The 135,765-nt window shown below is 59.7% G+C and overlaps 7 protein-coding genes across 12 annotated transcripts; 5 read left to right on the top strand and 2 right to left on the bottom strand.

Moving 5' to 3' along the window:
• Positions 1-32,862: 32,862 nt before the first annotated feature.
• On the top strand, positions 32,863-50,356 carry NHSL2 (NHS like 2; the record flags this gene model as incomplete). 2 transcript variants are annotated; one of them, XM_083876402.1, is made up of 8 exons in its annotated part: positions 32,863-32,926; positions 41,567-41,719; positions 42,526-42,662; positions 42,753-42,957; positions 43,837-43,968; positions 45,015-47,222; positions 47,311-47,443; positions 47,777-50,356. In XM_083876402.1, 8 exons carry the CDS (start codon positions 32,863-32,865, stop codon positions 48,087-48,089), a joined length of 3,345 nt encoding a protein of 1,114 aa, XP_083732528.1. In that variant the 3' UTR covers positions 48,090-50,356. The 2 variants fall into 2 exon arrangements, with proteins under 2 accessions (XP_083732528.1, XP_083732529.1); XM_083876403.1 differs by lacking the exon at positions 32,863-32,926 and adding an exon at positions 35,808-35,936.
• Positions 50,357-51,051: 695 nt separating this feature from the next.
• PIN4 (peptidylprolyl cis/trans isomerase, NIMA-interacting 4) lies at positions 51,052-52,257 on the top strand. The gene is made up of 4 exons (XM_083876431.1): positions 51,052-51,162; positions 51,622-51,686; positions 51,798-51,917; positions 52,082-52,257. The coding sequence occupies exons 1-4, from the start codon at positions 51,123-51,125 to the stop codon at positions 52,238-52,240; spliced, it is 384 nt and encodes a 127-aa protein (XP_083732557.1). The 5' UTR covers positions 51,052-51,122; the 3' UTR covers positions 52,241-52,257.
• Positions 52,258-54,450: 2,193 nt separating this feature from the next.
• Positions 54,451-57,981, bottom strand: ERCC6L (ERCC excision repair 6 like, spindle assembly checkpoint helicase). The gene has a single exon (XM_083876324.1). The coding sequence runs from the start codon at positions 57,964-57,966 to the stop codon at positions 54,487-54,489; it is 3,480 nt and encodes a 1,159-aa protein (XP_083732450.1). The 5' UTR covers positions 57,967-57,981; the 3' UTR covers positions 54,451-54,486.
• A 1,069-nt stretch (positions 57,982-59,050) lies between these two features.
• OCRL (OCRL inositol polyphosphate-5-phosphatase) lies at positions 59,051-77,700 on the top strand. 3 transcript variants are annotated; one of them, XM_083876469.1, is made up of 23 exons: positions 59,051-59,129; positions 59,393-59,472; positions 60,323-60,361; positions 60,780-60,887; positions 60,964-61,047; positions 61,348-61,468; positions 61,557-61,718; positions 62,575-62,676; positions 63,089-63,203; positions 64,924-65,040; positions 65,186-65,373; positions 66,012-66,123; positions 67,528-67,637; positions 68,541-68,676; positions 69,060-69,170; positions 69,476-69,641; positions 69,838-70,073; positions 72,542-72,565; positions 74,687-74,806; positions 75,047-75,131; positions 75,441-75,568; positions 76,136-76,247; positions 76,348-77,700. In XM_083876469.1, exons 6-23 carry the CDS (start codon positions 61,404-61,406, stop codon positions 76,470-76,472), a joined length of 2,214 nt encoding a protein of 737 aa, XP_083732595.1. In that variant the 5' UTR covers positions 59,051-59,129; positions 59,393-59,472; positions 60,323-60,361; positions 60,780-60,887; positions 60,964-61,047; positions 61,348-61,403; the 3' UTR covers positions 76,473-77,700. The 3 variants fall into 3 exon arrangements, with proteins under 3 accessions (XP_083732595.1, XP_083732594.1, XP_083732593.1); XM_083876468.1 differs by having other exon boundaries at positions 60,777-60,887; XM_083876467.1 differs by lacking the exons at positions 59,051-59,129; positions 59,393-59,472; positions 60,323-60,361; positions 60,780-60,887 and having other exon boundaries at positions 61,014-61,035.
• Positions 77,701-87,595: 9,895 nt separating this feature from the next.
• Positions 87,596-98,921, top strand: XPNPEP2 (X-prolyl aminopeptidase 2). 3 transcript variants are annotated; one of them, XM_083876422.1, is made up of 27 exons: positions 87,596-87,695; positions 88,327-88,391; positions 88,480-88,590; positions 88,670-88,733; positions 88,896-89,000; positions 89,114-89,200; positions 89,301-89,447; positions 89,551-89,652; positions 89,753-89,834; positions 90,222-90,417; positions 90,520-90,609; positions 90,717-90,826; positions 90,906-90,983; positions 91,072-91,143; positions 91,231-91,291; positions 91,476-91,545; positions 91,652-91,756; positions 92,136-92,195; positions 92,367-92,443; positions 92,548-92,646; positions 96,607-96,699; positions 96,935-97,084; positions 97,196-97,340; positions 97,414-97,562; positions 97,686-97,892; positions 98,182-98,332; positions 98,416-98,921. In XM_083876422.1, exons 1-27 carry the CDS (start codon positions 87,650-87,652, stop codon positions 98,601-98,603), a joined length of 2,910 nt encoding a protein of 969 aa, XP_083732548.1. In that variant the 5' UTR covers positions 87,596-87,649; the 3' UTR covers positions 98,604-98,921. The 3 variants fall into 3 exon arrangements, with proteins under 3 accessions (XP_083732548.1, XP_083732547.1, XP_083732546.1); XM_083876421.1 differs by having other exon boundaries at positions 97,193-97,340; positions 98,419-98,921; XM_083876420.1 differs by having other exon boundaries at positions 97,193-97,340.
• A 121-nt stretch (positions 98,922-99,042) lies between these two features.
• On the bottom strand, positions 99,043-111,801 carry ZDHHC9 (zDHHC palmitoyltransferase 9). The gene is made up of 10 exons (XM_083876423.1): positions 111,697-111,801; positions 111,025-111,321; positions 104,401-104,561; positions 103,687-103,845; positions 102,755-102,892; positions 102,536-102,606; positions 102,191-102,283; positions 101,962-102,065; positions 101,694-101,859; positions 99,043-101,000 (listed from the first exon to the last, which is right to left on the bottom strand). The coding sequence occupies exons 2-10, from the start codon at positions 111,189-111,191 to the stop codon at positions 100,896-100,898; spliced, it is 1,164 nt and encodes a 387-aa protein (XP_083732549.1). The 5' UTR covers positions 111,192-111,321; positions 111,697-111,801; the 3' UTR covers positions 99,043-100,895.
• Positions 111,802-113,107: 1,306 nt separating this feature from the next.
• Positions 113,108-119,089, top strand: UTP14A (UTP14A small subunit processome component; the record flags this gene model as incomplete). The annotated part of the gene is given in 15 exon segments (XM_083876209.1): positions 113,108-113,152; positions 113,154-113,270; positions 113,510-113,574; positions 113,826-113,890; positions 113,985-114,127; positions 114,211-114,366; positions 115,147-115,266; positions 115,752-115,846; positions 115,963-116,086; positions 116,170-116,247; positions 116,689-117,046; positions 117,180-117,619; positions 117,974-118,161; positions 118,231-118,330; positions 118,643-119,089. Coding segments are annotated over 15 exon segments (2,541 nt in total).
• Between the last annotated feature and the right edge of the window lie 16,676 nt (positions 119,090-135,765).

Raw genomic sequence — 135,765 nt, 5'->3', positions numbered from 1 at the left:
AGGGCAGGAGCAGTTTGGGGTTGGTGAATGAGTCCATTAATGGGGCTGGTAATGGGTCCATTAATGGGGCTGGTTAATGAGTCCATTAATGGGGCTGTTGATGGGTCCATTAATGGGGCTGTTGATGGGTCCCCATGGCATGGCAGCCCTTTATCCCCAATGGCCTGGCTACATCAGAGGTCAGGTATGACACACCTGTATTCTCAGGGCTCCTCAAGCAGGTGGGATTTTCCCCTGGGTCAGTCAAGGTGACCAATCCTATCCTGCATTATTCCATGGGAGCTGGGCTCTACCCCCTGTGCCCCCTGCACAGCCTCACCCCTGGATCTGGGCCTGCCCCTGCCCTGTACTGAACCTGGCTTCCCCTCAATCCTTAGAGAATCAGAGAATCTCCTGAGCTGGAATAAACCCATCAGGATCAAGTCTAATTCCTGGCCCTATACAGACACCCCAACAGTCCTACCCTGAGCATCCCTGAGTCCAAACCCTCCTGGAGCTCTGACAACCTCAGGCCAGGACCATTCCCTGGGGAGGAAAAGTTCCCCCTCTGGGTGAAGAACCTTTCCCTGATCTCCCACCCAACCCTCCCTGACGCAGCTCAAACCATCCCCTGAGGTGGAGACGGGCTCAGCCAGGTGAGAGGGAACCACCTCCTGGACCTCCTCTGCAGAACTCCCTCTGCTCCATGCCCAGCTCCAGGCCAGGGCTGCCTGGTGACCCCTCAGCAGAGCCCAAGAGCTGCCCAATTATCCACAGACTCCAGCAACCGGAAACCGGGGTAGTGCAGGAATTTGTAATTAAATTGCCATTAGATGGGTAACAGATTGTCTGGCAGCTGACAGTGAGTGAAAACGCTCCATTCTGTCATGTTTTATCAGCATGAAAACCATTTGCAAGTGCTCTAATTACATTCCTAATTGCCAATGTGATTAGGGACCTGCAGCTGTTCATTAAGTGTGTGTCACCCTCAGCCAGCAATCTGGAAGGGAGAATATTTAATTAATTGAATAGCACATTGCAGGAGGAGGTGGCCGGACCTGGGAGCCTTGTGGTGGTGGGCAGCAGCATCCCCCTTCCAGCTCTGGGGACACAATAATCATAAAAAACAGAGTTTTCTGTCCCCATTATTCCCACAGGAGCTCTCCTGCCCTGATTTTTATCTTCTCAGCATGTCGTGCTTCGTGTAGGTGGGACAGTGTGATCCACGTGGCTGCAGCTCCAGTGACCAGGCCTCAGTCCCAGAAAGGGATAGAGCCTTCAAATCCCATTCCCTGACTCTCCATCCCTCCTGGCCACTCTTCCCAGCCCTCCCTTTTTCTCAGCCTTCTCTTTGTCTGTTCTTTTTCCTTCCCCAAACACACCAACAGCCCACATGGGATTTCCTGTTGGGACAGGGGAAGCTGTGGCTGCCCCATCCTTGGAGGTGTCCAGGGTTGGATGGGGCTTGGAGCAACCTGGAATGATGGAAACTGTCCCTGTCCATGGCCAAGGGTTGGAACTGGATGTTTTTTAAGGCCTCTTCCAACTCAAACCATTCCATGATTCCATTTGCTCTGGTTCTACCTCCAGCTCCCCCTGTTTGCCTGAGCAGCCACACAGAGACAGGGAAAAACCTGAGTGCATCCAGATCAGCTAGTTTCTTCAGATTTAACACACTCCGGTGCTTAAAATATTCCTGGTCACAACAGGGAGAGTCTTAGGAGGCTTCACCTTAATCCCTGTTTAATTTCCACTTAAGAAAATGTCACTGCAGATGTTTAATAGGAATTAATTCTGGGTTTTGCACAGTTACTTTCAATTAAATAGCCCCAAGTGTTCCATGACTCTTCAAACAGACACTAAAGCACATTGAATCCTGTTCCCCAATCATTAACTCCAGTGTTTCTGTCCCTGCAGCCTGGAGGTCCCAGTCCTGCAGTCACTCCAGTGCTGAGGGATGATGTTGGGCTGGGCTGTTTCTGCCCTGCCAGGGGTCAATTTGGGATGGTGCCAGGGTCCCTCTCAGCCTGGACATCATTTTATTCCAAATATTCCAGTTTTCTCGGAAGGGTGAGGTTGGCTGTAGTCACAGTCAGGCTGGGAAATCATTTATAGCCATGGAAATGATTCATGTGAGGGAGAGCAGAGCCTGGTGTTGGGTCAAGGTGCTGGCACAAGGAGGAAGGGACACCCCGGGAATGTCCCAGCCCACTCCTCCACCACCCCCAGCCCACTCCTCCATCCCACTCCTCCACCGTCCCCAGCCCACTCCTCCATCCCCAGCCCACTCCTCCATCCCAGCCCACTCCTCCATCCCCAGCCCACTCCTCCATCCCAGCCCACTCCTCCACCCCCAGCCCACTCCTCCATCCCCAGCCCACTCCACCATCCCCAGCCCACTCCTCCTCCATTCCCAGCCCACTCCTCCATCCTCATCCCACTCCACCACCCCCAGCCCACTCCTCCACCCCCAGCCCACTCCTCCACCATCCCCAGCCCACTCCTCCTCCATCCCCAGCCCACTCCTCCATCCCAGCCCACTCCTCCATCCTCATCCCACTCCACCACCCCAGCCCACTCCTCCATCCTCATCCCACTCCACCACCCCCAGCCCACTCCTCCATCCCCAGCCCACTCCTCCTCCACCCCCAGCCCACTCCTCCTCTGGCTCACTGGCCCAGGCAGACTCCAGCTCCCATCAGTGCAGATTGCACCGCCCCAGCCCGTGGGTCAGTGGAGTCAGACAGTGAATCCATCACCACCAGAGGGATGAACGAGGCAGTCTGAAGCCTCCGGCTCTGCTCAGCCCCGTCCTTTCCAGGGCTGGGACCCAATTAGAGCCGAGTGCCGCAGGATTCCACCAGCCCCGCACTAAATGACTGCTCTTGTTCCCATTAGAGCGCCTGGAGAGACACTGGGCAACAATTACTCCCTCTAATTAATGGCCAGGATTAAAACAGGGCTCAGTTCTACCCGGTAATTTGAAAATGAGAGACTCCATCACCATCCCCAGCACATGAGAGCGTCGTCCTCATAAAGACCTTTAAATTAAGATCTTTGAGCTACTGTTACTCAGAGGCCATGAATTACTGTCTGTGTTTAAAACAGACACATTATTTATTGAACCCGTGGAACTGAGCCCTTCCAGTCTGCTGGAGACCTCGAGAAGATGTGATTCAACGCCCAGCGTTGGCAGCCCTGGCTCGTTGGGGCCAGGGTAATTCTCAGTTTGCTGCAGCATGACACAACATCAACCAGCCCAACCTCAGGAAACGTGCATTAATATTGTTTTAATTAGCCTGGTCTCTTTAATCCCCAAGTGCACTAATGGCACACGGTGGCACAGAGGGGACTGTTTCCTCCCCCTCAGTCAGACCCACCTCAGGAGTTGCCATTAAATTCAGACACACAGTGACACCACCAAGCACCTTGTGCCTCGCTCCTCCCAAGTCATCAGTGACATCTCTGGAATGATTTTGAGAAGATAAACCTGAGGCTGTTAGAGAAAAGACCTTGAACTGAACAGAACAGAGGCTCTGCAGCATTCGTGCTGGAGAGGGAACGTTCCTGTGCTGGAAAATGAGTCCAAAAGAGGAATATATATATATTATTATATAATATATATTTGGAATAGGTGATCAGCCATTTCCTCCCTTGAAGGGAGAATGAGCCCAGCACAGCCCTGTCCCATGGGGTGTGGGACAGGAGAGCTCTCTGAGGCAGTCAGAGCTTGAGGGGTGTCCAATACACCCACAGCATCGGGAATTCAAATTAAATTTTGCAGAGAAAAACAGATGATGGTAAAATAGTTGAGCAGAGCATTGGACTGGTAAACAGAACAGGACTACACAAATGGAGGAGCCAGGGAAATGTCCTCTTTGTGTTATTACCCGGCCCCATTTCCAAACCCTCTATGAAGTTGCAGCAAGCTATGCTGGCTGCCAGGGGTAAAAAAATGTGATTTAAACAGATACAAACCACCACTGTGGGGATTTTGAGGGGCAAAATTAGTGCACATTCCCACCTTTAGCTCAGCGTCAAATGTGGCATTAAATCCCCTCCATCACCAGAGGTGCTTGACCTGAGAGAGGAATGGTGTGACATGGGAGAAACGGTGACAGGGAGGGGAGGCATCCTGTGCCATTCTCACAGCATCCCCCAGCACGGGAGCCACAACACAGGGAAAATAAAAATAAAACCCAGGGTGCTGGTGACACAGAGGAGCCATGGAGAGGATGAGCAGGAGCAGCTGCTTTTCCCCTGCACAACATCTCAACCTTAGCGCCTCTGGTTCTTGAAAATTAAGCAGAAACTGCTATCTGGGCTAAAAAATAAAGTCCCCTTCCAAACACGGTCTAGGGTGGTGTTTCCCTGCCCTGTGAGGCTCCCAGAGCCAAGGCTGGGCAGTAAATCACAACACAACAACAACCCTGAGTGGCCCGAGGATCATTTCTCACCCTGCGTGCACAGGAAGGCAGCGAGGGGATGATAAAAGTCTGCTCAGATTAATGGCTCGAGGAATCAGAGAGGAAGGAAATCACATCAGCACTGGAATTCCTCGGCCCTGTGCTGGAAAACACCTCCCTGATGGTGATAATTGCGTGAGCCACATAATGACACTTGTGCCGTGTAAACTTGTGGTTTGGATGCTGTGTAACCCTTTAGTAGAGACACACTCACACTGCACAAAGGTTTTCTCCTCTTCTCCAACTCCCAGCACAGGTATTTTCCATGATCACCAACCTTCTGACGTATCAATCTCCCTTCCCTATTCCCCAGGCTGCTACTGCTGTATCCTGATCCCAGAAACATCTTCAAGGAAATTAAAAATAAAAAAGTAAAAATATTTTTACAAAGCTGGATGAGAAGCTGAAATGAAATTAATATACCTAAGGCAAAAAGAAAAGAGTTGAAGCCCTTTCTCCCTTTTTTCCCCTGTGTGTACCCATATACACATATTTAGAGAACTTCAAACAATTTCCATTTCAGCTGATCTTTTTAACTCATTTCCAAGCGCTTTGTAAAACGAAAAAAAAACCACGGGAACTCCTCCTCCTGGAAACGCCAAGACCCAGTTTCTGCGTCAACCATTTCAAACCATTTATCCACTCAGCAGCTTTTTTGGACCGAGGAGCCACTGGAGCTGCACGTGCATCTGCAGGCAGAGAGATTTTAAATTTAAAAAAGGAAGCAAAGATTAATCCAGGGTTTCTGGGGGTGGGGAGGGGGGTCTGCCTGTGACAGGGGTGGCCAAGGTGTGGCTGTGATGTGCAGAGGGGACACTCTGGGGTGATGGGGCTCACCCTGCTGCTGTTACTCCAGTGTTTATTTCAGGCCTACTGAGGGGAAAAAAAAAAATAAAATAAAAAAGCAGAATAATGGTTTATTCACTTGCAGCAAAGGCAGCGCTGGAGCTGAGCTCTTTCCATGAGCACGAGGAATATAAATAGCTCAGAGAGAGAAAGGAAATCCAGGAGCTGTTTTGGGAAGCATGGCTTGGATGGATTTAAACAGCTCTGGCTCCTTCTGATGGCATTGTGCTGGGACATCGGATTAAACCAAAAAAAAGCACAAATAGGGAAGCACTGCTTTGCCCAGAAACCATCAGGAGGCTGTTTTGGCATGTGAGCCTTGGCCTGTAACTCCCCTCAGTAAATCCATGGATAGTGGTGAAGTTCTGGGGCATTCACTCAACATTTCCATCTTTTATGGCAACAGTTGCTATCAAATAAAAAATTTTCTCTTTGGTATTCCCAGGCTGGTGACAGCCCTGGCATGGACTTCCAAACCACTCAGGTGTCCTGTGCATGAAACTGGGCTGAAATGGGAATTCTCTGCTGGCCTGGAGCAAAGGTGTGGGGCTGGTCAGGGGCTTTGGCACAGCTGCCCTGAGCTCCAGGGGCTGCCCAGTGCTCCAGGCAAGGGGGATCAGGGGTGGAGAGAAAGGGGTGTGGTGGGGACAGGGAATCTTGGCAGAAAAAAACACATTTTAATATTGTGTTGGCCTTAAATCAGTTTTCCCTTTTCCCCAAACCCCCCAAGGATTCAGATCTACATGACTTGACTGACCAGCTCATCCCCACGGGTCTGCAAGGGACTGACTGGCTGCTGGTGACACAGGGGGACAAGATTGTTATTGATTTTCCAATGAAAACCCAACAATCCAGCCAGAGCCAAATAACCTCCCAACTCCTCATCACGTTCTTGACATGTGTTTTCTACATTTCAACATTTCCTCCCCTCAGTACAAAAACAGCTGCCAGACTCTGTAGCAGGCAAAAAACTGACCCCTCCACAAACACACACCAGATCAGGGCAAAGTATTTGTTTTTCACCCCAGTATTAAAGCAAGAAAATAAATAAAACCACTCTGGGTGTCTCCAAAATAAATGTATTACCATTTTCTCATTGAACTATTTCATTGGGACAGGGTTTGTTTCATTTTAATCTGAAAAACAAAAAGCAAAAACAAAAACAAAAACAAAAACAAAAACAAAACAAAACAAAAAAAAACAAAAAAAACACCCCCCCAAAAAAAAAAAAAAACAACCCAAACAAATAAAAAATAAAAAACCACCACCACATTTCATTTAAGAACATCAATTTAGAAAGAGAAAAAGGCTTGCTTTCCTTTAAAAAAAAAAACAAAAAACCACAGAGTTAAACACTTGTTTTCCAGCTCCCCTGACAAGCAGGAGAATTCTGTCTCTGCCAGGCCCTGCTCCAGCAGCTTCTGCCTTGTTTAAATTACGGTCAGAACCAATTACCACTGCCACCAGCCTGGCCTTCCCTCAGCTGCATTTTTTTGTCTGACAGGGTAAAATCCTATTCATGCAGTAGTTTGCAGTATTTTTCTCTCTGAAAACAATTTCCCCCTGACTCTTGGAGACCTGATTTTTAGATTAATTTTCCTGTCACCAGCTTTTCTCCTTTCTCTTTTCATTTATTTATTGTCCCTTTCCTTTCCTTTCCTTTCCTTTCCTTTCCTTTCCTTTCCTTTCCTTTCCTTTCCTTTCCTTTCCTTTCCTTTCCTTTCCTTTCCTTTCCTTTCCTTTCCTTTCCTTTCCTTTCCTTTCCTTTCCTTTCCTTTCCTTCCCTTCCCTTCCCTTCCCTTCCCTTCCCTTCCCTTCCCTTCCCTTCCCTTCCCTTCCCTTCCCTTCCCTTCCCTTCCCTTCCCTTCCCTTCCCTTCCCTTCCCTTCCCTTCCCTTCCCTTCCCTTCCCTTCCCTTCCCTTCCCTTCCCTTCCCTTCCCTTCCCTTCCCTTCCCTTCCCTTCCCTTCCCTTCCCTTCCCTTCCCTTCCCTTCCCTTCCCTTCCCTTCCCTTCCCTTCCCTTCCCTTCCCTTCCCTTCCCTTCCCTTCCCTTCTGCTGGGGGAAAAATAAAGTTTTCTTTTCCTGATGTATCTGATTTCTCAGCACTGCCAGCCCCAGCCTTCCCCTCACTGCCCCAGGGCCACAGAGAAGAGGCAGAGGAGGGGATGCAAAGGGGGTTATTTGGGAGGAGGAGAGGACACTTTCCCATCCCAGGAAGGGGATCTGGCACTGCTGGTTGTTGGGTTTTGGGATGCAGGGCAGGACTCAGCACTGCCCCGACCCCTCCTGCAGGCTGAGCCCTCCAGACCCTTCCAGCTGTTTGAGCCACGCTCAGACAATCACAGATCAACCCTCAGCCTTGGCAGTGCTGCTGCATTCCGTGAGGAAAGAGGCTCATGGAAATGCTCCACTAAGAATTCCAATCTGCACTTGAGGCTTTTACCCTTTCCATAAAAACCTGCCAGTATTTTCCCGGCCCCTCGCAGTGACGGAGCAGCAGCTGCCAGGAGTTCCTGTGCTCCACACTCTCCTGACCATGCCCAGATCCCTGCAAGAAGCTCCTGCTGTTCTGGCAAGATGGAAACAAGCCCAGGAGGCTTTTCCCAGGATGGTTTCCTATGAGGTTCTGCTCCTCAGCCCCAGTGAGGAGGGTTTGGGCTGGGCATGAACCCTCCCCTCCAGTGCTCAGTGCCCTCAGCTCCGGGGAGAAAAGGAGAATGGGACAAACCCAGTGCAAGGAATGTCCCCGAGGAGAACTCCCTGGTTTCAATTCCCTCTCACCAGGCTCTGGCTCCTTCCCTCCATCCTGCTCTGATTTAGTCCAAGAGCCTCTTCCCTGTTGGTTTTCCCTTCCATCAGTGAAGGATGGAGGCACCATCTCATCTGTGCCTCCACTCAGCTGTAACCTTGGAAAATTCTGTTATTTACCTTCCCAAGTTTATGTGGTTTGCCCAGTTCCTGAGTTCACCAAACCTTTTCTAAACAGAGCAGAGGAGCAGCCAAGTCCATCCACTGCCCACCAAGAGGGACAAGAGCTTTCTTCTGCTGGATAATCATCCAGGGGATTGCAAGGGTAGCAGCCTCTCATCATTTACCTGAGCTCACCCTGAGCCCAGGCAGGAGCTGATGCACCTTGGGGACACCTCTGCCTTTCCTGAGGGAGAAGCAAAAGTCACAGACAGAGTGACAACCACTGGCTGTGTCCCTGCCTCTGTATCCAGCAGGGAAAAAGCCAATTCCAGAGACAGAACCTCTCCTGCTCCAGTGTCAGCTCCAGTCAACGCCACACAGGAGAGCCCAGGCAGAAAGGAGGGACCCCAGGGGATGAAGACCCAAATAAATCACAGTCCCCCGTGTTGTTCCTGACCACTGGCTCAGGAATTGCATTTTGTCCAGGGAGAGTTTATTTGTTCCAAACGCTTTTTGGGTCACCTCAATAGTAACGGCAACACCCTCATTTTCAAGCTTTTCTGCTAAGCTGAAGCACTTTCCCCTCTCCTCTTGAGTCATTTTAATGCAGCTAATAAAGTGCAGAAACCCTTACCAGTTTTTCTTTCCCCCAGTATCATGTATAATAAATGTAGTTTTGATTAAATTTTTACATGCTGCTTAATGCATCAAACAGGAATTTGCTGTTCCCCTGGCAGCATGACAGAAACCTCTCCTCAGCACAACACTCATTCCCAGGACTGATCTGCAGTGTCACTTCCACGGGAAGAAAAACTGGCAGTGACAGTTTCCTGGGGGATGCCGAGGCAACAGCTGCTCCAAGGTTTTCAATCAGCACGGCTTCATTTCACAGCTCCAGTGCAAACATGTTTATGGTAAATAACCCGTCTCAGATGGAGAGAGCCAGGTAACCCTCTCGTCTGTGCAAACACACATTTGTTCCTGGTAGGAAATTGGAATCCAGCTCATTCAGAGGAATAGCTGAAAAAAACCTAAGGATCTGCTTAAACCAAATTATTCAAACTCGAGGCTCATTAAAGAACATCTCAGCTTTGGCTGGAAACTATTTTAGGGAATGTGTTTTTTGTTTTTTGTTTTTTTTCAAAGGCCACACGTTTTCTGCAATATCCTCAGGGTATTTACAACAGGCTCCTGGGCACCCCAGGAAAACCCCTCAGGGACCCCCACCCATGGCAGGGGGGTCAGAACTAAAAGGTCTTTAAGATCCCTTCCAAACCTTAACAGGTCACTTGTAGCCCCTTCTCAATTGCCATAAAATGAGCAGGAGAAGCACCCGGGAGATGCTGCTCAGACCAGCAGTGCCTGAGACAGGCAACCACAGGGCAGGGAGGGAGGGGAGGGTCAGGAGCACCAGGAAGAGACAAAATCTGTTTCCAGAGAGTGTCAGCTGCTTCTTGAGGCACCAGACCAGACCTGAGGCTCTCAGGGTTTTCTCCTCCTCTGTGCAGCGCTCAGGTCCTCTGGTTTCACCTGGCAGGAGTTTGCTGGTGAACAGCTGGTGACTGCAGGAGGGTTTTTCCATATAAATAAGGATTTTCTAGGAGTCACTCAGAGTTCCCAAGGGGCTGGTTGGGCTCCTGCAGCTGCTGAGCCCGGGGGCTTCCCTGAGACACACAGCCTGACTCGGCTCCTCACCCCAGGCAGCAAGTAAAGCCTCCATCAGGTGAATTCCTCCTGAGGGAAGCCCAGCCAGCCACACAGAGCAGCTCCTGTGGATCCTGCCTCCTGCTCTGCCACCCTCAGCAGGACCTGAGTGCAGCTCTCACCCTGCTCTGTGTCCATCCTGCTGCTGTCCCCCCTCCCTGCTGGTGGCACTGGGAGCAGGATGGATGGACAGCCCATCCCAGTCTGTGCTGCTCCTGCTGAGTTTTTCATCTCTTCACACACTGGAGAGCACCATCTCACTGGTGCTGAGGCAGCCACGGGTTTCTCAGGTTTCACTAACTCACCTGGAATGCGTCCACGGAACAGCCTGTGAGGACAAGCCTTTTTTGGAGAGGGCAGCTTGGGAAAAGAGTGGGAAGGAGGAAAGAGCCTCACTCAGAGTGACTCTGGTATGTGTAGCCAGAGGCTCCCTCCTGCCCAGCCCAGCCTCACTGCTGGAGCCATTCCCTGCACTCAGCCTTTCCCAGGTTTTACCACATTTTGCCTGCAGGCACCATTCCATGCAGGCAAGGCTTCTCGGCTTGTGCCTCAGCAGGCAGGAGGTGCCAGGAAGGAGTGCCAGGAGGGCTCCTTCTGATTAACTGTGTGGTGTGCTCTGGGTACCGTTTGCCTGACATTAGACAGAGACTGCTCAATTCCCCATCCCCAGCTGCTCCTGGTGCCTCCACACCCCTCCATCTCCTTTTCTGCTTTCCAGTGCTCCTAACTGCTCTGCTCCCAACCTCCTCCATCCCCTGCTCCTCTTCCCAGATGAACTCTTCCCCAAGCCATGTGTGTGATTAAAGGTAGAGAAGAGGATCTCTGCAGCCAGAGATTCCACTGCTCATTCCCTTCCAAAGGGCCTCTTTCCAGCAGACTGTTACTCCAACACGCAATATGCAAATTTTTTTTATTTAAGAAAACAAGGACAAATGTTTTCTGATAAACATTTCAAGGCAGAGTGCCAACGAACAGATCCTTCTATTCCTCCCAGAACTGTAAAACACCAGCCTGCTGCCAGCCACGGAGATGGGAATGTTTTCCTTTTCACACACAAAAATGTCTCACTAATGAACCCCCTCTCAGTGGCCGGTGCTGATGCAGCTCTGCCATGTGTTGATGCACACCCAGACCGCGTGGCTTGGAGAACATTTAATACTCATCAGACACAGGGAATGTTGTTCCCTCCCTGCATAAGTGTTGGCTGAAAATGTAGAGATGTGCTTGACCACCACAACATGGTCCCTGTCCCTCTGCTCCAGTGGCACATTGTCCCTGGGGAAGGGTGAAGGGCACCCAGTTCCCTTGCTGCCCTGGCTCTGACTGCAGTGATTTGATATAAATATATATATATATATAATATATTTTTATATATTTTATATATTTATTTATATTTATATTTATATAAATATAAATATATATAATATTTATATATAATATAAATATAAATATAAATATAAATATAAATATAAATATAAATATAAATATTTTATTTATTTTATATATTTTATATATCTATAAATAAAAATATATATAATATATAATATATAATATATAATATATAATATATAATATATTTATATATATTTGATATATATATATATATATATGATATAAATAAGAGACAATTGTGGTTCCCAATGACAAGAAAACAGGTGAAGGGACAGGAGTGCTAACCCTGCACTGTGAAGGCCGTGTGTGACCAGTGCTGGTGATTCCTGGTTTTACTCTTCACACTTAGGGCTGTGAGGGGATGCATTACATCTTCTGCTGGCACTGGAGATGGGTGACACTTTCCAGCAGGTTTTAACTCACAGATAAAAAACTCGTTCCCAGAAGAGGCCACAGATCCTGCTGGTCTCAATGACAGAGCCCCTCCCAAAGTAACTCCCCAGTGTAAGTTCAGAAAATGCCTTAAAATATTTTCAGGATATTAAGAAGTGTTTATACCAGAGTTGGAAACTTTAGTTCTGTGAGGACCCATTTGCTTTTTCGGGGCCAACCTGCCAAGAAGCCATTTTTCTGAAGCCTATTCTGATCTTCTGTTTCTTGCAAGATGGACAGAGCTGTGTGTGACAATGGGGAGCTCTGAAGATGCTCCACAAGAACGGGCAGTGAGATTTCACTTTAATGACCTTGAATCTGCTTTTCCTGAAGAGGTGGCCACATCCCCTGGGTGGAGAGCTGGGGGTCCAGAGCTCCCACACTGGCTCAGCACTGGTGAGTTTCCCTGCACGGGAGCACAGGCACAGCCTGGAGAGCTGGAGCTGCTTCTCCCATTGGGGAAATAATCCCGCCCTAAGGGCAAAATTGAGTCTATTTGGTTAATTAAGTGGGCACCAGGGACAGGAGAAAAAAAAAAAAAAAAAACAAAAAAAAAAAAAACAAAGGCAGACAAAGCCCAAACCCACTGAACACAGGGAACACAGGGCCCTTTCAGGGAATGGGGCAGTGAGAAGCACCAATTGACTCTGCTCACAAGGTGTTTGGGCACCCGAGGCAGCACGAGGAACACACAACAGCGTGAAGAAACGGATAATTACTGCCCCTGCATGGGGAGACACAGACTAATGAGAAGGGAAACAAAAAGGCCTTTTATTTAGTTTTTGGCTGTGCACTGGCACTGGTGAGTGCTTTCCCTGTGCCTCCCTTTCCCCTGTGCCTCCTGCTGTTCGCTGAGCCATCCTGAGCCACTGGGGCAGCTCCCACATGGGGCTGGGACACGCTGTGGCCTCGGGCAGAGGGATGACTCCAGCACAGGGCAGTGCCTGGGACAGGAGCCTTCCACCTCATCCCGCCCCTCATCCTGCCCCTCATCCCGCCCCTCACCCTGCCCCTCATCCCGCCCCTCACCCTGCCCCTCACCCTGCCCCTCATCCCGCCCCTCATCCCGCCCCTCATCCCGCCCCTCACCCTGCCCCTCATCCCGCCCCTCACCCTGCCCCTCATCCCGCCCCTCATCCTGCCCCTCATCCCGCCCCTCATCCCGCCCCTCACCCTGCCCCTCATCCCGCCCCTCATCCCGCCCCTCACCCTGCCCCTCATCCCGCCCCTCACCCTGCCCCTCATCCCGCCCCTCATCCTGCCCCTCATCCCGCCCCTCATCCTGCCCCTCATCCCGCCCCTCATCCTGCCCCTCATCCTGCCCCTCATCCCGCCCCTCATCCTGCCCCTCATCCCGCCCCTCACCCTGCCCCTCACCCTGCCCCTCATCCCTCAGGGCAGCCCCGCACCTGTCCGGGCAAAGCTTCACAGCTCCTGCCCGGCAGCCAGAGCCTCATTCCAGCCCACAGGGACCAGGGAATGAATTCTGCTGGCAGCATCGGGCACCCTGCAGGCACTGCCAGACACCCCGGGCCGGCTGCTGAGGGTCCTGCAGGGATGCTAGACAAGCTCCAGACCCCAGCTCCAAAAAATTCCTGTGCTGAGGTACCCAGGAGCCCCCCATCCAAGCATGTACCACCTAACCGAGAACACCTGGGCAGGATGCTGCCCTCCCTCAGCCCAGCCCTGCAGAGGGATCAGAGCCAGCAGCCCCTGGGGCTCCCCAAGGTGCTGCCCACCTGCCCCGGAGGTGCCCAGGGGCTCCAGCCCTCAGCCGGCACAGCCCAGAGCTGCTCCTGGAGTGCACAGGAGCCTGAGATGTGACACATTTGCGTGTCCTGGCACAGCTCAGAGCTGCTCCTGGAGTGCACAGAGGCCTGAGATGTGACTCACTCCCATGTCCAGGTGTGCACACCCATGTGTGTTTGTCACAAACGCAGTGCTCACCCTGTCCCGTGCTCAGACAAATAAACCGGGATAAAAATGAGCATCAACTTGTGAGCGTGAGAGGCAGTGAGGAAAAAATAAAAGCAGTTTGCAGCACCAAAATCCATCCCTGTGAGCCCCTGAGGCTGCATAAATCACCTGGAGACTGACAGAGCTGTCGCTGGGGCTGACAGGGGCAGGTATTCCATACTCAGGTATTCCATACTCAGGTATCAATTCCCACTGCTCATTTTGAGACTGAGACCTGCTGATGCCAACAGGGGACAGGGAATTAAACCATAACAAGTTAAACCATTCAGTGCCTCTTCTGGTTGTTCTCACCTGGATGTCTGAGCGGGATGAGATGCCAGGGAAGTGCCAGACCTGCTGGTTTATTGATTTCCTGACAAAAGCTCTGCCCATTCCCTGCCATCGAGGCTTTTCCCTCTCTCCAGCCTTGGCTGCTCATTCCCACCGGAGATGCTGCACAGCCCTGGGCTGGACTGGAGCATCTTCTGCCCCTTCTCACCCCTGTGGGAGAGATTTGGGGGTTCCATGGGCAGTGATGGGCAGAGGCTGAACGTGCCCCCAGCACTTTGGGGTCTGGTGGTGGGAAGAAGGAACAGTGAAAACTTTAAGGTGGATTTGCTGGATGAGTTCTTCCTCCAAAAAAAGAGCTTTTAAACCCAAAAGCAAAGGTTTGCCTAAAGAAAAACAGAAACAAGTGGCTTTTGAAGGTGTGGGTGACTCAGGACAGCTGAATGGGTCAGAGCAAGGATAAAAGGGGGTTAGAAATAAACCTGCACTCTCTCCTCCGTGTCTGCTGCCCACCAGCTCTGGACTGTCAGGAGTAACCAGAGCCCTTCAGAGCCCCACCAGCTGCCCAGAGGGAGCCTGAGCCAGAGGCAGGAGGAGAGAACCAGAGTGAGGTCCAGGCTTTTAGCAGGAGGGGGAAAACAACTGGAAAAGAACAGGCTAAGGGGGACCAGCACCCAAATCCAGAGCTCTTGGCCGCCAGCAGCGCTGGCAGCGTGTTTGGCCATGAGGAATATTTTCCTTCCCTCTGCTGGGCCAAATCCCTTCCCGGGCAGGGCTGCTCGGCAGCTCCAGAGCGATTGCACAGTGACACCCACAGGAGAGGCCCCGGAGCTGTCCCTGTCACACCCAGACAGGGTGGCAGTGCCGGGATGGAGCTGACAGGGACACGCAGTGGAGCTGACAGGGACACCCTGGTGGGGCTGACAGGGACACCTTGGTGGGGCTGACAGGGACACCCAATGGAGCTGACAGGGACACCCTGGTGGAGACAACAGGGACACCCTCACACAGGAGCTCTTCAGAGCCACCCAAGGGTGAGCACAGAGTCCTGTGGTCTCTGTTGATGCTGGATACACACACATGAAATAATTAATTTCTGTTCTAGAAATATGTATTGTGATACCAAAAAGTAACACTATTTATTTTCATCTACTGACACATAACCCCCACCCCTATAAATATTTATATGAAGCCAGGGAACAATATATTGGTGATTTAGTTTGCCTTGGAGGTGTATGTTGCATATAAAGCAGCCCCTGCTATTTGGATATATTGCTGCAGCACACAAAGCTGCAGTTCAGCCATTCACAGCCACACCAGACATTAAAAGTTTGGATTAGGAAGGGACTCGGTGAGAAGCCCAAAAGGTAAAGTCACCTTTTGGCAGAGAGGGGCTTTGCTCTAAGTCTCCCCAGGTCCGTGAGTGTGGAGGTGACTGTTCCCTGTAAGTCCAGCTGGGGCAGAGTGGGGAGTGCTGATGGACACAGGGGGTCAGTGCTGATGGACAGAGGGGGGCAGTGCTGATGGACACAGGGGGTCAGTGCTGATGGACAGAGGGGGGCAGTGCTGATGGACACAGGGGGTCAGTGCTGATGGACAGAGGGGTCAGTGCTGATGGACACAGGGGGGCAGTGCTGATGGACACAGGGGGTCAGTGCTGATGGACACAGGGGGGCAGTGCTGATGGACACAGGGGGTCAGTGCTGATGGACAGAGCTCCTGCCCATCCAGGATGAGCCACAGGACCTTTCTCCTGCTCAGGCTTCTCCTGCCCCCTGTGCTGTTTGTTTACAGGGTTTGTTGGGATGTTTTCCCACTTGGAGGATCTTGTGGTGCAGGAACAACACCCCCAACACAGCGCCCCCTCCAAGACCCTCCAGACCACACTGCCCCTCTCTCCCTGCCCTGTTTTCCCCCTGCAGGGGCTGGAGGGGGTTCCCATAGGGACCAGCCATGGGCAGATGGCACAAGCTGGTCTCCACTACTCTGGCACTGTGTAAGTGTGAGGGAATGGCCTCTCACGCGGGAGGAAATCCCCAAAAGATCACCCATGGACCCCTCACAGCCCTGTTTGTGCTGTTCTGCAGCACAGGTGGGTCACCACAAAGCGAGCACAGCACGGGCTGCCCAGGTGTGCAAGGAAATCTGGAGGGAGTAAACTCAAAAATACTCAAAACCTGTGAAATCCACATCCCTTCCTTGCTGGAGGGCAGGGTTTTATCCTGACATCCCCTGCCCAGGGAGGGACGGGGTGCCAGGAGTCTGCACACACACCTGAGGCATCAGGGGGGTCAGTGTCCTGGGTTGCAGGGAATAAAAACCAACTGGGTGCACAACAGTAACTCAGCAATAGGTGCAATAATGTGATTATACAAAAAGGGAAATGCTAATTGCTTATCTGTTCTCAAAATTCATCCCTGTGAGGGAGACGAGGCCTTGGCACAGGGTGCCCAGAGACCCCTGGCAGTGTCCAAGGCCGGGTTAGATGGGACTTGGAGCAGCCTGGGATGGTGAAAGGTGTCCCTGCCCTTGGCAGGGGATGGAATGAGATGGCCTTTGATGTTCCTTCCAACCCAAACTGTTCCATGAGTCTGTGAACACCCATCCTGCTGCTGCAGCCTCTGCCCTTCCTGGCAGCCACTCACACACCTGGAACCAAAGTGTCACCAGGGGCTGAAGGAGTTACAGGCCAGAGAGTTCTGTGTTTATTCCTGGAAAATGGCTTTAAATTGTGATTAAAAATAGGCTAATGGAGCACAGATGGGATGACACGGGCTCTGTAATGGAAAATGTGTCAGTGTCTCCAAAACATTCCTAGAGCTGCTTCTGCTCCCAGCAGGAGCTGTGGATGTTTGGGGCAGCCAGAGGGCTGCGGGGCTACAGACAGGTAAGAGCCAGGGGGATGCTGCCTCTGTGGAAAAAATTACTTGGACAGCAAATTGAGGGATTTGATGTTCAATTTTTCATGAACACTTCCACCGTGGAACTCAGCACTGTGCATGCTAATGCTTTCCACAGCAGCCTGGAAAAGGATGAAGGGCTGGACAGCGCAGCCCAGTCCACAGAGGACACAGAGGGGAGTTAATTGAACACAGAAAGCCCATTGCACCTCCAAACAGCCGAGCCAGGGAGCTGCAGGACGAGCTTGTAGATGAACATTCTCTTCAATGAACGAGTTATTCAGCACTTCCTTTGGGGAGGGAACAGCCCAGCCCCTGGAATGAGCAGTGGGGACTGCCAGGGTGGGAGGGGGTGAATCTGGGGGGAAAAGGAGCTGCTGTGAGCCACGTGTGAGCCAAGAGCAGGCGATGGTGTAGCACACTCTGGCAGCAAATGGCATCACTGACCATTGTGGGAGACACCCTTTGGGTATTGGCTGTGCCAAATAATTTTCAGCAGGAGAACAGGGACTGGGAGCTGGATCCATGGGCCCAGCTGGGGATATTTCACACTCCTCGCAGGAAGGAAATTTATTTATTGGGAAATAAAGGGAATTGTGCAGGAGAATATCTTGATCCCAGGTGCTGCTCCTTGTCCTGCCTCAGTGTCCTGGGCCATGGGGTGTGTCTAATCAGACCCACAGCCCTGGCAGCCTGCGTGTCCCTGCTGGGTCTGCTCAGCTCAGGTGCACAGGGCGGCTGCAGGAGGCACAGGGAGGGCAGAGGAGCTGCGGGAACTGTCAGGCTTTGGAGCAGGAAAGGCACCAAAAAAGGTGGTCTGGGAGGCACAGGAAGGGAGGGCAGGGCAGGGAGCTCTGAGGCCACAGAGAGGGGCACGGCCATGGGAGGTGTTTGTTTGCCCAGGGCACACGGAGCAGCCTCAGCTCCTGCCCCACAGCACAGCCTGGGAGGACAAATCAACATGTGGGGGGAGCAAACGGGGGCAGGAGCTGGTCCTGGGGCGCTGCAGGGGGATCCTGCGTGGTGCCCAGTAGGGTCCAGTGCTGCCTCTCGCACAACCCACTGAAACTGCTCCTACCTGTCCTTTTTGTTTTGTTTTGGGGTTTTTTTTTTCTTTGTTTGTTTTGTGGGTTTTTTTTGGTTGTTGTTTTTGTGGGGTTTTTGTTTGTTTGTTTTGGGTTTTTTGTTTGTTTGTTTTTTGGGGTTTGTTTTGTTTTGTTTTTTGGGTTTTTGGGGGGTTTTTTTGTTTGGTTGTTTTTTGTTTTGTTTTGGTTTGGTTTGGTTTGGTTTGGGTTTTGTTTTGTTTTGTTGGGGGGGGGGGGTTGTTTGTTTCTTTGGGGTTTTTTTGTTGGTTTTTTTTTTTGGGGGGGGGGGGGGGTTTGGTGGTTTTTTTTGTTTGTTTTCTCACCAAGAGCTGCTCAGAAGCATCCTCTGCCCAAACCTTGGCAGAGAGCACCCTCCAGCGGGCACTGGGAGGGCAGGAGGGTCCCCGCGCTGGTCGAGGAGCTGTTCCATCATCTCCAGGTGCAGCTCCAGGCCAGGGGCGGTGAGGAGGAGGCGGCTGGAGCAGCTCCATCAGCAGCTGCCCATGAGGAGCCTCCCTTGGCCCATCCGCACGGCTCCAGCCCAGGGCTGCCCTGACGCCAGAGGAATTGGAGCAGCAAGAAACAGTTCTGCAAAAGCAGAGAATTTGGCTGTGGGACACTGGAGCCCTTGGGGCTGGTCCAGGCAGTGACGCTGCTCTGGGTTTATCAGAGCCCAGGGATGCAGCGTGGGACGGGGGTTGTGGGGAGAGGACAATCCTCACTCGACCAGCAGCTGTTCAGTGAGAAGACACAAGGAAAGGCAGTGCTGTTCCCAGGACAGACTGGGGAGAAGGTCAGGACTGGCTGTGACCCCTCCAGAGTCTGGACACCACCACCCCCTGACCCCTCACCCCTGACCCCTGACCCCTCACCCACTGAGAGTCACCCAAAACCCCCCCAAACCCACCCGGGGTGTCCCTTTCCCAGAGGAGACTCTCCCCGCGGGTGGAGCGGAGCTGGAGGAGGGAAGGGAACGCCTGTGACATCTGTTTGCAATCAGCGCTGGCTGGACTGGCCTGGCCTGGCCCTGCCTGCCCAGCGGAGCCGCTTCCCACGGGATGCTGAGCCCGTCCATCCCTGGGATGCTGAGCCCATCCCTCCCCGGGATGCTGAGCCCATCCATCCCCGGGATGCTGAGCCCATCCATCCCCGGGATGCTGAGCCCGTCCCTCCCCGGGATGCTGAGCCCGTCCATCCCCGGGATGCTGAGCCCATCCATCCCCACACAGAGCCCCCCACACCCGGTGCTGGGGTGTCTGTCTCTGCCTGGGCCAGCCCTGACACCTCCACAGTGAAGGGTTTGGTATCAGGATGAACCTCACCGACCCCGTGAGTTCTTGTCTTGCTTGAAGGAGTGAAGCAACAACGGCAGCAAAAAAGAGGAGGCTGTTCTGGGTTAACTGCTGGCTTTATCCATCAGGGGATCTGCCCCAGCAGACAGCCCTCAGCAGGAGCAGCAGAAGGGGGAAAAACGAGGGAAAATAATCTCTTTGAACCCCCCAATCAACACCTTTTATTGGGGGGAGGAACTCAGGGATGGTTTAACTGGGGACAAACCAGGGGCCAAAGGGCTCTCTGGATAAATGACACACAGTGTAACAAATCAATAACTCGGGTGGGGAGACAGCTGAAGTCTTGTCCAGTCACTTGGGGTTTTTCCTGGAACTTTCCAGACTTTTGGGAGAGACCCCAAAGTGACAGACAAGGCCCAGGGGCTGGAAAACTTCTGACTGACACATAACTGGGGTTGGGGTGAAACCAATGAGGGTGGAACATGGGGCAAACCATTACAACTTATAAAAACGAACTTAATACAAGGAACAAACACATACATAAAACTGATAAAACCAAACCCACACCACTACAACCCGGCACGGCAAAACCGGGTCTGGAGCATCCCCTGAGCCCCGCCAAGGGCTCCAGTCCCGCCAGGAACCAAAACAATGCTCTGGCACCGGCGTTTCTCCCTGTGGCCCATCCATGGCCAGGCTGTGGCTCCCTGTCTCCAGCCCTCCCACCCTTCCAGCCCCACTCCTGACCCTCAGAACAACGTGGTGACTTCACGGTGCAGTTTAACTTCACACAGAAAGGGCCCTTGTGATTTCCTCATGCTAAATGTTTGACAGAAGAACTTGAAGAAAACACAATCCTTTTAGGAAATAAAAGCCAGTTTAAGTTGCTAAGCGACCGGATTTTTGTCATTTGTCGAGGCTCTACGCAATGGTTTTATGAGTCCCTGGGCTCCCAGAGTCCAGATCTCGGCTTGCACTCCATGGCAAGGTGTTCACACCTCTCCAGCTACAGAAAAAGGGTTGGAAATGAGGCAGAGGCACAGGAAAAGCAAAAGGAAAACCCCTTGACACTTACCTGGCTTAAAATCCTTAAAATCTCAAGGCTAAGCCAGCCCCGAGACCTGGGCACTGCTGCCACAACAAACCTGCATCATCGGGCATAACAAGAGGAAAACACCTGAAAGCCAGACAAAAAAAATTGAATCAATTCCCATTTCAGCAGATTTGGTTGCTCTTGCCCTGAGCAGCAGGACAGTGCCCAGGTGGGTGCTGTGGCTGCTGGGGAGGTGAGTTTAGAGCTCGTGATTGGATTTAAAGACACACAGAGATCTGTGCTGAAAAAACCCCAGGAACAGGCGCAGTGTCCAAGGGCTCCTCCTCACTGGCAGGAGGAGAGGTCAGGGCTGGGGGGGAGTGAGGAGTGAGCAGGGCCCTGATGGGCTCCAGATGCTCTCCTGGCCCAGAGGATGATTCATGGCTGAGACTGCACGAGCCAAGAGAATCCGGCTGGATTCACCCCCCCACATCCTGCAGGGTGTGTGTGCCTCAGTTTCCCCATCCGTGCTGGGAGCAGGGCCAAGGCTCCAGCTTTCCTCAGCTCCTTCTGCCTCGATTTCCCCCAAGCAGGTGGTGACCACTGCAGCCCATCGGCCGGGGAGTGACAACACGGGACAGCCCCAGGGCTCCTGCAGGAGACATTGGTCAGCTCTGGGCACAGAGGGGAGCTCAGGGGAGAGGGAAAACAGAGGAGAAGGAAAAGAGGAGAAGGAAAAGAGGAAAAGAGGAAAGGGGAGGGAAGGGGAGGGAAGGGGAGGGAAGGGAAGGGAAGGGAAGGGAAAGGAAAGGAAAGGAAAGGAAAGGAAAGGAAAGGAAAGGAAAGGAAAGGAAAGGAAAGGAAAGGAAAGGAAAGGAAAGGAAAGGAAAGGAAAGGAAAGGAAAGGAAAGGAAAGGAAAGGAAAGGAAAGGAAAGGAAAGGAAAGGAAAGGAAAGGAAAGGAAAGGAAAGGAAAGGAAAGGAAAGGAAAGGAAAGGAAAGGAAAGGAAAGGAAAGGAAAGGAAAGGAAAGGAAAGGAAAGGAAAGGAAAGGAAAGGATAGCTCTCAGTGGCAGCAGCCCCACGGAGCTGGGTTTGGACGCACAAACATTTACACAAACCCAAGCACAGCAGGAAGAGTTCAGGAGTCCAGCAAAGTTCACTCTGCAAGAACCGGTCTGTGGGAGGAAATTCCCACTAGGAATTCTAGTCCCGCTCTGTCCCAGGCAACCGGAGCCGCTGGGGATGCGGTGCTGAGCCATCTGGGTGGAGGTTACACCCACCACAGCAACTTCTCCCGGCTTTTCCCGCTGCCCTCGCTCTGCCCGGGGCCGGGATCTCCCGGGCTGGGCATCCCCACCGCACCCTGGGGCCAGCGGGGAGGGAGCGGCGGCTGGGGCGGGAACACCCACGGGAAATCTGGGGGAAATGCGGGATCAAGGGCCTGTCCTGAGGCGCTGCCCACCTCGGGGGGCACTGAAGCCCCCCAGGCCCCCGGTCCCAGCACAGGAGGGGCGGCAGCGGCTGGAGACACCCTCGGGGATGGGAGAATGGGACCTCAGAGGGGAATTGCCGGCACCGGAGGGAGCAGCCGGCACTGGCAGGGGTTCCCCAGCCCGAGCAGCCCCAGCCCGGGGGCTCCGGCCTCCAGCCCGCCCGCAGCTCCCGCCGCCGGCCCGAGCATCCCCCAGCGGGGCCGCCCCTCCCTCCCTCCCCTTCCTCCTCCTCCTCCTCCTCCCCCAGCCCGGCCCCGAGCCCGGCGCGGCGCTCGGACCGGAGTCCTCGCAGGGGCACGGCCGGAGCGGGGCCGGGCTGGGCTGGACCGAACCGAACCGAACCGGGGCGAGACCGGAGCGGGGCCAAGGGAGCCGAGCCGAGCCGAGCCGAGCCGAGCCGAGCCGAGCCGCCCCGAGCCCCCGATGCCGTTCTACCGGCGGAGCGTGGCCGTGCGGGTCCGGCCGGCGGGGCCGCTCGGGGACCTGCGGGACAGCTGCAGCCTGGCGGCGCTGGCGCTGCTGCGGCAGCTGGCCGAGCTCTGCGGCCACTCGGCGGCTCTGCTGGGGGACATCGAGGGCCACCTGCGGGCGCTGGCCCGGCGCGCCGCCCGCCTGCACCGCCGCGCCGCCCGCCTGCAGGCGCTGCTGCGGGACCGCCCTGCCCGCGCAGGTGAGGGGACACCGCCCGCCCCCGCAGGTGACGGGACACCGCCCGCCCGCGCAGGTAACGGGACACCGCCCGCCCGCGCAGGTGAGGGGACACCGCCCGCCCCCGCAGGTGAGGGGACACCGCCCACCCACCGTGGGGTCCTGCGGGCCCCCAGACCCCCAGAGGTGCCGCTCCCCGCCCCGCTGCCCGGGGGCTGCGCTGCTGCTCCTCCCGCGCTGTCACCCCGTGTCCCCTCCCCGGGCGGGTGGCCCGTGCCGGGTCCTGCTGTCGGGGTCCCTTGTCCCTGCTCCATCAGCAGGGGATCTGGGGGAGCAGGGGAGGAGTGGAGATGCCTCTCCAAGGCCCGCGGTGCCGGTGGTCGGGGAAACATGCCCGGCACTGGGGTGAGGAGTCATTGGGGTGAGGAGTCATTGGGGTGAGGAGTCATTGGGATGCTCCTGGCCCTGCTGGCCCTGGGACAACCTGCAGCCTTTCCCTCTTTCCCGGATTTTATTCCCTGTTCACGGTGGGCATTTCCCAGGCTGCCAGCCAAGCACACCCCACACTGTGCTGCAGTTACTGGGGGCTGCTTTGGGAAAGGGGGGACACTGGTCCTTGCCAGCCCTGCCCTGTCCCCGCCTCAGGAGCTTCACCTCATCCCGGAGCAGGGGGCCCAGGGGGCTGCCCACACCTGCCCAGCGTGGGGCAGTTTTCCCTCGGGGTGTTGTGTATCTGGGGGAGATGTTGGGTTGTCACCCCGGCGTCCTGTCAGCTCATCCCTCTCCTGGCAGCCAGCGGGGTTTGGGTTTCCTTGGGCTGTCTCCACTTCCCATTCCAAGCGTTTCGCTCTGGCACAGGCTGCTGTGCCGTGCCGGGTCAGCAACAGCCAGCGCCGCTTCGGGGGATCCTAAAATAAGCTCATTTTGGAGTTGTTTGTAGAAGTTTATTTTAAAGGCTTTGCAGGGCGGGGAGGGCAGTGCTGCTCCCTCGAGCACCGCACATTTCCCAGGCCCTGGGCAGAGCCTGAGCCTCTGCTCTCAGCAAATCCCCTCTCGAGAGTTCCCTCCCTGCTCCATCTGCCTGGAGCCATGGGAAACGACTGCCAGCTCCTCACAGCTTGCATCCCGGGCGCTGGGGAGGAGCAGAGCACCCAGCCCCAGCTCCTGACAGTGCTCTGGACCCGCCATGAGGCTGAGAAACAGCTCCCACTGTCCTGAGCACTGCCCAGGACGAATGAGGGGTCGCTGAGGTTTCACAGTCACCCAAGCTGACCTGTGCACTGCCCCAGGGTGAGCCAAACCTGGCAGCAGCATCGCTGGGCAGGCTGGACCAGGGTCTGTGGTGGAGGAGGTGGATTGTGCCGGTAGCAGATGGTCCCTCACTGCCTGTGTCTGGCCAGCAGGCTGGGGCTGCTCCAGGGGGCCACAGGAGGGCTGTGTGTGTGCCACCGTGCTGGCAGGGGGATGTGGGGACAGTGGGGTGACTGTGGGGACACTGGAGGACACCACGGAGGAGATGGTGTGGGGGACAGGGGTCAGCAGAGTGATGGTGGGGGGGATTGATGCTGTGGGCAGGTGGAGGGTGCAGCCCCGCGTTGTGTGTTCAGCTAATTCCTTGTGAGCACCTGGCGAGCAGCACCACAGGTAGCTGCAGGTGTGTGTGTGTGTGAGGCAGCAGGAAATTGTCCTCCTGTGCTGCAGCTCCTCATTGCAGCCATGAATGTGCATGTGTGTGGATGTGCTGGGCTGGCTCAGAGCTGGGGTCAGAGGTGTGCGGTGATAAAAACGCTGTGATTTATCTTGTGGGAGGGGCTGGGGCAGTGTGAGCAGAGCCAGGCTCACCTCCATTGCTGGCACAGAGGCTGAGGAGGTTCATTTCCCCTGCATCCTCAGGAAACACAGACCATTCACCCTCCCACCTGCTGCACATCTGTCCCCCACCAGCCAGTGGGATGCCAGAGCTTCCAGTGTGACTGAACTGACTTGGGTAAAGAACAAAATTCTGACTGGTACTTCAGCAGCAGCTTGCTTTGCTAAGTGCTCCAGCATCAGCCCTCGCTGGGGGATCAGATCACATCCGAGGGTTTTCCTGGTTCCTACCAGGTTTAGAAAGATTCAAAAGACAAGCACCTCCTCACCCCGTGGCTGGGGAGTTCAGGTCACCACTGTGCAGCAGGATGTGTCCCCTGGTGTTTCCAGGGGCTGTGAGCTGAGGGAGCTGCCTCGTCCTCCTCAGGAAGGGGAGATGCCAGTGGAGAAGTGCTGCTTCCAGATGAAGAGATCACCCGGCAAAGGGCTGGGAAAACACTTGTCTGATGAGGCAGGGTGGCTGTTTCCAGGAGGAGACGGCAGCCAAGGGCTGTTGGATTACTCTGCTCTTATTCACTGCCAGGGGTGGGAGTGGGGAGGGCACACGCCTGTCCCCTGGAGCTGGGAGCATCCCTCATCCTTCATCCCCAATCCCTCATCCCCCATCCCCCATCCCTCATCCCTCATCCCCCATCCCTCATCCCCCATCCCTCACCCCTCATCCCTCATCCCTCATCCCTCATCCCTCATCCCTCATCCCTCATCCCCCATCCCTCACCCCTCATCCCCCATCCCTTGGTGCAGCGAGCCAAGGATGCCACAGCTTGGCACAGGGTCCCACTGCGGCCGAGCAGAGCAGGGACCAGGCCCCTGTCCCACTGGCACAGCCGTGTCCTGGAGGGTGACACACACTGGCATGGCTCAGCCTCCTCTTCAGGACCCTGCAGCTGCAGGAACAAATCTCAGCGAGGCACAGGATGGGGCTGGCACCAAGAGCTACTCAAGGTGCAGTCCCTGAAGAGCTGCAGGACGGTTCTCTGGAAGGAACCCCAGGCCGTGCTGGCAGGAGCAGCTGTTTACTGCTGAAATGTGCAGCATTTCCATCCTCTGACCTCCCGGCCTGCTCTGGAACCAGCCATGGAGACAGACAGAGCTGCTGCCAACTGGGGCTGCTGCCCCCCACTCCTCTGCTCAGCTCTTCGCCTGCTGAGCTGCCACAGATGTTTTCCCCCATATTCTGCGACTGGATTTAAAAAAAAAAAAGGAATGAAAGAAAGAAAAAATCCCTTCTTACATGCTGGAGTTTCCTGCCAGGCTGGTCTGTCCTTGTGTCCCTGGGACAGGGGACAGTGGCTGCAGTCCCAAGGCTCTCCCATGTGAAGCTGTGTGAGCCCCACTCCTCTGAGCCCACAGCTGTCCCTGTCAGCCCCTGCCCATGGGGTCAGTGCCCTCCGAGTCAGAACAAAGTGCCAGGAACGGTGCAGGGCTCTCACCACAGAACCACAGGAAGGTGTCCCACATTCAGGGGAGAAGAAGGGTCTGTTTGGAGTGAGATGTTTGGAGTTCACCCTGATGATCTCTTCCTGAGAGTCCTGGCCTGCCGTGGCCACAACCACCACGGTGAAGTGGCACTTGGAGCCTCCTCAGCCACCAGGACAGGCTGTGGCCAGTGTGGGGTGGGGGTTGCTCCCCCCACAGAAGTGCTGAAGCCTCACGTTAGTGCCAAAAAGGCTTGTGGGGCCCCCCTCTGGAGCCCAGCACTGCTCATCCCAGCCACCACCCCCTGCCGCCTCCTCTGCAGGGCAGAGCAGCTCCCAAAACCCTTCCTGGCCTGCAGGACATTTTCTCTGCCCGGATTTCTCCGAGCCGGTGGTGAGTGCAGTGTCGGAGGGGTGAGCAGACTCCCCCAGGCTGCTGTGTGCAGGAAGCGGGATGCTGACCAAGGCTGGAGAGTTGGCCTGGCTGTCGGAGGAGGGGGAGAGGAGCCACACCCTCCTCTTCACAGGAATCGTCTGACGGCTCCGGGACAGGCGGAGGGATGGATAACACAAGGCTCCCATCGGCCCTGCTCTGGCTGGAAGCCGCCCTCGGCACTGGGCTGCGGCCACTCCCTGAAAATACGTGCTGCAGGCAGCCTGAGGGGCAGGACACCCCGCACTGCTGATGTTCTTGTAAGAAAAGGGCAGCCCTGGCTGGGCCTTTCCAGCCCCCACGGTCACAGTTTCCCCTGGCCCCCCTGCCCGTGGGGCTCCTGCAGAGCCTGGCCATGCTGGGGGCACATGTGGGACATCCTGAGAGCTGATGCTGAGGATGGCACCTCCAGCTCATTGCTGTGATTTCTCCGCCCTGCTGAGATTTCCTGCTTGGATGGATCCAAGTGCTCATTCCAAAAAAAAAGTGTTTTCACCCTTGGGTGGTGTTTTGGAAGGATCCATGGAGAGCTGAACTGGTGGCCCTTGCTCAGGTTGTGGCCTCAGGGGCAGCAGGTCCCCTGGGGAGAGCAGGTCCTGCAGACCCCCATCACCCAGTGAGAAGGGGATGAAACCTCGAGGGATTACACCCACCGCTGTCCCCTCACAGCCCCCTGGTGTTTCTGATTCCTCCCACCTGGGCCCAGAGCAAGCTTAGAAGGAACTCCACGAGGATCAGTGTTTCTGGCTCTTAGGAAGCACTTCCAGCCCCGCTTTGGCTGGGAATATGGCAGCACTTATGGACCAGGAACATGGATTGCTTTCAGCTATTTGTCTCCTTGGAGTTTGCATCATCCTGAAGCAGCGTGTGGGATGCGTTCACCTCCGTGTGGAAGCGAGAGCTGGAGCAAGCCTTGGCAGCTGCAGGGAGCTCTGTGGGGCTCCAGGTGCAGGACAGCTCCCTGTGGCACCCATGGGAGTCGTCCATGCAGGGAGGCACCAGTGGCTGTGGGGCTGTGCAGGAGAGCAATGACCCTTGGGGAGGGACACAGGAACCCAGCAGGGACCCAGCCAGCTGCTCAGGAACCCAGCAGTCCCTTGGGGAGGCATATCCAGCTCCCAGCCTGCTCTGTGCTCCCCGGGTGCCCAGCCCCATTCCCCCTGGCCATGCCCACTGCCCTGGAGGTGCTGGCACGGGGAGGCCACACTCCAGTCCCTGTGTGTGCACGGGAGCTGCTGGCTGCCAGCACAGCCTGCATGGAGCAGGAGCTGGCACAGCACCCGACGGGCTGAGGATGCTGGCAAGTGGAATCCTCTCCTTAGCCGAGCCAGCAGGCTCTGCCATATTCCTCTTGCTGTCCCTCTGGCCACCCACCTTGGCACCGAGTGCCTGGCAGGGAACCAGGCTGGCACCTCAGGCAGCGGCAGGCATGTGGCTCCTTGGGAGTACCCATCAACACGGGGGTGAGTGTCCCCTGTCTGTCTGTCTGCCTGTCTGTCTGTCTGTCTGTCTGTCTGTGTGCCGGAGCCTGACCCTGCACAAGGCCAGCCTGGCACAGCAGGGTCTGGCAGCTGGGCACAGAGCCAGGAGCCAACCAGGAGCTGTGTGACGTGGGGACACTGAGTGTGGTGGGCAGCGCAGGGATCAGGAGAGGATCATTGCTCCTTGAGTTAATTAATGGCAGCAGATGGGAGCAGACAGAGAACAAGGTAATTCCCCCCCATTACCCAGACCAGTGGCTGTGAGGGGCCATTTCCTCCCTTCCTGGCACCCTGAGTGGCTGGCTGCATCCATATGGAGCAGCATGGTCCCACTGTGAGCTTGGATCCTGGCTCAGTGTCCTCATGGCCAGGCAGGAGGACGGGGATGGCAGGGCACCCCACACCCCAGGGCAGAGCAAACCCCCCTGGCACACGTGTGTCTGACTGTACATGTCTGGGTGTGCACACGTGTGTCTGTACATGTCTGGGTGTGCACACGTGTGTCTGACTGTACATGTCTGGGTGTGCACACGTGTGTCTGTGGCAGAGATGGGGCTCCTGGCATGCTGAGGGCACCGGGATCTGTGCTGTCAGTTCTCCTGAAGGATCCTCCCAGGCTGAGCTTGTGCTTGGTCTGTGCTCTGTGGGAATGTGGGGAGTCTCTGCTTTGTGGTGTCAGCCCTGAGATCACCTCTCCCGGTGTCAGGATTTTCCTTTCCCATCCCTCCCAGCTGTGGCTGTGGCTGTGGCTGCCCAATGCTGGCCCCTCTCTACTGTTCAGGGCTGGTCCATCAGCTCCAGCCACTGCCATCCTCAGGGCCCCTCACACAGATGTGAGCAAGGAGAGCAGATCCCCCATTGCACACCCAGCACGGGGTACACTCTTGTCCAGAGCCTGAGAAGGTTCTGGCCATTCCCCGGGTGTTCTCTCCCCACAGCTGCAGCCAGAGGCCTCCCGGGTGGTCCTGGCTGTCAGGCCCGGCGTGGGCTGCCAAGGCCACCTGCACGGGGCTGCCTGTGTGGGACCAGCTCCCTTCCTGCTGCCCCGGGACCCCGGCCAAGGGCGGGGGGGTGGGATCATCCCATGGGATGGATGGGGGCTCAGCCGCCTCCCTGCCAGCCCCGGGGTGCTGCCAGCCCCAGAAACCTTCACCCGAGCCCTGTTAATGACAGGAGGGTCAGCTGCACTGCCCACAGCACCCCGTGGTGGCACAGCCGGTGGTGGAGGTGCTGGGTGCCATCTCCTCTCCAGGGCACCCACAATCACATCCCTTGCTGTGCTCCCAGACCCGCTGGAAAGAGCTGCCAGGACGCTCCATCCCCGCTCAATCTCCAGCGCCCGCAGCAGGGACGTGTAGCTATGTCTTTAAGAAGGGCCTGGGCTGGGGTGGGAGAAGCGTTTTCATCCAGCCTTTCTCCAGAAACCTGGTTCGAGTTAGTGCGAGCAGGCGCCTGCCAGAGCTGGCGCTCCTGCCGCCCCCCGCCGCCGGCCGGGGCAGCCCCCAGCCCAGCCCAGCCCATCCCATCCCGCCCAGGGGGCTCGGGGAACCCCCCGAGGTGCGGGGCAGCCGCCGAACCCCCGGCCCTGGGCCCGCCGGGGAGAGGAACAGGAGGAGGCGGAGTTGGGTAAGTAGTAAAAGTTTTGTCCTTTCCCGGCTGCGGGACTCCCCTGCCCCGCCCCGGACAAGGGCAGGGGGGAGCGGGGGGCGCACAGGGTGGTGGCTGTGGCTGCAGGTGCCAGTCCCCAGGGCTGGCACAGCCACCTGCTCGGGCCCTCGCTCCTGCCCCTGTGCGCCAGGGGATGGGGACAGGGGATGGAGCCAGCCGGGCACTCAGCGCCCTCGGGGGGGGCTCAGGGCACACCGAGGGCGGGCAGAGCCCAGGAGGGTGCGGTGTGCTCTGCCCCCTGGCACTGCCCGCGCCCAGCACAAGGACTGGGTGTGTCCCTCCTCCTCCTGCTCACACACTCGGGCTGGGACAGGAGGCCTCCCCACAGAGCCCACCGGGAGGAAGGAGCACGGCCCGGCCCCGCAGAGGGGCTGGGAGATCCAGCGGCAGTGCCAGGGACACGCCAGTGCCACCCCCCATAAGAGGCTCATATGTGACAAGTGCCAGTGATGGTGACACGGCACAGGGTGGCGGCCTGGCAGCTGTTCCCTGGCACAGCTGTTTGGGGGGGCGTTCAGAGAAACCCCTGGGGGTTTGGGGGCAGGTTGTGGGGTGATCAGGGCCGGGGCACCCCTGACCCCACACACAGCTCCATGCCGGGGTGTAGCAGAGCAAGGTGACTCCATCCCGCAGCCCCGGCACCGCGGGAGCAGGGAGGGCACCCCTGGCAGTGCCTGTCCTGCACGGGACAGCCAGGAGGGCCCCAGGGCAGCTACCAGGACATGCAGCACGGAAATGTGTCTGGTGCACCGAAGGAATCCCAGGAATGCAGAGCCTGGAGGGGACTCGGGGTGGCACGAAGGTGTCACTGTCACGGCAGATCCCCTGCCAGGCCTCGGGGGTGGCTTTGGTGTCACCTCCAGCGGGGTGACATAAGGTGTTTTGGGGTTCTGTGTCCCAGCTCTGCCCTGTGTCTCGGCAGGGACCTGCCGGTGGCTCTGCCAGGCGGTGGCACCTCTCGGGGTCCGTCCAGCCCTGGGGGTGACCGCCCCTGGTGCCGGAGCGGGGCTGGAGCCCTGGCCCCCCTCCCCAGCGCTGGCCCAGCCCCAAGCCGTTGTTCTCCAATGAGCTCATCTGCCTCGCTGATTGTGAGCTTTAACACGGCCTCTTGGCCCAAAAATAACCGGCTCGGCCACTTAGCAGATGTTTATGGCTCCTTCATAGCCGGGGGCTCTGCCAGGAGGGAGAGGGCCAGCCCCGGGAACAGAGCGGGGGGGATGGAGCCCTGGAACTGCCCCGCTCAGCCCCTGCACCCCCCTGGCCCCTGGGGAGCCAAATCTGGGTCTGTCCGGGCTCCTGGAACTGCCAGGACTCTGCAGGCAGCTGTCCCCACCTGGGGCTGGGGGAGGCTGTGGGCTCTGAGCCTGCCCCGCACAGGGTGACAAGTGGCTCGGAGTGACAGCACCTGGCACAGCTCCCCGGGGCAGGGGGCAGAGCAATGGCCAAGCTGTCGGATCGCAGCCCCACCATCCATAGAAGGGACTGTTGGAGCAGGGGCTGCTGTTCCCCCACCTCACACCGTGTGCTGGGCTCAGCTGGGGCTCGGGGAAGTGGCAGAAAAGTATTTTCTTGATGGAATTTCTGCGAACCGCCCCCGGCTCGCCCCAGTCCTTCTCCTCCCCGGGGAGTGCAGAGGCTGGTGAGGTGGGTGGGAGGCAGCTGGTGCTGCTGCAGCCCCATGCCGGGGTCCCTGGGAGCTGAGGAGTGGCACAGCCCAGCCCAGGACGGGGACACAGCCCGGGCAGCGGGGCGCCACGGCAGGGCCCTGCACCGCCGCAGCTGTCACACCCACCCGCTCCCACATCAGTCACACAAACCGCTCCTTGCACCGAGTACTGATCCAATTTGTGGCTGTTTCCATAACAACCTCCCAGCGCTTTCTGGTCCTTTCTGTTGCTGTAGGGATGCCAAGATCTGATGTGTCGGGGATGCTCCGTCCTGGGACACGGCCACTGGGCTGAGCCATCCCAGTCCCTCCTGGCTCCAGGGGTGAAGGGCTGCGCACCTGGGAGGTCCTGGCATGCTGGACAGGCTTCCCCACTCTGGGAAGGAGTTTTTTTCCCCATGAGAGGGATGTGGTGAGGTTTGGGCCAGGGGAAGGAACCCAAGGGCAGTGGCTGATCCAAGACTTTTGGGGGCTCCAGGATGCAGCTGAGCTTTATGCAGTCATGGTACTGCCTGGGATACTCAGTGCCAGGAATGGGGAGTGCCTTGGAGCACTGGCACACAGAGGTGGCCCTGAGGTGGCATCACCCCCAGGCCTGGCTCTTGCAATGTCCTGCAGCTCTCACACAGGTTCCTGACCGACCCCAGCCCAAAGCTCTTCCCACACCTCCTGCTTCCCTCTGTGCATGGCTCCAGCTGCTCTTGGAGCTGAGCTCTGCCTCCTGTCAGAGGCCTTCAACGCCTTGCATCCATCCATCCGTCCATCCATCCATCCATCCATCCCTCCATCCATCCATCCATCCATCCATCCATCCATCCATCCATCCATCCCTCCATCCATCCCTCCATCCATCCATCCATCCATCCATCCATCCATCCATCCCTCCATCCATCCATCCATCCATCCATCCATCCGTCCGTCCGTCCGTCCGTCCGTCCGTCCATCCATCCATCCGTCCGTCCGTCCGTCCATCCATCCCTCCATCCATCCATCCATCCATCCATCCATCCATCCATCCATCCATCCCTCCATCCCTCCATCCATCCCCTGCTCAGCCACCCACCCCACAGGGCAGCACTGGGACCCCCACCCAGCCCCAACACCCCTGGGAGCCCAGCCCCAGGACCTCACACACAACCCCACTGCCTCGGGGGTGCCCAGCTCTGGCACCACCTCATCCCCACCGACCCCCTCCGCTCCCTGTTGTTTGTAAACCAAACAGTTCCACAGGGGCTCCCAGCCCGAGGGCCCCCAGCCCAATCCCCTCACCCTGGGGGTTGTCCAGCCCTGGTATCCCCACTCCAGTGGTCTGACAGTGCTCGGCCCCGGCATCGCCCCACAATCACCCCGATATCCCAATATCCTCAGGGGGTTCCCAGCCCCGGTATCGCTATCCCCATCACCCCAGTGCTCCCCAGCCCTATCCCCACACCCTATATCCCCATCCCCCCGGTACTCCCCCAGCCCTATCCCCCACCCCATCCCCATCACTCCAGTATCCCCGAGCCCCCCATCCCCATCACCCCGGTACTCCTGAGCCAGATCCCCCCACCCCATCCCTATCACCCCAGTACTCCCCAGCCCAATTCCCCCCTCCCATCCCCATCACCCCGGCATTCCCGACCCCCGCGCCGCCCCCGCCCGGCCCCCGCAGCCGCCGCCATTGGGCGCCCGTTGGGCTCGGCGGGGGCGGCGGGGCGGGGGCCGGTGCCGGTGCCGCCCGGCTGGGCTCGGCTGGGCTCGGCTGGGCTCGGCTCGGCTCTCCCGGGCTCGCAGCGGAGCGATGCGGCCCGGCCCGGCCCCGGGCTCCTCCCCGCTCGGCGCGGCGGCCCCGCCGGGGGGCGGCCGGGGGGCGGCCCGGGGGCGGCGGCGCTGGGAGCCCGGGCCGGGCGGCGGCGGAGGATGGGCAACGCGCAGCGGAAGGGGCCGCGCAGCCAGCGGCGGGGCAGGATGCGCCCGGCAACAGGTACCGCCACCGGCGGGCGGGGCGGGACAGGACCCGCGCCCCCAGAGCCCCCGGGAGCCCCGAGAGCCCCCCAGAGCCCCCCAGAGCCCCCCAGAGCCCCCAGAGCCCTCAGAGCCCCCCAGAGCCCCCAGAGCCGGGGCCGCGGCGGCGGGCACGGGGAGCTCCGGGCTCGGCTCGGGCTGCGGCTCCCGGGTCGCTTGGAGGACACGGGCAGAGGTCACCGCGGCCGAGGCTTCGCCTCCCGAAGGGGACGGCGCGGGATGAGGCTGGCACTGGGGGGTACCACGGTTCCCCGGCTTGTGGGACAGGTGTGCCTGGCTGAGCTGCAGGGAGGTAGCCCGGGGTGACAAGGAGCCAGCCCCGGGCAGTGGGGAACCAGTCCTGGGTGCGGGGAGCCAGCCTGGGCAGTGGGGAACCACTCTGAGCAATGGGGGTCCAGCCCCAGGGTGTGGGGAGCCAGCCCCAGGCAGTGGGGATCCAGCCCTGGGCATGGGAACCCAGTCCCAAGGTATGGGGAGCAGGTCCTGGGTGTGGGGCTGCAGCCCAGGCAATGGGGAGCCAGCCCTGGGGACAGGGGTGCAGCCCCAGGTGAGGGGAGCCAGCCCCCAGCAATGGGGAACCAGCCCTGGGACAGGGGTGCAGCCCCAGGTGGGGGGACCAGCCCCCAGCAATGGGGAGCCCCTGCAGTTGCTGTCCCCAGGGCTGGGCTCCCCCCCCAGGCAGGGAGCCCGGTGCCTGTGCAGCCCCCACACTCCAGCTCTCTGCTCCCACACAGCGCTCTGCTGGTGGGTGTTTGGGGGCTCACAAACAATCCTGGGGAGGTGGACAGCCCTGCAGCTCTGCAGGAGTTTTTGAGGGGGAGCAGAGGGCTCACTTGGTGCTGGGAGCGGGCAGGGAGGGCAGGTGCCCTCTGAGGCAGCAGGGTCACACAAGCATGACCTGTCTGCTCACTCCTTTGTCTCCATGCAGCTGGTCCAGGCAGTTCAGCAACCTGCCCCAGTGCTCCAGCTCTTTTTCCAGCCCAGCTCCTGGGAATGCCAGAGGAGCTGGGATCTGGGGTCTGCCACAACTCCTGGCGCCAGGCCCGTCAGAGCCCTGGAGTCCCGGAGTGCAGCTTGCTGGGCTCTGCTGGCCCCAGCTCCTGCTGCCTTTCCCCTCCCTGCCGGCTTAGGAGCAGGACACAGCAGTGTGGGCAGCAGCAGGGAACTTCCAGCCCTGGGAGAGACCTGGGGAAGATTGCTTAGAAACTGAAGGAGAATGGGGACTGCTTGTCACAGCCCAAATGACTGTCACAGCTTAATAATCAGTGGGCAGAGAGGGTGGCAGCGCAACCTGACGCTGTCTAATTTTGCAGTCACTGTTGTAGCAGTGGGTGCAAAGCACTGAAATGGGGCACAAGAACTTTGGGTTGCACAGGAGAGGACCAGGAGAGAGGCTGAGCTGAACCTTGGAGGGAGTGAGAGATATGGGCTGGTCAGTATCTGCCACATCCCTTCTTGGGACAATGGAAGGTGAGCAGTGATTGCACTGTGGGACTCAGAGGGACTGTGGGATGCTGGCCTGTTCCCTACAGGGAGAGAGTGCCTGGAGCACAGGCCTGCAGGTCCTGGGGGATGAGGGATGCTGTGCTGGCCAGTACCCAGCACAGTGCCCTTGGCTCCCATGGCAGGCGTGGAAGATGAGCAGTGCCCAGACCATCAAATGCTGCTCTACTCCCTGCCTGCCTCTCCCACCTGGTGCCATTCAGAGGGAGAAGTAATCACACTTCAGGATTGTCAAAGGAATTCTTGGAGCACCGGGAAGGGCCCAAGGGGGATTGTGGGGCCAGGCCCTGGCCAGAGCTAATTCATCTCTGTCCTCAGGTCACAGTTCCCCACTAGGCTGGAGATCTCCAGCAGAGCTCCCTCAGGTGCCTGGTTTCCCTGAAAGACCTGCACCTGGCTGCTGGGGGCAGGGAGGAGTGGGATTTGGCACTGCATGGCTCTAAACTCATCTTGGGTGTAAAGCTCGAGCAAATGCTTGGACACTCACAGGGCTGCAGGACCTCGGTGCCTGGGGGATTCCTGAGCAGCTGCACATGCTGAGCTGGCTTCATCCAGAGAGGTGGCAGCAGGTCCAGCCTGGAGCTTATCTGCCAAGGGGAGGGAGCTGAGGCTCCACAGGGAGCAGCCCTATGGTGGGTGTGGGATATGAATGAAGTCTGTGCTTGGGGCAGCATTCTTGGCTCTGCTGCAGCCCCAGGAGCATCCATCCTCTGGGAGAAGCCAGCTCAGCTTTACACAGCCCTGGGGCACTGGGAAACTGGTCCCCAAGGAGCCTTTGCTCCAGGCTTTGCAAGGAGGTGAAGTGAGATGAAGATCTGGGAGCTCTGGCAGCTCCCAGGTCTGAGCCAGGGGGTTCAGAAGGTTTTGTGAGCTATAAGGACTGGGGGAGCTGGCAGGCAGTGTCTCAGCTGGGCTGGAGGCAGCTACAGCCTCCAGGTGCTGGTTTCCCCACAAGGAGTCTTGTTGTTGCTCCGTGTAGGAACAGCCCCCACATGCCGTGTCCCCCCAGGTCACCCACCACTCTCAGATGGTGCTGCAGCCACAGCTGGGGGATATTTCTGTTCCATGACCCTGTCCAGTTCAGGGAGTCCAGCCTGTCCTGGCTCTAGTGTCCCACTCCAGCTGCTGCAGGAGGGACACACGTGGAGGGATGTGCATTCTTGAGTGACCCGCCGCGAGGTCGGGTGGATGTGGGATGGGCTGTGCAGAGCCACGGTCCCTCCACCGTCCTTCCCCAGGGAAGGAAGAGGGGCCGGGGCCAGGACAATGGGCTGTGGCGCTGACTCAAACAGCCAGTTCCTGGTCGCTTCCTCTCCGTGCTGGAGCTGCGGGCAGCGAGGACGGGAGAAGCTCAGTGCTCTCTGGGTTGAGGCAGAAGCTCCTGAGTGGCCGGAGCAAGAGGGCTACCGCAGCACTCACAGCCATGGCCAAGGTGGAGTGGCTCCTGGCGCCCTGGCACCGGGCAGGTAAGGCAGGGAGCAGGGCAGGGCTGAGGTGGGTAGTGGGGGCGGTGGGATCTGCAAGCACTGCTCATCTCATTCTGCACGGCAGGACCCCGGGCTGGGGGCAGCTCTTGGGCACAGACCCTCTGGAGGCCCTGCAATACCCCTGGGGTCAGTGCTGTGCAGCAGTGCCAGTCTTGTGCCACCTTTCCCAGACTGACCGAGCTGTGGAGAGTTTGTTTGTGTCCCTTTTAAATCTTTCTGCCATTCCCCAGCTGAGTGGGGTGTCCTTGCTCTGACAAAGCAAGAGAAAGACAGAGACATCCAGCCCATGTGTCCCGCTGACCTCTCATCAGTCCTGCAGGGACAGATCCTGCCTGTCCTGGTGGGGCTGTGCCCTCCTGGCAGCTTCCACATGCTGGTGGCAGCAGGAGGAGGGACCGACCGTGGGACTGTGGACCATGGGTGGACACAAACAGCACAGACACCCAGGACCCTCACTGTTGTCACTGCTCTACCTCCTGCTGTAGCTGATTTCAGGTCTCAGGCCCCTTTGTCCCGGGACCTCTGGCCACATTCCCCTCTCAGGCGACTTCCTCACATTGTCCCGGCCCCGCGGAGTGTAAAACCAGCCGGGCACAGGGGAAGCCGCGCTTTCCTGGAAGGACTCCTCTGGAAGCAGGCTCTGGGACAGGCAGCCCACACTGGCCAGAGTGGGGAGCACTGCCTGGGCTTCCCTGTGCCACCGAACAGTCCCAGCCAGGCTGGGGAGGTCACTGTGGGGAGGCTGGTGGGCAGCCGGCTGTGGTCACCCTGTGCCCAGTGGTTCCTTTGGCTATGACAGTGTGATATTGGGCTGCCAGGACCACCTGGGTCTGACAGGTTGCTGTGCCAGGCTTCCCGAGGCTCTCAGGAATGATTTGTGCCTGGGGTTTTGCTGGGAAGCACAGGAGAGTGAGGGTTGCAGTATGAGGAGGCTGCCAGGGAGCCGTGGCAGGGCTGGGAGAGGGCTCTGGGCACAGCCCTGCTGCCCATGGTGGAGGGCGTGGTGCAGGAATCTGAGTTCAGCCAGGCTCCGGGGCTCCAGTGCCTGCCCCAGTGCTGCTGCTCTGCCCCAGGGAGCAGCCTTAGTCCACCTTGGCTGGCGTGGTCCCAGGCCAAGCCCTGCTGCAGGCACGGCCATGAGTGATCCCCATCCCCACAGGATGGGTGGTGGATGGTACACTGGGCTCCTCCTGGGCCAAATCCTGCAGCACACATACCTCCCCTCCTGCCAAAATTCCCTGAGCAGGGCCCATTGCACTGCTGGGACTGAATGCACACTGCAGCTCTGGGTACTGCTGGTGGACAGGGATGTTATTGCTGCTAGTGGTTTTCATAGAAAGCTCACAAAAACCAGCCTTCTCCCCATGAGCTGAGGGACTGCCACAGCTGCCAAATCTGTCACCAGCAACTTCTGCAGTGCCCTTATCTCCCATCAGCACAAAAATCAGCTGATTCTTTGTTAGACAGGGTTCTTGGAAGAGCTGAAAACCTCTGGTAGATCTGGTGTGTTGAGACAGGGTTGTTTCTCAGTGCCTGTGGTCCTGCTGGGCACCTGTGTGGGAGCACAGGGACATGCTGTACCAGGGTCCTGGCGTGGCACCTCTGAGAGGCTCCTGGCCCCAGCCACTAACAGGTCAGACACCTGTGCAGGTGGCCCTGCCTCGCTGGGGGATTGGAGCTATGCCACCAGACATGTGACAGTGGAGGTGTCCTGGAGAGGGTCAGATTCAGACAGTGCACAGTCTCTTGGCTTTTCCAGTGAGGCTCATCCCAGGCAGAGCATGTGCAAGTGGCACAGGGGACAGGTCTGCTCAGTGAGCGCTGCTGCCTTGTGGCACTGGGCCTAGGGGTGTCAGCAGGGTGTCGCTTCAGGATTTCATTCAGACCTGGGTGGGCATCTGTCCCCGGGGCCGCCGTGCACATGGACCCGGCTCCACATCCCGTGGGGAGCTGGTCCGGCAAGTCCAGTTCAGCAGGGGGTGAGCTTGGGACAGGAGGTGTTTCTGCGGCCGCTGCCAGCTCCCTCCGTGTGCTCTTTGCACTTCCTCTACCCTAGCTGTGGAGCAGCATGTGCCTGGCTCAGACACGGGACTGTCCCCAAGCCACACGCGCCGGTGACGAGCAGTCCAGGATCGAGAGCAGGCCACAGCTCTTGCTTGAGGCCGGTGGCACACGGGTCCCGGCGCTGCAGCACACGGCTCTGGCCGGCCAGCTCGAGCTCGGGGTGCTGTCAGGATCAGCCTCAGCCCCCAGGTTCACTGCCCTTGCCCTGTGCCGTGCTCAGCGCTCCGGACCGGCAGCAGCAGTAGCTGCCGCTGTGCCTGTACCCGTTGCCATGGCTGCTCTGCTGATGGTGCATCGCCTGCTGCTGCCGTTACATCATTGCTGCCCGTGCTCCTCACTGGCAGAGAGGGTCCGAGCGGCTCCAGACGCGCCCCCGGCATCTCCCGCGCGTGGGGAGCGAGCCTGAGAGGGAAAATTTGGCGGTGAATTCAAGCGAAAGGCATCGTCTCGCAGGAGCTTCGGCCTGGATTGAAACGGCTCTGATGGCTCTGTCAAATATCTCCCTGTGGATTCGGGATGCGTGGGCTGTGGGTGAGTAGGGATGCTGGCGTGGAGCAGGGGTGACTCAGGAGATACTGAGGGGCTGGGGGTCCTTCAGGGATGCTGTTCCCACAGGAGAGAGTGGAGCTCAGCTCCCCTTCAAGCGAACTTCTCTGGAATTCCAGCTCAGTCCTTGTGTACCCGCCACGGCCACAACACCCCGAGCCTGGACACCGGCTCATGCTCAGCAGGACTCTGAGACTGCAGCATCCACTGCAGCTGATGGTGCTGACTCTGGGAATATCTCAGGCAGATGCCCATTGGCAGACAGAGTAGGGGATGCTGCCTGCTCCTCTCTGCATGTCCTGGGGCCAGGAGGGGGCCTGGAGGCAGCAGGGAGCATAGTGAACCCCCCACCAGCCAGGCCTCAGTTTCCCTCAGCAGCAAGGCTGACCAGGGTCAGGTCGAGACCTCTGGGTTGGTGGGATGGAGCTGTCCATGTGGCTCTGTGATGTCCTTCACCTCCCGCAGGCATTTGCCATGGGGTTGGAGCCCCTCAGAGGTATTTTGTGCTCTGAGCCTGTCTCTGATAAGCGTGGCAGGAGGGTCACTGCCAAGGGCATTGGCTCAGCTCATGTGCACTATCCTGGCCAACTGTTGTGTTCCCTGCTGGAGGGCAGGCTGGGGCATCCCGTGCCCACAGATGTGGGTGGCAGCTGGGCTTCTTTGGACACTTACAACCCACCCTTGTAGTGTGGCTGCATCAGGCTGCCCTCAAATACTGCCCGTCCCTTGGGAGCAGTGTGGCAGTGGCACTGAATCAGGACTGTGGCTCCTTACACCCTGTCACCGAGCTGCCGTGCAGTGCTGGGCTGGGAGTGCTGCTCCCAAAACACCCTGGGAGTAGCAGCTCCCAGGGAGCCAAGGCCTCAGGGTGCTGCTCACTCTGGCACAGTGCTGTCCTTGCAGTGCAAGTTTGGGGTATCTGGGTGCCAGGAAAGTGCTCGACTCATCCATTCTTGCCCCCACCCCTTCTGGGGAGATGGAACCCACGATGGCTGTGCATTGGTGATGGCAGCACCTTGGCAATGCCAGCAGCTCGGCAATGCCTCCATCACAGCCCACACTGGCTCGGGACTGCGCTGTGTCACTCACAGTCTCAAATGAGTGTGTGTCAGCAAAGAGGAGGAAGCTCCCCGGGGGAGGACCCCAGTACTGCGGGTTCCCTTTCTGCCCTAAACTCTCTCCAGAGCAGGGCAGGGTGCTGGGTGTGGGTGCTGCCACATTTCCGCCACACCCAGGGCAGCCTCGGGTTTGGTGTTGTGGTTTGCCCACGTGGTCAGCACCCGGGGTGGGTGTCGGGGGTGACTTGACAGCAGGGCCGAGGTGCAGAGGTGAGCTCCTGTATTCTGGGGAGGGTGGTGGGGGCTTGGAGAACTGCTCAGGATGTCCCTGAGTGCTTGGTGGGATGTGGCTGCAGGGGGATATATGGGCAGAAGATGAAGAGCATCAGCTGTGCTGAGGCCAAAGGCTGGGGCTGTGTGAGTCAGGTAGGGGGTGCAGCAAGGCAGGATTTGGAGTGTTCTCAGAAATGACAGGGCAGCTTTGGATCCCCCACCTCGCCAAAACCAGCAGGTTGTGGTGTCTGGGGTCTGCAGAGGTGAAGGTGTGGTCTCTGCCCCTGGCACTGTGTGTCAGGGTTTTGGGGAGGTGCCCAAGCTTGCCCTGTGCACGGCACTCATATGCACACATGCGCCCCAACACCTCTTGGTTGGTATGGAAACAAGTCAAATTATTTAGAGGAGGAAGAAGGGAAAAAAAAAAAAAAAAAAAGGAAAAAACCCGGTGTTAAGGCCTGTCGTTATGGAAACAAATTATAAAAGTAACTAGGCTGGGGACATGGCACCTTGCTTTGGGGTGCTGGGCGTTGTGCAGGCTCCATCAGCTGGGGGAAGGGTGGGCAGGAGGGCACCCAGGAGCACAGGAGTGTTGTGGGCAGGAGGGCACCTGGGGGCAGGGGGGATGCTCGTGATGCAGTGCAGATGAACTGGGCCACAGCTGCCTGACCACTGGGGGTAGAGAGAAATGTGGCTTGTGCTGGGGGTCCCATGCCTGTTTTGGGGCCATTACCCTTCGCAGATATGTGGGATTGCTTTCCACTGCCTCAGCTGGGGCCTGGCACGGAGCAGGCTTTGGCAGCAGGGCAGTGGTGTGTTCCTGAGGCTGGGCACTGCACTGCAGGTGGCAGAGTGGAAATGTTTGTCACACACTGGTAATTGGAGCATCTCAGCTGATGGGGATGGGGACAGGGACCATGCAGTGGAGGATGAGCCCTAAATCCCCAGCAATGAGACCCTGGCCATCCATATCCCTGTGTAAAGCTCACAGAGACCCACTCTGTGCCTGCCAGGGTGGGGATGCCCTTGGAGACAATGTGCCAGTGGTGGCACTCCCTTGAATCCATGCTGGGTACAAACCCACATCCACTCAGAGCCATGCAGTGTTCCCATGGCAAAGCCTGACTGTGGGAGCAGCTCTCAGCTCCCCACAGAGCCAGTTCATGCTGAGCCCAGATCCTGCTCTCAGAGACTTTTCCACCCATCAGGGTGTTTCAGAGGGTCTGAGTAGTTGTCACAGAGGTTTCCTTCTCTGAAAGTTGTCCATGCCAGGGCAGGGTGTGTGAGCCCCAGTGGAAGTGACAGGTCCTTATCTCCTGCTTTTCAGTTGCAACTTCTGCTCCTCCACAGCCAGGATGTTGCTCCACCAGAGTGTGCAGCGTTTCCTGTGCCCAGGCACAGTTAGGCACGGGTGGCAGGGCTGGCTTCCTTCCCTAATTTTAGCCAACTCCCTTCTTGGCAACCTTCAGGGACAGCATCCAGCCTCCAAAGAGGTGGTGGCAATAAGGGCTGGTCCCAGTAGTCAGCAGCCTGCCAGGGTGGGATGCAGCCACATCCTGGAGAGCTGGGGTGGGATGAGCACTGTGCCGGTACGGTGTTATCCCACAGCAGCACCTGCAGGGAGGCCACCTCCCACCTGCCTCTGACCCCGTTCTCTCCTGCCTGCAGCCACCTCTAACCTGGACCTCGAGAGCAAGAAAGCTGCCCCCGCCAAGCTGCCATGGCAGCAGCCTGTGAATGTCTTCCTGGCAGCCGTGCGCCCACCGGGCATGGAACAGCTGCACCAGGAGGCCCAGCTCAACCTCCAGAGTTTGCTGCAAGGTAGCAAGGAGAGGGGCTGGAGTGGGCTGGGGCAGGGTGCTGGGTGGGTGCTGCCTGGGCTAGGTGACCACTGTGAGCTCATTTCCCACACGCATGTCTGAGCCACTCCTTGGACCTCACCAGGCTGCAGGAGTTGGGTCCTTGGGGTCCCATCCTCCAGTGGCCCCTCACTGATCTCTGCTCCCAAGTTGCTGCTGCAGGTGCCAAAGCAACTGGGACCAGAATTGCCTGCTGGGGCCACTGAGGCCAGTGGGGCCACCAGGGCACCCACGAACACAACACAGTTCTCATCAGGGCCTCAGGGATCTCCCACTGATTTGCCTAACTGGATCAAGGTGGCCGGTGATTTTGTTTCCTTCCAGTCTCTGGCCCAGGCTGTCACGTGGCCCTGGCTCTGATGCTCCTCAGGCATCAGATGAGATCAGCAGCCCAGCCATCCGAAAGCTTGTAATCTCATTAAGTCAGCCTGAGCAGCCCTGCTTTCCGCCAGCCCACAGCCACCAGCATTAATTAGCTCAACAATTACAGGATGGGGCACACTGAGTTCCTGGCTATCCCCACCAAGACCCACCACATCCCCTGACTGTGCCCCGGGAGCAGTGGGGCCAGCTGCTGGGATCTTAGTGCTTCTTCAGTTTCCCCCAGACCCTCCTTGGGGTCTCCCTCACTTTCTGAGCAGTCTGTCCTGAGCAGGCATGGCCAGCTAGGCTGGGGACAGCCAGAGGGGACAGTCACCATCCCTTCACATGCCCACTGCACCGGGATCTGCAGCAGGAGCAGGGTCCCAGGTGCCACTTTTCTTGCAGAGGAGTATGAGGAGCAGTACACCGAGAGCAGGGTCACCGGGCAGACCTTCCGTGCTGCTGGTCACATGCCCCCTGACACCTCCCCTGAGCCGTCACCTCGACCTCCACCTGCCAAGCGCCTTGAGTTTGTGCTTATGGTGAGTTCTGGGGTGCCAGGGCGGGCAGCAAGTCCCTGTTCATGTTCCACCCTTGTCCCTTTGGTGGCTGACATACCTTTCTTCCCACAGCCCCCAAGCCAGCGAGCGGCCGAAGAGGAGAGCACCAGCAGCACCGTGCTCAGTGCTCAGCCTCCTGACACCTCCCTGAGCCTCCCCACCAGCCCAGACAAGCAGCCCCCCTGGCCCAGGGCCTTCCCCCTGCCCCCTGTGGAGGAAAAGCAGTGGCACCAGCCTGGCTCCATCCAGACCAACATTGTCCCCATCAATGTCTCTGGTAGGGCAGCATCCCATGGCGTGGTGGGGGTACACAGGGTGCAGGCAGAGATGTGCCCTAGCAGCCATCTGGGGCAGGGTGTGGGTGGTTGGAAGGGGCTGTGGCTGCAGGCTGTGTTTCTGTGGGTTAGGTGGGCACTGGGGCAGAGAGGGGACAGCAGGGCCATGCTGTCATCATTCCCAGCCATCTCTTGTGCCATCTGCAGCTTTGTGTGTCTGGTCTGCTGGCCATGCTGCTGGCAGGTCTTCACATCCCTGATGTAATGTCCAGCCAGCCAGGTCTGTTGTCACCTGGGCTCTCACCACGTGCCATACACCTGACCTGTGTCACCTGTCTCCCCTGACTGTCCGTCTGCTCATCCTCTCGGGTCCATAGCTCCCAGCAGCACAGCTCTGCCCAGTCCTTGCAGACACAGGTGCCATGCTCTGGCCCAGGTCAGAGTCTGGGGCTGGTGGCTGGGTGAGGTGCCCCTTCTGAAGGGCAGAGGTGTCTCTCCTCCCTTTCCCTCCATCGTAGAGAGTTGTACCAGGCCTACACTGGTCCCTCTCCATGCCTCATGTACCCATCCCCAGTCTGGCTCAGCACAGTGGTATGGGATCCAGCCTCACCAGCACAGACCAGTGCCTGTCACGCAGCACAGGGCTGGTCTCTGTAGCTTTCCATCCATCCCACCTCCATCTGCAGCGTTCCCATGGTGCCTCCATCTCCCCCGTGATCACCCCACATGGCTCACACCATCCTCCTGCATCCCACACTCCCACCTGTGTCACCATCCCAGGCTGGGGACACGCAGAGATCACGGGTGATGGAGGGGGACGAGCTCCCGGCCTGGCAGCGGCCCCCAGCACCGTGGTGTCCTGCTGTTTGTTTTGGCTACAGGGCAGCACTTTGCTAGGCATGCGAGTGCTCGTCACTCCCTGTTTAACACAGAGACCGCCATGAACCCAAAGTCCACCCTGCGGCGTAGACGGACCATTATTGGATTCCCTAACCTGTCTCTGCGGGACCAAGGTGATGGCAAGAACCGCGCCGGCAGCACCCGGGCAGGGCTGGCACCCCCCAGAGCTGCCCTGATGGTGGCACAGCCACCCCAAAAGGCTGGCAGCCAGCCCGGGCACAGACGGGCTCCTGGGTACACCCTGAGCGCTGGGAGGTGCAGGCACCACACTGACTCTGCACACACCGAGGTGCTGGGCACACTGGTGACACCAGGCTGGCCTGGGGCTGGCACGGCATCAGCCCCTTCATCCTGAGTCAGGGTTCTGAGACAGGAGTCACCCAGCCTCGGCTCCAAAAGCTCCACGTGCCCACCTTCCCCATGGGCAGGCCCTGTGGCAGGGTGCTGTGGGGCACACATCTGGCCAGGTCTTTGCTGGGGTTGGCAAGGTGGCCATGCCAGTGCCAAGGGTGTGCATGTGAGAGTGCCTGGAGTGCTTCCAGGCTGGGATTGGACCCTTGGGAACAGCAACCACTGTGGCTCAGGGGCTCCATCCTGCTATCCTCTGGGGAAGGTGTATCCTCTGTGGAGGCAGGTAGGGACAGCCATGGCACCAGCTGCTCCAAGGCAATTTTCACAGGGTAGAAGGAAGGTTTCTTCCCAGACATCACCTTGTTGTCACAGCTCCTCCTTTGGAGTCAGTCAGATCTCAGCCCACCACAGCCTTGAGCACCCCTGTCTGTTGGGAGTGTTCAGAGTGGGGCTGCTGGCTCCTTCCCCATCCTGGCTGTGCTGTGATGGGGTGGCACTGTGAGGCACCATGTCCCTCCCTGTCCCAGCTGGCAATGCCTGACCTGGCTCCTCCTGAACCCTATTTGTGTCCCCACCGTGGAGCAGCACCAGGGCAGCACTTTGGTTGCCATGGGAGTGATGTCCCCATGGGTAGAGCCTCCTGCCATGGCTGCTGATTTGTCCTTGGCACATTCCGGCCAACAGATCCACATTTTTATGGCTGGGCAGAGGTGCAGCCTCAAGACTGGCCACGGGCTGGGACAGCATGCTGGGCAGGGCCTGTGAGTGAGGCAGGATGGTGCTCACCAGGCTCTGTCTCTCCCCACAGGCAGCACCAACGGCCCCACATCCAGCACACACACGCCCATCGCTGAGTCCCTGTCCTGCAGCTTTGTGCCTGAGACCACGAGTGAGGGAACGACGGCCCAGGAAATCAGCCCCCGTCCACCTCTCTCAGCCCCACTGAGGAAGACCTTCAGTGACCTCGGGACCCGCTGCCAGCCACCTGCTGCCATGGATGGGGCGGCCAACCCTTGTGCCAGTGCCTGCAATGGGACACAGGGCGCCCCTTTCTCCCCACCCTGGAGCCCCCTGGGTTATGGAAGCCCCCCCAACCTCACCCCTGGCCCAGGCAAGGGGCCCACCTGCACCTCACCAGGCGGCTCCATCCCATCGCCCAGCCCAGGTTCACCCGCCACCTCCACCTCCTTCTTCATCACCACAGAGGAGCACATGGGCAGTAATGGGCCCAGCTTCTTCTCTGGCCCAGTGCCTGCTTCCCCCGCCAGCTCTGGGTGCATCCAGGGAGCCAAGGGGAATTTCTTTCCGGGAAGCCAAGAGGAGCTGGAGCCAGCAGCAGGGCGGGTGCAGCTGGAGGTGGAGCAGGCAGGGTGCCGGTTCCGTGAGCGGTCGCTGTCAGTGCCCACCGACTCGGGGTCCCTCTGCTCTGTGGACATTGCATACGCTGAGACCCGGCGGGGCAGCACCAACTATGTCCTAGGCTACCCCAGCGCCAGCTCCGAGGGCAGCACCAGCACTGACAACATCTCCCTGGGGCTGGAGCCCGAGGGGCAGCGGCGGCGGCGCTCCAAGAGCATCTCCCTGAAGAAGGCCAAGAAGAAGCCCTCGCCACCCACACGCAGCGTCTCGCTGATCAAAGAGGGGGATGACGGTGATGTGGGGCTCAGTGCAGCACTGCCGAAGGACCAGCGGCCCAAGAGCCTGTGCATCCCACCAGAGCTCCAGGGTCACCGGCTGGTGCATGCCAACCCCCAGGGGAGTGCAGGCAGGGAGCCCAGCAGCACAGCTGCTCCCCACCAGTGGCATCTCACGGACTGGAGGGCCGGCAGTGATCCCTACCAGTCCCTCTCTGGCTCAAGCACGACCACGGGGACCACAGCCATTGAGTGTGCCAAGGCACGAGGCAGCTCTGAGTCCCTCGTGTCCCCTTCAGTCTCCAGGGCCACGACACCCTCCCAGCTCTCTGCCGAGGCAGACATCAAGACCTCCTCACCAGGCAGGCCCACACGGCTGATGTCCCCATCCAGCGGGTACTCCAGTCAGTCGGAGACCCCAACCCCCACCGTACCCACCTCCACCATCCTCGGGCACTCCCCACACCAGGTGCGTGTGAGGCCGCTGGTCCCCCAGAGAAAATCCTCTCTGCCCCCCACATCCCCCATGGAGAGGAGCCCCAAGGGCAGGCTGTCCTTCGACCTCCCACTGACTCCACCCGCCCACCTCGACCTCTCAGGGCTGAAGATCTCCCTGAAGGGGAAGACGAAGGTCAGCCGGCACCACTCTGACTCCACCTTTGGCACCAAGCTGGCCCAGAAGACCAGTCCCATCACTCCTGTCATGCCCGTGGTCACACAGTCCGACCTGCGCTCCGTTCGCCTCCGCTCCATCAGCCGCTCAGAGCCAGAGGACAACGCTGATGGCCCAGAGCACACGGAGGAGCCAGAACACGTCCCCTGCCCAGGGCCAGAGAGGAAAGTGAAGCCACCTGTGGCAGAGAAGCCACCACTGGCCAGGCGCCCCCCGTGCATCCTGCCCAAGCCCCCAGTTCTGCGGGAGGAGGGTCCCCTGTCCCCCAAATCCCCGCCAGGCACTGCCGCCAAGGAGAAGGGGGTGGCACACGATGCCGTAGTGGTGCTGCGGAGAGGGGAGCTGAGGAGGGGTTTAGGCGAGCCCCACTTGTCCCTGGCCCCGTCGGGGCCCCGGAGGCTCTCGCAGGGCAGCCTGGACGAGCTGCGGCCGGAGCGGAGCGGGGCCAGGGGGGAGCGCAGGAAGGCCAAGGTGCCGCCCCCAGTGCCCAAAAAGCCCAGCGTGCTGCACCTGCCGCTCATGCCGGCCCCAGCACAGCAGGGAGCTGGTATGGGGGACCTGCCACCCACCCCCAGCCCCATCATCACGCTGGACGCTGAGCCCACCTGCTGCAACCCTGAGGCTGAGGATCCACCGTCCCCCAAGGCTGTAGGCACCACGGGCTGGCAGCCTGCCGGCGAGCCTGCCAGTGAGCCTGCCTCAGAGCAAGGTGAGATCCCTTGTGGTGGGATCACCCCAGGGATAAGGGCTCCCCGTGCTGCACAGGAGATTCACTGCTGTCTTCTCCCTGCCCACAGGCAGCTCAGCAGAAGCCAGCATGGAGGAGAAGAGCTTTGCCAGTGACAAGACGGCCGACTCCATCGTGGAGGAGGACGATGAGGTGTTCACAACGTCCCGCACCACGGAGGATCTCTTCACAGTGATCCACAGGTAAGGCTGGTGCATGCACTGAGGGGACAGCCCCTGTGCCCACTGTGTGCCACCCCTGTCCCAGCTCTGGGTGTAGTGTCCCCCCATCACAACACCTCCATTTTCCATACTGGGGCCAACGTTCATCCTTGGGGACAGCCCAGTTGCTGCTGCCTTGAGCGGAGTGCAGCCAGCAGGGAGGGTCCAGATTAGTTCCACCTGCCAGGAGCACCACCTGCCATGCTCCTGTTGTCACCCTGCCCCAGCAGAGCAGGCTGGGCTCTACCATGTCCCTCACTCTGGGACCTCACTCCAGCCCCAGACTGCTCCCACCACTGTCCCTTTGGTGCCTAGGTCGAAGAGGAAGGTCTTGGGGCGGAAAGAGCCTGGTGACACTTTCAGCAGCCGACCCACCTCCCACTCACCTGTAAAGACTTCAGGCTCCCCAACCGGTGAGTCCCCAGCAGCAGCAGGTAGCAGTGGGAAGTCTTCCAGCAGGAATGAGGATTTTAAAGCCCTGCTCCAAAAGAAGAGCAGCAAAACCAGCCCTGGTACTCGGCCGTCTGCTGCTGAACTGCTCAAGACCACAAACCCGCTGGCCCGGAGGGTCATCACAGAGTTTGCCCCTGAGCTGGACAGTGCAAACAGCCACAAAAGCCAGCCCTGACCACACAGGGCCCCCTCCAGCCAGAGGGGTGGCGATGGCTGCAGAGGGAGCGCTGCTGCAAAGGGCTGTCCTGGCTGCTGGGGAGCCCCTGTATCCTGCTGGGGGGTTCTTCTGCTTTTTTTCCTTGTTTGGAGAGCTGCTGGCAGAGAGGCAGTGACTGGAGCCCAAGCCCTCATGACTCTGGGCCCTTCCCATGAGGGAAGCAGCTGGAACTGGCCCTGGCTGAGCCAGCTCCTGGAATTGAAGGCTCCTGCCCAGGAACCAGAACAGGATCACAGCCCCCGGTGTCGCCCCGTGCCTGCAGTGAAGCAGCTTGAGACTCTTTGGTCCCTTCGGCATGTGGTACTTTAAACAGCTTTTCTAATGCACAGTGGTGGTGATGTCTGATTCTCTTCCCTTTGACATTGTACCTTGAGTTTCCCATGCAGAGATACCCTGGTTGAATTCATCTGGACACACAGATGCGCTTTGGGAAGACGCCAGGGGTTCAGCTGGATCTGCGGTTGCTTTCGAAGAGTCACAGGAGGTTCCCTGTCATTGCCCTGAGCATCCTCCCTGTCACACAGGGAACTGGCACCCGACGTCCGCAGCCAGCGCCACCACCTCAAGCCAAACCCCCACCCCTTGAAAGCCCCCAAAATGCTGCATTTTGGAGCTCCTCAGCTCTCAGTCCAAAAAAAAAAAAAAACAAACCCCGGGGTTGCCTCCACTCCCACACCCCTGGTCTCATTGCACAGGGGTCTGGAAGCCACCCCACTCCCTGCCAGCCCCCCACCAGGGGTCCTGCACCCAGCTGCCAACTGGGGTGAGGGGGGTGCCGTGCCGTGGGAAGGAAGCTCGTCCCCAGCTCTGCCTCCTGCATCTCCCCCGACAGACTCTGCAATGATTTCTCCTGCTGCTCTGGCCACCGGAGGTCCTGGGAGGCTACTGAGATGGTGGCTGGAATCCAGATGGACATCACCTGAGCCACCTCCCTGGTGACTCCTGAGTCCCCCCAGGGTTGCCCACCACTCACTCACCCGTGCCCACTTGCCACCAGGGAGCTGAGCAAGGCCAAGTGAGACACGTGCCATCAGGGCATGTGCAGGGGGCCATGGAGGAGGGTTTGCATGTCCTTGGGTGGGATTTACCCCCCTCACCCCCTGCTGCCTCTCCCTCTCCAGCACGGGGGCCCAGCAGCCAGGAACAGGCTGTGGTGTGGGGAGGAAACATGAGCTCTGAGCACGAGCATGGCCATGCACCCAGAGAAACAGGAAGGGCCAGCCGTGGCTGACAAGGAAACAGAGTGTTTAGGGAAATTTCTGCTTGATTTTTGATGTATTTCCACATGCTCCAGCCCTCCTGTGCTGTGGGGGAGCAGTGCAGAGGGTCCAGGCAGCAGCAGGGCACCAGGGCAGTGCTTCAGCTGCCCCTCTGAGGGGCCTGGGCTACTCTGGAAGTCTCTGCCCCACCAGGGGAATCTCTGCATCCCCGGGGAGCACAGCCTGGGCAAACACTTCCCCATCCTTACCCCAATCCTGGATCTGATCCCACTGAGGCTCCAGTTGGTTCCCCTTTCCTCCATCCTGGTACTCCCTCATCTCTCCCTTTCCTTTCCCAGGGCTGCAGATTTAAGCCTGTAATTAAGAGCCAGGCTGAGAAACTCAGGAAAAAAAAAAAAAAAAAAAAAAAAAAAAAGGGAAAAAAAAAAAAAAAAAAAAAAAAGAAAAAAAAAAGCCCCTGCAAAAAAAAAAGCTCTAAATGAATGTCCACATTTCACCCCCATCCCATGGCCCCAGCCAGTGGCAAGGTGCTGGCTCGGGCCAGGGCACAGCTTGGGAAGCTCTGGGGACGGGTTCATTTTGCACATGACTGCTCAGGAAACCAGGGATGGAGCCGGCAAAGGGGGCTGGGAACAAGGACGGGTAAGGACCCCCCTGCAACACCCCCAGCACCACTGGGGCAGCTGGAGTGGCCAACGCTGCGGGGGAAAATGTCCAAGTGGGCCAGAGGTCAATTGTGGGACAGAGACTGGCCATGGACTGGAGATTGGCCGTGGGATGGAGATCCTCATTTCCCTGGCTGAAGGAACATGTTCCTCCTGGGGCTCTTCTTGGCTGAGAGCTCGTCCCTGGCTGCTCATTCCCTGCTCCCTCTGGCTGCGGCTGCTCCGCTGAGAAGGCAGAAGGCACAGTGGGGTTCTGTTCCCCTGGGAAGGCAGAGGGGTCCCGGGAAGAGCCCGGCCGGCAGCACAGCCCTGCCCCGGAGCGAGGGCCGCCAAAGGTGCCAACTATGGAATGTTGTATTTTTTATCTCGCCAGCTTGGTAAAGTGCTCCCTGCTGCCCGCCTGTGCCTGTGCTTCTTTGGGGCTGCCCAGGGACGGGCGCTGGGGAGGTGGGAACCCCTGACACCCCGGGGCGGCTCGAGGGGCCTGTCACAGCCTCTGCCACCCGCTCGAGTGTCCCCCGGGCTCTGAGGGAGGGCACAGGGACACCGTGAGGTGTCAGAGTAGCACGGGCTGGGCACTGCGGGACGGGCCCCAGGGGAGCCGGGCATGGTGTGGGGGGCCGGGGATGGTGTGGGGGGCCGGGGATGGTGTGAGGGGCCGGGGATGGTGTGGGGGGCCGGGGACAGGCGGGATGGATGTGAGGGACAGGCACAGCCCGGGGGGACTGGTGGGATCAGCTCTTGTGCTGGGGGAGAGCTGGGGAAGCGCGGGGCACTGGGTACAGGCAGTGTGTACTCACTGGAGCGGGCGGGAAATGAAGTCCAAACAGGGACAGGCCTGGTCAGGCGCTGGGGACAGCCGGGGATGCCGAACGCAGCATACCCCTGCTCCAGGCGGGCACGACCCTGTGTCCCGCAGCCCCGTGTGTGTCCCCCGGCCCCGTGTGTGTCCCCCGGCCCCCTGTGTGTCCCAGAGCCCTGTGTGTGTCCCCCGGGCCCCGTGTGTGTCCCGCCAGCTCCACACCGGCACAGCGCGGGCAGCCGGGGGCCTCGGGGCGGTCCCGCCCGGCGTGGCGAGGGCACCACGGGGACCTTACGGCGGCAAGATGGCGCCTAAAGGGAAAGGCGGCGGCAAAGCCGGGAAGGGTGAGCGGGGCTGGGGGCGCCGGGACAGGCCGGGCGGGGGCTCGAGGGGGGCACCAGGACAGGCCGGGCGGGGCTGGGGGCACCGGGACAGGCCGGGCGGGGGCTCGGGGGCGACACCGGGACAGGCCGGGCGGGGCTGGGGGCACCGGGACAGGCCGGGCGGGGGCTCGGGAGCGGCACCAGCACCGGGACAGGCCGGGCGGGGGCTCGGGAGCGGCACCAGCACCGGGACAGGCCGGGCGGGGGCTCGGGAGCGGCACCAGCACCGGGACAGGCCGGGCGGAGGCTCGGGGGCACCGGGACAGGCCGGGCGGGGGCTCAGGGGAGGCACCGGGACAGGCCGGGCGGGGGCTCGGGGGGCACCGGGACCGGCCGAGGGGGTCCGGGGATGGTGGAGGCCGAGCCGGTATCAGAGCCCGGCAGGGACCAGGCCGGTGTCACGGTGCTCTCCGTTCACAGGCGGCGACAGCGGCGGCGGCGAGGGCAAAGCACAGGGCCCGAAGGGAGGCGGCAATGCCGTCAAGGTGGGTGTGCGGGGCGGCGGGGCCGGGCGGGTGCGGGTTCTCCGCCCCAGTGCCTGCAGGCCCGTCCCGCTCAACACAGCCCCGCTCTGCCCTCCCCTCCCCTCCCTGCAGGTCCGGCACATCCTCTGCGAGAAGCACGGCCGGGCCATGGAGGCCATGGAGAAGCTGAAATCCGGGCAGCGCTTTAGCGAGGTGGCGGCGCAGTACAGCGAGGACAAGGCCAGGCAGGGGGTGAGTGAGGGAGTGAGTCCTGCACGGGGCAGCGGGGCCGGGCAGAAGCTGCGGGAGCACAGGGCTCCCTGCTGGTCACCAGCAGAATCCACCCCACGGCCACATCACCCGCCCTCCCTGCTCTGAGTCTCAAAGCTTAACCCCAAAATGGTCCTTTCCTGCAGGGAGACCTGGGCTGGATGACCAGAGGCTCCATGGTGGGACCATTCCAGGAGGCAGCCTTTGCCCTGCCTGTCAGCAGCATGGACAAGCCCGTGTACACGGACCCTCCTGTCAAGACCAAGTTTGGATACCACATTATCATGGTGGAAGGCAGGAAATAAAATGTGAATGGCCATGATGACCTTGTTGACTGCTTGAATCCAGACTCCCAGACACCTTGGCCTTGGAGCAAGTCGGGCACAACCAGAAACATGCCTGGAGGCAGCAGGCTGTCCCTGCCCCTGTGCTGGAGGTAAAGTGTCCCTGAGAAGGGTGAAACAAGCCTTTTACAGATGTTGGAGTCTCTTCTGGTGCCTGGCAGGTCAGCCTCTTTACCTCCTGCAGTGGAGATAATGGTCTGTCAGTGGGATGAGGTGCCCAGGCTTTTATCTGCAAACAGAAATGATGCAGAAAAGGACAGAGGGGGCCCCACGGCTTGGTCTCCATCTCCATCCTCCCCAGGAGGGTGCAGACAGTTCCCATGGTGCAGGTTGTGCTCCAGGGTTGCAGGACAGCCCCTTCAATGGAGGGTGGGGAACACTGGAGCAGGGTCAGGCTGGGCACTGGGGACAGGAGGGGAGGAAGAGCTCTCCTCTTCCTACAGCTCCACCTTGCGCACTCAGAGCTGGGGGAGAAAACTGGATAACTCAGGTCTGAATAAGAAAAAAGCCCCTAAACGCCTGTGTGCCACTTCCTGCCCCTCCTGCTTGCTATGGGGTGTGCAAGGGAAGCAGCCCAGCAAGGTTCCTGCCCTCTCAGGAATCCAGCCCAGAGCCCTCAAACCAGCCACAGCTCCAGGAACAGCCACCAGGTGAGCACCATGCATAGAGCTCAGAGATGAGGAGGAAACGTCAAAGAACAAAAGGTCCTCTTCCCTCCCTTTTCAGGGTGTTGGTTTTGCTGAGTATGGAACACTCAGAGAAGCCAGTGAATGGTTTACTATGGAGGGTAAACACTGCCCAATGTAATGGTGCTCTGTTAATAAACCACTTGTTTCCAGGCTACCAGAGCTCTGTTCTTTCTTTTGGCAAAAGCACATTGACACAACTGCACCAGCAGAATTAGATCAGTGTTTGCTGTGGTTCTGAGCACAAAGAGCTCCTCTCCCAAAGTGCAGAGCTCAGCCAGGTGTGGTGTCCTGTGCTGCAGGGTGGTATTGCAGAGGGCAGCACGGAAGGGAAGGATGGATCCAGGGGCACCTGGTCAGGCCGGAGAGGTGGGACCACATTAAAAGTACATTAAAAGGTTCTACACTTGGGTCAGGGCATTCCCAGGCACAGCTGCAGAGAAGGGATTGAGAACAGCCCTGGGAGAAGGGCTTGGGGATGATGGTAAACAAAACACTCACCGTGAGCCAGCAGTGGGTGCTCCCAGCCCAGAAACCTCCCCTGTCCTGGGCTGCATCCAAATGAGTGTGGACAGCAGGTGAGGGAGGGGATTCTCCCCCTCTGCTCTGGACTCCCGAGATCCTGCCCAGAGTCCTGCACAAAGTTCTGCCCCTCCCCAGCATAAAAAGGACATGGAATTGTTGGAGCAAGTCCAGAAAAGCCCATGAAGTTGATAAGAGGCCTGGAGCATCTCCCCTGTCAAGAAAGGCTGAGAGAGTTGGGGCTGTTCAGGCTGGGGAAGGTTGTGTGGACACCTCAAAGCACATTTCAGTATCTGAAGGGGCCTACACAACAGGATAGGGAGTAATGGATTCAGGCTGACAGAGGGCAGGGTTAAAAGGGGATACTGGGAGGAAACTCTTTCCTATGAGGGTGATAAAACATTGGCACAGGTTGCCCAGAGAAGCTGTGGCTGCCCCATCCATGGAAGTGTTTCAAGGCCAGGCTTGGTGTAACCTGGTCTAGTGGAAGGAGTCCCTGCTTGTGGCAGGGGTTGGAACTTGAAGGTCTTTAAGGTATCTAAAAGGTGGGTGAGCTTCAGGCACACAAATTGGCTTGTTTAAAACCCAGGAGGGAGGAGCCACAGCAGCCCCAGCCTGGGCTGTGCAGTGGCCATGGGACTGTGCTGTCCCCATCTTCTCAGGGGAGAGGACTAGCAGAACCTGGAGGGTGAAGCCAGGGCTGCCAGCATGGAGAGGGGTTTAGACATCAACAGTACCACTTCTTTTTTATTACATAACCAGAGAGGCCCATGAACCATTTTCACCTTTGTGAGCTGACTGCGCAGTGAAGTTCCCTCCCCAGCATCCAACACCTGGATGTTTGGGCTGCTTCCTCAAGCAGGAGGTGCTGAATTTGCTCTGTCACATGAGTATATATGGCAAGCACCAGCCTGGAGCTGGCTCAGGGGTCCCAGGGCCCTGGTCCAGACACACAGTAACAAGGAACAGCTCAAATGCCTCCACAGAGCCACATGTGTGTCATTTCTGGGCCAGCTGTCTGTACAAGTTCAGAGTCAGAAGCATAACTTCGGGATCTCCACTTTTTATATCAAGAGCTTGCAGGAAGCAGTCCAACGCCTCCTGGAGTTTTCCATCATTCTGAAGTTTCTTCCCACTGTGTACCAGGGTGTCATAATCTGCAGCAGGAGAAGAACTCTGCCCAATGCCCTTTTCAGAGCTGCTTTCCTGGGTGAAGTAGTCAATCTGCTCACCTGACTGGAGCTCAGCGTCACCCATGGACTCCTCCTGGGATGACTCTGTCTCCTCTGCCTCGGACTGCTCAGATTCCACGCTGTCTGTGGGGGAGGACTCTTCACTTGTATCGAGTGTTTCTCCAGCAGGTTCTTCATCAGGCTCAGCAGATTCCCCAGTGCACTCCTCAGCTTCATCTTCCACAAGCCCATCTTGTTCCTCATCACTAACATCATCTTCTTCTTCTTCATCAGTGGTTTCCATGATTTCCCCAATATCCTCCACCTCATCCACCAACCTGCTGATGAACGAGCGCCTGGAAGCATTAGACCTGTTTCCACTGTTATTCAGCTGGGGAGAAAAGATGGCTTTAGCTCTTGTGTCGTATTTAGGGGTGGAAGCACTAATTCCTTCTGGAAGCCCGTGCCGAGTGCTGTCCAAGGGAGAGGAGGGCACCTGTTCAGGCTGCTCTTCACTCTCACTGTCTGAAGCAATTCTGTTTAAGTTTTTCTTCCTACAAAAAGTAAAGACACCACTGCTTTCCTCCAATGCTTCATTCCCTTGCAGGGAGGCATTTGGCTCTTCCTCAGCTGTGGGACAGGGTTTGCTGTGGCTACTGGTCTCACTTGGCCAGGTTGTGTTAGGTTCTCTGTCTGGAGATTTACACAAGCTTTCTGCCTGCAGTTGTAAGCTCTCCTTCTCAGGGTGTTCCACTGATCCATCTCTATTTGAGGCATCCTGCCATCCCTCTTCAGACTCTTCCAAAACCAGATTGAAGTCAACTTGATCCTGGAAAGAAGGAGCAGATGTACCCTCTGAGCTGTCTTCCAGCGTGTGAGATTTGTAGGGCTCAGCATTGATTTCTGGTGTAACATTTGACAAACTCGGCTGTGCAGAAGCAGAAGCTGGCTCAGGATCATTGTTCTGCTCTGTCTCTAGGGTAGTGTGTGGGTCAAGTATCTGAACTGACAGTTCTGCATCCCTTCTGGGATCATCAGCCATGCCAGACCCAGAGGAATTGTGACAATGCCCAGACAGGTCATTCCTTGCCTCAGCCAAGCTGTCTGAATGTACCTGCAAATGCTGTTTCTCTTGGAGGCTCTGACTCCCTTTTTTGAGTGCAGGGGATGATGGTGTAATGCTGGATTCAGGATTTTTCTCAGGTTCTTGCATAGATTGTTCTGCTGTCTTACTGGTATTGAGCACTTCTGTCTCCATACTGGACACCTCCAGTGCCCATTGCCCTTCATCAACATCACCAACAGTCATAGCTGTCATTTTGGAGCTGAGATCAAGCACCTGGGCCTCCTCATCCTCTGTAAGATCAATAACTTTGTCTTTTTCACGTGCATCAGCTACTGGTGGTGAAACAAAGTGATTCTTGTCATTCAACCCCGGAGACAACTTCTTTGGCCCAGAAACTGATCCTGATGGTCTTTGCCAGTTCTCTTCACAAGCATTTCTGATCCCCTCCATCCTCTGATCTCTGAGCTGGGACTCCAGCTGGACCAGCTCGTGGGCTTTCTGTACCCTCCTCTGGATGTACTGCTGGGCTTCCTCGCTCTCCACCTGCTCCTCATGAGCCATCTCCCTGGTGTAGATCAGGTCATGGTCAGAAATGCCAAACATGGCCAGGGAGTGCAGGTAAGCCAGGTGCTCATCCAGCTGCAGGTCAGACTTCCTTTGCATGGCGTGCAGAGACTGCAGCTGGATCTGGGTCGCAGATGTCCGAGTGTCTTCCAAGGTGAAGAGTTCCCTTAGTTCCTGTTTGGAGAAATACCGGAACGGGTTCTTTTTGTCACCAGTGGTCTGCCTGATTAACGAGTCCTTGAACACCTGCCGCCTGTATATCTTCTCCTCCACGGTGCCGCAGGTGATCAGCCTGTAAATCACCACGTTCTCTTTCTGCCCGATCCTGTAAGCTCTGTCCACAGCCTGAGCATCGGTGGCCGGATTCCAGCTGGGGTCGAAGATCACCACTCTGCTGGCTGCTGTCAGGGTGATGCCGACACCGCCGACCTGCGTGGTGAGCAGGAAGACGGAGTACTTGGCGCTGCTCTGGAAGGCGTTGATGCGCCTCTCCCGCTCCGTCAGGTGGGTCACGGTGCCGTCAATGCGCAGCACCGGGAACTGCCGCCGAGACAGGACCAGCTCTATAATGTCCAGCATCTTCCTCGACTGTGAGAACACCAGGGTTCGGTGTCCCTCTTCTCTCAGCCGTTCCAGCAGTCCCACCAGGAACTGCATCTTCCCGGACTCCTGGATCACGGTCTCGTCAGAGAGATGATCTATTTTGTTCGTGCCTGAAAGCACGCCTGTTTCCATCCTGTAATCCTGCTCGAAGCCTTCCTGCCCTTCCAAGCCCAGCTGGATACAGGCTCTTGCAGACAGGAGCCTGGGGTGGTCGCAGAGTTTCTTCAGGACTGTCAGCTCGGCCAGAGGTGATCGGGTTGTCATCAGCACTTCCTTCACATGATCCAGGCAGAGAAAATTCCTGTAGATTTCTTCCTGCACTGGTGCCAGGTACACCCACACAACAAAGTCATTTTTCCTAGTGAGAGATGGCATGACAGGAGCCTTGTTCTCACTTGGATCCTCGGGAAGAGGAGAATCCACTTCATCAGCATGACAGCTTTTGATGTCTTCCTTGGTCCTTCTGAGGAAATAGGGCTTTATAATTGCCATGAGATTCTCTGATATCTTTAGCCCCAGTGCCTTCTCACCTGCAGTCGCATCCTTCTCCCTCGCCCTGGTAATGGGATTCTCATATTCCATTTTAAACGTTTTGGCAGTTCCCAGGAGGGAGCCTTGGCAGGCAAAGTCAAACAAGGACCACAATTCCCTCAGGTTGTTCTGCACGGGGGTACCTGTAAGCAGGATACGGTGCCGGGCCGGGATTGCATACACACACTTGGTTGTCTTGTTTGACGGGCACTTGATCTTATGTGCTTCATCAAGAATGACATAGTCCCAGACAAACTCCTGCTCGTGCCGGCTGGCCAGCTGCTTCCAATTGTTAATAAGCATCTGGTAGCTCGTGATGACGATGCCGTTCTTCCTCTGGACCCTCTCCAGGTTCCTGGTACGCTCTGCCTTGCTGGTGCCATGAAACTCCTTGACGCGTAGTCCGGGCGTCCAGCGGGCGAACTCAGCCAGCCAGCTGCTGACCAGGGTGGTGGGCATGATGAGCAGGACGTGCTGGATCAGCTCAGCGTCGAACATGCCCGAGAGGAAGGCGATCACCTGGATGGTCTTGCCCAGGCCCATGTCGTCTGCCAGGATTCCACCCGGCTTGCCGTCCCGGTGCAGGCGGTACAGGAACGCCACCCCTTCCCGCTGGTGCTGGAACAGCTTCCCGTGCATCTCCCCGTAGATCAGCAGGCCGCTGCCGCACACGTCCACGAATCCTTCCTCTTCTTCCTCCTGCTGCTCCTCGGCCGCCGCCAGCGCCTCCTGGACCCGCTGCATGCGGCCCTGCAGCTTCTCGCTGGGGCGGATGGCGGCCGCCAGCCGGAACAGCCGCAGCGCCTCCTCCAGGTCCCCGCCGGCCGCCGCCGCCTTCGCGCCGCTGACGAGCCTGAGGGAGTCACCGTGAGAACCGGGGGACCAGGCCCGGGCTGCCCCCGGGAGCGCCAGCCTGTCACCGCCACCCCGTCACCCCCACCGCCACCCCCGCCCAGCCTCCCCGCGGCCCCCCGCAGCCCCCCGGCCGCCCGGCCCCGGCCCCGTCCCCGCTCACCCCCGGTACCGCTCCTCTTCCTCCGCCGCCTCTCCGGGCCCGGGGGCGGCCATGGCGCTGCCGCCTTCTGCTTCGAACCCGACCCTTCCCGTGCTGCACCGCGCCGCATGCAAATCACCAGCTCCCGCAGCCAATCAACGCCGCGATGGAGAGAAAAGGGGCGGGGTCTAGCGCTGTCCGCGCCTCCCCCCGGGTTTGGGGGGACACGGGGACCAGCGCCGGTCCCGTCCCGTCCGGTCACTTTCCCGCGGCGCGGTGGGACACAAGGCACGGGGCATTCAGGGGGAGAACTCGGCAGATCAGAAATCCCCCCGCCCACTGTGCGCTCCCGCTTCCCGCCGCGCCATCGGTGTGCGCGCCTCACGGGCAAAGAGCAGTGGCGACCTCCCGCCAGCAGAGGGCGCGGCGGCGGCGGGCGGGCGGCGCTCCGCTCCCCTGCCCCGCGCGGAGTCTCCGGGAAACCGAGCGCTGCTGCCATGGAGGCGCGCGCCGCGGGCTGCGGCCTGCTCGTATCCACCGGGGGCGGCGGGGACGGGGCAGGGCCGGGCGGGTGAGGGGCGGGCAGGGGCAGGTTCGGTGACCGGAAGGTTTTTTCTTAACCGCTGGCGCAGAGCGTTGCCGGCGCGGAGGTGCGGGCCGGGCGGCGGGAGCCGTGTGTGCTCGGCCTGGAGCGGCGGGCCGGGCGCTACGGGTGAGTGCGGGCCCGGGCACGGCTCGGGTCTCCGCCGGGCTGCCACAGCCCTGCTCACTCTGTTTCCCTCACCCTGCGGGACCGGCGCTCCTCCGGTGCCTTCCCGGCTCCCCGGTGCTCCTCCGGTAACCAGAGCCTCTGGTGTTGGACCTGCCCCGTGGTCCGACATCTCTTCTCCCCCAGGGTATCCCTGCGTGGTCTCACCTTGGTTTCCTTTCCCTCTTCCTGCCCCGGGTCTTTACAAGCCTTCCTTCTGTCTGCAGGGTCGTTATTCGCTCCCAGGAGAAAGAAAACTCTGATCCGGATTATATTCCCATCAATAGCCGCTTTAAATGTGTGCAAGGTACTGACTGCTGGGAGAAAGATTGAGAATCCCCTGCTGTCCATCTGCATAGTCCAGATTTAGTGGTGTTCCCTGACCTGCCTGGGTTGAATCCTTTCCCTGTGAAGCAGCAGCTCACATTTTATGGAATCCCCTTGTTTCTCACCCGAGCAGGGTGTCATTCCGTGTCAGCATGCCGTTTGTGAGGAGCTTGGCTGGCTCCAGGTGTGGTGGGTTTGGCATCACACAGAGCCAGCACGTGCAGAACCTGCTTTCAGGGTCTGGAGTTTGGTATTTGGGTGTCTGTTTCTCAGGCTCCTCTGCTATGCCAAGATTGGGAGCTGTTGCCTTTTCCTGCATGTTTACATCTAAACTTCCATGAGGTCTAGCAAGCCCTCAGCATCCCACCTGTTGCATGAAGAAGGGCTTTAGATCTTGTCTTGGAAGAACTTAAATAGCAGTAAGTGGCCCTGGGGTGAATCCTTGTAAGGAGTAAAAGTCCTTTTTCCTGAATTTATTTACTCATTTGCTTGTGTGCAGATGTTCTGCCCCTGGTCTTGCTCTGCAGAGAAGCTCTGAAGTTCGTTGTCAAGTTGGTCTTTCCCAGAGTAGCTGCAGTGATGGGGAAAAGCTGTTCAGGTGTCTGAGAGCTGTGTGGAGGGAATCAATCTCCCTGGGACACTTGTTGGGAGGTGGCTGTCCAGGTTCTCTCTGCCAGCACCGTTAGGAGTGTACAGATGTCAATTAGAGCTCTTTGCTCCTGTTAGGACTCTCTCATGGCTGGTAGCAGGCAGTGTAATTATAGGAGTCTTCAATTACTGCAGCAGCAGGCATTGCTGAGCTCTGCTGATCCTGTTTTTCTCTTTTCTAGAGGCAGAGGAAACGCTGCTGATTGACATAGCTACAAACAGTAAGTTTCATAAGGGCAGTGGTGTAGCTGAAGGTCCTGTCTGGGAACAGCCACTGGTGCTTGTTTTGCCCCAGGCTCTGTGTTTGTCCCCTGCTCTCACAAGGATTGTTTTCCCTCTGGCGTTGTCATCTGGCTCTGTCAGACACTCAGTTGTCATGACAGACGACATTTCATTGCATTGAAATGCAAATGATTGAAATGTTTGCAATTTTTCCTCCTGCTCTTAGAACCCTTTGAGATTTCAGTAGGGAGGATTCCTAAAGCCAGGAGAACGTGCTGGGGATACCCCAAGCAGGGTGGGGGGACCTCAGAAGCGCAGGGAGAGTAACTCAGGTGCAGGTTTCCATCACAAACAACACCTGGAAGCTGGTGGGGACTCTGGGCCAGCCTGGGCTGACTCAGGGAGTGTTTGAAGCAGGCTGCAAGGTCCGGATCCAGGGCGACGAGGCGCCCGAGCGGCTCTTTGAGATCCCCGACGAGGAGCGCTGCTTGGGCTTCCTGTCAGAGGTGCAGAGCATACAGGAAGGTGAGAGGAGTTGCCCCTGTGCCTGTGAAATCCTCTGCCAGCAGTTTCTGACAGGGATTTTTTTTTTTTTATCCAGCACACCTGAAAGCATCTGTTCCTGAACTTAAGGACTCAGCGATTTGGCATCAGGTGGAGAAGAGTCTTACTGGTCTGTCTCCAGGTACAGTTGGCTTTGCTCCAGGATCTGTGCAGTGCTGGGGTGCCCAGGGTAGGAGCTGGGTTAGACCCTGCTTCATTGTCTGTTAATTCCTTCCTGAGTGATGTTTTCATGTGCCTGTTAGGCTCCTTCCTGCCGTCACTTGTGGTTAGTGCCCCTTTCTCCTATTTCCAGGGTCACACTGTTGATGTATTCCTATTATCATTTAGATTTTTGCTCTCTGTGGAATTACATTTTTTTGTTCTTGATCTGAGTAGTTTCAGATTGTTTCCCAAGGTGTTTTTCTTGGATTTTTCATTACAGGAGCTCTGGGATTTGAGGATGACTTCAACACCCTGAGCCTGGAAGAGAAAAGGAACATGCAAAACCACCAAACGGGATCTCGACGGGAGCCCCCGCCCCCTCCTGTCCCTCAGAACAAGCAGTAAGTAAAGCTTGGAATCTGTTCCCTTTTTTACTTTTCTTCCTAGACAGCAGAACTAGTTCTAGTGCTTCTCTTGCCTCCTTCCTAGATCTCACCGAGAGAGGGAAGGCACATCCAGAGACCAGCCCAAGGTGACCAACACCATGCGCAAGATGTTTTTGCCCAGCACGCAGTCAGGGCAGAGAGAGGGGCTCATCAAACATGTGCTGGCCAAGAGGGAGAAGGCCTACATCAACCTGCACAACTTCAGGTGAGACCTGGGTGGGAAGGACAGAGCTGTGAGATCTCTCCTGTGAGCTTGGATCTCACCCAGGATTGGACCCTGGCAGCTGCTGATGGGCTGCAGCTCAGATGGACAATGAGACTGGTACAGCCCAAAAGTCACCAGGTGTCCGTGGGGCATCTGCTCCTTTTGTCTTCTTTCTGCATGTGTCAGATCTCCTGAGCCTTGGTACAGCTGGGGCAGGTGGGCAGAAGGAGTGAAGACAGATGTCCCCACCATAGTGTTGTGGTGTTAAAAGAGCCAGATGTTTCCGTGCTGGTGGAAATGTCTTAACTCTGAGAGGAGTTTCACTGGGAGTGAGCCAAGCCTGGGAGAATTTTCAAGGAGTGGCTGAAGGAGCAGGGGAGCCTCAGCCTGGAGAAAAGGAGATTCAGGGGGCCCTTCTGGCCCTCCCCAAATTTCTGACAGGAGGGGCAGCTGGGGGGTCGAGCGCTGCTCCCAGGGAGCAAGGGAGAGTACAAGAGGAAATGGCTTCAAACTGCACCAGGAAAGGTTCAGGTTGGACACCAGGAGGAATTTTTTCATGGAAGGGGTGCTAAGGCATTGGAAGGGGCTGCCCAGGGAGGTTTGGCGTCCCCATCTCTGGAGGTGTGCAAGGAATGCCTGGACGTGGCACTCAGTGCTCTGGGCTGGGTGACAAGGTGGGGATTGAGCACAGATGGGACTCGATGATCCTGGAGGTCTTTTCCAGCCTCAATGATTCTGTGACTTTCATTTCTCCCACAGCTCTCATTGCTCCATGCAGGGACAGCTCACAGCACGTGAACACTGCTGTGGTTTTCATGGCGTTTTCAAACAGCTCAGCTGCTTTTGTTCTTTGTAGGTTCTTTGTGGGAACGTGGAATGTGAACGGGCAGTCTCCTGACGGCTTCTTGACTCCGTGGCTGGTGTGTGACATGGAGCCTCCAGACTTCTACTGCATCGGGTGAGCAGCTGGGGAAATCCAGGAGGGCTGGCTTAGGTTTGGGTTCCTGTCCTGCTCTCAGAGGCTGCACAGAGCTGAGCTGTGTCACACAGGGGCTGTCTGAGGGCAAAAAGCTGTAGGATGAGGCAGAGGATCAGGTTGAACAAAGCTAACATGACATAATAGATTTTTTCTGGAGGTATCCGCAGAGCTTGCTCATTGTCCTCTGCCTAAAGTGGTGTTTCTCAGGGAGAGGGTTGCTGGGGGATTTGGGGTAGGATCTCAAAGGCACTGTGGAGAAATTCCACTCCTTTATTTAGCAAGTGGCCATAAGGAGCCGTTCCTCCAAAGGCTGTTGCTGGAGGTTTCACATTCCTGTAGGAAGAGGGAGATGTGTAGGAGGGCTGGAGGTGCTAAGCTCTTGAGTTTCCAGGTTCCAGGAGCTGGACCTCAGCACGGAGGCTTTTTTCTACCTTGATTCTACAAAGGAGCAGGAGTGGCTGTCTGCTGTGGAGAGGTCCCTGCACCCTAAGGCCAAATACAAGAAAGTGAGTTCTGCTCAGTGGCATGGGGGCTTGTCATGGAGCTGGCATGATGGGAAGGGAAAAGGAAAAGGGCTTCCCTTTTCCTCCCTGTCCAAGGAGCAAGGCTTGGAGAAACCAAGGGTGATACTGAGCATATGCCTGCCTGGGCATGTGTCATGTTAAATCTGGAGAGTCTGTTTCTGCACCACACTTGTAGGGAAATATTATGCTTTGAAGTAAGAAATTTATAAAGGTGATGGCTACAATACCTTTATCAAATAGGAGGTAGGTGTTAGGGAAGCAGCAGGTTCAATTTCTCTACTTTTATTGTCTTCTCATCCTGTGGCATAGAAGCCAGATGTGTTCTGAGCTGGTAAAATAAATGAATAGCTTTTCCTTGAAGGAATAGGATGATTTATGAAGCGAAATCTTCCAGATGCTGCTGCCTTGAGTCAGAATTGCTTCTTGGTTTAGACCAAGACATTGGTTTTATCTCTGCTGTAAAAGGGACCAATTCTTTTTTTTTGCTGCAGGGACCAGTTTGGGTTTGCCTTTCCTCCTTAGACAATGTGTTTGCTGTCACACCCCATCCTGCCTGCTCTGAGCAGGTGTTACAGGGGATGAGGCAGGGAATAGAGCATCTTGCTGAACTGAGAGCTGTCAAGGGGAGCAGGAGCCATGGCCCAAACTGCAGAGAGGCTCCTGCTCCCTCCCCTCCCTTTGCTTCACTTTGGTTCTGGGTGAATTTCTCCCACCTTAGGGAAAGGGAGAGCACAGGATATGGTTGCAGGAGGGGGTAGTGGCTGAAGCTGTAGATAAGGCTTGTGGTCACTTGCAAATTCTGCTCCCGCAGAGCAGACTGGGAGCTGGCCCCTTGCAGCCAAATTCTCTGCTCTCAGCTTCTTTCTTCACTCCATAGACTTTATCCCAACACATGTGAATGTTTCTGTGCATAGAGGTGAGCATGCAGACTGTGCTCAAGCAGGCCTTTGTCACTGTTTCAGAGTGGTGTTACCACTGTTTTAGAGGTGCAGGAAGGTCACAGGTTGGGCAGTGTTGGCTTAGCACACATAAAAGATCAGCAGCAGACCTGAGATCCCCACTGGGAGAGGACTCATGTTCACCTCTGTGGACTGAGCTCTGTGGGAGCAGAAAACTGCTCAGACCCAGAGAGGTCCTTGGCTGTAGGGAGTGAGTATTTCCTGAGTATGAGTCAGTCTGTGCAGCTCAGAGATGCCTTTTGCTGCCCTGTGCACCAGGCATGTCTGCACATGGGAAATGAGGAGATCTCAGTCCATTCCCCTCTGCTCTGGAGTCTGCAGTGAGCCCAGGTGAGCTCTGACTCCCAGTGCACCTGCAGCCTCAGGACCAGCCCCAGCTCTGGGAGCACTTGGGAGCATCTCTGCTTCTGCTGGTTAGAGCACAGCAAGGGCTGAGACCTGAGTCACAAACCTGCTGGGCATTTATTCAGTTTCTCTTTGCCCACGCTGTTGTAGGGAGGGAGCAGAGTGGGGAATGCAGTGAGCTCAGCACTGCTGACAGCTCCTGGGGGGTGACAGATGGACCCCAAGGATCTTGCTGTGGACAGGAGACCCTTCAGGTTCTGTTGTTGCAATTAGGGATTGAGTAGAGAACATGAGGAGCAGGGAGAGCCAAAGCAGCAGAGCATCAGGCAGAGCAGGTCAGATCAGAACTGCATTCCCACTGCCTCTCTGGGAATTCAGGATCCCGTTTGTTTTTGCAGGTGCAAATGGTCCGCCTGGTTGGGATGATGTTGCTCATATTTGCTAAGAAGGATCATCTGAGCAATATCAGAGAGATTGTGACAGAGTCTGTGGGCACAGGAGTCATGGGAAAGATGGTGAGTCACCAAGGCCAGCTTGTTGCTTCCCTGTTATCCATGCAAGAAGAGCAGTCTGGTTTGGTTCACTGTGCCATCCCAGCCCTCTCCCCATGGCGCTTCACCTGCCAGCTGCTCCAGCCCCACTGCTCCCTCCTGTCCCCAGGGCAACAAGGGTGGTGTGGCCATCAGGTTCATGTTCCACAACACCACCTTCTGTGTGGTCAACTCCCACCTGGCTGCCCACGTGGAGGACTTTGAGCGCCGCAACCAGGACTACAAGGACATCTGTGCCCGGATGAGCTTCATCATCCGCAATGACAGCCTGGCTGAGCTCAACATCATGAAGCACGAGTGAGTTGTAACTCTTTGGAAGTGGTGTTGAATAACCCAAGTCAAATCAGAACTGCAGCAACTGGAGATTTCATGCAGATGAGTTTTCTGGCTTGATGAAATAATTTGGAATTCTAGTGACAAACTAGTTACCTCCTTGCTGCAGTGCCTTGTGCACCCTGTCCCCAGTGTCCCTCTCCTTGCATTTGTGTATAACTTCATTTTCAGCAGGCCTAAACAGAGTACAAATGTTTGGTACTTCTGTAATTAATACTTAAACCGTTTAAAACCCAAAAATGTAGAGTGGATTAGTACAGAAAAAAAAACTTCAAGTATTAGATTATCCTTGATAATCCACGAATGGAAACGTTGAGGTTCGACTATAAACAGGAAGAGCTTTGGTACTAGCAAGGGGTTTAAATTTTAATCTTTAAATGAAACCTTTATGGAGTAAAGGGTGAGTCCCATGAGTGTTTTTTAGCTGCTGATAGCAAGAAGGCTGTAGGCCTGTTTGGAAGCTGGAGAGTAGCAGGCTGCCCTGGAAGTGTCCAAGGCCAGGCTGGATGGGGCTTGGGGCAACCTGGGATAGTGGAAGTTGTCCCTGCCCATGGCAGGAGGCAAAAACAAGATGAGCTTTCTCTGTGTATCTTTGTTTGCAGTGTTGTTATCTGGCTGGGAGACCTGAACTACAGGCTGTGTCTGCTGGATGCCAGTGAAGTGAAGAATCTCATCAGCAGGAACGAGCTTCAGAAGCTGCTCAACTATGACCAGGTCAGTGAACTCTCCTACATTTGCCCCATCCCTGGGAGGTCATCTTGGTTTAGGATGTGCCTGCTGGGGAGGAGCTGGCAGACATGGAGCTGGAAAAGGGGCTGGAGCACAGATCTGATAAGGAGCAGCTGGGAGGGCTCAGCCTGGAGAAAAGAAGGCTCAGGAGGACCTTCTCTACAACTCCCTGAGAGGAGGGTGCAGTCAGGTGATGGTTGGTCTCTTCTCCCAGGTAACAACTGGCAGGATAAGAGGAAATGGCCTCAAGTTGTGCCAGGAGACATTAGGGTTGGATATTAGGGGAATTGTTTTTGTAGAAAGTGCTGTCCAGCCATGGCACAGACTGCCCAGGGCAGTGATGTCCTCATTCCTGGAGGGATTTAACAGACACATAGAGGTGGCACATGGGGACACAGGTTAGTTGTGGCCTTGACAGTGCTGGGGGAACAGTTGGACTCAATGGTTTTGGAAGGCTTTTCTAACCTACATAATTCTGTGGCACACTGCAATTAAGGGTCTGGACACAGACATAGACACTGGACCCTGACAGAGCTCTGGGTGTTGCTGGTTGCAGCATCCCTCTAAACAAAAACAGATTTTCCCTACTGGGGTGACTGGGTGACTCAGGCATTCACTGTGTAAGTGTGTCTGTGTGTCAGTGCAGGAGTTCTCTCTTAAATACAAACTATAAGCTCAACACAGGCAACAACAAAAGCTGCTGTGATCAGTGTTGTAGAAGAGGTATTGATCTGGAGCCCAAACCTGATCATTCTGTGCTGTCTCTGTACCTGCTCAGCACTTCCCTGCAGCACACAGAAGCTGCTGGGAGGCGCCTTTCAGGCAAAGGGTTGCACCCAGAAAATATGAACAACAGTGGTGCAATATCACCTCTGACACAGTTTAATAGCAAATTTGGTTGATTGTCCTCTGTAGCTCATTCTTGCTGTACTGCAGAGCACCATGCAGGAAGCAGGTCTTAGTGAGGAAAACATCCAGATTTTTCAGTAGAGGAAAGGAGAGTGGTGTCAGGTTATCAGGCAAGTGCAATCCTGGAGGCTCTTGCTAAAATGATTGGTGCGGAAAGATTAATGACGGCAAATCTTAAACCTGAAAACTGATGAAAGCATTTAGTCATTTATATTCCCCTTAACTCTTGCTTGATGCTGCCTGCGTGGTCTGGTGAGCAGTACCAGGCCCATTTGTACTTGGTCTGTTTGGAAAACATTCCACTTGTGAGTTAAAGGTCTGAGAGGCAGTTTGGGGGTGTCTGTGAATCCCACAGAATGACCACAGGCCGTGGTTGCTCTGCCTGTAGATCTGCTCTATGACATTGCTGTGGCAGGGGAGGGTTTCTTGGGTTTGGCTTGGGTTTTTTTTTCTTTTAAAAGTTTTCTTTCTCTGCTTTAGCTGAATATTCAGCGCACTCAGAAGAAAGCATTTGCAGATTTCATGGAGGGAGATATTACATTCATCCCCACATATAAATATGACTCTAAAACAGATCGCTGGGACTCCAGGTAACATTGGCTGCCACTGGGTGTATTTACCTATGACATAAAGTGCATTTTCTCATGAGACTTGATTTCCTGCTTCCTAGAGCTGTGAATACCTGTCAGTGTTATCTTTGGCATTCCTTTCTTTCCTGTTCTGTGCAATAAGCAGCCCCTGTGTTTGCTGACCAGGCACATCCCTTAAACCTGTGTCTGATCCCACTGGGTGAAGGCAGGTGAAGTGTGAGCTCAGGTGACCCTGCACTGGGGACATTTTCTATTACCAGGGACAGGCAAACAGTATAAAAAAAGGAATTGAAGAGCTAAGGAAACAGGCTCTCTGAGTCACCCTGTCCCCTGACTTGCACACCCACTGGGTGGCTGCACTGTGATAGCAACTGTGATTCCTGCATGGTGCCTCCCACAGACATGGCTGCATCTGCTGCAGGGGCTGCTCCACAGGGAGAAACTCCCAAGGAGGACTTCCAAACCATACAGTGTTTGAATTTGACTTGCAGTGTTTATGAATCGGCGCAGGAGTTAATCTGAAGAAGGATAAACCCAGGATTCACAACATAATAGTAATCACTGAGTAAAGTTTCCATAATGGGAACAATAAGTGATGGGCTGGATTGTAGGCAAAGAGGTCTGGCAGCACAAGAAAGTCGGGCACACATGGGTTCAGGCTGTGGAAATGGGCTTGACTGAGGATTATTTTGTTTCCTGGTGCTGGAAAGGATGGGAATTTTATCTGTTGTATTGGGAAAAAGGGTGAGAGAGCAGAAGAAACAACAAAATTCAAGTTAGGTTGAGTGATAGGAGTTCATCCCATCACTGCTACGATGTGGGTGGAGGGAACTGCCTTGCTGGGAAGTAGAACAGCTTGGATGGGATTGTTGGATTCCCCTGGTAACCTGTTCTCCTTTGCAGTGGGAAGTGTCGTGTCCCAGCGTGGTGCGATCGGATCCTGTGGAGAGGAGGGAACGTCAACCAGCTCCGGTACAGCAGCCACATGGACCTCAAGACCAGTGACCACAAGCCTGTCAGCGCCCTTTTCTGCATTGGGGTAGGTCTGTGTGTTTGTTGGGGCAGGATCCCAGCACTGCCAGGCATTCCAGGGATTGCTGTGGGAGGCGGTGGTGGAGTGGCACCTCTGCTGAGGCTGTTGTTGCAAGAGGACACATGAACCCAACCCAGGCATGCCTGCTGTGGAGGTGCTGCATCTGGCAGGAATGTGGGAGTTCTGCTGTTCCCTCCTCCACACAGGAGCAGCCTGGACCTGGCTGTACCTCTGCTGTGTCATCTGGGTCACACCTGAATTTCTTCACTGGAGAGTGGCAGCAAATTCGGGTTTTCTGCTGCAGCAAATGGGGACACTCCGTGTCCATTTTTGGTACCTCCTGTGAAAACCAGTCAGAAGCTTTGCTGAGTGTTTTTTGTCTCCCACAGGTGAAGGTTGTGGATGAGCAGAAGTATCGGAAGCTGTTTGAAGACATTGTTCGTATAATGGACAGGATGGAGAATGATTTTCTCCCTTCATTGGAGTTGAGCAGGAGAGAGGTGAGGGTGAAACTGGGATCACTGTCACTGCCCAAACACAGCAACCTTCAAAGTGCCAGAACTTTTTTCAAAGACTTAGTTTCAATAAACTGGATTATAGGAAATTGAACTCTATCCTTTATCTTATGATCAGGAATTAGGTTAACGAGGACATGTTGTCTTGGCTCCTTGGCAGGACTTCTGTGTGGAATTCTGCATTGGGTGGGCTCTTCTCAGCCATGGGGCTCCAGTGCAGAGTCTGTGGGGGGCTGGCCACGGGCCATATCCTGGCTGCTAATATCACTGGATTTCTCTGTGCTCTGCAGTTCGAGTTTGAGAACGTGAAGTTCCGTCAGCTGCAGAAACAGAAGTTCCAGATCACCAATAATGGGCAGGTCACCTGTCACTTCTCCTTCATCCCAAAGCTCAATGACACCCACTACTGCAAGCCATGGCTCCGAGCTGAGCCTTGTGAAGGTTACCTGGAGCCAGGTGAGTGTACTGCTGTAGACCCCCCATCCCATCTCCATTCAGTCCTTCCTGTCCTTCCTGTGTCCCACCTTTCTTGCCATCAGTCTTGTCTGTTTGTCTTTCCTGTTGTGGCCTTTGTCCCTGCCCACTGTGTGTTTGTCCTTGTCATCCTTTTGGAGAATGTCTGTGTGTTCTTGAAAGCTCTGGTGTGTTGCAGATGAGAGCACAGAGATCTCCCTGGATGTGTACGTCAGCAAGGACTCCGTCACCCTCCTGAACTCGGGTGAGGATAAAATTGAGGATATCCTTGTCCTGCACCTGGACCGAGGGAAGGACTATTTCCTGACCATCAGTGGGACGTACCTGCCCAGCTGCTTTGGCACCTCACTGGAGGCCCTGTGCCGGATGAAACGACCCATCCGAGAGGTTCCAGTCACCAAACTCATAGACCTGGTGAGTTCTGAGGCAGCTTTTTCAACCCAGAGAGGCCTGATTCCCTTCTGATTGCTCCCAAAAGCAGGAGCAGTGCCTGCAGCTCAGGTTGTCTGCTGGCTCTGAGCTGAGTGACTTCACAGAGCTTGAGGTGCTCTTTTATTCTTCCCATCTACCACAGCTGATGGCTTTTGACAGCCTGTACTTTATCCCTTTTTTCTGAGTAGGCTCTGAACATTGTTTGATGGGATGAAAAAGTGATCCCAGCACCTCATGTTGGTGTTACTGGCAGGCTCAGCTGGGTGGCACTGCAGTGTCATAAGAGAAGTGATTGGGGTCCTCTCATCCAGGGTATAGGGGCTTCTTCTGCCATGATGAGTGCCCTGGGAGCCTTCTCCTTCTGGATGCATTCCCACTGCTCAGGGGAAGGAGCAAGCAGAAGCAGGAGGACCGAAGAAAAGTCTGTGGTGTGGGTGTGGGATGCTAAAGGACACAGCTCAACAGATGAGCCAGCCTCTCTGGCCATTTCCTCCCACACCAACCACAGTGAAAGATAATGCCTCGTGTGAGAGATAACTCATCAGAGAGAGATCTCTCTGTGGTGCAGCAAACTGTTCTTCCCCCCAGCCTTTGCCAGTCACCTCTTGTCCTTTGGGTACTCTCAGCTGTTTCTGGGCTTGTCCCGTTTTGGGGATGTAGTTCTGATTTCCAGGCTGGTTTCATTCCTCTCTCCTTACTGCCTTACCTGGCCACGTTCCAGTGAGGTGCAGCAGCTCCTGAGCCCAGACCAAGCTGAGCACTCACTGCCTTGGGTCAGTGCTGCTGCTGCCGTGTACCCTGGAGCATTTGGGGGCAGCTCTCTGAGTTCTGGTGCTGTGTGAGGCTGGCAGTGTCTATGCCTTAGAACCTTCTGCACTCGCATGTGCTCATCCTTCACTGCAGCCAACATTTTCCTCAGCCTGGCTGGACTTTGTCTGTGGTTTTCAGTGGAGAGGGGTCTGGAGATCCAGTCACTGAGGGGCTGAGGTAGGTGGATGCAGGATAGCACCATGTAGGTGGGAGTTTGTCTGGGAATGGCTCTCCTGGTTCTCCCAGGGGGACACACTGACACGGCTGCTGTCACTTGAGCACCTCTCCTTTGGGGTTTCAGTATTAGTGTCTCACCCTGTTTTTTCTTGGAATCCTACTTTGGGTTTTAAAAAGCCTCTTGAAGAACCCCTGTCAGGAGCAAGTGTTTGTGGGGCAGATTGTGCTGGAGGCTCACCATTAGGGAGAAATTGTTCCCTGTAAGGGTGGGGAGGCCCTGGCACAGTTTTCCCAGAGCTGCCCCATCCCTGGAAGTGTCCAAGGCCAGGTTGAAAAGGGCTTGGAACAACCTGGGATAGTGTTAAGATGTCCCTGCCCATGACAGGGGGGTGGAATGAGATGAGCTTTAAGGTCCCTCCCAACCCAAACCACTTGGTGATTCTGTGGAGAGGTGGGCAGCCAGGCCAAGGCTGGGGGGTGAGGTGGAGATGACTCACCATCCTAGTGCAGGTGGCTGTCTGCCCTCCCAAACCTGTGACTGTCCCTCCCCCTGTGCCCCAGGAGAGAAACCTGTGCCAGCTCCTGTTCGGAGCAAGCTGTTCCTGGGAAGAGACCAGTCTGTTGTGGTTCTGTTAGAACTCGGGGAGCCTCCAGAGAAATCAGGCACTGCAGAGGCCACAGGGGACCCTGAGATGCTTCTCCCTCCTGGTGTCCCTGTGCCGTGGGAGCTGCAGCTCCCAGCTCAGCCTAGGAATGCTCTGGGGCTGTTCCACCCTGAAAGGCTGATCTGCCAAGACCCAGCAGGGACAACCTGCTTCTGTTCTCTCCTGCAGAACCCGTGAGCAGTGTCCAGCCAGCCCTGGCTGTACAGGGATGTCTGTTTGGGGATGCTGAGGGCTTGGCTGTGCTGCTGAAGGGCTTGGCACACTCCTCTCTGTGCTGTGCTAATGCTCTTAGGCTGCAGCAGCAGCAGCAGCGGGTTTGAGCACAAACCCTCATTTCTCTGACTGTACTGAAAGCTGCTTAGGGGCCCTGTGAGCTCCACAGCTGCCACACACTCAGAAACACAGATTTAGCCCAGGGAACATTTTATCTCTGGCCTGGTCATGAGGGGAGTTGGCTGAAATAACATAGGGACAGTGATTCTGACTTCTTCCTGGTGGACACAACTCACCTGCCCGTGGCTGAGCTGTTGGCCAGTGAACAGTCCAAGCCCCTTGCAGGGGTTTCCAGAAATCCTGACGAGGCTGTGCATCATATGAGCAGGATTGTTGCTAATTGGCAGGCAAATCTCTCACACAGGTTTCACTTTGGCCACGTCAGCAAAATGTGTGAAGCACCTGGTGTTCAGTGGGTTCTCATAATGCAAATTAGGCTTCTGCTTAATCACAAGAGTTAATCCGAGAGTGCTTTCTCTGTCTTAACCACACTTTTTCCTCTCCTCTCTTTCCTGCTGCTCTCAGGAAGAAGACAGCTTCTTAGAAAAGGTAACACAAGCAATTGCTGTGTGGCAGTGTGCTTCTCAGTGGTGTGTTTGTAAAGAGTGAAAGCTTTTCCCTTGTTTTCTGTGGCAGAGGGAAAGGGAGGGGAGCACAGAGGGGCCAGCAAAGCTTCTTAGAACAGCTGTGGACTGGAGGAGAGAAGCACACAGTGACCCCAGAGCCAAGCCCAACTGAGATGTTAAAGCTCATCAGATTTGCTTTGGGGGAAAAAAATTACTCCCCTGATCCTGACAGCAACGCTGGATATTCCCAAAAAAGATTGGCAGCTTTTGACATACCTCTGGCCATAAGGAGGAGTTCAGCACAGCATCCTCTCAGAACTGTGGGAGGAGGGCTGGAGCAGAGAGCTTTGTGCAGGAAGTGGATGTTTCTGTGCCTCCTCAAGCAGTGGAGCTGGGGCTGCTGCCTCTGATGGCCACAATGCCCGAGGGGGATCACTGCTTCCCTTGGCACCCGTGCCCAGTGCTGGAGCCAAGCAAAGGAAACGTCCTTGGGAGAGCAAGTGGGAGATGCTGGGGGTGTTCATGTTCTCCCTGCGCTGGCTCTGACATTTGTAACTTGTTTGAGCTGGTTCTACACTGGCTTCCCAGTCTCAGTGAATTGTTCCTCTCCGGGCTGTCAGTGCAGTGACAGAGTAAAACCAGGAGGGGGAAGGAATGTTCCCTCTCCAAGAGGAGATCGAGCTCGGGTGTTGAACCACATGAAGCTCACAGACTCCCTCCTGGGAGAGAAGGGAGGAATTTTGACGCGTCCATCTTCTCGTGGGAAGGACGTGGCCGAGCCTCCCTTCCTCACAGGCGGCAGGAGAGGGCGCTCGGGGCCCGGCCAGAGCAAACCCGCCTCCTCCTGCTCCTGCTGGTCCTTCTCTTCCTCCTCCTCTGCCCCGAGCCTTCTCTTCCCTCAGTGTCTGGGATCTCCTGCATGGGGGTCTCCACAGCTCTCCCAGTCACCCCAAGGGCTGCTTCAGCGCTTGGCTCCAGTGATACCCTGGCACGGGGGGTTTCTGTAGAAGAGCCTCATCCTGGGGAGAGCATCCTCAGCTCTGGGAGAGGGTCTACAGCTCTCTCCCTTTCCCCTTTAGAGGAATTCTGCAGTGCTCTTGTCTGACACCTTCCCAGTGCATACTCCTGGGGTCAGAGCAGGTGCTGTGCAGGGCAGTGCTGTGTGCAAGTGGAGCTACTGCCCATGCCACCAGGGCTTGTGTCAGTTTGGGGTGTCTCTGGGCATAGCAGGGGAGCTGCTGTCAGTGGCTGTGTGCGCTGCAGGGACAGCCATGGCAGGTGCAGTGAGGTGCTCTCTGTGTGGCTTGTGGGCTCCTCTGCTGGTGGCGGGTTTGTGTTCCTGCTTGTGCTGGTTCCTGGGTGCTTTGGGAATGCTGGCTATGGCTTCCTTCTTGGAGGTCACAGGAATGTGAGTGTTTGTGAGTAAAATCAAGCCAAGAACATGGATCCAGTTAAAGCTTGGTGTGATGGAGGCATCTGAGCCATGGAGCTCATCAGCTGCTCCACAGGAGTGAGCAGGAACTGTGACGGTGCTGTGTACTCAGTGAGAACTTGGGAAGATCAGGGAAGAAACTCCAGGAATCAGGACAGTCCAGAGCCATGAGAGCTGCTGTGGCTGGAGCACCTGGGAGTCAGGGAAGGTGTGGGATCCCTGGGCAGCTGGGGCAGCCTGCAGTCAGGGAAGGTGTGGGATCCCTGGGCAGCTGGAGCACTCTGCAGTCAGGGAAGGTGTGGGATCACTGGAGCACACAGGGCTGGGCTCCCCAGCCTGGCAGCTCCCACAGCACAGGGACTTGCTGGGTCCCAGGCTCTGTTGGCTGTGGGGTGGGAGCTGGGCTGGGGCACTGTGGGCAGCCAGAGCCCCCTCCTGGGGGGCTGAGGGGGCTGGGGCTGTTGGGGAGACCAGGCAGGTTATTCCATGGGGCAGCAGGAGGGAGAGGAGCCAGGAGCTGTGCAGCAATGGCTGGTGCTGTGAAAGCGAGTCAGGGCTAGAGCACCCCAGGGTGCTGCTGCTTCCCCTCTCCCAGGTTTCCCTACCAGCAGCTAAGGGCCTGAGGCAGAAGGGACTAAGGTTTCCCTGAGCCCTCGTGTGCTTTCTTCCCAGGAGAAATCCATCCTGCAGATGGGCTCCCTGGACAGTGAAGAGACCAGTGAGGTGCCGCTGCAGGTGCCAAAGGAGATCTGGCTCTTGGTGGACCACCTGTTCAAGCATGCCCTCCACCAGGTGAGATGGAGGGTGAGGGAGAGGGCCTCTGCCACGATGGAGCTCCCCTGGTGACCTGGTTCCTCACAAGCACCTGGAGATCAGCTCCAGTTGGGACCCTTTGCCTTACAGGGCAAGGCTTTTCCCTGTGCTCGGGGCACTGGCTGGGTGTCCCAGGGTTCCCCATTCACTGTGAGTCACCGTGTGCCTCAGCCTTTGTAGGGAAGGTGAGTTACTCCATCCCTGTGCTGTTTTTGGCAGGAGGACCTGTTCCAGACTCCAGGCATGCAGGAAGAGTTGGAGCAGATCATTGACTGCCTGGACACCAGCATTCCTGAGACAATCCGTATCCTGTGATGGATCTCGGCTCTGCTTGGGAGAGTTTGCTCTTGGGAGAGCTTGTCTGTCACCTTTGCCTGGCAGGGATGGGCTTCCCTTGGTTCCCCCACAACCTCTCTGAATGTTGAATCTGTGATGGCCAAAGCAGCCAGGGGCTCTGGAAGCTTCTGCAAGGCTGTGTCAAGCGCAGGAGTTGGGATACTGAGGAGCAGGGTGTGGAGAAGAGGCTGATGGAGCAGGGGGCTCCTGTGCAGCCAGAGGGTGGGAAAGAGGACATCTCTCTGCTCAGCATGATCCTTGACTCCCAGTGATCCAGCGGGCAGTAATCACTCTGTGGCTGAAGCTCTCCTCATCTTCCTGGAGGCTCTGCCAGAGCCTGTGATCTGCTACGAGCTGTACCAGCGGTGCCTGGAGGGGGCCCACAGCAGCCGCCTGTGCCGACAGGTGTGGGGCTGTGCTGATGGTGGAGCTGCTGCCAGCCCAGGGCAGCTCCTGCTGTGAGCTGTGCCGTGGCCCTGAGCCTGCCTGGGCCCTGCTCCCTACCCAGGGGCTGGCAGTGGCTCTGGGAGAGTGGGCAGCTCTTCCAGACAGACCCCAAGGGATCCCTGTCTCAGCACATGGGGAACAGGGAGGGGCTTAGCTGGTCCTGAGGGCTTGAGCACCTGCTCAGAGCTACAATTCTGTCCTTCAGTGGAGGGCTGTGCGTGGCTCTTAACAGGTGGTGGGGTAGCAGGCCAGGCCAGGCACGTCCCTGAGCAGAGGGGGAAGTTTTGGGGCAGTGAGAGCTGGGATCTGACTGGGAAACAAGCAGGAAGCAGCCCCAGGGCAGTGGGGGTGTTTTCCTGGTGACACAGCTTTGCTTGAAGCAGTGTCATCAGGGGCCACAGCCCACAGGTGCCACCAGCAGTGGGCTGCAGCTGTGGGTAAGTTGCTGTGGAGCCCGGAATGCCGCACATGCCCAGGCTGCAGCAGTGGGGTCTGGGGGAGCTTCCTGAAACCATTTCCTTGCAGGTGATCCTTCAGCTGCCGAGCTGCCACCGCAACGTGTTCCGGTACCTAATGTCCTTCCTGCGGGAGCTGCTCAGGTACTCAGAGGACAACAACATCAGCGCCGCCATGATCGGTGAGTGTTGTTCCTCTGTTCCTCAGCTCCATCCCAGCCTCTTCTGCCCCTCCCAAGCTCTTCATTCCTCACCAGTCACTGATTTTACCTGCCTCCACAGCCGCCCTGTTCTCCAGCCTCCTCCTGCGCCCTCCGCCCAACCTGATGGCCAGGCAGAGCCAGCAGGACCGCCAGCGTGCCATCAACTTCCTCTACAGCTTCCTGCTCACCGGGGATGAGGAGTGACCCGTGCCGTGTGCCAAAGCCGGGCCCGCGCTCCGGCCGGGCCTCTCACAGCTCCTCCAAGGGGTAAAGGCTCAAAGCTCTCCAAGTGCCGTGTTTACAGTTGGAAGGGATGTGTTCCCCCTCCTTGCCATGCCATGCCCCACACTGCAGAGGACCTGCACGCTCATTGCACTGCCATCCACCTCCGGAGCCTCCGGCTTCCCCGCGGGAGCCAGGTGGATCTGTTGATACCCGAGCACTGTGCCAGCACCCGCCATGCCATGGCAGTGTCACCATTTCCCCAGGTCACGTTTCTCTCTGTGTCACCCCCCATCTCCCAAGAGCTGCTGTGGAGAAGGGTGGAGATGGCTGGTGCTCTCAGAGGCCGAGGCACACTGCATCCCTCCAGTGCCAGGTACGTGTGCTGGTGCAGACACCACTGCAGACTGCTGAGGAACAAATGCCACCCTCTGCCACACAGCCCTGCCAGCCCTGATGTCATCACTGTGCTATGGACCGTGCTGACCCAGGAAGGTCGTTTGGACATTTGGCCTCTCCCCTTGGGCAGGGCCTTTTCCCTCTCCCCTCTCTCCCAGGACACAGGTCTGTCCCTGTAGCCCCCATTCTGCCCTCACTTTCCTCTCCCTTCCCTGCCCCATCTTCCCCTGAGGACACAGGATGGTGGGTGACAAGTGACCAGGGTGAGAGCAATGAGCCTGACCTCTGCTCCTCCTGTGCCGTCCTGTGTGTCTTGAGCAGGACAGGACCACTGTCCCTCTAGCCCAGCTAACAGTGTGAGGGTAGGACGGGCTGGGTGACCATGTGCCACTAGGTGGAGTCCATTCTCTCCTTCCTGGGGCAGGTTTGCAGAGGGTGCAGGTTTGGGGGAGTGAAAGGAGACAGAAGTGCTCATCGAGGGGCCAGAGGAGCAGCTGAGTTGCTGTGCAGAGGGGCTGCAGTGCAAGGGTCACACACAGCTGGCTGAGGGGACAGCCCTGGTGACTGAGGGTACAAGAGTGGCCTGTCCCACTGAAACACTAAGAGGCCTGTGGGGCCACCTGGCCTCAGGTGAGGGAGGCCAAAGCCAAGGGGAGGGGGTTGTGGTCACAGAGCCCCTGCCAGTGTCTGGGCTTAGCCTTGCAGTCCCCATGCACTGGCTGAGCTGCCACAGGCTCCCCTCCCTCCTGCCTTTTTCCTTAAAATTTTTAAATTACATAATTTATTGGGAAACTGTTTGTTCCAAATAAACCTCCGTTGTGCAAGGCCTGGGGGCTGCATGGGGTGCGCCTGCCTTCCCTCACACAGCCCTTCACTGTCACAGAGCCCTGCCTGGAGCTCCAGCCTTGCTCCGGGTGCAGCTGATGGATGAATTCTCCCCCAGGCACTCCAGCAGCGTGCTGGGCACAGCTGGGGACAGTCAGTGGCAGGTGCTCCCATGCTCCTGGTTCCTGCTGGTTGAGCTCCTGGTGTACTGCCACTGCAGTCCAGTGGCCCCAGGTGGGCAGTGGGGTGGCACTGGGTGCCACAGGCTGGTTCCTGTGTGTGGCACAGGGCTTTGGCAGCCTCAGCAGTGATGCCTGTGGTGCCCAAGGCCCTGCTGGGCTGGCAGGGGGAGCAGCGCTGGAGAAAGTCCTGCCTGCGCGTCCTGCCGCAGGAAATGGAGGCCAGTGTCATCTCCATCTGCTTCCTGCCAGCTCCTTGGGAGCAGGGCTGGGCCTGGGCAGCTGCTCCTGGACTGTCACGGAGGTGACCAGTGCAAGGTGCTGGCATTGTTCCCGCGGCCACCACATTCCTGCCACTGCCTGCGGAAATGCCGGAGCGAGAGCGAGATGCTCCCCGGGGATGGGACAGAACCTGGGCCTGCCCATCCTCCTCCTCCTCAGGAGGGTACAGGGATCCTTGTGGGGGCCCTGGGGGCTGTTGGGGTGCAGCTCTGGGGGTCTCAGAGCCCACCATGAACACAGGCACCGAGGGGCACTGGTGATGCTCTGGTGGTGGGCTGGAGGAGCTGGTGTGTCCCACAGCCACACTGAACATCCCTTGCCAGCCCTACGTGGGCAGTGAGCTCTCCCTGTTCCCCCTGGGGACAGCCAGAGGTCCCCAAGGACTGCAGGGCTCCTGCAACTGCTCAGCCCTCTCCGAGTGCCACTGGCATCCCTCTGTCCCTGCTCAGTGAGCTGGGACCTGGCAGACCCCTCCTTGCACAGCCAGGGACAGGACTGCCCTGTGCCCCTCTGCCCGTGTCCCCAGCACTGCCCCTGTGCCCCCTGCCCGCTCTGCCCCAGCTCCATTGCAGCAGAGGGGCTCTGGCACTGCCATGGCACACAGCACAGGGAGCAGGCTGAGCTCAGCAGCTCCCACCTGCCTGCGGGCAGCTGGCCAGGCCAGGAAGAGCCAGAGATTCCTTAGGTCTCCCGGCCCAGAAGCCTTTTCCTCCTTCCAGGCTGGCCACAGCCCAACCAGGAGGTCCTCCCTGGCCTCCTCCTTCCAGGCCGGCGCAGGAGGGCTGGGGTCAGGGCTCAGCTGTGCAGCCCCTGGCCACAGCCCAAGCACTCGGAGCTGGGCAGTGCCTGGGGGACGTGGGACATCACTGCCCTGCTGGCACGGCCACAGCAGTCACTCCAGGGGTCTGCTGGGCCCCCCCTGCCAGTCCTGCCCGTGCCCGGGCAGGAACCTCACCGGCTCCCTTGGGCCAGTCCCTGCTGCTGCAGCTGGGGCGGCACAAGGGGCACTGCGGGGCGGTTTGAGGTGCAGGGGTAGAGCCCTCCCCGTTCAGATTGAGCAGCAGCAGCACTGCAGGCTGGCAGTGGAGGAGGAATAATAACCCCCCAACATCCCAGAGCTGGAGCTGGGGGCAGCTGGAGGGGACTGGGGCACCGTGTCCTGCCCCACTCCAGCTCTGGGAGCTGCTGCATCTGGAAAAGCGGGTGTGAGGGCCAGGACAGGAGTGGGCAGTGAGCGGGCAGCCCTTGCCCGTCCACCCAGATCGTGGGGGTACCGGGGGCGGTTCCTGGGCTGGCCGCGGGTGATGGCAGGGTCTGGGGACAGCCGGCAGCGGGGACGGGGGGCAGCAGTGGCTCTCAGTGGCTCTCGGTGGCTCTCGGTGGCTCTCGGTGGCTCACAGTGGCTCACAGTGGCTCACAGTGGCTCACAGTGGCTCTCGGTGGCTCTCGGTGGCTCACAGTGGCTCTCGGTGGCTCTCGGTGGCTCACAGTGGCTCACAGTGGCTCTCGGTGGCTCTCGGTGGCTCACAGTGGCTCACAGTGGCTCTCGGTGGCTCTCGGTGGCTCACAGTGGCTCACAGTGGCTCACAGTGGCTCTCGGTGGCTCACAGTGGCTCTCGGTGGCTCTCGGTGGCTCTCAGTGGCTCTCAGTGGCTCTCAGTGGCTCTCAGTGGCTCTCGGTGGCTCTCAGTCACTCTCGGTGGCTCACAATGGCTCTCAGTGGCTCTCGGTGGCTCACAGTGGCTCTCGGTGGCTCTCGGTGGCTCACAGTGGCTCTCGGTGGCTCTCGGTGGCTCTCGGTGGCTCACAGTCCCGGGCCGTGCGGCGGGCGCGGTGGCGGTGGCGGTGTGGCCGGGGCGCTGGCGCGGGGCCGGGCAGCGCGTCCCTCCCGCTCCCGGCGGATGAGCTAATGGAGCCCAGCTGGGTCCCGGAGCTTCCCCGGCCCCGCTCCCGGCCCCGCTCCCGGCCCGCAGCTGCGGCCCTTCCGCTCCCCCACAGCCCCTTAACCCCGTCCCCGCCGGCACCGCCGCCCCCTGCCCGCAGCCCCGAGCCCGGGACCACCCCCCGCAAACAGTGAGGGGTTTGGGGGCCTCTCGCATGGGAACCCCCCCTCTCTGGGAGTGTCCCGTCCCTTTGCAGGGCTCAGCCCCTCCTCACCACCTGCAGGGTCCTGACAGGGACCCTCAGTCCCCTGAGCCTTGACCCTCCCTGTCCCCCCACGAGTCCTGCCCACACCAGCCCTGTGGGATGGGGACACCAAGATGGGGAATGCAAGGATGGGGACACGTAGGGGAGGAATGACGGGGACACAGGGGCAGGGACACCAGAAACAGGGACAGCAGAAACAGGGATGCCAGGGATAGATGGACACACGGGACAGGGATACCCAGGAGGACCAGCATCCCTGTGCCCTTCCAGCATCCCTCCTCCATCTCCAGCCCCTCTGAACTGTGTTTTCCCACCCTCCTCACCAATCCCAAGGCTCAGCACATGGCTCCACTCCCTCCTGAGCACCTCCTCTGCCAGCAGCGGGCTGGGGAAGGGGCTGTCACAGCCCCAGCCGTGACCCCCAGAGCCTTTAGAGAGCCCCATGGGGGAGCAGAGGGACCCGAGACCCCTCCCCATCAGCAGGAGAGCAACCCCCACCTGCTCCTCCAGAAATCAGCATTTACCCAGTTAACAATCATAACTCTTTATTATAAAGATGTATTTACATGGAATAAATCTTTACAGACGCAGGAGACAATCAGCAGGGCCCAGCCCAGAGCCAGGGCACCTCCTTTGGTGTATGGCAGAGCTTGACAGAGACCCCCATTCCTGCTGTCCCTGTGGGCACCCCACACCCCCCAGAGACCCCCATTCCTGCTGTCCCTGTGGGCACCCCACACCCCCCAGAGACCCCCATTCCTGCTGTCCCTGTGGGCACCCCACACCCCCCAGCACCCCGAGGGGGGTCTGCAGTGGGAAAGGGAGGGCAGCTCACCCGGGGGTGGGATGAGCCCCAGGGGAATAAATAGACCCAGGACAGGCTGTGTGCTCCCCCAGAGCGTGGGGGCACAGACAGGGCTGGGCAGGAGCAGAGGCAGCTCACAGAGCCCCGAGGAGCAGCTGCTCTGCCCGACAAAGTGCTTTGCGCTGAGCCCGCGGTCCCAGCAGGGCAGGGCGACCCCGGCCCCTGTGCGGGCACCCCCCGTGCTGTGAGCCCCGAGGAGGGGCACACACGGCGCTGGGAGCAGAGGAGGCTGGCTGAGCGCTCACGGGGAGGACCCCGGGCCCAGGGCCAGAGGATGAGCGGAGCGGGTGAGAACACGCCAGCGGTGGAAGCCGCGTCCCTGAAGGCGGGTGGGAGCCCTGCAACGAGAGCGAGCCCGAGGGCTCGTGAGTTCCCTGATGGCACCAGCACACATTCCCCGCATCCCCCGCGCCCCGCCGCATCTCACCTGGCTCAGAAGGGCATGGGGCCCTTGTGGGAGAGCCGGGGCCGGGGCCGCCGGGCCCTCCTCCAGCCCCCCGGCCTGGGGCCGGTCCCACGGCGCGCCCCCCGCGGCCGCACCAGCCTCCGGGTGAGCCCCCCCTGGGCATCCTTCCCGTCCGGAGCCTTCCCCAGCGGCCCTGGGGAGATCGGGAGAGTTAGAGATGTGTCCTGTCCCCCCACGCGGAACAGGGACAGTGGGGCTCCTGATTGTCCCCGACAGGAGCCACCACTGCCGAGCGCTTCCCGTGCCCGTGCGGCTCTGCCACCTGTGCCAGCCGCGGCCACCTGTGCCAGCCACGGCCACCTGTGCCCAGCGCGGCCACCAGCCCCACCCAGGGCATGGGGCTGCCCAGCCCTCCCCGCAGCCCCCCCCCTTCTCTGCCCCACCGGGACCCTCAGCCCTTCACCCTGGTGCTGGTCCCCGCACCCCCGTCATGCCCGGTGCTCCCAGCAGTGGTCCTGTTCCCCCGGGGGCCCTGGAGACTCTGGGGGGGATGCTTTTGGTCCTGTTCCCCTGGGTGGTGTCTGGGGGGATGCTCTGGTCCTGTTCCCTTGGGTATCTGGGGGATGTTTTGGTCCTGCTCCCCTGGGTGCCTGGGGAGATGCTCTAGTCCTGTTCCCTCCCCTGGGTGCCTGGGAGGTGCTTTTGGTCCTGCTCCCCTGGGGGGATGCTCCGGCCCTGCTCCCCCGGGTGGTCCCTGGGGGGGGATGCTCCGGTCCCAGCCCCGAGCCCACACCCCCGGGGCGGGTTGGCAGCCGGGGCCGGGGCTGTGCCCGCGTGGCTCCGGCAGCGGGACCCGGCGGTGCCCGGGGCTGTCAGCGCGGCTTTGAACCTTCCCGCCTCCGCACAGGACCGGGGCGGGGGGTTTGGCTCCAAAGAAAGCGCTTTGTCCTCTCCCAGCCCAGCGCCAGCGGACCCCCCAGTCCCCCCGGGGATCCCCCGGTCCCCCCGCGCCCCCCAATCCGCGGCCACCCCGGTCCCCCCTTCCCTCATCCCTCCCTCCATCCCCCGCTGCCGGCCCGGGGTCCCGCGGGAGTCCCGCCCTCACCGGGGGCGGCCAGGACGAGCCCGAGCAGCAGCAGCAGCAGCAGCAGCGGGGCCAGGAGCCGGCGCGGGGCGGCCATGGCGGGGGGCGGCGGGGGCGGCGGGGCGGCCGCCGGGGGAGCCGCATTTGTAGGCGGTGAGAGCCCCGGCCCGGCCCCGCCGCCTCCCGTCATCTGGCCCCGGGATGGGGGAGCGGTGTCCGCCCCCCGCCCCCCGCCCCGCCCCGGACACCCCGGCGGGTTTCCCCCGGTCCCGGTTTGCTGCGCGATCCCCTCCGGGGGATTCCCCACCCTCGGCCCCCTCGGTGTGTCCCCAGTGCCCGGAGACCCCCCAGCCTGTCCGGGACCCCCATCCCGGATGGTGCTGGGACCCCCAGAACGGCCCCAGACCCTAAAACTGGTGCCAGTTTGGCCTGGGACCCCTGCACAGCCTGGATCCGGCACATCCCCTCCCACCCCAGTCCTGGGACCCCCTCCCAGCCTGATCCTCAGACTCTGGGACCCTCCACTTCACCGGGCTCACACAGCCCCCCCCAGTGCCCCCCTTTGCCCAGGGGGCTGTCCTGGCCCCTCCAGCCCCCCCAGTGTCTGCAGAGGGGTCGGTGTGTGATTGCAGAGGGCAGAAGGGACAGAAATCAGGAATTACTTTGAGCCCAGGAAGAAGGGAGAGGTGGGGAAAGCTCAAGTTAAGGTTTGGGGGTTTTTCTCATTACCTCTCTCTGATTTGATTTGCAATAAACACATAAAAGGGGAGGTTTAGATCAGATATTAGGAAGAAATTCTTGGCTGTGAGGGGATGGGGCCCTGGCACAGGGTGCCCAGAGCAGCTGTGGCTGCCCCTGGATCCCTGGCAGTGCCCAAGGCCAGGCTGGACAGGGCCTGACACAACCTGGGACAGTGGGAGGTGTCCCTGCCCTTGGCAGGAGCTTGAACAAGATGAGCTTTAAGGTCCCTTCTGACTGAAACCATTATTCCATGGTTTTATGAAATTCAATTAATTTCCCCAAACTGAGTCTGTTTTACCCATGCCTGCACCTGGTGACGCCCTGGTCCTTATCTCAACCTTTTCCTTGTATTTTCCCTCCCTGATCAGCTGAGGAGGGAGGGATGGAGCAGCTTTGGAGGCACCTGAGCAGGGTGAGCCCCACAAAGGTGGGTGACATCAACCCTCAAAAAGGTGGGTGACAAGAACAACTGCACCCTGAGGGAGCCCCTGGCAGCAGAGTGGGGGGATGGCCCCGACAAGGTGTGGGAGCAGAGAGGGGCACAGGGGAGGCTGCAGGAGTTACATGGGATTGTGGGTACATGGGGAGGGGGCTCCAGGAGGGCCTGCAGGGGGTCGAGGTGTACGGGGGGTGCTCTGGGAGGGAGTGGTGGCTGTACTGGGTTGTGAGGGGGCTCTAGGAGGGGACAGAGGAGGGTGGGGGGATATGAGGAGGGGCAGTACCCATGGGGGGATATGAGGAGGGGCAGTACCCATGGGGGGATATGAGGAGGGGCTGTACCCATGGGGGGATATGAGGAGGGGCTGTACCCATGGGGGGATACGAGGAGGGGCAGTACCTATGGGGGATATGAGGAGGGGCTGTACCCACTATGTTGGTACTGTGTCACAGCCCCACAGGTGTCTGCAGTACCATGGGAGGGGCACAGACCCTGAACCCGTTCCAACCCTGTTGGCTGTGGCCCCTCGCCCCAGCCAGGCTCTCCTGCAGCCCCCATTTCTGGTGCCATGTGGGGTCAGCATCCCCCACCAGTACTGCCCACCCCAAACTGGGGATGTTTCCTCAGGGGGACCAGGAGCTGCAGCCTCACACCCACAGACCGTCCGAGCTCTGTGGTGCAGGAGGATGCCCCAACCCACTCCTGGGCAGCATCCCTGGCACACCCTGCCCTGCCAGGACACCCCAGGGCTCCTCCTGGCATCATCCAGCGCCGCCTTCCGCATTCCTGCGCCCGCACACCCTCCCCACGTCCTGTTTGCCGGGCGCGTCACCCCGGCCTGAGTCACCCGCGGCCCTGCAGGTGACGGAAGGCCAACAATAGCCCACAAAGGGAGGATGTCCCCCCAAAGCCTTCCTCCGGCTCGTCTTCGAGGAAACCTCCCGCGGGAGGAACGGGCCCCACCGGACGCACGGCGGCCGAGGAGCTTCGTCCTGTTGACGCTGGGCCGGAGTGACACGTGGCCCTGGAGTCCCCAGGGATGGCCCGTGTCACCCCCCCGGCCTGGAGGAGGCAGTGGATGCCATTGAGCTGGTGGCACCACGGATGGCACTGGCTGTGGTGACACACCCAGCTCAAAGAGCTCAAAGGGTGGGAATAAAGGGGGTGTCGACTCCCTGGGACTGGGGTGCAGCCCCCAGCCCTGCCAGGAGCCAGGTGGGGAGGACAAAGCACTGTTAACACACGTCCCTAATGAACAGGAGGGCAGCAAAGTGCTGCCTGACCGTCCCTACAGCACCGCATCCCATCCTTGGGAACCTGCCGTGACAATCAGATTTGGTGTCCCTCTCCCTCCTGCCCCTGTCCTGCCCTGATGGGGACCCCCCTCCTGTCCCTGGTGGGGACCCCCCTCCTGCCCCTTCCTGGGTTCCTCTCACAGAGAAAGGCCCAGCGGGTGATGTCAGACACATCCTGAGACCATTTGTGCCATGAGCGTTCCCGGGCTCAGCCGGAGGGAGCCGATGGTGACGGGACAGCCCGGCTGTGCTGCCGCAGCTGGAGGGTGGTCAGAGACAGGACACGGGACAGGGGGACACGGGACAGGGTCTGTGCGGCGCCACGGTGCGGTCCTGGTGCCACCTCGTGGTGAGCGGGGTCCTGGTGCCACAGCGGGACAGCCAGAGAGGTGACACTGCGGGTGGAGAGGTGACACTGCAGGGCAGGGAGGTATGGACACACTGGACAGCCTGGGGACACACCGGACAGCCTGGGGACACACCGGACAGTCTGGGGACACACCGGACAGCCTGGGGACACAGCTGGACAGCCTGGAGACACACTGGACAGCCTGGGGACACAGCTGGACAGCCTGGAGACACACTGGACAGTCTGGGGACACAGCTGGGCAGCCTGGGGACACACTGGACAGCCTGGGGACACAGCTGGACAGCCTGGAGACACACTGGACAGCCTGGGGACACAGCTGGACAGCCTGGAGACACACTGGACAGCCTGGGGACACACCGGACAGCCTGGGGACACACTGGACAGCCTGGGGACACAGCTGGACAGCCTGGAGACACACTGGACAGTCTGGGGACACACTGGACAGCCTGGGGACACACCGGACAGCCTGGGGACACACTGGGCAGTCTGGGGACACACCGGACAGCCTGGGGACACACTGGGCAGTCTGGGGACACACCGGACAGCCTGGGGACACACTGGGCAGTCTGGGGACACACTGGACAGCCTGGGGACACACTGGACAGTCTGGGGACACAGCTGGGCAGTCTGGGGACACAGCTGGACAGTCTGGGGACACACTGGACAGCCTGGAGACACACTGGACAGTCTGGGGACACAGCTGGGCAGTCTGGGGACACACTGGGCAGTCTGGGGACACAGCTGGACAGTCCCTGAGGGGACACAGCTGGACAGTCAAAACAGTGACACACCCAGCCACAGCTGGACAGTCAGAGGTGACACGGCCAGACAGTCACCCAAGGGTAAGGCAGATAAACACCTCTCTGCACAACAGGCCTTGAGGTGCCACTAGGAAAAGGCTCAGAGGATTCGTGGTCCCCACACAGATCCTGCTGTGTCCAGCCTTGAGGCTGAGCCTGAGGGGGGCAGGGACCCCAGGCCCAGGAAAAGGGGGTCACATCCCAAACATCTCCATGGGCCATGATGAACAACAATCCTGCAGGGAGTGCCCTGGGAAGCCTGAGGGTGGGAACGTGAGCCTGTGGGGACAAACTTTTTAGCAGGGCCCATTGCAACGGATCAGGGCAGGGGGATTTTAAGTTAAAGAGGGTTGGTGTGGATTACATGCAGAAAGGAAAGTCTTTCCTGTGAGGCCCTGGCACAGGGTGCCCAGAGCAGCTGTGGCTGCCTCATCCCTGGGAGTGTCCAAGGCCAGGCTGGAAGGGGCCAGGAGCCACCTGAGATAGTGGAAGGTGTCCCTGCCCATGGCAGGGGGTCAAAACTAGAGGATCTCTGATGTCCCTTCCAGACCAAACCAATCCACAACTCCATACCCTGTCCCGGGTGGGGACGTGCATTTGTCCTCGGACATCTGTGTCCTTGCCAGGGCTGGACACCCCCAAAGCCTGTGGCAGCAGGTCTGCCCCTCTCCCAGCCTTTCTCTCCACACTCAGAGCCATTAAAGGCGCTGGAGGAAACACCCGAGCAATCACAGCGACAGCCTCGGGGTCAAGGCTCCTTGTGATGGAGATAATGAGGTTTTAGCAAGGCAGATGCACAGGGAGGTGTGGAGCTGATGGGCCTGGCAGGACAAAGGTGCATCCCAGCAGGATCCTCCCATGGAGCACAGGTCCCTGTGCTGTCCCCAGGCACTGGGCAGGGGCTGGTGCCACTGCAAGGCTCCGTGTCCTGTGGAGGAGGAGGGATGGCTCTGGGGTCTGGTTGGCTTGGGGGGCATCTGGCCCTCATGCCACAGATCCCTCATCAAACAACTAAACCCCAGGGGTTCCCCAGTGAGCAAAGCCTTCCCCTGACCTCTCCCCGGCCATCAGGTAGTGCCAGGCTCAGCTGGCTTGCTTCCAGCTCTGCTCCTGCAGGATCTTTGGACTTTGTGCCGATTTTGCTGTTTGGCATTATTTAGCAGCAGAATTCACTTTTCCAAGGGCCAACAACCCCTGCTCCCCACGCCCTGCATCTGTCGGTGCGTCGTCCCTCCCACTGCTCATGGCTCTGCCCCTGGGGCAAAGGCACAGAGGAGGGGCCTGTCACACACGGTGTCCCCTCGGTCACTCCCGGCCAGGGCAGCCATGCGCCCCCCGCTCTGGATGGCAGCCTGGGCGCTCCTGCTGCACGGTACCACAGGCTGGGCGGGGCGCTGGGGGGGACAGCACAGCTGGGACCCCCATACGGAGAGCCCGGGATGTCCCAGCCACAGCTCTGGGGTGGGGTAGGGGCCAGGCTGTGTGTCCTTGGCCCAAAGGGAGGAGCTGGTGATGGAGAGCCCAGAGGGGTGGTGGGACCCCGAGCCAAGCAGCCCTGGGGAGAGGTCAGGTCTGGTGGCCCCACCGTCAGCCGGTTCCTCCCGTGGCCCCAGTGCTGAGATGCTCCTGCCAGCCCCCCCATGCTCCGTGCTGGGCACCAGCTGCTCCCCGTGATGGTCCCACAGGCACCGGGAGATTTCCCTCCTCTCGAACCAGAGAATGACGCTGGTTTTCATCTGCTGTTCTGGGGCTGAAAGCACTGGGTCTGGCAGAAAGGCCCAGACCTGGGGTGGGTGATGTCTGGGGCTGGGGATGAGGGGTCACAGCTGCCTGGGGCAGCACCAGACTGGAGCAAAGGGCCAACAGGCCCCCAGAGCTGGGCTGGCTGATGTTTGGGGCTGGGGATGAGGGTCACAGCTGCCTGGGGCAGCACCAGACTGGAGCAAAGGGCCAACAGGCCCCAGGCTGCAGGCTGAGGCTGCTGGATGTCGCCGTGCCCACAGGCTGTGCTGCGGGGAGGGCTCTTCCCACCAGGAATGACATTCGGGATTGTTCCACCAACCCACCGGTGAGCCCTGCCTCGCTCCCCCTCCCTGTTCCTGACCCCCCCTGTGCAGGGTCCCCCCTGATCCCAGCACCTCTTCCTGTGCCACCAGTACCTGCCCCCGACGGCCACCAACACATCGGCGCGTCTGGCGGGGCTGCGGGACATCCTGCGGGCACGGGGCGTCCAGGCCTACATCGTGCCCTCCACGGACGCCCACATGGTAAGGCAGAAGTCCCCTGCACCCCCGGGGACCCTCTCCCTGCCCACGGCCACCCCTGACGGCTCCATCCCGGCTCCAGAGCGAGTACATCTCCCAGCGGGACGCCCGCCTGGGCTGGATCACTGGTTTCACCGGCTCTGCAGGTGAGGCCATCCCCAAAGCCTCAGTCTGGGGGGCTGACACCCGCCTGCTGGTCCTCATTGCTGGGGATTGCATGGCATGGCCCCACTCCCTGAGCCCTGGGAGTCCCTGCTGGCTGCAGAGAGGGAGAAAAAGGTGATCCCTGAGCTCTCCCCCTGGCCCAGGCACCGCCGTGGTGACCCAGGACAAGGCTGCCCTGTGGACTGACAGCCGCTACTGGACCCAGGCAGAGCGAGAGCTGGACTGCAGCTGGGAGCTGCAGAGGACAAGTCAGTGGGGGCAGCATGGGGGGCTCCCGAGACCCCCTTCCCCAGCCCCTGCCACGGCCCCCTCTGGGCTCAGCGTGGGCTGGGACACAGAGCAAACCAGCTCTGTCCTGCAGCCTCCATCGAGTCCATCGCGATGTGGATCATAAAGGCCGTTCCATCAGAGGGGAACGTCAGTCTGGACCCCTTCCTCTTCTCCATCGGTAGGACTGGCTGGCTCTGGGGGTCACCCTGCCCATGGGAGAGCAGCCTGTGGGTTCAGATTTACCGGGAGCCAAAACCTGTGGGCTGCTCTCCCCCCAGACACCTGGAACAGCTACAGCCGGGCTCTGCAGGGCTCGGGCCGGACCCTGCTCCCCCTGGAGACCAACCTTGTGGACCAGGCATGGGGGGACCAGAGACCCCCTCCCTCCTCCAGTGAGATCTACAGCCTCCCAGCAGAGTTCACAGGTCTGAACCCAACCTCCCGCAGCTGCTGGGTGGGCACTCAGCACCCCCAGCCCCCCCAGCCTGGGCCAGCAGTGGGCCCTGTGACCACTCGCCCGACACGCAGGGAGCAGCTGGCAGGAGAAGGTGGCTGGGATCCGACAGCAGATGGAGCAGCACTTGCAGCACCCCACGGCTGTGCTGCTGTCAGGGCTGGAGGAGACAGCCTGTGAGTACCCACGGTGCTGTGGTGGGGTCATGGCAGGGGCCGTGGGCTCAAACCCTGGGGCTGGGAGGGCAGTAGAGTCTCAGGTGCTCATTCCTGGCAGGGCTCTTCAACCTCCGTGGAGATGACATCCCCTACAACCCCGTCTTCTACTCCTACACCCTCCTGACCAACACGACCATAAGGTGGGCCACACATCCCTGTGGGCACGGGGCATGGAGGGGGCTCACCACCCACCTCCTTCCACTCTTCCTTTCCTGATCCAGCCCCCACAGGACCCTCCTCTCAGCCCTGTTCCCCCTTATCCCCAGAGCCACCACATCCTGCCCTGCTCAGCCCCACTGACTGTCCTGAGCCACACATCTGTCCCAATCCATCCCACCACTCCCAGCCCACTCCAGGGCAGGGCATTCTCCCTTCCCTCACAGGCTGAGCTCCTCCATCCCCAGCCCATCACTCCCTGTGAGCCCCCCGGGTCCCTCCTCTCTGCTGGCGTGACCAGGTTTGGGGGAACCAAAGGCAGAAGGTGACCACCACCCCATCTGTGTCTGCTCCCCCCTGCTCCTCCCCAGCCTGTTTGTGGAGCAGTCCCGGCTCTCGGGGGCAGCACGGGAGTCCCTGACCTCGGGCTGCCCTGGTCCACTGTGTGTGGAGCTGCAGGAATACGGGCAGGTGAGCGCCCACCTGCGCCGTTACGCCCAGGGCAACGTCACCGTGTGGCTGGGCACGGAGTACACCACCTACGGCCTCTACAGCATCATCCCCCAGGTGGGCACAGGTCTGGGGCATGGGGGTCCTGCAGGCAGGGCCAGGGATGGCCCTGGGCCTGAGGGGGTAGGGAGCTGTGTCACCTCCCGCCTGCCCTCACAGGAGAAGCTGCTGGAGGAGAAATACTCACCTGTCATGATCACCAAGGCTGTGAAAAATGCCCGTGAGCAGGAGATGCTGCGAGCTGCCCACGTAAGGAGTGTCCCCCTCCCCACAGTCCCCTGCAGAATGGGGGGAGAGCAGAGGAAGGAGGTGTCCCCTCCTGATGTCCCCTCCCCGCTGCCACCGGGCTCCCCCAGGTCCGGGATGCCGTGGCTGTTGTCCAGTACCTGCTGTGGCTGGAGAAGACAGTCCCACAGGGGCAGGTGGATGAGTTTTCAGGGGCTCAACACATCGATGCACTTCGCTGGTCAGTGCCTGCCCTGCCCTGCCCGGTGAAGGGCAGCTGGGGACCCCCAACACCTCCTTTCCTCCCTGCTGCCTTGCAGGGCCCAGGAGCACAGCCGTGGGCCCAGCTTCCAGTCCATCTCGGCCAGCGGGCTCAACGCAGCCCTGGCTCACTACAGGTACAGCTGGGGCAGCAGGGGGCAGTGGGCAGGGGATGGTGGGCACTGGGCAACCAGGACAGGGCTCTGACCCCTCCTCCCCTCACAGCCCCTCCAACGGGAGCAGCCGGACACTGTCTGCAAGAGAGATGTACCTCTTTGACACCGGGGGGCAATATCTGTGAGTGGCCTTTAACAGAGACCCCCCACCCACCACAGCCCCACATCCAGGGGCCCCCAAAGCTCCATTCATGACCCCTCTTTGCAGGGACGGGACAACAGACATCACTCGCACAGTGCACTGGGGTGAGCCCACCCCGCTGCAGAAGGTACCAGCCCTTCCCATGTCAACCAACATCCCCCTGCACTGCCCAGGACATCCCTGAGATGCCCAGCTGCCCCCTGCACTGCCCAGCACTCCCTATGGCACTCAGCACCACATTTCCAGCCAGGGCTGGGTGTGCAGGGCTGGGTGTCTGGGGACCACCACACTCACCCCTCCATGCCCCACAGGAAGCCTACACCCGAGTGCTGATGGGCAACATCGACCTCTCCCGCCTGGTCTTCCCATCCAGCACAGCAGGTGGGTGCCAAACCCCACCCTGCACAGAGCCCCTGGCACAAGGAGCAGGAGGGAAAAGGGGGCCCTCATAGGCTCCTTGGCCCCATCCCATCTCTTCATTCCCCAGGGAGAACGGTGGAGTCCTTCGCCCGCCGGGCACTCTGGGAGGTTGGACTCAACTATGGCCACGGGACCGGCCATGGCATTGGCAACTTCCTCTCAGTCCACGAGTGTAGGTGCCCCCAGCACTGGTGCTGGGCATGTGGGTTGAGCTACGGGGACAGGGATGAGGACAGGAGCTCACTGGAGGCTTCTCCTCACCCAGCAGAGCCTCTATAAGGGGCAGGGGAAACCCTACTTGCAGCATCTTGTGGTCTTTGCCAGGGTGGGCCCATGACCCTTGCTGAGGTGGTCCCAATGTCCTTAATGGGGTGATCCTTGTCCTTGCAGCAGTGCTTGCCCTGGTGGCCCCATAGCCTTGCCTTGGTGGCTCTGAGGTCCTTGCTGGGGTGTCCTTGTGGTTCTCTCTGGGGTGGCACCTTGGTCCTTGGTGGGGTGTTCCTACAGCACGTGGCATCCCCAGAGCTCTGACCCACCCCATGTCCCTGCAGGGCCCGTGGGTTTCCAGTCCAACAACGTGCCCCTGGAGGCCGGCATGTTCACCTCCATCGGTACGTCCAGCACCCCGACTGGCACCCCGGCTCTGCGGGACACCCCAGGCACAGAGCCCGGCCAGGGACGGGGTGTCAGCTCTCAGCCCCACTCAGGGGCCAGATCCAGCCCTGCTGGGGTGGGCTGGGGGAGCCTGTGGCGCTGGGGGCTCACCAGGCACGTCCCCTCAGAGCCCGGGTATTACCGGGACGGGGAGTTCGGGATCCGCATTGAGGACGTGGCCCTCGTGGTGGAGGCACAGACCGAGGTAGGGCCCTGGGGATGGGGGGACATGGGGGGCACACTGCACTGAGAGGGGTGGGGGCAACTCCAGGGGGATAGGGGATACCCAAAGACACCTCTCTGTGGCAGCACCAGAGCGAGGAGGAGCCTTTTCTGACCTTCGAGGTGCTGTCCCTGGTGCCCTACGACCGCAACCTCATCGACCTCAGCCTGCTGTCCCCAGAGCAGGTACAGGGTGTGCTGGGCACGGGGGGCAGAGCAGGGGTGCCAGGCCGGCACGGGGGGCTCGGGAGGTGGATGGAGTAACAAAACAGGAGCGCGGCATGAGGCTGGAGTGGGTAAATGAGGACACAGCAAGGGTGGATGCAGGGATGAAGAGGGGCAATGAGCTCTGCAGGTGGGGCCAGTGCTCAGGGCGTGGGGCAGATGGATGGAGAAGGCCAAAGGGGGGAGTGGGGGGCAGCATCCAGGCCACCCCAGCCCCCGCAGCTCTGGGTGGTGCCTGGCTGCAGATCCGCTACCTCAACTCCTACTACGAGAAGATCCGTGCGCGGGTGGGGCCGGAGCTGCAGCGGCAGCGGCTGCAGGAGGAGTTCGCCTGGCTGCAGGAGAGCACCCGGCCCTTCCCGGTGAGCGGCGCCGGCACCGCCGCTGCGGGAACGCTGCTCCTCACCTCGCTGCTCCCGGTGCTGCTCAGTGGGCTGGGGGCCTGACCCCCTCCCCTGGCCCCACCGCGGCCGGGTGTTCCCCTGCCCTCACTTCCTTTTTCTTGGTGTATTATTCTATTTGCTCGTCGGTGATTAAACACGAGCGAGGCGGGCCCTGCTGTGCCTGCTGTGCCTGATGTGCTGTGCATTGTTGCCTCGCTGGCAAGTCAGGGCTGGAGCCTGGCCCCCAGCCCCACTGCTGTGACTCCCCCTGTGCTGCCTCGTCCAGCCCTGAGGGGACAAGAGAGGAGATGGATTTGGGCAGATTGTAATTCTGGAGCAAAAGGTGGAGGATTTGGAGTGAGAAGATGCAGATGGGCAGCCAGCCCAAGCAGGGATATCCCTGTGAGTGCCATCAGTGGGGTGGCCATAAGGACATCCCACCTGGGTGTGATGCCGAGCAGGGAGGACCTGCAGACACAGGGGACATCCCAGGCCAAGGGAAGGGCTGGGAAGGGTCACCACAGGAGCTGGCAGAGCTGCTTGGGAATGGAAATCCCTGGCTGTGGTGGTGGCAGAGCAGCCCTGTGGTGTGTGCTCTGAGGGCTCAGCAGTGCTGCTGGTGGCAGTTGAGATTACTGTGCCCCAATGTGCAATCACACTGGTGATGGCATCCAGGGATGGGGGACACCTGGGGCCGTGTGGCTGTGCTGGCACCAGGGACACTCCCAGCATGGAGAAACCTTCCCTGTGAGACAGGCACCTGAGCCAGGGAGGGGAAGGCAGGCAGGGGGCACAGGAAAGACTGACAGGGCTCGGCTCTCATGTCCCAGCAGGACGAGGAGGCGCGGAGCTGGGCAGGACAGCGGGCTTGGGGACTGTCACCTTTAGCTTGGGGACTGTCCCCTTTGGCTTGGGGACTGTCCCCTTTGGCACGGGGGAACACACGATGCCCAATTTCAGAGCTGGGCAGGACAGAGGGCTTGGGGACTGTCACCTTTGGCTCGGGGGAACACACGACGCCCAATTTCAGGCGGCCGAGGAGCAGCATCACCGAGGGCCGGGAGGTGTCAGGGCTCAGAGCGTCCCCGCCCAGGGGCCCCGGGCAGGGCAGCAGCTCGGTGGAGGGTTTCCTTCCTCCTGCCCCAGCCCGCGCTTTGCCAACCACCCCGAGCGGGGCTCTCATGTGACCGGCGGCTTCCTGTGCTCGGGCTCGGTGCCGGTACCGCGGGGCGCTCTCGGTGCTGCCGGAGGCTGAGCCCCCGCGGGTGCAGCCCCAGCCCAGCCCCAGCCCAGCCCCAGCCCCCGCCGGTGCAGCCCCAGCCCAGCCCAGCCCCAGCCCCAGCCATGCTGCGCCGCAAGCCTTCCAACGCCGGGGACAAGGAGCCGGGGGCGCACAGGAAGGTGAGTGCTGGCGGCGTCCAGGTGCTCTCGGCGCCGCAGGTGTCCCGGCACACCCAGAGCCGTCCGAGCCTGGGCTGCCGGGGGATGCTGAGCGGGAGGGTTGGTGCCGGGGGATGGGGCAGCTGCTCTGCCATCAGCTTGTCCCTGCTGCCACAGCCACTGTGACCTCGCCAGGGCGCGGTGCTGGCCTCGCCCAGCTCCTGCTCTTCCATGTTTCCATGCTGTTGTTGGGATGTGTGGCTGGGATGCAGCCCCGGGATCAATGTGGGTGCCAGCTCAGGTGCCGGGGGGACCCCCGGGCTGTGCTGGGGGAGGCCGTGCCCTCCCCACCCCCACGGTCCCCAGGCGTGGGCGGCTGGCTGTCATTTCCTGGGGGGCCGTGGCTGCGGTGGCGGCTCTGCAGCTCCCCGGCCCGACAAGGTGCTGCGGTTGGGGCTGCAGCTCCATCACGTGCATCAGCCGCTTCCTCCGGCGGCTCTGCCGCGAGCTGGGGGCCACAGCAGCGCCAGCTGCCCGTGTACAGCCTCTCAAGAGCCCCCTGAGTGTCCCGGCCATGTAACACCCTCTGGATGAGGTCTGAAGTCACCAGGGGGGGCAAAGCTGGATGCTGGTCCCCTGCTCAGGTCTTGCACCAGTTGGCACTTTTGGCACTTCAGCTCTTGCCAGGCTTTGCTGGGAGGCACCAGCATCAGCAGGTCACCGTGGGGAGCAGGGGCAGGGCCTGGTGCTGGGGTCCTGCCCGTGACAGGCACACTCCCGCCATGGCAGCTCCTCTTGCTGCCAAACTCCCACAGGAAATCTGAGTGAAATCCCCCTCCTGGCACTGGGGTGGCTCATCCAGCCCGGCCAGTCCCAGTGGGCATCCCCTGCCCCTGCCCGGCCACAGCCACTCTCACTTCCCCCTCCTGCCCTGCTCGGGGAGAGCCCGGCCCCCCTGACTCACACCCCACTGCCAGCTCTCCACGGCTCCTCCAGCCCCAGGGCAGTTCCACCTCAGAGCTGTTTTATCTCCCCACTGGGGAGTTCAGTGGACCTGGATCTGGTGGATTCAGGGCACCAGGCTGGGAGCAGGGCAAAAGCCAAATCCCCTCTGCACAGATGCACCTGGACTGGCCTAAAGCCACGCTGGGTGTGCAGCTGGGTGTCACACTGTGAGCCAGCCCTCTGCAAGGAACGGCAAAACCAGGGATGCTCCGTGGAGCCGATGGGGAGGAGAATAAAGAGGGGACAGCATAAGGGCCAGGCTGTGCAGGGCGGGGAAGGGTCACCACAGGAGCTGGCAGAGCTGCTTGGGAATGGAAATTGCTGGTTGTGGTGGTGGCAGAGCAGCCCTGTGGTGTGTGCTCTGAGGGCCTCAGCAGTGCTGGTGGTGGCAGCTGAGCTTCCCATGCCCCAGTGTGCAAACACACCAGTGCTGGGGACAGTGGACACCTGGGGCCATGTGGCTGTGCTGGCACCAGGGACACTCCCTGCATGGAGAAACCCTTCCCTGTGAGACAGGCACCTGAGCCATGGAGGGGAAGGCAGGCAGGGGGCACAGGGAAGACTGGAAGGGACAGAGAGGTGCACCAGGACTGAGATCCAAAACCAGCTTTGATGGCTTAGACGTGGAGGTGGCACCAAGCCAGCTGGTGATGCTCTCTGGGCTATGGGGTGACATCCATGGGTGGAAAACATGGAAAACTTTCAGTCCTGGAGCTGACCCTGTGCACAGCAGGAGAGATTTGGCTGCTCTGGTGCTACCTGCCCTTCACTGCCTGCCCACCTGTGATGAGAGGAGCTGCAGCACTGCAGAGACCTGTGTCCTCCCACGTCCTGGCCCCTGTGCCAGGGTGGCCTCATGGCACAGCCCTGGGTTGCTCCCAGCATGGCAGTGCCAGGCTCCACACCAGAGCACCCCTGCCCTGGGAATACTGTGCCAAGCAACTGCACAGGCACCAAGAACATCCCAATTCTGGGCAGTTCATGGCACATGGCAGCTCCTGGAAGAGAGGAAAAAACTCTTCCCAGTGCTGGCATCACCCTGGGATGGGCAAAGCAGCCCAAAGGGTGGAGAGGAGCTGGGGCAGGTGATGGAGGAAGAAATCCATCTCCCACCTTTCCATCTCTCCCCTCACACCTCTGCTCCTGCTCCCAGCTTTCCCTACAGCGTTCCAGCAGCTTCAAGGACTTCAGCAAGACCAAGGTCAGCTCTCCTGTGTCAAATGAGGAGTTCAACCTGGAGGGGAATGTGAGTTCCGAGCACCCACGGGACAGCAGCACGCCTTGACACATCCTGCTCCCCTGGGAACAGCCCATTTCAGGGCTGGCTTCCCCAAACTCCTGTTCTTGCCAGGGGCCCGTGTGTCTCAGAGCAGCCCCAGGGTGCAGCACTGGTGGGATTTGGGATCTCACAGCCCTGTGCGACCCTGCTGAGGCTTGCCCAGGGTGGGGGTCTCTGCCTTCACTCTTCGTGCCTCTGGCAGATCCCTGAGGATGATGCCAGCAGTGCCAGTCCCGAGGAGGCCACGCGGAGCAGCGGGACAAAGCTGGGCAGGAAGTGGCGGGCGGTGATCTCCCGCACCATGAACCGCAAGATGGGCAGGATGGCCGTGAGAGCGCTGGCCGAGGGGAAGGTGAGCAGGGGCTGTGGGGACACGGACAGGTGAGCAGGGGCTGTGGGGACATAGACAGGTGAGCAGGGGACAGCTCCCCCTCCCTTGGCCTGACCCCGGTATCCCCAGCAGGGAGAGGTGGAGGAGGAGGGGTCCCCGTGCCCCCTGTCCCCAGCCAGCAGCATGGAAGAGCAGAGCCATGACAAGGTGCCCCTGTACCTGGAGCTGGAGGAAGAGGAGGACGGGCGCCCAGCCCTCGGACGCCAGATGTCCACTGGTGAGGCCAGCCCCGATGGGACAATGGCCTGATGTCCCCAGCTGGACACATCCTGACCCCCTCCTCTCTGCAGGGAGCAACATTCTCAGCCCTGGCGATGCTGGGGACGGCCGGCAGCTGGAGGAGACTGTCCCAGCCTACAGTGGCCCCTTCTGCGGCCGGGCCCGTGTCCACACCGACTTCACCCCCAGCCCCTACGACAAGGACTCCCTGAAGCTGCGGGTGAGCCACGGCCACTGCAGCCCTGGGGAGGGAGGGAGGGAGGGTGGGGACCTCCTGAGCTGAGGGTGTCCCCTGGCTGTCCCCAAGCCTTCACCCACCACCATCCCATGTCCCTTGCCCTAGAAAGGGGACATCATCAACATCATCGAGAAGCCACCTGTGGGCACCTGGACCGGGCTGCTCAACAACAAGGTGGGCTCCTTCAAGTTCATCTACGTGGATGTGATCCCTGAGGAGACGGTCCCTGCCCGCAGGAGCCGGGGCTCCAGCCGGAACAAGCGCCTCAAGCCCAAGACCCTCCACGAGCTGCTGGAGCGCATCAACCTCCAGGTGAGGGGCAGGGGCTGTGGGGGGACAGCACCCAGCACAGGACCAGGGGGACAGCACCCAGCACAGGACCAGGGTGCCAGCAGTGGGACCAGCACCTTTCCCCTTTGCTATCCCCCACCTGTGGGGGTCCTTCTACCAAGCAGCCCAGGGGCACAGAAGGGACACATGGGGCATTTCTGGACAATGTGTGGGGGCAGGTGCCCACCATGAACTCACAGAGGGGGGAGCAGCACTGGGGGTCAGGGGGAGCCACCCAAACCTGCTCACCCCTGCCCATGACCCCACGCAGGAACACACCTCCACCCTCCTGCTGAACGGGTACCAGACCCTGGAGGACTTCAAGGAGCTGCGGGAGACGCACCTGAACGAGCTGCACATCACGGACCCGCAGCACCGCGCCAAGCTGCTGACGGCTGCTGAGCTCCTCCTGGACTACGACAGTAAGGCTCTGGGGAGGGGGTGCTCCAGGGAGACCCCTGACTGGGCACCCCAGCAGCACCACTAACTCAGGCCCCTCTCCCAGCAGCCAGCGAGCCAGAGGATGGGGACACCTCCGAAGGCCTGCCAGCACCCTCAGAGCCCAAAGGGGACATTCCCCGCGACTCCGGCTGCTTCGAGGGATCAGAGACCCTGGACGGCAGCCGGGAGGAGGCCGAGCTGGGGGGTCCTGAGGAGCAGCTGGGGGCTCTCTCCATGGCAGAATCCCCTTGAGCCTACTGGCACCTCCACTTCCCGCTCTGGCCCTGACACTGGGGCTGGACTGGAAGGGATGGCTGCTGGCAGGGGACAGGGGAACATCAGCGGTGGCACCTCGGGGCCGGCTCGGTCCCTGCACCAGAGCCAGATGCTGGGTGGGCACGAGGTGCCCCAGGATATTTTGCATGGCACTGCCTGGCACCGCTGGCCCGAGGCAAGGACTCTGGGCACGCCGGAGCACCGTGCTCCCTGCCAACACACCACAGGCACTGGCTGCTTTTCCCAGGTTTGCCGGCAGGCCCAGGAAGGGAGCTGGGGATGGAAGCCGTGTCTGCAGGCAGCTGAGGCCTGCCCAGGACACTGTCACTGCTCAGCACGGATCTCAGGTGAGATCCTCCCCCTCACCTGCCGTGGGGGACAGCAAGATGCAAATAACACAGCTAAGACACCACCCTGGAAGTGTGAGATGGAGAGTCCTGGAATGCACAGGGAAGGGGGGAAGAGGCAGCTGGCTTGGGGCAGCACAGACATGCAGGGGGTACAGCTCAGCCATTTTCAAACCAATTAAGTTTCTTTCATTATTTTAAAATAAAATAAAATTAAAAAAAATAAAAAAAAAAGAAAAAAGAAAAAAAAAAAAAAAAAAAAAAAGAACACCCAACCCTCATCCAACCCCTTCCTTCCTTCTGGAGACCCTGACCCGTGCAGGCAGGTCCCGGCAGGTGGCACTCCACACACCACACACCTCGTGGAACAGGGAGCAGCAGAGCCAAAAAAACCCACTTTTTCGCACCAAATTGGAGGTTTGGTCAGTAGCGTCTTGGGGTGACTCCCACGGGGTTGGGCGCAGGAGCCCTGTCCCCAGAGGATGGAACAGCATGGGGCTGGGCTGGGCTGGCTCCAGGGCCAGGAAGGGCGGCCAGGGCTCCTTCCCTGCCCCATTCCACCTGGGAGCGGCTGTGGCAGCTCTGCCCTCTCACCTGTGAGAGGAGCCCCTGCACGGTGGGAGAGGGAGCAGGATCCCGGCTGCTCCTCAGCGCTGCTGAAAGCACAGAGGGAGCAGGATCCTGGCTGCTCCTCAGCACTGCTGAAAGCACAGAGGGAGCAGGATCCCAGCTGCTCCTCAGCGCTGCTGAAAGCACAGAGGGAGCAGCAGGCATTTCCCACTGCCGGGCAGGAGCATCATGAATACACACACACAGGACTGGCCAGGCAGGACCCCCCAGCAGCCATCCCCACCACACACCTGCAGGAGGAACAGGAGTGCTCAGCACTGTGACATGGGATGTGGAGCCTCCAGGGCACAGAGTGGCCTCTCCTCCACCAGCAACCTCTGCAGGGATCCCAGAGGGGTGAGGGTCCTGCCAGTGCAGAACGGGGAGTGTGGAGTGGGGGGAGCCCTGCCATGGCACAGAGCTCTCCCACCACCCCCCCAGCCTCTCCTCCTCTGCTGAGGACACAAAGTGACTGACAGCACCAGCCTTGGGCAGCTGGCACAATCCTGGGAAGATCCAAGTCTCCCAAAGCCAGCCTGGGATGGCTGAGAACAGCAGAGCAAGGCAAGGGGGGGACATGGGGATACAATGACACAACACAGAATCGAGGCTGGGGTTCTGCAGAGCTGCCCTGCCACAGCTGGGGAGGGCTCAGTGTGGACAGCTGGCAGCAAATGCAGCCCCAGCACCAGCCAGGAGCCAGTGGCACAGGCAGATGCTTCCCTGCAGCTCAGTCCACCCTGCCTGCCCTCTCCCTCCCTCCAAGCCCTGGTGAGCGCCAGGACAAGATGGGAAGGAGGGTCCCCTCATAGCTGCTGCATTGTCACATCACATGGAAAGGAGCACAGGAAAAAAGCTACTTAAAAACCACTGCCAGCAGACCTCCTTCCCACTTGTTTGGGTCCTTGGGGCACCAAAACGTCTCCTGACAAGCCTTGCCACGCCAACCACAAAACAACGCGACGGATTAGGGGAAGGAGGGAGGAGGGGAGAGAGGACGTTGCTGCCACGATTGCTTTCCCCTTCCTTGGGGATTCCTCAGCAGGAGGGAGCACGCTGGCCCTAACAGCCTTGCCCTGTCAGAGCTGGGGTGGAGCACCCAGGACAGCCTGCAGAGCCAGGGACTCGGCCCCAGGCAGAGCTGCCTTGGTGGTGGCAGTGCCCCACGGTGACAAGGGCGTGCCACCACGGTAATGACTAAAGCAAAATGGCCATGGGGAATCAGGTGCCTGCCATCCAGTCCTTCTCCTCTCCTCCACCGCTTCCAGCTTTGATTAGACAAAACAACAAAGTTCTTTCTTCCAAGCAGACGCTAGTGCTCTGCTCGCCCCGCGTCCAGGGAGGGCGCCGGGAGCTCCCCAGGCGTTCGCTGCTTCTCCTCTGGCATCTCGGTGTCGCTCACAGGTGGGGCAGGGACCTGGGGAGAGAGGACACAATGAGCTGCTGGGACACCCCCAGTGCAGAGCCCGAGCACACAGGCCCCACTACTGTGCTACTGCCTCTAAATCCACTAGCAGAGGTCTCAGCTGGGCTTGAGCCCCCAAAACCAGGGGCCACCCAACGGGCAGAACAGCAGCTTCAGGAAGAGCTGGAGCACTGGAGCAGAAATGTCTGGACTGTGTCCATCAGAGAAGGGCAGCTCATGCCCAAGCTGAGCCATTTCCCACCATATTCATGGAATAATTTAGGTGGGAAGGGCGCTCTGGAGGTTTCCTAACTATGTCCTTAAAGCAGGACTAAACACAGAGCAGGCTGCTCAGGGCCACAACAGCTTTCTGCACGGATGGAGATGCCAGGGACAGCCCTGCAGCTCACACACAGCACCAGAACAAGATGTCTGCAACTCCCCAGCTCCCCCAACCCTGCTGAGCTCCATGGGCTCCTGAGTGCTCTCATGTCAGGACTGATATCCAAAACTACAGCCAGCTGTGATCTCCTTTGAGAAAACCCAAAGAAACCAAGACATGCTGGTTTCCAGGGTCAGAGCAAACAAGCTTTTCAGCAGCAGCCTCTCACATGCCCCCCCATGACATTTTGTCCTTCCGAAGTCACACTCTCAGCTTTCTCTTACTGTCCCAGAGCCCTCCCGGCTCCCAAGGGGATCACTCACGGCACTGGGGAGAGGAATGCTGCTGTCCTGCTGCTTCATGCCACCCTCCTGGGCCTGCCCAGGGCCCTGTGTGGCCAGGGGCTCCTGCGTGCTGGGTCCCCGCGAGCACGACCCGTCCTGAGCTGTGCTCTCCTCCTGCTGCAGGATGCCCCGTCTGTCCAGGACGCTGCAAGAACACAGCCAGGCCATCAGAGAGATCTGTGGCTGCACAAATCTCAGCTCTCTGCCTAGCAGAACTGCTGGTGGAAGACAAAGGTCGAGAGCTCACCTGGGGGGCAGGGGCCCGCAGAGCACCTCACAGCAGTTCTTCACTATGTTGCCATGGCTGTAGGGGTTCTGCACGCGGTTCTTCCCAGTCCAGGACCCCTTAATCTGAAATAGTTGAGTGCAAGCTCAGGTTTACTCCAAGGACAGCCTGCCCCAGCCCCCAGATCCCTGTGTTGTACAGACACACCAAGAAATGCGACAGCTCAGAGGAAGAGGAAGACTCTACTCACGTCTTCGTTGGTTGTCTGATTCAGGGCCACGAGGAAGGTGTGGAACCCAGTCAACCCCACCACCGACCACAGCGTGAAGAAACAGATGAGCACCTCCAGTACAGTGAGAACAGTTAAGGATTTGGAACACCCTGAGAGCAGGCCCAGCCCCCCTGTTATTGTTCCCAGAAACTCCAATTTCTCTTCCTCTCCTAGCCACTGTTTTCTGTTTTTCTCCTCCCAAAAGCCAAGAAACTGCCCCCAACACTGTCATCCAGGGGAAAATGCTCGGAAAGACTCAGAGTGGCCCAGGCAGCCACTCCCCAACACAGCTCCCACTAATCCCCAGTTTTGGAGAAGTCAAGCCCTCAGGACCATGGAAGGATATGTCCCTGGGGTTTCCTTCAAAGTGTTCAGAAACCCAATCTTCAGAGATTCTGCAATACAAAAAGAGATATTTTTTCATCTGGAATATCCCACTGAGTCCAGTTGCCTTTCCCACTCCATCACTCTGGTTTCACAGCACATTCTGTATCCTCAGTCCCTCCCTCCCTCCCAGCTCTCCAGCTTCCCAGGCAGACTCACTCAGTGCTACATAGACGATGTTGAAGGTGAAGATGTAGATGGTGAGGAGGGAAAGCGAGAGGATGAAGAGGTAGAAGTAGCGGTAGTTCCTCTTCCCCACGCAGTTGCCAACCCAGGGACAGTGATGGTCAAAGCGCTCTGGGGAAACCAAGATAGAGATTAGCACTGCCCTGGTATGGTCCTGCCCACCTCTAGATCCTTGCTCCTGTGCTCCCACTTCAAAAATCCCCCAGGCTGACACAAACTGCCAAGTTCAACCCTCTGCTCAGCCAGGACCCCATAGCCTGGCCTCCTTTCAGGAGGTCAGAAAGTCCAAAATTGTTTTATAATGACTCTTTTTGCACATTAGGGGAGATTTTGAGCTTGACCCCTCATGTGTCTTCTCTCAGCCACAGCACACAGGTTAGATGAAGACCTGGAGATCCCCAAGTTCTTACCCTGGAATAGTCAGGAGAAGATTCAAGAAACTGCATAAACACACAAAAGCTGGGAATCCCAAGAGGAGGAAAGGGGTCAAAAAGGATGGGATTCCTGCCTGGAGCAGTGATGCTGAACATGAGCCAGTTACATCCACAGAATGAGGACAACAAGGAGGGCACCCCAGGGAATGGCACAACCTCTGTGCTGATGAAGGAGCTGCTGTCACCTGAGACACAACTCTCCACTAGAACCCTCCAGTCCTGCAAGTCCAGAGCAACTCAAAAACGGGCTGCACATGCACACAGTGCAGCTGGACTAAGTTATTGCCAAGGCCTGGCAAAGAGGAACCACCTCACTCTGGGTTCTGAGCAAACCTCAAGCTCCTTGAGTACACAATGAGGCAGCCTGGGCATTTCACCAGTGCAGAGCTGTCCAGCAGAGCCTGGTGATGGCTCTGTCCCTGTTCTCTGCGAGGAGCAGGGGCAGGGCAGCCCCCAGCCCCACTCACTCACCCACACAGTTGTCACAGATGCTGCAGTGAGAGGCGCGGGGCGGCCGGAAGATCTTACAGGTGTAGCAGTACTTGAGCTTCACAATCTGGTTGTTGATCTGGAAGTTCTTGATGCGTGGGGGCGGCCGCTGACCCTGCGGCACCGTCCCGTTGGTGGCCTCTGCCAGAGAGAACCGGGCAGGGATCGGACCTGCTGCCACCACACCACAGGCCCCAAACAACAATTCCCTTCCCTGCCTTTCCTGCCGGCAGGATTGGAGCCTGCTGGCTCCAGAGCTGGAGGCTGCAGCTCTGCTCGCATGGGCCACAGCCAACCTGGCAGCTTGGAGGCAGGAAAAGGGATGCCAGAGCTTTCGTGGGCATGTTGAGAGTGGGCTGGGTGTTATCACCTGCATCCACCAAACCTCCTCTCTCCCTCAAGGATCAAGGGGACCGCTCTAAGGTTTCTGCACCCCTGCTCAAAAGCAAATTGAGTTTTTATGTGCACGGCTACAAGAGAGAAAGCAGCAGGTGAAAAGGCTCCCAGAGAGGGATGCAGGTACATCGTGCTGCCTTCTTGAGACTCGGCCAAGTACAGTGAGCCAGCAGATCGGGGCAATCCTCACTTTTGGAGGTCCAGCCAGGAAAATAAGCTCTGCAGGGACTGTAACCTAGAAATATGCCATAAACTGAGTGTATTTTCCATCCCTCACCGGCCTGGCTGCCCCACACTCACCAATCTCCATCTCAATGAAGGCTGCCTCGTCGGGCAGGGCCCTCGGGATCACACCAGGGTCGCTGAAGCTGGTCCTCAGCAGGGTGGCCATGGCAAACAGGAACAGAACTGCTGCAAACACGGGGATGGCCGGGGACAGCTGGACAGCCAGGTACCGGCACCTGCAGACAGAGACAGGAGGAGATGAGTCAGTGTCCCCTCCCTGGCACAGCCTCAGAGCCCTGCACTGCTTAGATCTGGAGCAGAGAGGCTGTTCAGTGTATCCTGATCCCACCAGCACAGGGAACACTCCTGGGGCAGCTCCCAACAACCAGGGCCCAGCACAGCATCTGCATGGCACAGATACTTCCCAGCATTTATTCTGTGTTCAGCTCCCATTTTAAGCAATGGGAGGAAACACAACCAGGCAGCTGGAGAGACCTTGTCCATTAAATTCCTGCTGCCAAGGGATGGGCCAGAGCACTGTGAGGAGTACCCAAGGCCTGGTCAGGGACCCCACACCTGGAGAGCTGAAGGCCTGGAAGCCTGTGGGGATGGTGGCAATCTCTGGCTTACCCCTAAAGAGCAGGAGCTTCCAGCACCACAGAAACTATTGGGATTAAGTACATCCTGTGCTTCTTAGGAATGAATTCCTGTGGAAGCACAACATTCCCATGCAACAAGACATCTGGCTTCCTTTGCCTCCCTGAGACAATGGACTGAAATGCTCTGAATAAAGCAGAAAGGCTCCTGCTTCAAGACTCCCCCAGCTCAAAAAGGGAACAAGGTTTGTTTGCTCTATAAATGCAGCAAGGCCCAATGAGGAGTTTGTGGTGTGGATCTGAGGAGATGCAAAGGGACTCATCTCACCATGGCCATGCTGCTCCTGGACACCCACACAGGTCCCCACAGGTGCTGCAGCCCCAGCTGTGTGGGAGGCCTGGGCAGAAGCCATATTTTAAAAACATACTGGGCTTAAAAAGGACCATATTTTACCCTGATTCTTTCAGAAAACCCTACTAATGTTGGGGTGAGGTTCCTAAGGAGCTGTGCTACGGTTTAAATGAAACCCCACCTAAATCTCACCACTCCCTGCACACATCCCTTTCCCAGCCTCCTGACAGAGCTGGGCACCCAGGCTTTCAGGCACCTGGCTTTCAGGATCCACCCTTTATCCCTGCTGCTGAGGGCTGGATCCAACCCAGACTCCTGCTGTTCCACAGTAACTCTCCATGGGAGCATCTGGCTACTGAGGTGAGGGGCCAGGGATTATCCTCCCTGGGGGGGCTGCCATCCCAAGCAAGGCCATTTCCACGACCTTCACAGCATTATTTAATTCTGGACAGCATCCCCACCACGGATTCCCCACACAATTCAGTTTCCAGCTCCAGCTGGCAGCACCAGGCTTTGCAGACCCACTGCAGGAACGTTTCCTGGGCCATTGCTGACTCCAGCACTGTCCCCCAGGTGTGACTGGGACAGAAGGACAGTGTGACTGTGACACTGGAGCTACAGCACACTCCAGTCACTGCTGCAACACCAGGAGCCCACAGCAACACACAGGGCCTGGCCCCTAAACCAACATCCTTCATTTCAGACGCTGCAAACTCTGCTGTTCCCCAAAACAACGTCCCTGTGCCCAACCCTGCCCACAAACGGAGAACTGCAGGGCTGAGCTTATTGTCTTCAGGCAGCTCAAGATAACTTTGCATTCCCTTTGCAAGGGCAAAGTCCAGGGACAGCTGTGAGTCAGTCAGCAAGTAAACAAAAACCTTGGAACTCATTTGGGGTGGAAATATGGCATTAGGAACATGGAGCGTGGATTTAGGTGCAGGTCAGCCTCTCCTCCTGGTCAGTCAGTGACATGACAAGAGGACACAGCCTCAGGCTGTGCCAGGGGAGGCTCAGGTTGGACATCAGGAGAAATTTCTCCATGGAAAGGGCTGTCGGGCATTGGAAGGGGCTGCCCAGGGAGGTTTGGAGTCCCCATCCCTGGAGGTGTCCAGGGAAGAACTGGATGTGGCACTCAGTGCTCTGGTCTGATTGACAAGGTGGTGACCAGTCACAGGTTGGACTGGATGGTCTTGGGGGTTTTTTTCACTCTAAATGATTCTGTGATTATTATTGAAAAGCTGGACACTGTCTGCCCCAAAGGGCTGCAGCCTGACCCTTGTCCAGCTAATACCACAATTTTGGGAACTGCTGTGACAACACGCACTTATTGTGGATTTAAATTAGAACCCATGAGCTGTGTTAAAGCTGAGCCACGGCCCTCCTGCTCAGGCTCAGCTGGGCTGACTTCTGAGGCCCCTTGCAGGTCAGAGGGCAGAGGTAAGAGCCAGAAGAGCTCCCAGCACAGTGAAACTGCCTCACCAGGCCCAGCATGGGGCCAATGTGCTGATGGGGGCTCACAGGTGACTTCCAGGTGACATCCATTGCAATGCAGCCCCACAAAGTCCTGACTTGGTACTCAGGTACTCACCAGCACTGGGGTATCCTCAGTCTATGTCTTGTCTCCAAGACAATTTCGCTGCTCAGGAATAGACATTTAAAGATCTTTTGTTTGGGAGAGCTCAGAGCCAACAGAGATGCTCTGTTGGCGTGTGAGGATGCTGCTCCCCCACTCCCAGCACCATATCTGTTCTCTGGAGCACTTTGTCACCAAAAAGCAGACAATAACAGCACTATCACAACTCATCATCACAGCAGGGTGGGCTGGGGGCAGGAAGGCTGAACAAAGAGATCATTGGGATGGGGAGAAAGGGGGAGAAGCAGCTGGGAGGTGCCATGAGTTATGGCGTTTGGCTGGTTATTCTGTTGTAAGCAGCACATTGAGCAAAGCTCTGGAGGAAGGGGAAAGCCACCAGGCCAGCCCTGGTGACAGGGACTGCAGCCACAGGGCAGCACATCTCCCAGGGAGGCCACACCAGGGCTCAGCACAAGCTCTGCAGTATCTCTCACCCACATCTCACCTGCAAATCCCCTGTTTAACCTTCCTCAGCTACAGCACAACCACTCCTTGTGCCTGCTCTGAGTGCCAGGAGAGCTGTACCTTCCCCCAGTGCCTGACCCCCAGCAGGGCACTTCAGCCTGGCTGTGCTGGGTGCTCACACCAGGGATGGGATGGTGTCCAGCAGCTGCTGTTTGCAGTAAGTGTGAAAGTAGCTGCTCCAAAGCCCAACACTGTGTCCAGGCCCTTCCCAGTCCCCCTCCAGCAGGGCTGGAGCTCTCCCTGGAACCTCTCCTCACCTGCCAGCAGTGCCACACCAATGCTCAGCACACACCAGGTGTTTCTGACCCAACTGAGGGAGAAGACAGATGTGTTATACTGATGTAATTGCTCTTTTCCCAGATAAAATCTCAAATTTCTGCACAGGCAAATCACCCCAAGATCCATCCAGGAATGGGGATGCCACAGAGGCTGCAGGGAGGGTGAAGTCAGATCCTGAGAGGGAGCCCACATATGAGAAAAGGTCAATCCAAACCCCAGGAATGGCTGCTTCTTACAGAAACAGGAACAAAACAAGCTGAACTCTGGACACCAAAAGTTCACTTCTATTGAGAGAAATTACAATGATTAAAAAGCACCAATTAACTCACAGGTAAGTTTTGACCATGCTTGACACAGATCTAACCAGCTCAGAGGCCCCTCTGTGAGTCTTGAGTCTCTGGGCTTTGGAAATCAAAACTAAAAAATAAACTCACACAAGGGGCAGTGTAGGTGTTTTCAATTCATCCAAAAAACAAAGATTCTCATCTCTACATCTCATCAAACATTTTTGTCTCTACAAAGCTAAGAAAGTAGGAAAAACAAAGTGACAAACATGCCTGGGCATTGGAAAATCCAAGAACAGCCTCTTCCCATGAGGAGCCAGTGTTGCTGGTGCTCTCATGGCTCTAACATTTACAGACATCAAGTTTTGTGCTGAAAAGCCAAAGATATCCCATTCCCTTCAGCTGAGCATGGAACTCATTTCAGGGAGAGACAGGAACTGAGAGCAGACACTGCATCCCACCATCCCAGTTCCTAAAGGGATTTTTTACAAGTCCTTTATCTGCTCTTCTCCTCACGCAGACAGCAGCTAAGTGCCCAACCACAGGGCTGAAATACCATCAGAAGTCTGAAATAAAGCCACGAGGATGAGACACTGGATTTTATGGGACACGTTACGGAGCAGACCCAGTTAAACACAGCTCTGTGACTCTGCAGGGAGCAGCCCCAAGCAGAGGGAGCTGCTCCCTGCCAATGTAGTGAGAGAGGTGCCCTTGGGTAGAGGACTCTGGTCTGTAGCTGCAGAGCCCTTCCTGGGAGCCAGCACAGTTCCCTCCATGCCTTATCTGGGAGGGAGGAGTCGGATCTCGGGCACGGCGCTGAGTTCTGCCAGCCTCCAGCTCCTGTTTGCTCCCGCATGGAGAGACTTCCCCAATCCCAGAGCACAGTGCTGCGGTTTGGGGGGATCAACACACAGAAACTCCCACCCACAGGGCTGAGGTGGCACAGCTTGCTTGTCTGAGGACACCGTGGAGCTGAGAGAAACTCAGAGGGAAAAACATCACCAGCAGCACCTCTGTGAGTGCAGCCATCGCTCCAAGGGCTGGGAAGGAACCTGGAGAAGAATTTTCTCCTGCTCCCACCAGCCTCAGCTGTAACTGGAAGCCAGCACAGCCCGGTGCAGGGCGGGCAGCCAGACAGATCCTGGCTCCGGGCAGCCCCGAGCCGTGCTCAGACAAGGTGTGACTGCGCAAGTGATTCAGCTGAATGGAGCAGAGCAGAGCAGAGCAGAGCAGAGCTCAGGAGCTGCACCAGCCAGGGAAAGGCTCCTCCGCCCACCGCCGGCTGCCGCGCTCCACAGCCAGACGCCAACTCTAAGGGGGAAACCAGGAATTACCCTGCAAACACTAAAGAATCTGCCAAACGCTGAGATAAATAACGTGAAAGGTCAGCGCTGAGATCCTCACCCAAAGCTCCCTACACACATCCAGGGCAGGCAGGGCTCCTGAGAAGCCAAGCTGCTTATCTCGGCCTGATCAATGAAACAGAGACCTTGGGGAGTGTTTCCAGCTGGGAAGGAAACGTTTCATCCCTATCCTAAATTTAAAAATCCCCAGACGGGTTCAAAACAACCCCCTCTCTTCCAAACAAAAAAAAAAAACCACTGAGGTGTTCTGCGTTGAAAGAATCAAACGGATTCTTTCTATTTGGATTTTCCCAAACTTTTCCTTATCTCCCTCAGATTATTTAACTAAAATTCAGAGGTGATCCCGTTCCCAGCAGCGTTTCCCCTTGCAGAGCCCACCCTCCAGGTCTAGGCACAGCCTGAACGTCCTGGTGCAAGCGACCCCTCCACAGGGCTCTGCCTGCCAGATCCTGGAAAGGGGCTTCTCAAGGAATTCCCAGTCACGTTCCTGACTAACCACAGCTGGGTCTGGAAAACAGCCTGGTGCAGCCACGGCAGAGTGGGATGTGCTTCACTCTCCTGCTACAGACAGGATCCACAGGGAGCCACAGCAATTATCCCTCAGATCGGTGTTTCTGGTGCAGCAATAAGTGTTTCTGGAGCAGCAACACTTATTAGCTCTTCCTGTAAGGCAGGAGGGCTCAGCCCCATTTTCCAGATGGAAAAAAAACCCCAAACATCAAACCACGAGTGGTGTCACTTGGTACCTCAGAATTCAGACTGAGCCAGGGGGAATTTGGACAGGGAACCAGGGAGAGACACTGGGCCAGGGAATGTGGAAACAAGGAAAGATGCTAAAAAGGACAGCATCTGGGCCGAGGGCTTTTTGGAACTGCACAAATAGCCAGGGCTTTGCCAGCGAGCAGGTCCTTCCATTTGTTCTTCCTGGCTTTGCTTATATGTTACCCAACCCTGTTTCAGCCCTCCCACTGCCCCAGAACACAAACGTGCCCATGGAGACCAAGGAAGGGAAGTTTTGCAGTGGTTTAGCTGATCCAAGCTCCAGCCAGGCAACAGGGGTGTCCTGCCCCCTCCCACAGCACTGGCCTGAACAAACACAGGCTTTTCCCTTTTTGCTTGTTTTTTGATTTCAGGATTAGTCTAAGGCCAGCCCAAGTGCCAAGGAGAGCTGAGGGGAGGGGGCAGATCCCTCTTTTCCAGCAGGATCAAAGGTTTTGGCTGAAGGTCTTTGTGCTGCCGAGGTGATGTGAGGGGTGGTCAGATCCTTCCCAAACACCAGCACAGCTCAGAACAGCAGGACCCCCAGGCTCACTCCTTATCAATCCTCCAGTTCAGATCACCTCCCTGGTGGGGCTGATGGGGGGCTGCACACCCCACACAGGCCCCAGGGCTGCAGCAGCAGCAGCAGTGCCCTTGCACCCCGACTATCCCAGAGCCAGGAACACTCGGGGCAAAGGACTTGCCAAGCCCCAGATAGAAGGTGACCCAGGAAGAAACAGGGACAGTGTCACTCCTCAAACAGCAAGGGAGAAACTCCAGCAGGGTAAATTCTCCCCAAAACCTCCAGGCTGAGTCTGCTGAGGGTGAGGAAGCAGATCTGGAGAAGGGGAGCACATTGTGCCAGGCTGCACCACGCCAGGCTCCCCATCCCCATCCCTGCCCCGACAGCCCCGGGCCCATCCCTGTCCCTGTCCCTCCCCGCCGGGTCCCCAAGGGGGAAACTCACTCGAAGGCGAAGAAGAGGGCGCAGGTGCCGAGGATGAGGAAGAGCGTCAGGTAGAAGATGCCCTTCTGCCGGGCCATCATAATCCTGCCGTCGCAGCAGAAGGTGTTCCTGCCCGGCAGCTTCTCCCATTTCCGAACCACCTTTTTCCTGGCCACCATCACCGACATGGCGGGGCCTACTTCAGTGGCGCGGCCAGAACCGCCGCGCCTCCGGGCTCTGCTGCTGCTGCTGCTCCTCCACCGCCCGCGGCATCATCGGGGCCCCGCGGGGCAGCGCTGGGCTGGGCCGGGCCGGCGGCTGCGGGAGAGGGAACGGGGAGAGGAGGGCTCGGTCAGCACCGGGGCGGCGGCACAGGCGGCACAGGCACGGGCTGCCGTCGCCATGGAAACCCCGCGCCCCACAGGGGCGTTGCCGTGCGAATCCACCGGGGAAAGGGGCGAGGGGCGCGGCAGGGAAGACCCTGAGGCGGATGGGAGGGGGCGGCGGGGCGGCTCCGCACCGGGAGAGGGGACCGGGCCGCGCAGGGCAGGGCAGGGCAGTCCCGGGTGTGTGGGTGCGCTGAGGAGCCGGCGGGGAGAGAGCGGGAGGGAAGGGTTAGAGGGGAGACGGGAGAGGCCGGGAAGGGAAGGGAAAGGAGGAGAGGGGAGGGAGAGAGGGCCCCCCGCCGCTCACCCGGTGCCGGTGCCGCTCGGGCCGGGCCGCGCCGCTCGCTCCCTGCGCGCCGGGAGGGGCCGCCGCGCCCATTGGTCTGGCCGCCCCCTCCGCCCCGCCCCGCCGCTTTCCGCCTTTCAATTGGGTCAATCCCCTGTCACTCCGTGGCATCTCCTCCCATCCCGCCGCTCCATTGGTCAACAGCGCTGTCAGTTCGTGGTGACTCCTCCCACTCCGCCTCTTCTCGGCGTTCCATTGGCTGTGCGCGCCGCCACTCCGCGCGGTTAACCCCGCCCAGTGCGGACCGGGGCAGGCAGGGGCGGGGCGGGGGCGCGGCACGTGGCGGGGGCGTGGCCCCGGTGTGGCCCGGCTCGGCCCCGGTTTGGTTCGGCCTGGCCCCGGTTTAGCTCGGCCCGGCCCCGGTTTGGTTCGACCTGGCCCCGGTTTAGCTCGGCCCGGCCCCGGTTTGGTTCGACCTGGCCCCGGTTTGGCCTGGCCCCACCCCGGCGGATCCCTCCAGACCTCCCTGTGCAGCCCCCAACGGGAAAACACCGCCGCTGCCTATCATTCTTATTTTCTTTTTCCTTTTCTGGTACCGGGTGCCCGCAAGGACCGAGCAGCCGAGCCCGGGGGAGCTCACTGGGTTCTCCCGTTAAGGGTTCCCCTTCCCCGCCCCTCCCACCTCATCTGCACATTCCCACATTCCGCAGAGTAGTTTTACACACGGTTTTCTACACCCAGACCCTGGGGTTGGGTGCGGAGAGCCCCCCGGGACCCCATCCCCGGTATCGCACCCCCGGCAGCCCCTCTCCGGTATCCCACATCCAGCTCTCCCCCGGGCACGGGGCTGCCGGCAAAGGCAGGGCCCGGAGCGTCAAACACGAGGGGAAAACACACAACTTTTCCCGCGGCTGTTGCTATGGAGACGCGAGCACCGGGAGCAGTTTTCCCTCTCCCTCCCTCAGGCCCTGCCCCAGCCCGGCCCGGGATGGAGGAACAGAACGGCAGAGGAGGAGGAGGAGGATGCTGCGGGGACAGTGACAGGCGCTGACACCTCTCCGGAGCTCAGAGCTCCGTGTATTTGCTCCAATGATCCTCTGAAATCCCATCAAGCTCAAAAAACGCTCCGGCCGAGCGGGAGGAGCCGCAGGAGCGGGAGCTCCGTCCCCCGGCCCGCGGCACCGGCGGGAGAACGGGGAATGCTGGAACCCACCACCGGGGGCACGGGGGGAGCGGAGGAACCTCAGGGCTGCTCCGGCCCGCGGTGACACCGCCGGATCCCCCTGCCCGGCCAACAGGGGTGCCCTGGGAGAGCCAGAGCCGTCCCGGAGCCCCTGGGAACCCCATCCGAGGCCGGACCAGCCGTGTCCGTGTCCCGGTCCCTCCCGGGCCTCCCCCGGTCCCCGCCGGTTGTCCCGCCCGTCCCGCTGCCATGGCAACCCGCACGTCACGGCGGCACGCTTTGCGGCAGGGCGCGGGGGGCTCGGCGCGACACTCGGCGGCGCTTTGCGGCAGTACCGGCGTGCAGAGCCATGGCCGAGCAGGACCCGGCGGCGGCGGCGGCGGCGGCGAGCGGCAGCGACAGCGAGGAGGGGGTGAGCGGGGCCGGGAAGAACGCGGCGGGCTCTTGGGGCGGCCCCCGCCGATGTTTGCGGGGCTCCGGGCGCTCTCCTGGTCGGAATGGGCGCAGCGGAGGGCGGCGTGGCCTGGCCGGGGATGTCGGGCCTGGGCACCGGGCGGGCGGTGCCGTGAGGGGACCGGGGAGAGCGCGGGAACGGGAGCTGGGGCCGTGCTCTGCCGGGTCGGGTCTGTGACCGCGTGTGCCGTGTGGCAGGAGGATGGCGAGCGGCGGCACCGGCAGCTCCTGGAGGCGATCAGCGCCTTGTCCGGACGGAAACGGTGAGTGCGGGGCACGGGCGGGAACGGTGAGTGCGGGGCACGGGCAGGAACGGTGAGTGCGGGGCACGGGCAGGAACGGTGAGTGCGGGGCACGGGCGTCCCGCGTTCCGGCCCCGGGGCTCCTGCGGCGAGAGGCTGCACAGGAGGGGGGCAGTGGGGCAGTTCTCGGTCCCTGCCCTCGGCACCGGCCCCAAACCCTCCAGAGCCCCCCTGAGGAACCCCAGGAATCGTTTTCTGTCCCTCTCCCACAGGCGGAAGCTGGCGGAGCGCTCGGAGGCGAGCGGGCAGGTCTCCGAGTTCAATGTTACCTGTAAAGGTGAGGCGGGGAGCTGTGCAGGGCTCGGGGCTCACCGAGAGCCGCTCTGAGGGCTGGGACAGCTCCCTCACCTGGCAGCGCCACTCCTGTGTAGGTGCCGGGGAAAAGCTGGTTCTGTCGGAGCTGCTGCAGCCCATCCATCCCAAATCCTCGCTGGGCAGCGTCAGGAAGGAGCTGGCCAGGGTGAAACGGAAGGCGGCGGTGGAGCTGCCGCTGAGCAAAGAGGAGGCCAAGAGGGTGAGTGCAGGGGGGTCTGGGGACCCCTGTGCCCCTCCCTGATGCCACCATCACCTTTCTCTGCCCGTCCTGCTCCCCTCCAGGTGGTGAGAGAGGCCGCCTACGCCACCAGCTCGAAGGAGGTGGGGAAGTGGCAGCAGGTGGTGCTGCAGAACCGGCGGGCGGAGCAGCTGGTGTTCCCCCTGCGCCAGGACATCGCCACTGTCACCCCGCTGGAGAGGGTCACCTCGGCCTGGAAGGTGGGCACGGGGGGCTGGAGGGGCTCTGGGATCAGCTGGGGCAGATCTGGCCGTGCTGGGGGCAGTGAGGGAGGCCCAGCCTGTGGCTGGCTCTGGGCAGGTCCCCGCTGAGCTTGGGAAGGTTGGGAAGGCACTCTGTTTCTCACATGGATTAGGTGTGTAAATTCAATCTGGGACAAGCCAGGTAAGGTGTGGGCAGAGGGTTTGTAGCCTGCTCTGTCCCCTCTCCTCCTTGTATCCTCTCAGGGCCAGGCACATTGGAGTGTCCATTGGCCACAAGTGCTGAGACAGAGGGGATTGGTTTGCCAAGTCCTGCATGCCTGGGAACATTTATTACAAAAGAGGGATGTGTTTGGTTTTGAATGCAAGTTCCTGTGGGGTTTTGCTGCTGGCAGGAGGCCACTGCCATACCCAACAAACCTGTCACTCACACTCATCTGCCCAAAGGTCCATTTGTGTTTTGGAGGAACATGGCATTGTGTGGGCTGGAACTCCTGCCCCATACTCCTTGTGTGGTGCCTCCTGGTCAGCACTGCCTGGCAGCTGGGAAACCATTTCTCTGATGTGGAGGGAATTCTACCTGCCTTCACTTGGCCTTGTGGCTGGGGGAGTGCCCAAGGGCTGTGCTGTGAGACCTGTGAGTGGGGCTGTGACCACACAGTTCCCCAAGCTGGGGGACACTTCTCTGGGCCTTCCACAGACCTACCTGGGGGCTGTGAGAATGGATTTGGACTGGCCCCTGCAGTTCTCATCCTTGTGCCATGTCTGCTGTCCCAACAGGCCCGAACTCCACTGGAGCAGGAGATCTTTGGATTGCTCCACAAGACACAGCAGCCTGTCACAGACCCGCTGCTGACACCAGAGGAGGTGGCCTCGCTGCAGGCCATGAGCTTGGAGGAGGTGGGGCTTCACCCTGCTGGGCCCTGGCTCTGGGGGCCTCTTCCTTGGCCTCATCCCTCATCCCATGCTCCTCATCCCTCATCCCATGCTCCTCATCCCTCACCCCATGCTCCTGATACTCACCCCATGCTCCTGGTGCTCACCCTGTGCTCTCATCCCTCACCCCGTGCTCCCATCCCTCACCCCATTCTCCCCACCCCTCACCCTGTGCTCCTGATGCTCACCCTGTGCTCCCCATCCCTCATCCCATTCTCCCATCCCTCACCCCGTGTTCCTGGTGCTCACCCCATTCTCCCCATCCCTCACCCCATTCTCCCCACCCCTCACCCTGTACTCCCCATCCCTCACCCCAATTCTCCCCATCTCTCACCCCATTCTCCCCATCCCTCACCCCAATTCTCCCCATCTCTCACCCCATTCTCCCCATCTCTCACCCCATTCTCCCCATCCCTCACCCCATTCTCTCACCCCTCACTCCCTGCCAGGCCCTGCGCAGGAGGAAGGAGCTGCAGAAGGCCCGGGCACTCCAGTCCTACTACGAGGCCAAGGCTCGGCGAACAAAGCAGATCAAGAGCAAGAAGTGAGGCTGTGCCTGTGCTGGGCTGGGCTGGGAGGGCTGGCAGGGCAGGGCAGGGCAGGGCTGGGTCTCCCCCTCCCCTGTGTCCTGCCCAGCCCCTGAGCCCCCCCGTGCTGCAGGTACCACCGTGTGCTCAAGAAGAGCCGGAGGCGCCAGGCCCTGAAGGAGTTTGAGCAGCTGCACAAATCAGACCCCGAGGCTGCCTTGGCACGGCTGGAGGAGCTGGAGCAGCTCAGGATGCAGGTGCTGCCCTGGCTCCTCTGCCCCAACCCTCGGGGAGGGCCCTGCTCCTCGGAGAGCTCTGTGTGATGCTTCTCTTCCCCCAGGAGCGGATGAGCCTGAAGCACCAGAACAAGGGGAAGTGGGCCCGATCCAGGGCCATTATGGCTAAGTATGACCTCGAGGTGAGATGGGGCCACAGAAGGGTTTGGTGGGAAGGGACCTTAAAGCTCATCCAGTTCCACCCCCCTGCCATGGGCAAGGGACACTTTCCGCTAGACCAAGTTGCTCTAAGCCCTGGCCAACCTGGCCTTGAACATTTCTGGGGATGGGGCAGCCACAGCTTCTCTGGGCAATTTCTTCCAGAGCTCCCCAGCCTCATGGGAAGAATTTCTTCCCAATATCCCATCTATCCCTGCCTTCCATCAGTGTGCAGCCATTCTTCCTGGTTCTGTCCCTCCAAGCCACAATATAAAGTCTTTCTATCTCCCATAACCCTATTTATACATTGGAATGCCACAACAGGGTCCTCAGCACTGCCTGGGGAAGCAGGGGAGGCTGAGGTGGGCAAGGAGGGTTGGGAATGTTGTCTCTGCCTTGTGTCAGAGCCTCTCGGTGCCCCCCAGGCCCGCAAGGCCATGCAGGAGCAGCTGGCCAGGAACAAGGAGCTGATGCAGAAGGTGCGGGTGGACCCTCCCGAGGAGGAGCCGTGCGAGGTGCCCGAGGAGGACACCACAGCCTTGCCCCTGCCCACTGCGGCCAGCGGGGCTAACCCCTGGATGCTGGGCAAGCCCAGGGCTCTGGCCCTGGAGCCTGAGGCACAGGAGGGCCCAAAAGATGATACAGTGCCTGGTGCTGTGGAGAACAAGGACGAGATGGAAGAGGAGGAGGAGGAGCTGTCGGAGGAAGAAGCTCTGCTGCAAGACTTCAAGCAGAAGCGACAGGAGCGGGCAGGGAGCCCCAAGGGGCACAGTGAGGAACATGGTGAGGAGCTGGGTGGGCTGGGAGTGCTGTGGGGCTGGACAAAGGAAGGGGAATCTGGGGACAGCTTTTGGCTGTTTTCACACAGCTGTCCTTACTCTCTGCCCTGTGGAGTGACCATTTCTACCCTCAACAGGTAGAAAACAGCAACTTGTTGATGCTGATGAGACTGAGGACAGTGCTGAGCAGCCCAGGGACAGCCCAGTCCCCCCAGCCTGTGCCGAGGAGCTGGGGAACAGCCCAGTCCCCCCAGCCTGTGCTGAGGAGATGATGAGCTCAGTGCTGGAGCCGCCCCCTCAGGCCCAGGAGCAGCTCCTGCTCTCGGAGCAGCTGCGCCGTGTGCAGACCATGGAGGATGTGGAGAGCCTGGCCAAGGAGGAGCCTGTGGAAGAGCAGGAGAAGCTGGTAGCCCCAAGACCAAGGAAGCAAGCACAGCAGCAGAAGGAAGGCAGAGCTGGGGACAAACATACCAAGAAGACACCAGCAAAGAGGAAGATGATCAGCCTGGAGGCTGTGCTGGATGGGAAGCCCCATGAGATGGACTGCTCCAGCCTGCCTGTGGTCCTGGAGGAGGAGGTGAGCAGGACAGGCCTTCCCTGTGCTGCCCAGTACCCAAAACACCCATCCAGCAATACCCAAACCACAAAGTCCCAGTAACAACCCCAAACCCACTCCTGGTAACCCTAAACTCCATTCCAGTTACCCTAAACCTCCTTTCAGTAACTCCCAGTAACCCCAAACCAGTAAGTTTAAACCTCCTCCCAGTAACTAGGAACTCCAAACTAAACTCTTAAACCCCCTTACAGTAACTCCAAACCCCCTTACAGTAATGCCAAGTAACTTTTACCCCCTCCCCACTCTCCCTAGTACCCACAAACCCTCTCCCAGTGCCTCCCAGTTTGTCCCAGCCTCTCCCAATTCCTTGTGCAGGAGGGTGGCATCGAGCAGCGCGGGATGATCACGGAGGCCTTTGCTGGGGACGACGTGGTGGCCGATTTCCGCCGGGAGAAGCGCAAGGCGGAGGAGGCGGCGAAGCCGCAGCCGGTGAACCTGGTGCTGCCAGGCTGGGGCGAGTGGGGCGGCACGGGGCTCAAACCCAGCGCCAGGAAGATCAAGAGGTGAGTGGCAGAGAGCTCAGGGGGTGCAGCCAGCCCCAGTGCCCGCCCTGACCCCTCGCTCGCCCGCAGGTTCCTGATCAAACCACCACCGGCGCCCCCACGGAAGGACCGGTACCTGCCCCACGTCATCATCAGCGAGAAGCGAAACATCCACGCGGCAGCACATCAGGTGGGTGTCCATGAGAGCACCTGGGTGAGCCTTGATCCCTTCCCAAAACATCCACAGTCCCGACCTGTAATCCCTGCCCAGTGCTTGGCTTCCAGCTTAAACAGCTCGGAAGTGAGGGAGGAGGGTTGTATGGGATTACTGCCTTGGTGGTGGTGATTGTTCCAGCCCTCTTGGGCTCTGCTGGCTCTGGAAATGGAAGCAGAGTGTGACTGGGTGCTGGACGAGTGGAAAGCAGTGGGCGTTGTGGGGAGCGTGGGGTGGAAAAGCTGGGCTGGATGGCTCGGGGCCGTTACCCCTGCAGTGTCCCCACAGGTCAGCGAGCTGCCCTTCCCCTTCGAGCGGCACCAGCAGTTCGAGCAGAGCATGAGGACACCCGTGGGCTCCACGTGGAACACCCAGCGTGCCTTCCAGAAGCTGACAGCCCCTCGAGTCATCACCCGCACCGGGCACATCATCCAGCCCATCTCAGCCGAGGACATCCCTGACACAGCCCCCGGCAGCGGGGCCAGGCTTGGGGCAGAGGACATGCCCCAGAGGACACCCGTGCACAGGGGGAAGGGGGGCAAGGCACAGCCCAGGGGAGGGAAGGGGGGAAAGGCCGTGCCCAGGGGAGGGAAAGAGGGGAAAGCTGTGCCCAGGGGAGGGAAAGAGGGGAAAGCTGTGCCCGGGGGGAAAGGGGGGAAGGCACAGCCCAGGGGAGGGAAGGGGGGCAAGGCTGTGCCCAAGGGGAAGGCACAGCCCCGTCACAGAGTGCAGTAGCTCTGTGTTTGCAGCTTGAGGGCTTGAACTGGGGTGAGCAGAGGAACCAGGAGCAGCTCCTGGTTTTGTCCATTTCCTTCTACCTCTTTCTCTGCAATAAAAGCCAGGGCTGCCCTTCCTGTGCTGTCTGCACAGCAGTGTCCAAGGCGAGGCGAGGTTGGGCTCGTGCCCTCCATCCTGTCCTTGGGCTCTGTGCAGGGTCGGGTGCTTTGGCTAAGCTGAGGGTGAGAGCCTGGTCAGGAGCTCATAGTGGGGCACGTTTGGGAGCATGGTGAAGAACTGGAATAGCTGCCAACATCCTGTCCTGTGCCTTTGTCTTTTATATCCCCATTTTTGTACCTATAAAGATTTTTAAATCTTGCCCAAAGGGGCTTTCTGTCCACCTTGTCACACTGAGCCTGGCTCTGCCCACGGGCAGCCCCTTTTCTGCTGCCAACCTCCAAACCCCTGCTCTGTGCCCAGCCACCCTCGGGGTGTGCAGTGAGGTGCCTCTCAGGGCTTGGTTGGTGCATCCAGCACAAGGGGAGGGATGTGCCAGAGCCTTCGGGGCTGGGCAGGGATCCCTCCAGGCCTCTCCCCCCACTGACAACGTGGGCTGTGCTTAGCGCCGGTTGGAGAAACAGAAACAGGAGCTGGAGCTGCTGCTGATCCCAGGAAACGTGTCCCTCGTGTCAAGGACGCCTCCTCCCTCCCAGCCCGGCCCTGCAGCCGGCCCCGGGCAGGGGCTGTGTCCGGGCAGGGGCTGTTCCCGGGCAGGGGCTGTTCCCCGGGCAGGGGCTGTGTCCGGGCAGGGGCTGTTCCCCGGGCAGGGGCTGTGTCCGGGGCAGGGGCTGTTCCCGGGCAGGGGCTGTTCCCGGGCAGGGGCTGTTCCCGGGCCATCCCTCTCGCTCCCGGCTGGGTCAGAGCAGGAAAGGGGGATCCCTGTGTGGGGCGGGGGCGCAGGGACCCCCCCCGTGCCCAGTGCGGGTACCCGTGGCTGCCGGGGGCTCTGCCTGGGCTGACCTGGGGCTGGGGGCCCATCCCGCCATCCCCGGTGTCTCTGGCCCTGCAGCCCCCGGGGCGGGGGTGGGTCAGGGAGCGCCGGCCCTTCACGGGGCCACGGTTGGGCTGCTTGGGGAAAGAAAAAAAAAAAAAAAAAAAAGGAAGCGGAGCGGAGCGGAGAGCATTTCCGTGCCGTGACGCCGAGAGCCCCTGGCGGGGCCGGTGGCCCCAGCGAGCAGAGCCCGAGTCCCTGTGCCGTGAGAAACCTTTGCCCGGGGATGTCGCGAAGGGCAGGGGGGTTTTGTGTCTATTTTAGGCGAGGCGCCCTGAGCAGGGGGAGGCAGCGTCCCCTGCCAGCCCCTCCACCCGCCTGCAGCCCCCCAGAGCCCCCGGAGCCCCCCGGAGCCCCCCAGAGCCCCCCAGTCCCCTGACCGAGGCCAGGAGCTCCCCCGGCCCCGCTGTCCCTCACAGGGGCCCTCCTCCCCTGCCCTGGCCAGTGGCTCTGCCTTCCTCCTCCTCCTCCTCCCCAGGCCGGACGGTGTTTGGGCGAACACGCTGGGCTGTCCCAGCTGTGCCCACCTCCTCAGCCCGGCCCCGGGATGCTCCGGGGGTGTCACTGTCCCAGCAGAGCTGCTCGGGGCTCAGCAGGGCCCGGGGGGCTCTCCTGCTGTTCCCAGAACCCCCGCACATCTCCAGCCCCGAATCTGGCCCAGCTCACTGCAGAGGGATGGTGCTGCCGTGTGCGGTGTCACTGTGTCCCCCAGGAGGAGGGGACACTGCCCCGGGCTGTACCGGGACCTCCCCAGCCCCGTGTGATGCTCCTCTCCCTCTGCAGGGCCGGGAGGTGGGACCGAGGGCGGTGCCCAGGTGTGGATCCTGTAGGGAACCTAAATCAGCAGGTGTGACACCAACTCACACCTGGGACAGGCTGGGTCACCTGGAGCAGGCACAGGCCCCGCCCAAGGGCAGATCCCTGTGCGGGTCCCTGTGCGGATCCCTGTGCGGATCCCTGTGTGGATGGATCCCTGTGCGGGTCCCTGTGCGGGTCCCTGTGTGGATCCCTGTGCGGATCCCTGTGCGGATGGATCCCTGTCTGGATCCCTGTCTGGATCCCTGTGCGGATGGATCCCTGTGTGGATCCCTGTGCGGATGGATCCCTGTGGGGATGGATCCCTGTGCGGATCCCTGTGCGGATCCCTGTGCGGATGGATCCCTGTGTGGATCCCTGTGCGGGTCCCTGTCTGGATCCCTGTGCGGATCCCTGTGCGGATCCCTGTGTGGATGGATCCCTGTGCGGATGGATCCCTGTGCGGATCCCTGTGCGGATGGATCCCTGTGCAGATCCCTGTGTGGATCCCTGTGCGGGTCCCTGCGGGCTCCGGCAGCCTCGGTGCGGGCGATGCTCGGCGTGGGAGGGAACAGCTGTGGCCGCACATCTGGATCTGCCTCATCCCGCGAGGAGCGGCCGCGCTGGGCTGGACTGGCTGCGGCTGGGGATTCCAGTGTCCAGAGATGCTGCACAAATAAACGGGCACAGCGTTAGGATGGGCTGGGGGAGCAGGAGGGACCCCGGTACAGGGAACCAGTGACAGCCCGGCCCCTCCAGGCTCCTGCACAGCACAGGCTCCTCGGGAGCCCCCGCATCGGGCCAACAACGCGTGTCTCTGACTTCTCTGCAGAAATGAATTTACCGGGCGCAGCATCTCGGGGTTTTTCAGTTCACCCCCCACTTCTGGTCCACCGCAGGACAGGGGGAGGCCGGGGATGCCCCTGGCAGCTCCCGGGGCGGTGGGGAAGGGGAAAGAGCCTTTTGCCCGGGGGCCAGGAGGGCTCCGGGCTGGGGCGGCTCCCTGCGGGGATTTCCCGGCCTGATCTCCGCTCTCCCCGCACGGCGGGGCCGGCCGGGGGCTCCAGGTGGGCTGTGGATCCAGGAGAACCCGCACAAAGCCCCATTGTGGCCCCGGGGCGTCCCCCGAGAGGCGCGGCCGCTCTCCCTCCCTGCCTCCCTCCCTGCCTGCTCCCTCCCTCCCTCCCTGCCTGCTCCCTCCCTGCCTGCCTGCCTCCCTCCCTGCCTGCCTCCCTCCCTGCCTCCCTCCCTCCCTGCCTCCCTCCCTGCCTCCCTCCCTGCCTCCCTGCCTGCCTCCCTCCCTGCCTGCTCCCTGCCTCCCTCCCTGCCTCCCTGCCTGCTCCCTCCCTGCCTCCCTCTCTGCCTCCCTGCCTCCCTGCCTGCTCCCTCCCTGCCTGCTCCCTCCCTGCCTGCTCCCTCCCTGCCTCCCTCCCTGCCTGCCTCCCTCCCTGCCTGCTCCCTGCCTCCCTCCCTGCCTCCCTCCCTGCCTCCCTCCCTGCCTCCCTGCCTGCCTCCCTGCCTCCCTCCCTGCCTGCCTCCCTGCCTCCCTGCCCTACTTTCCGGGCCACGTCAAAGCCGGGCTCGGGCTTATGGAGCCGGAGCGGCGGCGAGGGCGGCGGGGCTGCCCCGGGGCCGGCGGAGGCTGAGCCGGGCCCGGGCGGGGGCAAAAACCAGATTTAAAATCAACAATAAAAGGCTGTTGGTCGCAGGTTTTGGGGGGGGGGAGTGTTTGAGGATTTTTGTTGTGTTTATTTTTTTTTTAATTATTTATTTATTTATTTTAATGCAGGTTATAAATAACCTGTAAAATATTTCGTCTGGACTGTCTCTGCGGCTGAAATCTCGTCCCTGTGGCTCCCCGAGCTCCCGAGGATGCGCCGGTGTGAGCGCTGGGGCCGCCCTGGGGCGGATCCCCGGGCTCCTGTCCCTCTGCCCGGTGCAAAGGGGGGTTCCCGTGTCCCCGAGCACCTCCAGCCCCCCGGGTTGGAAGCGAGGTCAGAGCAGGCCTGAGCTGCGCTCCCGGGGTGAGAGAGGAGCCGAGCATCTCCCCGGACCGGCAGAGGCTCAGCCCGACACGGGACAAACGCGGCCGGGGAGCGAGGCTGGGGTCAGACACTCAGAGCTGCCCTCCCCAGGCTCTCCCGGCCCGGGGACAGGGACAGTCCCCGCTCCCGCCCCCTCGGCCTCCATCCCGCCCCGGTCCCGCTCCTCCCGCCGCCGGTGCCCGGCACAGCCCGGCCCATCGGGCGCCGCAGCGGTTTCCGTGGAGATGCATCTCCCGAGCCGGGGGTTTCCATGGAGATGCCGGATCCAGCCCGGCACAGCCCGAGCCGGGGATGCTGCCGAGGGGCCGGAGCGGGACCCTCGCCCCGCACCGGGGGCGCTCCGGGCTGTGGGTGCCCGGGGCCCTCCGGGACTGTGCCTGTGCTGTTCTCACCGCTCCTCACAGCGGGGACAGCGCGGGGACAGCGGGACCTGCGGCTCTGAACGTCCTGCGGGAGCCTTGTCACCCCCCAGAGCGGGACCCCCTCGCTCGGGCTGTGCTGTCACATCCAGGGTCCCCAAGGGACGGCAGGTCTCTCTGTGCCTGTACCCAGCTCCTGGAGAGGAGAGGAGAGGGGGAAACCCCCGAGTCCCCCGGTGACTTTGTCTCTGCTGCCGCCCTGAGAACCCCACAGTGCCACCGCAGGGTGGGATGTCAGTGACACCAGGTGGGGAGCACAGCACTGAGCTGCTCTCCTGCACCAGGGGATCAATCAGCCCCAAACCAGCAGCATCCCAGAGCTGGGGGACACCTGGTCGAGTTCCAGAACAGCCAAGGCACCAAAACCCTCCCAGGAGGGACACGGAGGGCCCCAAAGGGCAGGGCTGAGGCCAGGCTGGAGGGTGGGCAGGGGCAGGCGTCCCCCTGGCAGGAGCTGTGTGTGCCCTGTGTGCCCTGGCCAGGGTTACAACAGCAGCTGCTGCAGGGGTGGCACCTTCCCTCCTGCAGAGCTCTGCCAAAGCCCGGGCTCCCACCACAGAGACAGGAGGAGAGGCAGGGAAATGCTCCTGGGACACACTCCTGCCCTCTCAGTGCCTGTGGGAGGTGTGGGGCTGGCTCAGCCCCATGTCCCTCCTCACCTCAGCCCCTCCATCCTCCTGCTCCACCTCTGCTCCAGCTGGATCTTCCTTGGTCACTCTTAGCCCAAGCCAGGCCATCCGGAGCCCCCATGGGCGTTTCTCAGCTGGCAGAGCAGCCTGGGGGTGCTGCCCGAGGCTGGGCATTGCTGGCCACTCCAGCCTGCAGGTCCTGGGGGCCTCAATCCCCCACAGCCTGGGCACGGCCAGCAGCACTTGCAGCGTCCCCAGGCACGGGCTGTCAAGGGCAGCACTGTGTCAGAGCCCAGCTCTTTGTCTGCTGTCATAATTAGGAGCCCCCCGTGGCTGCTGAGGCTGGACCAGGGAAGCTCAGGGCTGGGGGACAGACGCTGAAGAAGCTGCACTCTGCCATGGGAGCAAGGGCAGGCCCTGCTCCTCCCACAGCCAACTGCTCTCCAGAGCCTCCTGCTGCACTGAGAAGGGCTGGAGTGTAGCCAGGGCTCCATGGGGACACCCCTCTCACCCCTGCCGGCCCTGCAGGCTCCTCACCTGCTTCCTGGGGCTCCCCTGGCCCCCCAACCTCTGCTCACCCACTGCATCCTCCTCCCCTCCATCACTTTGCCTTGCCCTGGCTGCCAGCTCTTCCTTTGGCTCCCTTTGGTTCCTCCCTGCCTTATCCTGGTGATCCCACACTCTCACCCACCAGCAGTGCCCTCCAAGCCCAGGGCTTCTCTTGGGATGTGGAGGAGGAGGAGGAGGAGGAGGAGGGCAGCAGAGACAGTGTGTGCCCGCTGACTCCTGTCTGTGCTCACCACGGGCAACACACACTTCCCCAGCCACCCTGAAGGCCTGGCATGGATAAGGGGGAAGAGGCCAATCCCAAATTCCCTTGGATGGCCCAAGAGGGAGTCATCCAAAATCTCAACCCTTCCCCAGGCAGGAGCAGCCTTGTTTTGGCCCCAGCAGGTGGGTTCAAAATGTCAGAGCCTGAGTTCAGACCAGATCCAGCTTCTCACACAGGAGGTGGGACTGTCCCATATCCCCCCTCCTGAGCAGTGTCCCTTGGGGAGCAGGGGGGAGTGGGGCTGCACAGCAGGACAGGACAGGACAGGACAGGACAGGACAGGACAGGACAGGGCAGGACAGGGCAGGACAGGGCAGGACAGGACAGGACAGGACAGGACAGGACAGGACAGGGCAGGGCAGGACAGGACAGGACAGCAGGACAGGACAGGGCAGGACATCAGGACAGGACATCAGGACAGGACAGGACAGGACAGCAGGACAGGACAGGGCAGGACATCAGGACAGGACATCAGGACAGGACAGGACAGGACAGGACAGGACAGGGCAGGACAGGATAGGACAGGGCAGCAGGACAGGACAGGACAGGACAGGACAGGATAGGACAGGACAGGACAGGACAGGACAGGACAGGACAGGGCAGGACAGGGCAGGACAGGACAGGACAGGACAGGACAGGACAGGACAGGGCAGGACATCAGGACAGGACATCAGGACAGGACAGGACAGGACAGGACAGGACAGGACAGGACAGGATAGGACAGGGCAGCAGGACAGGACAGGACAGGACAGGACAGGACAGCAGGACAGGACAGGACAGGACAGGACAGGACAGGATAGGACAGGACAGGACAGGACAGGACAGGACAGGACAGGACAGGACAGGATAGGACAGGACAGGACAGGACAGGACAGGACAGCAGGACAGGACAGGACAGGACAGGACAGGACAGGACAGGATAGGACAGGACAGGACAGGACAGGACAGGACAGCAGGACAGGACAGGACAGGACAGGACAGGACAGGACAGGATAGGACAGGACAGGACAGGACAGGACAGGACAGCAGGCAGCAGCCTGGCCTGGCGTGTGCCCCACAGTGCTTGTGGCCTCCCTGCCATTCCCTGTCCCCAGCTGCCAGCAGGGAGGACAAGGCAGGACACTCTGACATTGTCACCTTCTCCCTGCACTGCCACCCGTGCTGCGAGTGTTTGCTGTCAGAGTGGGGACAGCCCAGGGAATGTGGGAGGACGAGGGCTGCAGTTAGAGGTGACACCTCTCCACAGGGTCACTGCTCCAGCCAAACCCAGGTGAGACCCTGGTGAGGATCCTTCTTCAGAAAAGTCCCCAAAACCCCAGTGAGAAACTTTCAGACCCTGCAGAAATGGACACCCTGTTCCTCCCAGCTGGGACACCCGTCCCCTGGGCTCCTCAGCCACAACTCCACCTTCCCAGTGGAATCTGAGGTGTGGACATGGAGGTGACATGGAGCACATGAGGCATCATCTCATCCATCCCTCTTCTTCTGCTGCCAAGAACTATAAGCCACTTTTGCTGCCCCCAGCTGCCACCCCCCTGCCAGAGGAGAAGGCTCCATGGTCCCAGTTTATCCAGAGACACCTGCCAGCCTGGCTGCTTGACCATCATCATTCCCACAAGGGCTGGGGTGTCCCCACAGCAGCCTGGCAGGAGCAGAGTGTGCCATGCCCAGCTGGATCTGTCAGCCAACACCTTCTGCTTTCTGGTCAGGGACGGGGCAGCGATGTGGATTCTGCCCCAAAAAAAAAAAAAAAAAAAAAAACAGTGGGGAGAGGAGAAATGAAAAAAGGACACAAAATGGAGCAGTAGTGACAAAAGCAGCAGCACTGCAGGCCAGGGCAGAGAGGAGTGTGCTCAGGCCCTGGTGGCCCAGGGAAGCAGAGCAGGCAGGGGACACACGGGTCAGGGGCACTTGGAGGGCTCCTGGGTGCCCCTGGACCCGTGGAGCTTGGCAGGAGCCCTGCTGCCCAGGAAGGGAGGAAATGCCGAGCTGAGGCAGCAGCTGGAGGGCCCTGGGGGATGTCCCCAGGATGGAGGGGAGGTGAAGAGCCTCCAGCTCCCCCTGCAGCACAAGGCCTGCCTTGAGTCCCTCGAGGAATTACCGATGGGGGTTCCTTATCATATTTTGGCTGTGACAGATCATTCCCATTGGCATTTCTTCAAGTCAGTCCACGACTGGGGCCCGATTAGCTCCACTCCCCGATGGAGAACGCCCCTTATTCCCCAGACTCACCCCTTTCCCTGGAACACGAGACCACAAAACTGTTCACCGCCACCTCTTAAAGTCCTTTGGTGCAAATTACACCGTCCTGAAGATTTTTAAAGGTTCTGATGAAATGGGGCAGGAGCAGTGGGTGTTGGAGGGTGGGATGGTGGGGTGCAGAGCTCCCCCAGCCAGCACCAGGCACCCCTGGGTGTGAGTCCTGCAGGGACGAGCTGAGGCAGCAGCTGCAGGACGAGGCTGTTACTCAAACTGTCTGTTTTTAGATGCACCAGGATGCAAATGAGGCAGGTCTTTATGACCCTGGGGCCGTGTGCCCATCTCGGGCTGTGCTAGCCCAGCTCTGTATCCATCACCCGACCTGAAACGCCTCTTGCAGCGCCTCCTTTACCCCCGGCCCAGCTGAGGAGGGAACAGCGGGAAAAGGTTCGGTATAACGAGGAGAAGTGGAGTGATCCCCCTGTGCAGGAAGAGCTTCCTCCCTCCCGGCCTTCCCCGCTGAGCCCTGGCTCTGTGCCTTCCCAGGGTCCGTGTTTCCCCCTGCCAGCCCTCCCCGTGTGCCCGCAATTCCCAAATCTCCTGCCCCACAGCCCCTGCCCCCTTCTGCCCTCAGCCCCTGCCCCAAACTGCCCCAAACCCCCCCACGGCCAAGAGGGGCCGGGCCATCTCCTGCCCCAGGCTGCTGTGGCCTTTTCTGCAAAAAAACAACACAGCTGGATCTCGGTGTGAGAGGTTTCCCCACTCCTCGGGCACTGCAAACGCTCCGGGCTGGGGCTGCAGGGACTGTCCGGCAGGTGACACCAGCGGGGTGTGGCCGCCACCCCAGACGTGCCATCACTGGGGGGTGGCCCCCCCGAGGCCCGAGCCCACCTCCCACACCCTGATATGGACCAGAGCGGGGGGGCGAACCCGGGGGGCGAGGGCGGCCCGGAGCCGGTGGAGATCAACCCGCGGGGGTCCGGGCAGCGCTCCCGGGACACGGGACGGCGACATCTGCCCGTTCTCCGGGAGTGCTCACCGGGGCACCGCCCGCTCCGAGCCCACCCCGCGACCCCCGGGGAGCCACCAGGGAGCCCCCTGTCCCTGCCCGCCCCCGGCCCCTGCCCGCCCCCGGGGAGCCCCCTGCCCCTGCCCGCCCCCAGGGAGCCCCTACCCCTGCCCGGCCCCAGCCCCTGCCCGTCCCCGGGGAGCCCCTGCCCGCCCCCGGGGAGCCCCCTGCCCGGCCCCGGGGAGCCCCTGCCCGCCCCCGGGGAGCCCCTGCCCGGCCCCGGGGAGCCCCTGCCCGCCCCCGGGGAGCCCCCTGCCCGGCCCCGGGGAGCCCCTGCCCGCCCCCGGGGAGCCCCCTGCCCGGCCCCGGGGAGCCCCTGCCCGCCCCCGGGGAGCCCCTGCCCGGCCCCGGGGAGCCCCTGCCCCTGCCCGCCCCCGGGGCCGCTCCACGCCGGATCGCGGTGCCGGATCGCGGTGCCCGCCCGGGGACGGGGAAACACGGCGGCGGCCCCGCGCCCCCCGCCCCGGCACCGACACACCGACCGAGCGCTCCCGGCCGCTCCTGCCGGTCCCGGTGCGGCCCCCGCGGTTCGGGCCGGGGGAGGCGGGTCCTGCCCTGCCCGGGGGCGGTGCAGGAGCGGGGACCCCCCGCAGCTGCCGGTACCGGTACCGGGGGCCGGGCGGGCACACGGGGCGGCGCGGAGCGGGGCCCGGCACAGCCCGGGGAGGCAGGGCAGGGCAGGCAGGGCAGGGCAGGGCCGGTGCCCGCCCGCCGGGGCCGCGCTGAGGCCGGCGCTGTGCGAGGCCCGTGCGGGCAGCGGGGCCGGGCGGGGCCGTGGGGAGCGGGCCCGGCCCGGGGAAGCGCGGGGGGAGCGGCGGCCTGCGGGCCCCGGCCGGGGGACGGGGACAAACTTGCGGTGTCCCGCAGGGCGCGGGGAGGGCGCCGCGACCCCCGGCCCGCGGAGCGGAGCATCGAAGCGGAGAGCGGGGAGCGGGCCCGGGGATCGCTGGGCTGGGGGCCACACGCCCACCTGGGCTGGGCTGGGCTGGGCTGGGCACACAGAGCTGGGCTGGGCACGGCAGGCGGGTCCGCGTTCTCCCGGCCGGGCCGGCCCCGCAGCGCCCGGGGCTCCCTCCCTCGCCCTCCCGCGGCCACGGGCACCGGGCCGTCGTGGGGCACCGTGGCCCGTGGGGACTCTGGGGCTGAGCACACGGGGCTGCGCGCACCGAGCGCTGCCCGTCCGGCTGTGCCCGCTGCCCGCCGCTGCCCGGGCGTGGAGCGAGCGCCCGCCCCCGCTGCCTCCTCCTCCTGCTCCTGCATCCTCCTCCTCCTCCCCCCGGTGCGGTTCCCGGTGCGGGAAGCGGTGCCCCGGTGCGGGTCGTGTGTGTGTGTGTGTGTTTGCCGTGTGTGTGTGCGCACACCGGGGCTCTCCCCGTGCCGTGCCCAGCCGTGCCGAGCCGAGCCGTGCCGTACCCCGGGCGCGGCGGCCTCTCTCCCTCCCCTCCCCTCCCTCGTTCGGTCCCCGCCGCCCCCCGCCCCTCCCGGAGCCCCCTCCCTCCCCTCCCTCCCTCGTTCCCTCCCCGCGCCCGCCCGTTCCCTCTCCGGACCGGCCCCCCCTCGCGGCGCGGGGCGCGGGGCACGCCGGGACGCGCAGTCCTGGGGGCGGCTCGGGCGGCTCCGGGCCCCGCCGCGCGGACTACAGCTCCCGGCGTGCCCCGCGCGGCCGCGGCTCGCTCTCGCCCTCACACTCCGGCTGCCGCTGCCAGTGTCTCCTCCGCCGCCGCCGCCGCCGCCGCCGAACCGCCGCTCGCAGCGCCCGGGGGGTCCCGCCCGCCGCCCTGGGGCAGGGGCCCGCCCCGGCCCGCCGCCCCCCGCCGCCCGCCCGGCCTCGGGAAGCAGGTGCGTCCCCCCCGTGCGCCCCGCGCCGCCCCGCGCCGGACCCCGGCCCCGCTGCCCGGGCACCCCGGGCCCGCTCCGGCCCTCAGCGCTTGGGGGAGGCGGGGGGCCGCCCGCGGCTCCGGGCCGCTCTCCGCCCCGGCCGGACGGGATCTCCATGGAAACGGTCCTGGGACACCCCCGGGGGCGGCGGCGGGGGGGGGAACGTGCCAATGTGTGTGCGGGACGGCGGGTCCCGCGGCGGGACAGCGGCAGCGGCGGGGCCGGGCGGGCACTGACAGCGCCGGGCCGGGCCGGGGGCAGCGCCGGCTCCTCTCCGCTCCCCGCTCCCGTTCCCCGCTCCCCACGACGGCGCGGCCCCTCCGCTGCCCTGCCCTGCCCTGCCCTGCCCGGCACCTGCCGGGGCGGCGCGGGGGGTCCCGGGGCGGCGGGACGGACGGACGGACGGACGGACGGACAGACGGACGGCAGCGCTCCCGGAGTTTGGGCGGCGTGGCCCCAGCCCGCCCCGTTCGTGGCCGTCACCGCCGCCGTGCCCGGCTGGGCTGCGCGTTACCGGCTGGCGGAAGAGCCTCCCCTCCCCGGGGGCTGCGGGGCCGTGGCCGGGGCTGCGGGACGCTCCGCCGGGGAGCAACTGTTGCTCCGGGGGGCTGCGGGGCGGCTCGGCGGGGCCTGAGCCCGGGGAGGAGCGGGGACAACTCCCGGAGCGAGGCCAGCGCGTCCCGGCCGAAGGAGGGGCTGCCCCGCGGGGCCTGGCGGGGCTCGGAGCCGCCCCTCGGGCCGGGGGATCGCTGTGCAGCCCCCCGGGGCGGGCTGGGGCTGGGGCTGTGACCGGGGCCGGGGCGGTGCCGTTCCCCGCCGACGCCCCTCGGAGCCCGGGGCGGGGCGGGCGGTCCCCGGGCCGTGCCCGTGTCGCGTCCGTGTCCCAGCCCCGGGGATGGCCGGGCGGCCCGGGGACAGGACCCGGCCCGGGGACAGACAGGACCCGGCCCGGGGACAGCACCTGGCCCGGTGACAGGACCTGGTGGCCCGGTGACAGCACCTGGCCCGGTGACAGGACCCGGCCCGGTGACAGACCCGGCCCGGTGACAGACCCGGCCCGGGAGGCGGCGCTCCCTGCCGCCCGCCCCGGGGGGAGCCCGGCCCTCCCGCGGCGCGGTGCCGGTGCCGGTACCGGGGCAGGTCCCGGCCCCTCGGGGGTCACATCGCTGCTCTCATCCCCGGCTGGGGGAGGCCGCCTCAGAGCAGCGCCGGGAAAAGGTCTGTCGGGCTGAAATAGAGGCGAAGTGAGTTTCTCCTGTGACAGAGCATCCTCTCCCCGGCACCCGCATCCCCCGGGTGTGGGATGGGCGCTGGGGCAGGGCCGGAGCAGCCCGTGCCCTTCACGGCTCCTCTGCGTCTCTTTGGCCCTGTTTGCAGCAGCCTTCCTTTCCCTTTCTCCTCTTCCCTCCCCGGTGTGGCACTTCCATTGCCCTTTGGGTTTGGGGCCCCAGTGCCAGCCCTGGCTGGGGCTCCCTGGTGCCACTCGAGGCCAGTGGCTGTGTCCCTGTCCCCTGGCTCTGGAGGCACATTCCAGGAGTGGAGAGCCCAAACTCCAGCCAGATTTGGCCTTCAGAGCTGCCCTTGGGACCTCTGGGCTCTGGAGCAGCAGTTTGGCTCCCAGGCACGGGAGGCTGCGCTCTGCTTTTGGCGTTTGGGGTGATGCGAACCTTGTCAGAGCCATTTTTGTACATCATCATCCCTTAAGGCTCTTTTTTCAGCCCTTAAAAATTCGTGGGCTCTGGTGAGGGCAGCCCATTTATTGCAGACAAGCCGGGGTTTACTGATACCACTCGTCCAGCAGCTGGGACCAATTATCACAGCACTGCCCAGTGTGCAGCAAACTTTTATTTTTCTGAAACAGAGATGGATTTTTTTTTCTTTTTTTTTTTTTTTTTTTTTTTTTTTCCTTTTTTTTTTCCCCAATTCATTGTGCCGAGGATCTATAATTACGTGTGGTGTTACTGTGTCTTTAAATCAGCTTAAGCAAATGCGTGTAGGCAAAGCCTGGCTCAGCTCCGGGGCGGCTGTGCAGGCAGCGGGGACCAAACCCAGCCCGGGGCCACCCTCGCCGGCCACTGCTCTGCCCAGACAGCCCCAGAGGTGGCCTGGCTCATCCTCGCAGGGTTTTGTGCCTCTCTAGTCATTCCCCAACAGTTTCTGACCTCTGCGTGAGCAGTAACATAACATAAGATAGACTGTTCTCTCTCTCTTTTTATTTTTTGTTCAGTTTTGTGTTTTAATTTTTCCCTTGTTGCGTGTCGTGCCCACTGCGAGTCAGGTGATGGGGCCGTCACAGGTTTTTTTGATTTAATTTTTGATTTAATTTTTAATTTTTTGCTAGCTGGGTTTTCCAGAGTGGTGCTCAGAACCAAAGTGTTGGGGACAGGTCTGGGGATCAGCGCTTGCCCCGGCCCTCTGCACTTCCACTGGACACCAGACCATCACACATCCAAACAAACAGAATTCCTCTCCTGCGTTACTAATGGCAACAAAGAATTGCCAAAGTGAGCAAACTCTGGCGAGGGAAGGAGACCTGGCTGTCCCTGCAGGCCGTTCCCTGCTGGCCCACCTGGCCCTGGGCAGGGCTGCAGGGCACGTCCCGTCTCACTGCGCTGCTCCTGCTCCTGTCACAGTGCCCAGCCGCGCTCCGAGCGCCCACTCCCACCCCAGTTCCCACCAGCTGACCTCCTTTTATATTTTGTAGCCATCCAGGGGATAAAACCCCCTTCCTTACAGGTTTTGCCGCTCTGGGAATGAATGTTTCAAAGGTGTCTGCCGCGGGTGTGTTTTCAGGGTCAAAGTGCATCGCTCCCGGCCTTCCGCAGTGTCCCCTGGCCACAGGAGCCTCACGGTGCTGTGAGAGGGCAGCCACGGCATCCTCCCCATCCCCTGCTGCCCAGGGATGTGGTAGCCTTCCTCTGTTCCATCCCCCAGGGCTGGGAAAGTCCTTTTCCTTCCTCTGTGCCCACTCAGTGCCAGCATGGACAGAGCACCAGCGACTGGGCAGCGTTTGCTGTGTGTCCATAAAGGCTCTGGGGCAGCTGGGCTGGGATTGCTGCAGTCAGCTCGTGCTGTGACTCCCACTCATGCCAGGGGAAAGGCAAAGCTGATGTTCTCCCTGGGTGAACTGCTGTCATTGTCTGAGCTCGTTGCTGCCCGTTGGGTCTTTGCTTGGTGCTCTCCCACCTGTGTTGGGGGTGATGTGCCTGCCCGGAGCAGGCAGAGGGAATCCTTGTGCTGAGGGTGTTGAGAAGATTCACTGCTGATGTTTCAGTTCAGTTTCCACCTGCCCAGGCCGGGTGCAGCAGGACATTGTCCATCTCTTGGTGTGTAGCTCGTGTGCATTGAGGAGAGGAAGGGTAAACTCCTTGAAATCCGAGTGGTTTTAGTACTTGGAAATTCACAGAGCGGGAAAATACATGGCAAGCCTTTTGTGGGGGATCAAGGCAGCACGGTCCTGCAGAGGGATGTGTTTGCACTGTGGAGAAGGGATCGGCACAGGCTGTCTGGGAGGAGCAGGGAAAAGCCCCTTCCTGCACTGGTGGGCCTGGCTCCACTGCAGGTGGACGCTGCAGGAGGTCACGGCTCTGGGTAATCTGATCAAAGTGAGTTAGACAAAGTGAGTTAGTTCGGTGGCAACAGAGTTGTGACATCTGTGAGGGAAAACACCAACAGCACCAAACTCTGCAATGAGAAGCAAACTGCAAACCCTTGGCCATCCATGACTGGCAGGTTGGTGCCAGCTCAAGAAGTTGCTTTACATGTTTGCCAAGGCAAGTGCTTGAGGAGCTGAGAGTTGTCAGGTGGGGGATCTGATGGGGCCAAGGGATTGCTGTCACTGGGAGAAGAGGGTGGCTGGCAGCAGGATGGCCTCAGAAAAAACGTATTTCCCTACTTTGCAACCACTTTGCTGCGTTAACAGTGGGGTGGGAGGTGTGTGAGGCTGCAGGAAAGAATTAGGCAGCCTCACTTCAGGCAGTTCAAGTTGGGATCCCCAAGAGCCAGGGGACAGACAGGGTTTAACAGGGGTCAGCGTAGAGGTGGCATGGGCTTAATTCCTGTCAGCAGTGGGAGCTGGTCGGTGAATGCTGGGGGAGCCTGTCCTGGAGCCCTTGCTCAGCCTGCCCTAAAAATGAGGGTTGTCTTGGTGCTGTTGGGTTTTCATTGCAAGGAGGACTTGTCTAGAGATAATGGTTAAAAAATGTCTATTCCTGAAGCACTTCATCTCAGGAAACTTGTTTCCATCACAATATTTCAGAAGAGTAGTTTCTTGACTTAATCCAAGGGAGCTTCCATGGCCAGCCAAATCATCAGTAACCTGAGTAAAAGCACACTTTCACTGCAAGGAAAACATCCTCTTTGCTTTTCCTGGAGCTTGGAAGAGGCAGGTTTGCAGAGCAGCATCGTTGCCTTTTGCGAATGACGAGATGTATTGCCTTAGTGAACAAAATCCCCTTTTCTTTTAATTCACTGTAGCAGTTTCATTGCAAACCTCTCGGAGCACCTGTTGGAGGTGAGTGTGTTCAGCACCTTCCCTGCTCACAATTCTTACAGCATTTTGTTTTGTTTTGGGAGGTGAAGGTGCTTTAATACCCTATGAGCTTCCCCACGCAGAATGCCTCGATGTTCCTACTCCATTCTAAACTCGTTTTCTTTGGTGTTAATTAGAATTGGCTGAGCACCTATTTAGCTAAATCAAAATAAGACTGTGGTTTCGTATACACTTCCTTTGGCAGACGTTGTGGATTAAGGAGAGTCTGTGCCAGGCTCTGCCCTCTCTCCGTCTTGGTGGAGCTGATCTAGGAGCTGGTATGGGTTAAAACCAGTCCAGCCAGGAAAAAAAAAAAAAAAGTGTTTTTAACAGAAATCAACTCCCTGGTCAAGTTTACTGGAATATTGCAGGGCTTCAGTGACATGACTGAAGGGGTGAGGGGAGAGAAGGGCTTCAAGAGTTTCTCAACAGCTTCTCCTGCTTGAAGACAGGCACGTGAAGCCATGCCCTAGTTGTGTTCTCCAAGGGTTTCCTACGAGTTTAATTACATCCCTTTAATGTCGCTTCCAGCCGCACCAGTGTGGATGGGAGATGTGCTCCTCTCCTCGTGCCGACAGCGCTCTGACCCAGGGAGGCTGCACTTGCTCTCTCTGCTCCAGCGCTGCATCGGGAGGCTGCTCGTCCCTGCATTTCCCCATAAACTTCCTGCTCTGCCTTTCCAAGGATGCTGTTGCTCCACTGCTTTGTGCTTGAAGCCACGTCTGGTGCTCGGCCCGTGTTTTGTTCCTTTTCTGAGTTCATATCTGGATTCTTTTTCTTTTCTGCTCTTCGTTCCCTGTGAAATGCCTGTCTTTGGCACGTGTCCCACTCGGTCTGTAGAGGATAGAGGCCAAGAATACACGAAAACACAGTGTTGATCTCTGTCCCTGTGTCCTCCCAGCTCTCCTCCTGTGGCCGTCATTCTGCCTCTTTTGCCCAGCTCTTGGAGCACTCCAAGCATGATGTTTTGATGTTTCTTCCATCTCCTCGTAACACCCCGTTATCACTCCTCCCTTGCCAGACCTGTGCAGGGCTCAGGCTCCATCTCTGCTTGTCCCCAGCTCCACTTTGTGCAGCCACATCCATCCCCTTCCCCCGTTGCACAGAAGGTCCCTTTGGATTCCTCCAGGAACATCTGTCCTGCTGCTGTGCTTGGGGGCAGAATCTTCCTCCTCCCCTTCTTTCAGTTTAGCCCAAGATGGTGAAATCCCCGCAGATTGTTTGTTCCCCTATTTCCTTTATGTTG

The sequence above is a fragment of the Zosterops lateralis genome (genome assembly GCF_965231275.1).
Source record: "Zosterops lateralis genome assembly, chromosome: 21".
Classification (NCBI taxonomy): domain Eukaryota; kingdom Metazoa; phylum Chordata; class Aves; order Passeriformes; family Zosteropidae; genus Zosterops; species Zosterops lateralis.
This window is presented reverse-complemented; position numbering and strand designations above follow the sequence as displayed.

Bases quoted from the DNA above. Each gene is read 5' to 3' on its own strand.
- PIN4 (XM_083876431.1), top strand. From the start codon at position 51,123: ATGGCGCCTAAAGGGAAAGGCGGCGGCAAAGCCGGGAAGG. The intron at 51,163-51,621 runs GTGAGCGGGGCT...CTCCGTTCACAG, and splicing joins CGGCGGCAAAGCCGGGAAGG to GCGGCGACAGCGGCGGCGGC. The intron at 51,918-52,081 runs GTGAGTGAGGGA...CCTTTCCTGCAG, and splicing joins AGGACAAGGCCAGGCAGGGG to GGAGACCTGGGCTGGATGAC.
- ERCC6L (XM_083876324.1), bottom strand. From the start codon at position 57,966: ATGGGCCTGGGCAAGACCATCCAGGTGATCGCCTTCCTCTCGGGCATG.
- OCRL (XM_083876469.1), top strand. From the start codon at position 61,404: ATGCAAAACCACCAAACGGGATCTCGACGGGAGCCCCCGCCCCCTCCT. The intron at 65,041-65,185 runs GTGAGTCACCAA...TCCTGTCCCCAG, and splicing joins CAGGAGTCATGGGAAAGATG to GGCAACAAGGGTGGTGTGGC. The intron at 72,566-74,686 runs GTAACACAAGCA...CTTTCTTCCCAG, and splicing joins AAGACAGCTTCTTAGAAAAG to GAGAAATCCATCCTGCAGAT.
- XPNPEP2 (XM_083876420.1), top strand. From the start codon at position 87,650: ATGCGCCCCCCGCTCTGGATGGCAGCCTGGGCGCTCCTGCTGCACG. The intron at 92,196-92,366 runs GTACGTCCAGCA...ACGTCCCCTCAG, and splicing joins CGGCATGTTCACCTCCATCG to AGCCCGGGTATTACCGGGAC. The intron at 98,333-98,415 runs GTAAGGCTCTGG...CCCCTCTCCCAG, and splicing joins GCTCCTCCTGGACTACGACA to CAGCCAGCGAGCCAGAGGAT.
- ZDHHC9 (XM_083876423.1), bottom strand. From the start codon at position 111,191: ATGTCGGTGATGGTGGCCAGGAAAAAGGTGGTTCGGAAATGGGAGAAG. The intron at 102,284-102,535 runs GCTTGACTTCTC...ACTGTACTGGAG, and splicing joins ATCCTTCCATGGTCCTGAGG to GTGCTCATCTGTTTCTTCAC. The intron at 101,860-101,961 runs GTGAGCTCTCGA...GTGTTCTTGCAG, and splicing joins TGCGGGCCCCTGCCCCCCAG to CGTCCTGGACAGACGGGGCA.